We start from the raw sequence: 132,039 nt of genomic DNA on the forward strand, positions 1-132,039 counted from the left end.
CCTGCATGCCGCAACTACTGAGCCAGCGTGCCTCAACTAGAGAGCCCACATGCGGCAAACTACAGAGCCCACATGCTTTTGAGCCCATGTGCCACAAGTAGAGCCCATGGGCTCCCGTGCTACTAGAGAGAAAACCTGCACGCCACAACTAGAGAGAAGCCCATGTGCTGCAATGAAGATCCTGCGTGCCACAATTAAGACCCAATGCAGCCAAAAATAAATAAATAAATAAATACTTTTAAAAAGTTCTCATAGTGTTCATATCTTAGTGAAAAGTAAATTAATTCAGCCTACTAAGTATCTTTCAAATCTGTCCATTTCTCTCTGTCCAGCCTGCCACCCTCTCCTATTTGGATCACCACAAAAGCCTTCTGACTATCCTGGCTCCAGTGTGATCCTCTGTAAATCTCCACTCTGCTGCCTTGGAAATCTTTCTAAAGGGCAAACTGGTCACATTGCCTCTTGCCTCAATCTTGTCCTGGCTTCCCATAGTTTATTTCTTTTCTTTTTTTTTTCTTTCCCATAGTTTTAAAGCTATCAAGTCCAAACTCTTTAACCCAGCATAAAAGGCCCTGCATGATCTAGTCCCTGCTTATTTATCTCCCTATCCTCATTTCTCACTACCCACCACTCATAACTCCAGACATTTATATCTTCTTTCAGGTTTGTGAATTTCTTTGCCCTATCTCATTTCTCTACCTTTGCAAAGGCTGGTAGTCATTTTGCTTTTGGGGTCTCAGCTTACATGTCACTTGCTCTGGAACATTTTTTTCTTAAATACTCCCCTTCTTATTTGGGTTAAATGCCCCCTACCCATTGTTCCCATTTATTTTATAAAGCTTACTATGTGCCAGGCACGGTTCTAAGAGCTTTATAAAATTAACTCATTTAATTTTCAAAACAACTATAGGATACAGATATAGTATTATCATCTTCATTGTACAGATGAGAAAATAGAGGCACAGAGAAGCTCAGTATCTTTCTCAAAGTCACACAGCTAGTGGTAGAACCAGGATTTCAATCCAGAAAATATAGCCCTAGAGTTTGTGTGTAATGTTACACTGCCACAATTGCTTAATACATCACAGCACCTATTATACAATTTGGAATTGACTGTTTATCTCCATGTGACGTTTAGTTCACTGAAAGTGAGGATTTATGTCAGGCTTCCTCATGGTTGTATTCCCAGCGTGAGGCTTAGTCCCTAGTCCTTTAATTTTAAAAATCAATGAATGAACAAAGCAATTAATTAATTTTAATACTTACATGTGAGATGTACAAGAAGAGAGTCATGGGGTTTCTAGCTGGTGGAACAATGATGCTCTGATAATTGTTTGATATTATGTTAAAAGATCTTTAATTTGCTGGTTACATGTCTCAAGAACTTATGTTCTGGTAAAGTACTTTATACATATCAGATGATCAGTAATCTTTGTTTAGTTAGAAGTTTTTTCTTTTTAAATTTTTTGTTTTGTTTTTTTGGCTGAGTTAGGTCTTTGTTGCTGCATGCGGGCTTTCTTTAGTTGCAGCGATTAGGGGCTTCTCATTGCGGTGGCTTCTCTTGTTGCAGAGCACCGGTTCTAGGCGTGTGGACCTCAGCAGTTGTGGCTCGCGGGCTCTAGAGCACAGGCTCAGTAGTTGTGGCCCACGGGCTTAGTTGCTCCGCGGCATGTGGGATCTTCCCAGACCAGGGCTCGAACCCGTGTCCCCTGCCTTGGCAGGTGGATTCTTAACCACTGCACCACCAGGGAAGCCCTAGAAGTTTTTTTTTCATGTCAAATTAATGTAAGACTTACAAAAATAGTAAAAAAAATTCCTATAGACTCTTTACCTAACGTCCCCAAATGTTAACATATTACATAACCACAGTACGATGATAAAACCAGGAAATTAACATTGCAACTATACTACTAACTAATTATACATCTTATTTGATTTTCATTAACTGTTCCATTACTGTCCTGTTTATGGTCTAGGATTCAGTCTAGGATCATACATTTCATTTCTTTGGCACATCTCCTTAGTTTCTTGAAGGGAAGGTATCTCAGTTTTTCTTCATCTTTCATGACCTTGACACTTTTGAAGAGCACTGGTCAGTTAAATTGTACACTGTTCCTCAATTTGTGTTTGTCTGAGTTTCCTCGTGATTAAATTCAGGTTGTGCATTTTGGTAAGGATTCCACCCAAGTGATGCTGTGTCCTTCTTAGCATGTCACATCAGGAGGAACAGAGTGTCTGCATGTTTCGTTACGTTGACCACTTGCTTAAGGAGATATCTGCCGGGTTTCTTCACTGTGAAGGTATTACGTTTCTCACTGTAATTAATAAGCATCTTGTGGAGAGATACTTTGAGACTATGTAAATATCCTGTTTCCAGCCATATTTTCACCCACAAATTTTAGCATCTAGTGATGATACTTCCTTGAAACAATTACTACTGTGGTGCTTGCAGCTGATGATTCTCCATTTCCATCATCACTTCTGTGTTTATTAGAGTGCTACAGTAAGAAAGAACTTTCCCTTTTCCTCCATTTGTCTATTGATTTATTTATTCAATAATCTATTTATATCAATATGGACTCTTCAATATTGTCTTATTCTGTAGATTATAATGCCTTATTATCATTTCTTACTTTATTGCCCAAAGTATCCCAGATTTCGAAGCCCCATCAAGTTAGCTTGTGTCATTTCAATACATTCCCATGATTTTTTGAGTCCTTCCTTACTTGCTGGTCCCACAAGATGTTCCATGTTCACTCTGTACTTTCCCTGCCCCAGTCATGTAATCAGCCATCTCTTTAAGAAGGCCTGATCCCTTTTTATTGGAGAATACTTTTTTTTTTTTTTTTTTTTTTTTTGCGGTACGCGGGCCTCTCACTGCTGTGGCCTCTCCCGTTGCAGAGCACAGGCTCCAGACACGCAGGCTCAGCGGCCATGGCTCACGGGCCCAGCCGCTCCGCGGCATGTGGGATCTTCCCGGACCGGGGCACGAATCCGTGTCCCCTGCATCGGCAGGCGGCTCAACCACTGTGCCACCAGGGAAGCCCCGGAGAATAATATTTAGAAACAAAGATCTGGACACGAGGTACTTATTGCTCCTGGGGTGTCACTGTTTCTTCACTCAGTGGGCAGAGTTAGGAAATATATGTATGTGTGACATATACACACCTCTACTTATTTTCATATCTGTCTACCTATTAAAAACATGGCTTTATACTGATACCTCCCGTTTCATTCCAACACTCAGGGTTCATTCTACCCTCTCCCTTTATTTGTGATTACTTTCTCTCACAGTACAAAAACCTGGTGCTTATTGTTAACAATATATTTACTTATTTGCTCAACCCTAGATTGTACATAAAGCAGTTTCGGAATTGCTAACCTATAACCTATTTGAAAAACAACTTACTAATTAGAGTACAATACTGTGTACTCTTTAGCCTTAGAGTATACATGGTAAATTACTGTCTAAAGTTACTTAGGTTACTTCTTTTTTTCTTCACACCCTTTATTGTGGTTATGTTATTAACTTGTAATAAAGTCAATACATGGTTTTAAAAATGAATAGTATTTGTAAAAATATTTTGAAAAACACAGTGTATATGGACTGTTTCTCTCTCATAACCCAAAGGCCTGGAGAAATATTCCGAGGCTAGGTACTCCTAGGGAGGTCCCTGCAGGTTATTCTGTAGGGAGAGTCAAACCCTCATCACTTCCTGCACTACTCCGTTCACCAATGCCCTTCTCTGCTCCTGTATCGCCTTTTTTTAAAATTTATTTTTTGACCGTGCCACGCGGCTTGTGGGGTCTTAGTTCCCCGGCCAGGGATCAAACCCGGGTCCTCGGCAGTGAGAGTGCAGAGCCCTAACCACTGGACTGCCAGGGAATTCCCTATTTCCTGTTTCTTTAATGCTCTGAGAAGCGCTTTAAAAGTCCTGACTTTCAATGCAGCCCACCTTCACTGAACTCCCCAGTGCTTTGGCCTCAGCCCAAGTAAAACCTTTTGATACCTGTCACACCACCTTCATCCATGGGGAGTTCTCCATACCCAGTATCAGTCCTACCTGGATCAACCTCTTAATTCAACCCCCCTTTCCTTTCTCTTGAGTTGCAGGAGGCCACCAGGTGGCGCCCCAGAGTCCACTGCAGTCCCATTTTAAGAGTCAGCTTCTGGAGTGGTGAGTTTGGCTGTAGGAAGTGATTGCATTCCTGAGAAGGGGGAGGGACACTCTCATTGTATTTTTAATTTAGTTAAAAAATTTCTTTCCGTTTAGGTCTTCACTCAGCTCTTGGCAAAACAACACAAGAACCACAATTTAGTCTCTGTCCTGTCTCTGCCTAGAAACCGTGAGTTCCTTCCCTTTTCCTTTCATTAAAACGGGAATAAAGACACAGACCTACTTGAGAATGGACTTGAGGATATGGGGAGGGGGAAGGGTAAGCTGTGACAAAGCAAGAGAGAGGCATGGACATATATACACTACCAAACGTAAGGTAGATAGATGGTGGGAATCAGCCGCAGAGCACAGGGAGATCAGCTCGGTGCTTTGTGACCGCCTGGAGGGGTGGGATGGGGAGGGTGGGAGGGAGGGAGACGCATGAGGGAAGGGATGTGGGAACAGATGTATATGTATGACTGATTCACTTTGTTATAAAGCAGAAACTAATTAAAAATATATATAAATAAAAATAAAAATAAAAATAAAAATAAAACTTCCTCCAGGGAAAAACAAACTTTTATCGCTAGTTAACAGCTGTAATGGGTTTACCTGCTGGGGGCCTTCCCAGTAAGTGTGACTGAGGGCCTTGGTCTGTCAGCCTCTCTGCAAAAAAATCGTAGCCAGAACATCAAGAGGCTGGAATTCATGCAGGAACTCCGCCACTATCAGCACCTCCTCAAGGGGTCACTGGGCTGTCCTGGATTTCAGTTTTCTTATGTGTAAAATTGAGGGATTACTGAACTCCGTGGTCTTAAACACAAATCCCTCAGGAGCCGGGGGGTGGGGATAGGGATAACATAAATCTAAGTAAAGCTGAATTGGAAAGTGCATGCCCTATTAAAATGCATTCATATTTAAACTTTTAAAGAACATTGAGTAGACCAAACAAAATTACATTTGGACATTGCGTCCAGAAAGCCACCAGTTTGCAGTCTGTGAACCAGAGAATCTTTCATTAAGGTTTCTTTTAGGTCTCAGGCTCTGTGACTACTCTATAATTTATTCATCCTCTTCTATCTGCTTGGTAGCCACAGCCATCCTTTTCCATCACCTCTGCGTGTCTAAACCCTAATTCCTTCTTACAAAACCCAGTCAAATACCACCTGCTCCTGGAAGTTTTCCCTGGTTTGTCCTCTGTAAATTGGAAAACATTTTCTCTCTCCTCTGAATTCTTCTAGCTTTCTGACATACCCTCTTCATGGCTCTTACTGCTTTTTTACTGTGTTGTGTTTATTTATGTGCTGGTCACCAGTCTTTCCCTACATATATATTTTTAAGCTCCTTGAGGGCAGAATCCCTGTCTAATTGTGTTTTGTATCTTCACCATCTAGAAAATCAGTTAACAAGTGTTTACTGAGTTCCTACTCTGTGCTAGACATGATTTTAGGCACTACACTCAGCATGTAGTAGTGGGGACTCAATAAATGTTCGCTGAGTGGCTGGTATTAAGCAGGAACGAGAATAATGAAAATAAGAAAGACAGTCAATATCAAATGTGTGGGAAGACAGAGCAGCTCCAGTGCTCCGCTGGCCCCATAACTTTGCCCTCTAGGGTTTCCCTTCATTATCTTAACATTGCAGGGCAAGAGGGATTTTGCAGATGTAACTAAGATTACTAATCAGCTGACCTTATGACAGAAAGATTATCTGAGTGGGTTCAATTTAATCTTGAGTCCTTTAAAAGCAGAGAGTTTTCTTCAGCTGGTGGCAGAAGAGGGTGTCAGAGAGATTCAGAGCATGAGAAGGACTTGATGCATGGTCACCAACTTAACTGGGCCTGGAATTGGCCTCTGGAAGCTGGGAGCAGCCGTCAGCTGAGAGCCAGCAAGAAAATGGGGAGCTCAGTCCTATATACCTGCAAGGAACAATTCTGCCAACGACCTGAATGAGATCGGAAGCAGATTCTTCCCCAGAGCCTCCAGATAGGAGCCCAGACCAGCAGACACCTTGATTTCGGCCTTGTAAGGTCTTAAGCAGAGAACCCAGCCGAGCTTGCCTGGATTTTTGACTACAGAACTGTGAGATAATAAGTGGGTGCTGTTTTAATCCACTAAGTGTGTGGTAATTTGCTATGCAGCAATAAAAACCTAATACAGACGCTCAGCCAGCACTGTGGAGAGACCCTCATGGGGCGGAGCTAAGGCCTCCAGGTAACAATCAGCGTCAGCGTCAACTTGCCACCTGGGGACGAGCCTTCAGGTGCAGCCCCAGCCAACATCCTGACTGCGGCCTCACCGGAGATCCCGAGCAGAAGCACCCAACCAGCGGCTCCCGAATTCCGGACTTACAGAAATCATGAACTAAGAAATTATTATCATTGCTGTAAGCTACTGAGTTTGGGGGTAGTTTGTTACACAGCAAATGGATAAGTGCGCAGCAAATGTCTAGGGACTGCCTGGCCGCCCAAAGCATGGCCACCACGAGGGCCACCTCCACCCCTTTATTCTCTGGCGTCCCGGAGTTCAGATGAGCAGGCAGCCTCACTCCTCCTAAAGACAGATCCTCTGGGTCTTTTGCCCAATTCCCTGCCCTTCCGCAGCCCCTCCTTGGAATTCCTGCCTTGGATTCTCAGGATCTAGAGTTGCCCGAGCCGCTCTGATGAGCGAGCTTAAGAGTAAACTAAGCCAATTTTTTGATTGGGTTGTTTGTTTTTTTTTAACAAAACTAATTTATTTATTTTTTTTTAATTTTTGGCTGCGTTGGGTCTTTGTTGCTACGCGAGGGCTTTCTCTAGTTGCACTGAGCTGGGGCTACTCTTTGTTGTGGTGCACGGGCTTCTCATTGCGGTGACTTCTCGTTGCGGAGCACGGGCTCTAGGCACGTGGGCTTCAGTAGTTGTGGCACACGGGCTCAGTAGTTGTGGCTCGCGGGCTCTAGAACGCAGGCTCGGTAGTTGTGGCGCATGGGCTTAGTTGCTCCGCTGCATGTGGGATCTTCCCAGACCAGGGCTCGAACCCATGTCTCCTGCATTGGCAGGCGGATTCTTCCACTGCGCCACCAGGGAAGTCCGGGTTGTTTGTTGTTTTGATATTAAACTTCTCCAAAGAAGACATGCAGATGGCCAACAAACACATGAAAAAATGCTCAACTCACTAATTATTAGAGAAACGCAAATCAATACTACAATGTGGTATCACCTCATACCAGTCAGAATGGCCATCATCAAAAAATCTACAAACAGTAAATGGTGGAGAGGGTGTGGAGAAAAGGGGACCCTCATGCACTGTTGGTGGGAATGTAAATTGATGCAGCCACTGTGGAGAACATTATGGAAGTTCCTTAAAAAACTAAAATTAGAATTACCATATGACCCAGCAATCCCACTTCTGGGCATATACCTGGAGAAAACCTTAATTCAGAAAGACACATGCTGGACTTCCCTGGCGGGGCAGTGGCTAAGAATCTGTCTGCCAATGCAGGGCACATGGGTTCGAGCCCTGGTCCCAGAAGATCCCACATGCTGTGGAGCAACTAAGCCCTTGCACCACAACTACTGAGCCTGCGCTCTCAAGCCACAACTACTGAACCCGCATGCCACAACTACTGAAGCCTGCGCGCTTAGAGCCCGTGCTCTACAATAAAGACAAGCCACTGCAATGAGAAGCCCGTGCACCGCAACGAAGAGTGGCCCCCGCTCACTGCAGCTAGAGAAAACCTGCACGCAACAACAAAGAACCAATGCAGCCAAAAATAAATTAAAAAAAAAAAAGACACGTGCTCCCCAATGTTCATTGCAGCACTATTTACAATAGCTGGCACATGGAAGCAACGTAAATGTCCATCAACAGAGGAATGGATAAAGAAGATGTAGTACATATGTACAATGGAATATTACTCAGCCATAAAAAGGGATGAAACTGAGTTATTTGTAGAGACGTGGGATGAATCAGGAGATTGAGATTGGGAGGAGTGGGAGGATTAGGGAGATTGAGATTGACACATATACACTATTGATACTTTATATAAAAACAGATAACTAATGAGAACCTACTCTATAGCTGAGGGAACTCTATTCAGTGTTCTGTGGTGACCTGAATGGGAAGGAAATCCAAAAGAGAGGGGATATATGTAAACGTATAGCTGATTCACTTTGCTGTACAGCAGAAACTAACACAACATTGTAAAGCAACTATACTCCAATAGAAATTAATTTTAAAAAAGAGCAAACTAAGATTCCTTAGGAGGAAGATGAGAGAAAAATCTATTTTTTTTTAAGTGGGAAGAAACATTTACTTCACAGGCATATTGTTTTTTTTGTTCGTTTGTTTGTTTTAGATATGGGCCATGCTTTTTGCCCAGTTTAGGTTATTTTATTTTATTTTTATTGAAATGTAGTTGAGTTATTGTCTTGTGTTAGTTTCAGGTGAACAGTAAAGTGATTCAGTTATATATATATAAATATATATATTCTTTTTTTACATACTCTTCCATTATTATTGGTATTACATAGGTTATTACAAGATATTGAGTATAGTTCCCTGTGCTATACAGTAGGTCCTTGTCAGTTATCTATTTTACATATAGTAGTGTGTATCTGTTAATCCCAAACTCCTAATTTATTCCTCTCCCCCCTTCCCCTTTGGTAACCAAAAATTTGTTTTCTATGTCTGTGAGTCTATTTCTGTTTTGTAAATAAGTTCATTTGTATCCTTACACAAGCATATTGTTAATTAAGTGATAATATTATGAAAACAAAACACTATATATAGTCATCAAAAAGATAGGAAAAAAATCTCTCTATATAGATATGGAACACTGACCAATAGTAACAGGCAACAGATCTATTTTTAAAGGAAAAGAGCAAGGTTCAGAACAACGTGTCCACTTAGCTATCACTGTTGTAAATATATACTGTGCAGGCATAGAATACCTCTGGTAACAAAGACTGCCTTTGGGGAAGAGAACTGGATGGTTGGGGGCAGGGGTGGGAGGGAGCTCTCCTTTTACTATGTATCTTTTGTACTTTTTAAGTCCATGTCCATGTATTATCTATTAAAAATAAATTCCTTTCTTGGAAAGAGATGGTAGGAGCTCACCAACAGTATACTATTCCCTACTCCCCTCCCTTAACACACTCACAACTAGAATTCTCTGCACACACACCCCTTCCTTCCACACGTGCATTTGAACAGCTAACATAGAGCAAATGCTCTGTCTTGTACCACAGGCCCAGCTAGGCACACGAAGGCAGCCATGCGTCTGTGGTACGCCCAGGAGTCCTCATGCATGTACCCAACGAGAGTCCCGTGTGTGAATATGTGTGCTTTAATGTACATTTATGTATGTGCATATATGTATATGTGTACGTGTGTATATGCATATGTATATATATATATGCGCATGTGTGCCTCTGACCCAGCCCCCTTACTCGCTACCCTCACCTGTGCCTGCTCCCATGTGTGTACACCTGGATGGAGGCCTCCAATTACAAGGCAAAATAGGTTAAAGGTATCCTATTCAGAAGCACTGAAGGGGCCTAATTATAGGTGACTGTAAAAATCTAATTAGATGAGGACTCATTAGCTGCCAAACAAGGGAGGAGAACGCAGACCTGAAAAGACCTGAATGACAAATGCAGCCTCCCTGACAGTTAGGAGAGAGGGGCTTAAATACCCTTTGAGAAAACCAGGATGGGGTAGACAAGAAGGAGGGCAAGGCCAATAATCAGAGATGGGGAATCCTGCAGACAAATCTTTCCCTGCTTGTTCCTCCAGCATCTGCCCAGAGGCCATTCCACTTGCCTTCCAGTGCTGGCGGATGAAGTAAGAAGAACTTGTGACTTGCATCCGCTCTCTCCTTCCTGCTGTCTGAGCTGCCTCTGGGCTCCCTCAGGAATCCCGGGTCCTTGGTCCCCTCCCACCCGTCTAAATCCATTCTGCGGGCTGCAAGCGTGCCTCGTGAAGATGGCTCACATTCTAATCCTGACTTGGCCACTCCCTAGCTGTGTGACCTTTGTAAGCCACTTACACTAAATGAACCTGTTTCCTCCATTGCAAAATGGATTGATAACATCTATCTTCCAGAGTTGTGAACAAGCACAGAATTGTAAACGAGAAAGTGCTACGTAAACTGCAAGTTGCTACGTAATTATTAGCTATTATGGACCATATCGACTGGACCAGATTGGACGTTCCTGAAGGACAAGAAGCATGTCTGAGTCACCTTTGCGTTCAGACTCCAGCTATGGGCATCTGATTGAATGGAAGTGAAGAGTCATTATCACTGTGGGCTCATTAGCAGACCAGAACAAATACGTCCTCTCTGCCCTGGTGTGAACCGATGGACAGAACACTGGTAATGGGATGGAGCTGTGGTGACTGTACTTGAATTCCAATATTTACTGAGCATTTATTGTGTAGCAGGCATCATCTTAAATTTACATGTATTTATTTATTTGATCCTCGCAATGTCCTTAAGAGGAAGCACCTTATCAGCATCATCCCCATTTTAAAGATGAAGAAATGGACTCTCAGATTTGGGAACTGACCCAAAGCTACGCAGCTGGTAATTAGGGGAGCAGGTCTTGAACCAAGGCAGTCTGGCTCCTCAGCCCACACTCCTTAACAATGTAGAGTTTAGGTACCAGCTAGCATGGGAACTACATTTGGGGTCTGTGACCTTTTTGATGTGCTTGGATTATAGGTAACATTTCCTGAGTAATTATAATACACCAGGTACCATGTTAAGACTTTTACATCTTATCTCCTTTAATCCTTCCAACAACCCTATAAGTGCTACTGTTTATTTTCTCCATTTTACAGGTGAAGAAACTAAGGCCCAGAGAGGTGAAACGAATTGCCCAAGATCACAGTAAGAGGTGAAGGTACTGGTGTATCTCATTTTATTCCAATTGCAGCCGGTGTTTTTCTTCTTCTTCTTTTTTTTTTTTTTTTTACAAACTGAAAGTTTGTGGCAACCCTGTGTCAAGCAAGTTTAACGGTGCCATTTTTCCAACAGCGTTTGCTCACTTTGTGTCTCTGTGTCACATTTTGGTAATTCTTGCAATATTTCAGACTTTTCCATTATTTATTTATTTGGCTGCACCACACAGCTTGTGGGATTTTAGTTCCCCAACTAGGGATCGAACCCGTGGACTGTCAGGGAAGTCCTGAAACTTTTTCATTATTATTATATTTATTATGGTGATCCGTGATGAGTAATCTTTGATGTTACTATTGCAAAAAGATTACAACTCACTGAAGACTCAGATGATGGTTAGCATTTAATAGCAATAATACATTTTTAAATTGAGGTATATACAGTGTTTTCTTAGATATAATGCTATTGCACACTTAATAGACTACAGTATGGTGTAAACATAACTTTTTAAAAAATTGAAGTATAGTTGATTTACAATATTATATTAGTTCCAGGGGTACAGCATAGTGATTCAGTTATTTTTTTCTGATTATATTCCATTATATGGTATTACAAGATATTGAATATTATTCTCTGTGTTATACAGTAAATCCATGTTGCTTATCCATTTTATGTATAGTGGTTTGTATCTGTTAATCCCATACTCATAATTTGTCCCTCCCCCATCCCCTTTGGTAACCTTTGTTTTCTATGTCTGTGAGTCTGTTTTTGTTTTGTACATAGATTCATTAGTATAATTTTTTAGATTTCACATATAAGTGATATAATATAGTATTTGTCTGACTTACTTCATGAAGTATAATATTCTGTAGGTCTATCCATGCTGCTGCAAATGGCATTATTTCATTCTTCTTTATGGCTGAGTAATATTCCACATCTTTTTTATCCATTCATCTGTCGATGGATGTTTAGATTGCTTCCATGTCATGGCTGTTGTAAATAGTGCTACTATGAACATTGGGGTGCATGTATGTTTTTGAATTAGAATTTTTGTTTTTTCTGGATGTATACCAAGGAGTGGGGTTGCTGAGTCATATGGTAGCTCTATTTTTAGTTTTTTCAGGAACTGCTATACGGTTTTTCATAATGGCTGTACCAATTTACATTCCCACCAAGAGTGTAGGAGGGTTCCCTTTTCTCCACATCCTCTTCAGCTTTTATTATTTGTAGACTTTTTGGTGATGGCTATTCTGACCAGTGTGAGGTGATACCTCATTGTAGTTTTGATTTGCATTTCTCTAATAATTAGCGATGTTGAGCATCTTTTCATGTTCCTGTTGGCAATCTGTATGTCTTTGGAGAAATGTCTGTTTAGGTCCTCTGCCAATTTTTTTGATTGAGTTGTGTTTTTTCTGGATATTGTTTTATTAGCTTTTTGGATATTAACCCCTTGTTGGTAACATCATTTGCAAATATTTTCTCCCATTCTGTAGGTTGTCTTTTTGTTTTGTTGATAGTTTCCTTTCCTGTGCAAAAGCTTTTGATTAGGTCCCATTTGTTTATTTTTGCTTTTATTTCTTTTACCTTGAGAGACTGATTAAGAAAATATTGTTATGATTTATGTCTGAGAATGTTTTGCCTATGTTCTCTTCTAGGGGTTTTATAGTGTCACGTCTTTATTTATTTATTTATTTAAAAAATAAATTTATTTATTTTATTTTATTATTTATTTTTGGCTGCATTGGGTCTTCATTGCTGCATGCAGGTTTTCTCTAGTTGCGGTGAGTGGGGGCTACTCTGTTGTGGTGAGCAGGCTTCTCATTGCAGTGGCTTCTCTTGTGGAGCACGGGCTCTAGGTGCACAGGCTTCAGTAGTTGTGGCACGTGGACTCTAGAGCGCAGGTTCAGTAGTTGTGGCGCATGGGCCTAGTTGCTCTGCAGCATGTGGGATCTTCCTGGACCAGGGCTCTAAACCATGTCTCCTGCATTGGCAGGTAGATTCTTAACCACTGTGCCACCAGGGAAGCCCTGCTCATATATTTTTGAGATTAATTAAAGGAGAGTGATTCTTATGGATGCCTGTCTATTGTTCAACCTCATACCAGCCACTGACAGCCAAGCTCTCTTTATATCTCCCCAAATTCTTCAGCAATAAAATGACTATAGGGCTTCCCTGGTGGCGCAGTGGTTGAGAGTCCGCCTGCCGATGCAGGGGACACGGGTTCGTGCCCCGGTCTGGGAAAATCCCACATGCCGCGGAGCGGCTGGGCCCGTGAGCCATGGCCGTTGGGCCTGCGCGTCCGGAGCCTGTGCTCCGCAACGGGAGAGGCCACAACAGTGAGAGGCCCACATACCGCAAAAAAAAAAAAAAAAAAAGACTATAACTCTTTCCAAGCTTCCATGACCCTATAGGACTTGCCACAAATGTTCAGGAGTCAGAGCCCCCCATACAGTTTTGGAGTTGATCTTTATCCCCCTCCAGCTCAGCAGATCTGCAGATATTAAGTCCCGGGACAAATGAGATTATGTTCCCTTTAGAGAGAAAAAAAAGACAATCTTCACCTCTCCCTAGACACAGATATTCATTTGCCCGATCACCTGCAAAACAGATGAGCCTCTGAGATGACCTTTTTCTTGTTCACTTAGGGGTGAAAAATTACCAGCAAAAGACCAATTAGTATCTTCTACGAGTAAGTCCCAAGCCTTCTGGAGCCAATTCTTTTACTCCATCCTCTGCACATAAGCAGCAACTACTTTGGGATCTGGTCCTAATTGAGTCCAACCTGTGCTGTTGTCATGTGTTAATTGTAGCCCCAAGAGAGAAGAGGGAGGGAGGGAGGGTGGAAGGGAAGGGGTTCTCTCCTTCCTTTGTCTCCAGCCTAGAAGAAGGCAGTCAAGAAACAGGGTGGTTGGCCAGAGGGGCAGAGGTCAGAGATGGAGGAACTACCTAGACGCCTGAGAGGCTGATTTACATGGGATGAAAAAGAATAAAAACGATTCTTTTTTGAGCACCTATTATGCACCAGGCATTATTATTATTATTATTATTTGGCTTGCGGGATCTTAGTTCCCTGACCAGGGATCGAACCTGGGCCCCGGCAGTGAAAGCGCTGAATCCTAACCACTGGACCATCAGGGAATTTCCACAAAGCCCTATTCTAAATGCTGTATATGGATTAACAGATTAACAGATTACCACAACAAGTCTCCAAGTTAGGTATTGTTATTAGTTCTCGTTTAAAAAAATGAGGAGGGCTTCCCTGGTGGCGCAGTGGTTGAGAGTCCACCTGCCGATGCAGGGGACGTGGGTTCGTGCCCCGGTCTGGGAGGATCCCACATGCCGCAGAGCAGCTGGGCCCGTGAGCCATGGCCGCTGAGCCTGTGCGTCCGGAGCCTGTGCTCTGCAATGGGAGAGGCTGCAACAGTGAGAGGCCTGTGTACCGCAAAACAAAAAAAAAAAAAAAAAAAGACTGCTGAGTAGTGCAAGGCTCTTAGCTCCCCAGGAGGAGGAGTAATGGGAGTAGACCTAGAATTTCTCCTTTCCTGTGAATTCCTAATTGTAAGGAAGCAGCACAGTGTGGTTCATCCACACTGTAAAGGCATGGATGGACTCCGAAGGCAGGTTACGTGATTTTGATCCTGGCTCTGCTATTTATTGCCTCTGTGACCTTGGACAAGTTATATGCCTTCCTCTGCCTCAGTGTCTTCATCTGTAAGATGGGGAGAATGGTAGGACTCACCCACTTCATGAAAGCCGTTGTAGGAATTAAATGAGTTACATGTAAAGTGCTTAGAACAGTGTCCCACACGCATTTAGAGCCATATAAGTGTTAAAAATTATTATATCTATAGTGCACATATCACAAGATCTAGATGCTGTGGACATGCAATGACAACCTACAGTTCTGTATGCAGCCTGACAGCAAGAAGGTAATCAAGAGTTACATTTGGGGCTTCCCTGGTGGCGCAGTGGTTGGGGGTCCGCCTGCCGATGTAGGGGACGCGGGTTCGTGCCCCGGTCTGGGGGGGTCCCACGTGCCGCGGAGCGGCTGGGCCCGTGAGCCATGGCTGCTGAGCCTGCGCGTCCGGAGCCTGTGCTCTGCAGGGGGAGAGGCCACAACAGTGAGAGGCCCGCCTACCGCAAAAAAAAAAAAAAAAAAAAAAAAGAGTTACATTTGTCATGATATCTCTAACTTCCCAGGTTCCCTGGAGTTCACCATTATCTCACTACTTATTATTTTATAATTATTAATAATAAATAATTAGTAATAGTATTATTTATTATGTAATACAATGTTTAATAATAAAAGTAATTAAAAGTAATAATAGTAACAGATTACATAGAGAGAGAGCTTTCTGTAAGTTGGGCACCATCCTATATGTGTTCTATATATCATCTCAGTCTTCACATTCATTCTCTGTGACAAGGACTATTATTATCTCCATTTTACAGATAAGGTCCCTGAGGTTTAGAGAAGTTAACTAATTTGTTCACTTTTAAAAAGCACAAAAAAATGTGCTGCCTAGATTTAATATAATCCTATGTCAATATCTGTGAATGGGCTTCCCTGGTGGCGCAGTGGTTGAGCGTCCGCCTGCCGATGCAGGGGACACGGGTTCGTGCCCCATTCCGGGAGGATCCCACATGCCGCGGAGAGGCAAGACCCGTGAGCCATGGCCTCTGAGCCTGCGCGTCCGGAGCCTGTGCTCTGCAATGGGAGAGGCCACAACAGTGAGAGGCCCGCGTACCACAAAAAAAAAAAAAAAAAAAAAAAAAAATCTGTGAATATTATGGACAAGAAATTCTGGGTATAAGAACTATTCTTTTTTTTATTTGGCCTCACTGCACAGCTTGTAGGATATTAGCTCCCCAAACAGGGATTGAACCCAGGCCTAACCACTGGACTGTCAGGGAATTCCCAGAACTATTCCTTAAAAGGAAACCCTTCTAGTGCTTATTTCCAGGTAATGACCTGTTAGGCTGGGAGGAGACTGCTTGGAGTAAAAGGAAGCAGAGAAACTCAAGACTGAAGATGTACATCTTAAACTGTGCAAATGTGAAAGTGGGAAAATGTGCACAGCACTTGGCATTTTATTAAGTGCTTTCTGGTTGCACCAGATCCTTTTTGAAACAAGGCATTGTGTAGCTAAATAAATAGTGATGTCACCTTCTTTTTCTTGAAGAGTCCCCTACAACAACTGTGAGATCCTCATTTTATAAATGGGGAAACTGAGACTAGGAGGGCTTAGGTGACTTGCCTAAGTTCGGTGCAGAGCCAGGATTCAAACCTGTGTCTTACAGATTTCCATCTAGCAGCGTTTCCTTACACTGTGCTGCCTAAGAGTTCGCAACACTGCTGGTGCAGTCAATCAAGCCACCATATTCATGACACTGTACTAAGTGCCATGGAGGAATCAGAGCATCTGGACTAGCCATTCCTTATGCTTCAAATGGAGAGACAAGACACACGGGGAACTGAGTTAATGGTAGAAAAAATGTCCCAAAGCAGTTGTAATCGGAAATAAAGGGAAAGCAGTTCTCAGCTGTCAAGGAGGAAGACAGATTCTGTGCCTATAAAAGAGATTTGTGCACAAAGTACATGGAACATGCTGACCGACTAGAAGAAGCCAAAAGGGAGAGAGCCTGCTGCCCTGGACAGCCCTCAACCCTGTCATCCAGCACCCCGCTGAACCCTCACGCGCAGAATCCTTTATGGCCACAAAATGGCTCTTCCTTTTCCTTTAGAGTTGCGAGCGTGTTTCATCGTGGTTTTGATTGAGGACTGGAGAATTTACGCCCTGCAGCCCTTCTCCCCAGCATTCTCGTCACTTTAATTGGTGGAGCTGCCCAATTACCTAAATACTTCTGGCCGAGAAGCAGGATGGGGATGTTGAGGCTGGTGCGCCTCTCCCCTCCTCCTCCTCCCCCAGCTGGGCCATCCCCATCTCAATTCGAAAGGCCCAGCAGTTTCCATTGAAGTGTAGCAGCTCCATTTCCCTCCAGTATTAATAATTATGACATTAGAAGGGTGATCTGCTGCAATTCAGCCTTTCTATTTGCAGGCTGGTGGCTGCATATCAATGGCATGATTAGGCAAATGAAATCAGATTGACACTGTCGTGAAATATTCACATGGCCAGAATGCATATGCTTCAATCTCATTGTTCCCATTATTAAAGCCATTTTATAATCTCATAACATTTAGACTCACACTTTGCATTTCTAATTAACTTGAGGAGTGACTTCGCTGGGAATTAATTGCAACTTGTGCATTCTTATACACACAAACTCGCCGAGCAACAAACTCCGGTTGGCAATCATGCAGTTCACCCGCAGGATGGACCCTAGGCTGACTTCTGTGCTAAACCCTCCTCTCTGTCAGTTGGGAAAAGTGGCTGGGGACATTGGTTTTCATTAAAATTTGGCTACAAATTGCATGCAGGAACAGTCTGAGTGCCAGAGTCCCATTTCCCTTTGGGGGGACTTGTGTCCACCTGAATAGCCTTTCACAAAGAAGAGGTTTGATATGAGGCAGCAGTTTTCAGCCTTTTGGATTTCATGGATCAGTAATATCTTTAAAGTAATAATAATAATAATGAAGGACTTGGGATATCTAAATAGCTGTCATATCGAGCTATTATATTGTCTTTATTTAAAATTATTTCGGGATGAAGAGTGTGGTGTATCTCTCACACTTTAGTTGGTTAGTTAACATTTGAAAATCTCTAATCAAAAGTTCGTAACCTTGAAGTGGCCGCTATAAGCGCTTTAATGATCTCTATCTCCTATTAACATCAGAGCTTTGTTAATGCGCACAGTTGGTGTCAGAAATGTTTTTTTTCTTTTTACTTGTGAAATGAATCATGTTCAAGACATGTGGATTGGTTAGAAATATTGACGAGGCACTTTTCATGAATGAACTGCATAGCCCGGTAGCCTACACCCTTCAGAACAGTGCCTAGGCCCAGAATTTCGCCTGGTCATATTTTAAGAAACTTATATGGGATCTGGCTGCCTGGCATTGATTAAAAAGTGATCTGGAAAAAAAAATGGTTCTGAAGAACCTAGGGGCAGGACAGGAATAAAGACGTAGACGTAGAGAATGGACTTGAGGACACGGGGAGGGGGAAGGGTAAGCTGGGACGAAGTGAGAGAGTGGCATGGACATATATACACTACCAAATGTAAAACAGATAGCTAGTGGGAAGCAGCCGCATACAGAGCACAGGGAGATCAGCTCTGTGCTTTGTGACCGCCTAGAGGGGTAGGATAGGGAGGGAGGGAGGGAGACGAAAGAGGGAGGGGATAAGGGGATATATGTATATGTATAGCTGATTCACTCTGTTATACAGCAGCAACTAACACAACAATGTAAAGCAATTATACTCCAATAAAGATGTTTAAAAAAAAAAGTGGAGTCTCCTGTGAGTGAAACTTGCTTGCAAGATGCTTGATGGAGTGACTGATTCTCAGCTGGGGACAATTTTGCACCTCCTGCCCCCAACCAGGGCATTTACAATGTCTGGAGATATTTTTGTTTGTCACAATTGTGTGTGTGTTTTGTGGGGAGCCATTGGCATCTTGTGGGTAGAGGCCAGAGATGCTGCTAAATACCCTACAGTGCACAGGACAGTCCCCTTCCCCAACAAAAAATGACCCACCCCCAAACGTCAATAGTGCCCAGAAACCCTGGAAAAGGATAGAGCTTCAACTTCATTGAGCCCACAGAGCTGGCTGTAGGACTGTTTTTGTAGCTAATTGCTAATGTTTGCATGTGTGGCAGAATTTAGTCTGTGCCTCTCTTTCACTGTAATTTAGGACCTGCTGGTGAAGTTGGAGGGAAGTTACCAATATCTGTCAAAAAGAACCTAATAGGGACTTCCCTGGTGGTGCAGTGGCTGGGAATCCTCCTGCCAGTGGAGGGGACATGGGTTCAAGCCCTGGTCCAGGAAGATCCCACATGCCGTGGAGCAACTGAGCCCGTGCATCACAACTACTGAGCCTGCGCTCTAGAGCCCATGAGCCACAACTGCCAAGCACGTGTACCGCAACTACTGAAGCCCGGGCACCTAGAACCCATGCTCCACAACAAGAGAAGCCACCACAATAAGAAGTCCGCGCACTGCAATGAAGAGTAGCTCCTGCTCACCGCAATTAGAGAAGCCTGCGCACAGCAACAAAGACCCAACACAGCGGAGCATGGGCTCTAGGCGCGTGGGCTTCAGTAGTTGCAGCACACAGGCTCAGTAGTTGCGGTGTGCATGCTCTAGGGCATGTGGGCTTCAGTCGTTGTGGCATGCAGGCTCTAGAGCACAGGCTCAGTAGTTGTGGCACATGGGCTTAGTTGCTCCATAGCATGTGGGATCTTCCTGGACCAGGGATTGAACTCGTGTCCCCTGCATTGGCAGGTGTATTCTTAACTACTGCGCCACCAGGGAAGACCCTTTAATACCAAATACATTTAATAAGAATGATCTTTTAAGTAAAATATGTTCAGCTTTTTAAAAAACTCACTTTTTTCCCTCAACTCATTGCATTAGGATTTGCTCCAGTTTCCCCTCATACTGGCAAGAATGTGCCCAATTTAGAAGCAAATGTTGCTCTTTTTCTCTTTAAAGGGTATCTTGGATCCAAGGACCAGCCTAGAAAAGGGAGCATCTTTCCCAGAGAAGACTGAGAAAATCTTCAGGCAGCCAGGCCATTGGGACATCCTTCCTTCACAGGGCTGAAAATCCACAAATGGTACACCCCTCCCCCAAACAAAACAAAACAAAAACCAAGTAGCATGACTCCCATCCTACAGAAGAGAAAACACACTTCAGCGACTTGTCCAAAGTCATATGGCTAATATCTTTTCCAGTATCTGAGCCCAGATCTCCCTACCTCTAAGATGTCAGAAAGGAAACATCTCTTCCGGGATGTGGCCTAAGGACTGTGAGCGTGTTTCCACTCAGCGTCTGATGGATCATAGGATTGAATGTTCTTTGATGGATCATCTGGTCCAGAGATTTCCAATCTTAAACATGATAGATCCATGAACCTTTTAATTATATACTTTGATTTTTTCCAAGGAAAAAAATATTTTAAAAAACCCCCAAAACCTAACACTACTAATACCATTTCAGCAAAGAAAGGATATTTTAATGCTAGGAGAATAGAAAGGAAATAATTAATTCCTTCATTCATTCAACAAATATTTATCAGGTGCCCATCACATATAGGTATTCTGGGTGTTGGTGAAAAAACAGAGAATGAGAATATCAAAGTCCTTGTCCTCTTGGATCTGACGTTGCAATAACAATCTCTGTTCTTTAAGTGAAATAAATTTAACTCTATGAAAGATTCTTCCAGTGTTCTTATTGTTCTCTTTTCATCTTAATTAGTAAAATCCTTGTGTGGCAGCACTGGTCCACAGACCAGCATTTGGGAATTCTGCATCTAATGCATTTGTCTGTTTCCAGAGACAGAGCCCTGAAGTTACCTCAGATGGAAGAAAATCAGATCAAAATTTAGATGCTGTCTGGATTCTCACAGGGCTCAAATGGGAAATGGGGCATGGCCTTGTACACCACTGGGTGGCATGAGCCAGGTTTCCGTGAGTGCAACTTCTGACGCTTTGGTTTTATCGGTAAAGTGGCGATGTCCACCTCACTTTGCCTGCTTTTTCTACACCTTCACGGATAGCTCTGGAAACCCTCCAAAGCATTCTAAGCACCTTTCCATCTCCCAGTTCATTGAAGCTCATTAACAGCCCTGGGAGGCTAAGTTCATTTCCCAAACAGGGAAATTGAGCCCCAGGAAGAGGTCACCTGGCAAGGCAGAGGACCAATCCCGGCTCTTTAGGACCAGTCCCGGCTCTTCTGCTTTTCGTCCATGGATCTACTCATGCGACAAGTCAGAGTTATCTCTGTTCAGAATAGAAAAGGCCAGAAGCATCTCCAACAGCCTTGTTTGTTTCTTTCCCTCGATTGTTTGGGTTCTACCTCTTCCAAATCACCCTTCCCACTCTGCCTGAAGCAGTGACCTAGGAGTTCAGGGTAATGCGTTTGCATGGCTAGTATCTCTCACTTGCTGAGCTATCCAGCAGGCTTGGAAATGGCAATAAAATTACTCAAATACTGGGACATCCCTGGTGGCGCAGAGGATAAGACTCCACACTCCCAATGCAGGGCGCCTGGGTTCAATCCCTGGTCAGGGAACTAGATCCCACATGCATGCCACAACTAAGAAGCTGGTGAGCCACAACTAAGGAGCCCTCCTGCTGCAACTAAGACTCAGCACAACCAAATAAATTTTTTTGTTTGTTTTTTGTGTTTTTTTAAAAGATATTTATTTATTTATTTGGCTGCATTGGGTCTTAGTTATGGCATGCGGGCTCTTTCATTGCAGCACGGGCTCTCTAGTTGTGGCACACAGGCTCAGTAGTTGCAGCGCGTGGGCTCCAGAACATGTGGGCTCTCTAGTTGTGGCATGCAGGCTCTAGAGTGCACGGGCTTAGTCACCCCATGGCAAGTGGGATCTCAGTTCCCCAACCAGGAATTGAACCCATGTCCCCTGCATTGGAAGGCAGATTCTTCTTCACTGGACCACCAGGGAAGTCCCAATAAATAAATATTAAAAAAAAAAAAAAAGACTCAAACACTGAAAAAGTGTCCCTGAGAGAGGGCACAGTGAAGAGGTAGGAGCAAAGGGGGAGAAGCAGGCCTGAAAGTCTGAGGCTGAAGCCTGTTCAAGGAGCTCCCCAGGCCACCAAAATCCTCAAGGTGGAAATGAGGAGGCCGGGATCCTTGCCAAGCTTGACAGTTGGAAAATAAACACTGAGCTTCCCCTACTCTGCGTGAGCTTTGTTAAGTTTGCTTTAGAGAAAGGAAAGTCTGGCTGGGAGCTTCAAGCATCATCCTGTTTCTCCTCTGGCCTCCAGGCAAGCCTGCGTTTGCACCAGTCCTGGTGAGTGCCATTGGACAGCACTCCCCTCCCTCCAGCCAGGGCTGTGCAAGCCCTCAGCCCTCCATGCAAACTCCTGCTCTTCCCAGTGACCTTCCACGGACGCTTCCTTGGCTGATGAGAGCGTGGGCCTTCACAGGTCTAACCTTGTTAATGCTCATTATACTTCCTTCTTTAACTATGGAATTCATTCTCAGTCACTGGTGCTATTGCCACAGAGAAGGGTTGACTGGGTGACCGTACAAAACAGTACCTGATACCAAGATCTTTCTGTTTGGTGCTGAGAAGTGTGAAGGAATTTTCTGAGGGAGATGCATCTCTTTTTATTTTGTTTTTTAGGCAAAGGCTAAAAATGAATTCGTGGTTCCTGAGCCCATAACAACTGCAAACAAAATGAAGAATACCAGGAAGCATGGCTGGGATTGGAGCAACATCCTTGGAATGAATGCTTGGCCATGGATGATCTTCAACATGCACAACCAAGAGGTGATTTTTTTTTGTAGAATATTTTATTATTTTTAATTGAAATATAACTGACATGTAGCATTATATTAGTTCAGGTGTACAACATAATGATTCCATATTTGTATATATTGCAAAATGATCACCACAAGAGGTCTAGTTAACATCCATTACCACACATAGTAACAAATTGTTTTTCTTGTGATGAGAACGTTTAAGATCTACTCTCTTAGCAACTTTCAAATATACAAAACAATGTTATTAACTATAGACACCATGCTGAAGAGGTCACTTTTTATATATAGCATTTATTATGTATGCTATTTAATATATATGTCCAAACATGTGATGAGCTTAGTTTCTGCTGTCAATAAGTGTTGGATCAATTAGTTAATCAATGAGTGAATACAATATGTATTTCTATCCAGCATTATTCAGACCACATGTGGAATATTATGTTCAATTCAAGGCAGGCTCTGTTGTAAAGTTCAGAGGTCCATAGTGGTGAGAGGGCTAAAAAATGATGTGTTACAAGGAGCAGTGCAGGTTCCAGAATATTTATTCTGGGAAAGAGAATACTTGGAGAAAACAGTAGAGCTTTGGAATTTTTGTTTGTTTGTTTAATATTGGAAAGGCTTCTCTGTAGCAGTGAGTTTTCGTCTATGTGATTCTGGTGGTCAGAACAGGGATCCGTAGTACAGGTGACATGGAAGTAAATTGAGTCTTCATAAGAGGGAGTCATCGAACTGTCTCGGATCTTTTAGGTGGGAGGCCTACTTTGGGTGGAGGTTGGACAAAATATCTGGTAATGCCCTTTCCTGTTATAAAATTATACTACCTATATGTATATATGTGTGTGTAGCATATGGGTCTCCTCCTGTACCCAGACATAGGTTTTTGTTTATTTTTATTAATGGGTAAATGTAGGTAAGACCATTTATTCTCTGAAAGTACACTATTTAAAGGAATGTGAATATGGTGATACGTAGATATGCATGTAAAGATACAGAAGCACATAACAGTGTTTCCTAATTTTTATTAAGCACCACGTGCTGGACTCACTAACCACTTTCCACGCATTGTCTCATTTAAAGCTCCCAACCATCCTGTGAGGAGGTGGGACCATTTATATACGTCCCCATTTTACAGATGGGACAAAGACTCTTGAGAGGTCCCAGATAACATACCCAAGGGCACACAGCCAGGTAGACCTGGGTTGAACATCCAGGAGTGTCTGATGATCAGCCTCATAAAAGAGGATCTGTGATTTGTATTTAAACACAGACACACATTCTGAGACTGTGCATTTTACAGAGACCACATACATACCTGCTGTTGTCTGATTTAGTCACTGGCTCATGGGACAGCGGGACTGCAGAGTGGGTGGTGTAGCTTCTCTTCAGATCCCCACCTCCTTCAGGATCTGCTTACTCAACTTCAAGGAGCCCAAAGGCCCATGGCTGGGCTGGCCAGGCTGGGCCATGATGTTGGTCTGGGGTTTCCCTGCCATGGCCCATCACAGAATAGATATAACCTCAGGTTTCTTTAGTTGAAGCAAATGAAGTTTTCTGTGCCTTATTTCATTTTGGTTTTAGTGCGTTTTGTGTGCATATGTGCATATACACATGGGTTCTTGTTTTTATTTTCCTAATGGACGAAGTTGGCATGGGAGAAGCTGAGCTCTCTGCAGCAGGCAGAAGCCTCCCAATGAATGAGGATGGTTAAATGAAAGGAGATGCTTCATAATTTGTCTCAAACAATCACTTAATGGGCACAGGAAATTTCTGCGAAATGGGTGAATAGCGTAGGTCCATTTTATCAGCCCCTTAATGAAGTAAAGCCCGCTGGCTTTTAAGACCCAGGCAGCAAACAAAAAGTGGTCTTTATCCTCACACACCAAATCTGTGCATCAGTAAAGTGCAGGCCCTGACAGGAATTTCAATTATTTAATCAAAAAGAAAATGAAAGAGGTCTTAAGTGTTGTGATTCGAAGACAGCCTTTTCATAGACCAATCTAGTGTGTGCTCACATTGAATATGAAGCAAAATGGGAAGGAAATTAAGGCAGCTTCGGCTTAAATCATGTGATTGCAAATAGTAAATTAGTTTCTCGATGTTTTCATTTAAGTGTTTAAGTGGAAGGTTTTATTCCTAATGTAGTGTAGTGACACAGAAGAGAACCCTCGCGGACTCCAGCTTCGCCATCCTCGCTTGGTGATGCATTTACGCTGGGGCGGGAGGGGGGGAAGGGAGGCTAAGATGGAGGGAGAAGGGGAAGGGGGCCTCAGTCACGTCGAGATGCTTTTGTTTCAAATTGCTACCGAAGTAGCTTTCACAGCAAACTCATTAATCGAGCAGATGAGTAACGCCTGTTGAAAATGTACTAAGCGAAATGCATTTAATTTGGAAGGGAAATCAGGAACTGCATTAGTCAGAGCATTTAAATGGCAACATTATCCATTCGCCTGTTGTTTTGTTTGATGCGGGCTCACTGAGTTTGTTCTTAAGGGATAAGGGTTGGTAAAACTGGTCGGCATTGAACTTCAGAGAAAACATGCTCCCCTGGCTTTCAAAGGCCTCTGGGTGGTTTTGCTGGGGCTCAAACGAGAGCCTGCTGTTGGGATGGGCGAGGATGGCACAGGAATCTCTCGGGTAACGTACTAATTGGGTTGGACTGAGTTGACCTCTGGCTGATGCAACAAGTAGCTGGAGGTCATTTCTTTGCAAATGAGCATCCCTTTGTGTTTGTAATTAGCTTTGATTATTCGGCTGGGGGCTTACAGCTGTGCGGGAGATCAGGCTCTGGGTTCACTCCGTAGAGCAACAGTGAGTGGACTTTTAATATCAAATTAGGCACTAGGGCTTGGCATCTCTGAGAGTTAGACTTGCCAGCGTCCCTCCTGCAGCCCACAGTGAGAAGAGTATTACTGTGAATGTGTCTTTAACTGGCACTGTCTTGGCTCTGCTAGGATTACTGACCCTTGTGTATGTTTCAGTTTCATTCACCCAAAGTCCCACCTCCTCCATGAAGTATTCCTTGCCTACCTCAGGCCAAGAGATCTTTTTTTTCCTAGACTCCTAGAAAGCTTTTGGTCTACTACGTTTCTGTAATGCTTTCTGGACGCTTGATACTGAACATACACTAACTTACCATTGCCCAACTTTCTTTTTATGGTTGAATGGTATTTTTGCTCTTTCTTTTTATTATGGAAATTTTCAACAAATAGAAAAACAAAGAAAATAGTATAAGTAACTTCCATGTACTGATCACTAAATTTTAACAATTATTAACCTCTTGTCATATTTATTTCATACCCCCTGACCCAGCCCCTGCGATTTACTTACATTTCTCCATTATTCTAAAAGTATTTTTTATGATTGGTGCGTTCAAAGCAGGATCTAATCAAGGACCACACATAGTGTTTGATTTTGTGTCTTAAGTCTCCAGTCCTCACTTTATTTTTATTTTCCTTGTGGCATTGCCTTTTGGAATGAAATGGGGAATTGTCCCATGGAATGCTGGATCTCCTGGATTTCTCTCACTGCTTCTATGCAGTATAGTTTAGCTTGCTTTTGTATCCTTTGTATTTTCTGTAACTTAAAGTTGGATCTAAGCCTGATTGGATTCGGGTTAAACATTTGGCAGGGATACTTCACAGGCAATGATGTGTGCTTCGTGTAGCATCACAACAAGGGCACGTGTAATGTCTGGTTGTCCCACCATTAGGGATGCTAAGATGGATCACTGGGTTGTAATGTTGACAGCCTGATGGCACTATATAAAGTTACATTTCCTTGTTTGTAAACAGCAAGTAATCTGAAGGGTATTACTTTGGTGCCATTAACAAAACCCAGTTTCCCTATTTCACAGCAAGTGAGAGCCAAGGATGTGCATTAGAGTTTCCTGTTTTCTGCAGCACCTCATAGGAAGAGATGTAGTAATATTAAAAAATACTGGGCTTCCCTGGTGGCGCAGTGGTTGAGAGTCCGCCTGCCAATGCAGGGGACACGGGTTCGTGCCCCGGTCCGGGAAGATCCCACATGCCGCGGAGCGGCTGGGCCCGTGAGCCATGGCCGCTGAGCCTGCGCGTCCAGAGCCTGTGCTCCTCGACGGGAGAGGCCGCAACAGTGAGAGGCCCACGTACCGCAAAAAAAAAAAAAAAAAAAAAAAAAAAAAAATACTGGTTGAAGGTATGAATGAACGAATGGATGGACACATGAGGTTCTGAGTGAATAAAGTGAAAAACTTAACATAATGAGAAATTCTGCAAACCCACCTGTGAAATATAAAACTAAGCTAATTATGTTTACTTTGCTGTATAAATTGGAGAGAATATATTAAAGCATGTAATACAATGCCAATCACAGAGTAAATGCTAGAAGCTATTATCCTTAATAATAATTAACATTTTCATCCTGCTTGACAGTTTTGAAAGATCTTTTGCATATTTTCCTCATAAAATAGTCCTACAATAGTCCTCCGAGGTAGGTGACATTATCCCCACTTTGCAGATAGAGCAACTAAGCCTTTCAAGGGTTAAGTGATCTAATAAACACAAGAGTATTGTCCTTAGATCAGGTGCATGAGAATCACCTGGGGCTCTCTGATGTGCTACAGAAAAAAGTATACACTGATACTACCTTTATGGGGTACAATTTGGCAAAGCCAGTGAGAATTACAAACTTGATCCAGCAATTTATCATCTAAGAATTCCTATAGACATACTTGCCTATGTGCAAAATAACATATGTGTATGGTTATTTATTGCATTTATTGCAGCATTGTTTGTAATAGCAAAAGATTGGAAACATCCTAAATACCTTATTATCATCGAAGGGGACTAGTTAAATAAAATCCTGGTCATCATAAATGTTATAATGTGCAACCAAAAACAAGTTAAGTAGAAAAACCAAAATGCAAAAGAATTTGTATAAAAAGAGAAAGGATGTGTGTATGTGAGAGGAAAAATATAGATATATTACATAATATTTATATTTCACTTATACACTTATTTATTTATTCACAATATATATTACGTATTGGGTGGCTGGAAGAGTGGGATGGGAAAATTTTTCATTTTGTAACTTTTATGATTTTTCACTTTGCATTATTTGAATATATTTCCTATAGAAAAAAATGATATGTAATCTAGTTGGAAAAACAGAACCTGGCCATAAAAAGACATAAAACATATCAATGTAGTATTTAGCCTATTCCAAAAGCTCAGTGAATAGAATATCTGCTAATTGCATGGTGATTAAATACTGTGGATCGGACTGGTTTTCTGAGGGAAAAGGGTATGAACTGGATCTAGATTTGGATGGAAATTATCTACGTAGATGGGAGGTGATAAGGATGATCCTTCCCGAAAGAAGATAGATGAAAGCAATTTTTAATAATCAAGTTTTGTGAGGCTAAGACCTCACAAAAGTCTGCAAAGTGGAGGCTCTGTTTTAGTTTAGTTTTGAAGAGATTTCCCTACATTTGCCAGTCCATATTTCTTTCCCCCCCAAAAATCACATGGTATTTTTTTTAAAAGCACATGGTATTACCACACCATCTTGAGGGGCTGCCCACCTTCCAGCCAATAAGGAGGGCTCTGGTAACCTGCACTAAATTATTCTCTTACCTGGTAACTGTCAAATAATACTGCAGTCAATTATAGAAATATTTTCGTGTCAATTTTGGGGGATTCCAATACTGGAAAATATTAAAGACACAGTAGATAAAATTAAATCTGTGGCTTAAAAGTGGAGGCAAGATATATACGTATGAGAAAAAGCCTCCAAATGCACACTCACATTTTTATAAGGTACATGTTCAATAAATGTTTGCAGATGTAAACTGAATAAATCACAGAGCTCTTGGCTTCACTGTCTCCCAATATAATTTTCTCTCCTAGTTACAATTGAGCCTGCATCATCTCAGTGATGAAAATATTTTGCTAATTAAGTAAAATGCACAGAGAATCTCTTGGTTGGTTGGTTGTTTTGCATGTTTTTAGTTTCATGTGTTGAGGTGTGTGTATTTCAAGAGGAAATGAGGCTTACACTTTTCTGAAATGTCTTTGTTCCCTGCACTTCTCTACCCTATCTCTCCAAACCACCTCACAGGGAGCCTAGCAAAGGTAAGGTACCTGGTAGACACTCAGTAAGTAGTCTTTGTATGATTGGTTCTCCCCACCCTCCACCAGAAGAAAATAGACCTGGTGTGGATATCATGTTCTAACTTAATGTTTTCGAACCCTGTCTGGGGGAAAGTAGGAACATGAAGAGTGCAGCCATCCAATAAGAAGGTATCATCTTAAAATCATCTTCAAGGTATCTTCTAGAGCTAAATAGCTATTCCCCATTTGTATCCAGGAGACCACTCCCTCATAGCTCGTAGACATCACCACCTTCCCGATACATTCTTTTTTAAATTTTCTTGACAAGAAACTCTTCTTAGGATTATATAAGCCTGCTTTTATGTAGCAACATGGTGTTGGATTCATTATTCACTCATGTCCGTGGTAGCCCTAAGGTTCCAGTATTGATCATTTGCGCTTGCTTTTATCACCACCAGCATCACCACTACCACCGTCTCCATCACCACCTCCATCAGCACGACCGTCACCATAACCACCACCACCTGCACTATCACCATCATCATCACCAGTAGCAGGGCCACTTATTAAGCATTAGCTGTGTGCCAGGCACTGAGCAAAATGCATTACATGTATTACCTTTTAAAAACTGAGATGCAGGAATTCCCTGGCGGTTCTGTGGTTAGGACTTGGCACTTTCACTGCTAGGGCCCCAGTTCCATCCCTGGTCAGTGAACTAAGATCCCACAAGCCAGGCGCAGCAGCGGCATCCTAAATAAATAAATAAATAAATAAATAAATAAATAAATAAAATTGAGACATAAGTGACATATATCCATTACCTTAAATTCTCTCCAAAACTACCCTATGAGATACAAATATTGTCCCCATTTTACAATTGAGAACAATAGAGCTTAGAGGGATTAAACAAAATTTCCACGGTCATACAGCTAGTATGCAGCAGTGATGGAGCCAGATCTCTAATCTCAGTCTGTTTGACTCTAAACCCTGTTCTATTTTCAACTGGTTATGTATACTGCCCTCATCATCTTGAAGTGTATGTGTGTGTGTGTGTGTGTGTTCATATTCCAAAGTTAAAACTTTAAAACATCCTTTCTGGTTCTAGTTATTACAGGTCATGGTATGAATTTATAAATCCTCCAATGAGAAGAACTGGGGAGATTGTGCTCTTAAATCAAGGGCGATAGTTTCAAGTTCCATTCCAGATGAGAAATAAGCAGCATCTATTATTGCTTTACTTGTCTATTTTTCAAAGATAATGTGGTTGGAATGAAGAGAGTATGGACACTGGGGTCAGATAAACCTGAGTTCAAATCCTAATATACAAACCTGAATGATCTTGAGCTCATGACTCTACCTAAGTGATCTTCTGTTTCTTTGTATGTAATAAGGAAGAGTTGTGATACTCAGATGAGAAAGCAGAGCAAAATATATGATGTATAATATAAATGCAAGAAATTCACCTCATTATCCATAGTGCGATCATTGAAATTGCTAAAAAACATTCTTCAAAGACTTTAAGTGATTAAATCGATATTATTCTTAATTTATGGATGAGAGTGAGGTGTGTGATCAACTTTGAAATCACGTATAGTTTATATGAAAATAAAGACTTGCAGAACTTTTACTAAGGAATAAAAGTTTCATGTCCCTTATAGGCAAATATCAATTAAAAACAACTATGTTCTAATTTGGGTCCAGTAACTTATGGAGAAAAGCTAAAATCATAATAAAAATAATGTAGTGAATTTTGATTTGAACATTTTGGGGTTGAAGTAAAATAATTCTTTTTTCTTTTATATTTTAATTTTAAAATGACTTTTGAATAAATATTACATTTATATGATTCTTACTCAAAAGATACAAAAAGGGCATTTAGGGAAAAACCTGCTTCCCATCAAGTCCCCAGGACCTGAGTCCCTAAAGGCAACTAATGCTATGAGTTTCTTTTGTATCTTTCCAGAGGTATATATAGAATATGTAATCAAATTTGTATAGTTTCCCCCATCCTTCCCCCTTTAAAACAAATGTTAGCATACTTTGCTCTTTTCACTTAAAAATACATCCTAGAGTTCCTTTTGTTCTGGGTTTGTGTAATTTAGCCATGATGTGCAAATCATATCTGTCGGATAAATTACGATGTGCATTTGTAATTTTGATATATATTACCAAATTGTTCTCAATAGAGATTGTACAAATTTGCATTCTTTGCAACAATATATGAGAGTGATTCTTTCCCCCACAGCTTTGCCAACAGAGTAGGCAATTAGATTAAAATTTTTTTTTATTCGACAGGTTAATGATGTCTCAGTGTAATCTTTTATTAGTCTTATTTTTAGTATTATTGTTAGCATCTTTTAAAATGCTTAACAGCCATTTATTTATATTTTCTTTTTGGTGAACTCTTTCAATCCTTTGCCCATTTTTAAATTGTACTCTTGATTTTTTTTTATTGATTTGTAGGAACTTTTTATATATAAGTAGTTATCCTTGTGTCTGGGATATGAGTTGCAAATACTTTCTCCCAGTTTATTGTTTGTCTTTTTCCTTTGCTTATGATAACTTTTGCCATGCAGAAGTTTTAAAAATTAGTTAATTTTTTAATCAATGTTTTCTTCTCTGACTTCCAGGTTTTTATGTTACACACAGGTTATCTACCATCTTGGTCATTGTAAGACAAATTCAATATTATTCTCTTATAGTTACAACATTTGTACCTCCCATTTTTTTGGTCCACTAACTTGATTGCATTACCAATGAGAGTTTAAAGAATAAATATCATAAATATCAATCTGTTTCATGAACAGTATTCTCAAACAAAATATAAACGGCCCAGCATTTTAACAAAACATACCAAATATTTAGTTCCATGTACATAGTCCTTTTGGGAAATGTTTACAAATTTCTATACCCAATAATAGAGTTTGAAAGGGTCTTACAATCTCTAACATTAGAAATTCACATTGTATTATGGTAGCAACTCATGAACTTTTATTTTTAAAACTATGCATACTAATTTTGTATTGTTTAAAGTACATTATGCTAGTAGGTGCTAAATTTAAAATCTGACATAGAATTTGAATAGTTTGGAATGGGAGAAAAGAATACTTAAAAGGCATTTTGTTAGCTTATTGGGTTTTTTCCTCTGGTAGTACACTTGGCTACTCTTCTAGGGATTCAGTGAGGAAATGGTGGAATACTAATAAGAAACCTATTCAAACCTCATTCTTATTCTACTATATGCCTCTTAGAGTATTAAGAAATGATAGGTAATCTCTCGTATTTCAAACCTTTAACTTCAGGTGTTTTTTTTCTGTCACTTTTTGAAGCATGTTTTGAATTGAGATGCCAAAGGCAGCATAGAAAACTTAAAGAAAGAAATAAAATGAAAGTTTTTAACTCTTCAGACTGACCTTGTCCTGAACGAGCAAACTGGATAGAGTTAGTCCTCCTTATGTTAGGAATATTGTGATTTGAATACCCTGTCCTTGAATGTGTTCTCATAGAATTCACATCCTAATTTTCAGTGTAAAAGCATTATTTGAAGATGCATTTGCAGGAAGCATTCACTGACTCCTGTTCTTTTTCTAGGCATGTCATCCACTTTGGTAGTGCTTAAAATAAAGTACTCATATAGAAGGTAAGTTGAAACAGACAACAAGCAATATAATACAAAATGTTATGAGTAAAGTGTGTTACTCAGATCCTTCTAAAATACATTTCTCCCTTTATTTTGAAGGCCGCGGTATAGGTACCTTGGCTAATGGAATCAGTCTCTTCCTTTGATCATCAATAGGGTTATCTTTTCGGGAAACTAAGTCCCAGCTCAGAAGACAGTTTTAGATGAGGCTGACATGAAAGAGAGAAGGCCTGTTTAATTATCAGCTCCCTGAAAAACATGTATTTTCTCTCTTTAAATTAATAATTCTTCAGACGAAACCAAAAACGGGAGCTCAATCAGGTCTTGTGGGTTGGGTGGGGGGAAATTTATTTGATCCTTAACTTTTGCTCAGAGCAGTGAACGGGATCTGATTTTACGTGTCTGCCTGGCATACGGTTATAGCCTGCTGGCTCCGGGTGATCAATTTCAGTCAAATGAGAATGAAAAATAAATGTAATGTGAGTGCATTTATTTAATCTCCTAAAGCTTGGGGAAAGCTTGTTAAGACGGGTAGTGAGTACCCTGGAAGATAGTAGTTGCTCAATGAATGTTCACAATAATAGAATATAGTGGATAGATGAAGCGCAAGTATTGAGAATGTGCTAGTCTGGCTTCAGCAACTGCTTTCCATTTACTTATTTATTTTTGGCTGTGTTGGGTTTTCTTGCTGCGCGCTGGCTTTCTCTAGTTGAGGCGAGCAGGAGCTGCTCTTCATTGCAGTGTGCGTGCTTCTCATTGCGGTGGCTTCTCTTGTTGCGGAGCACGGGCTCTAGGTGCGCGGGCTCAGTAGTTGTGGCTCGCAGGCTCTAGGCGTGGGGGCTCAGTAGTTGTGGCTCACAGGCTCTAGAGCGCAGGCTCAGTAGTTGTGGCACACGGGCTTAGTTGCTCAGCATGTGGAATCTTCCCGGACCAGGGCTCAAACCCATGTCCCCTGCATTGGCAGTCGGATTCTTAACCACTGTGCCACCAGGGAAGTCCCTGCTTTCCATTTTCTATGTGTGTCTACCTACATTGGAAAAGGGTAAAAGGAATTACGGCAATTTACTAGACACATGCTGTCCAATAGGTAACCATTTGCCATATGTGGTTATTGAGCGCTTGAAATGTGGCTAGTCTGAACTCCTGAACTGAGATGTGCAGTAAATGTAAAATACACGGTGGATTTTGAAGATTTAGTATAAAAAAAGGAATGCAAAAAAATCTCAATGATACTTATATTGATTATATGTTGAATAATATTTTTGATATATTGGGGTTAAGTGAAATACATTAGTATTTCACCTGTTTCTTCCTACTTTTTAAATGTGACTAGTAGAAAATTTTAAATGACTTATGTGGCTTGCTTTATATTTTTATTAGACATCGTTGGTCTAGACTTTAGAGAGAATCTAGGCAATGAAATATTTCTGCTTTTAAGGGGCAAACTGTTTGCAAGCTGTATGAAAATATGCCATTTACTCCTTACCTGGGCTGGCGGGACTGGAGGGAAGAGGGAGGCCTGCTGGCTCTGGAATGCCTCTTCCTTTTACCCTAAGATCTACCCGAATTGAATCTCAAGACGGGGCTGGGCACCTTGGGGGCCTCCTTCACCCCACCGGGGAAGAAGAATGGGCCAGGCCAGAGCGCCAGCATCATAGAGAAACGTGCCAGCTTTCTTCACCTCGCGAGTTCCCCGAGGGTCTGGGTCGTAACTCAGAGGAATGTGAGGCCGGGACCCGAAAGGAACTTCTCCAGGACAAGCCCCGCGTGCACAGCCTGCCCCTTGCGCTGTGCTCAGGCCCCATAGCCCCCTTGGCGAGCTCAGCTGGGATTATCTGAATGCGCTGGGATAAGGGGTTCTCCTTAATGGACAAGGGTGGCGACCGAGGAATCCCTGTCTCTGCCCCACTTCCGATCCCCCAGTTCCTGCCTCCGCGCCCCTAGGGGCCTGCATTAGTGCGGACGGCGGGTCGCACTCTCTCAGCCACGGAGCTTGGTTTCCCAGCATCGCTGAAAGGGGAGAGGGAAGGAAAACTCCTGCAGTCCTGGAAGTCCTTCCACTTCCCAGAGCTGTCCAGTTTCCTCCCTCCATCTCTCACTTCCTAGGTTCCCACTGGGGCGGAGGCGGAGGCTGGAGAGCCGGACTCCCGAGGGAAAGGCTCCCTCGGCAGCGCTAGGCTCTTGGGCAGGCGGGTCCTGGCATGATGCAGAAGTAGAGAAAGGGGAGCATGGGCAGTCGGCCCCTCCTCCCGCGCGTCTTGGCCAGCGAGCAGGGCCTGGGCAGATAGCCTTAGCTTTGGGGGACAGCAGGGAATGTGAAATAAAAGTATATGAAATAAGGGGGAGGGTAAGGACTGAGCAGGCTGTCTACCCCGCCCCTTCCCTTCCCTCCTCGTATCCCTCGGACACTCCGGGAGACGTGTAAGAATGAATTCTGAGAAAGGGTTTGCAGCGCCTTGGCTCCAAGGTAACTGCTACCCAAAGGCGTTGTTTTTTACTGCCCCTGGTCCCAAGGGACATTCAGTAATCTTGTCATTTCTGTTTCTGAGGCAGAAGTTAGTCCCTGCCCCCAGAGTGAAGCTAAAATCCCACCCCCAAGGCTGGGTGCAAATCTGTGCTCGGTCTGTGTAGGGATGGAGTGTAAGCGCGCGCCGGCTCGGGAAGGCTTTTTACAGAGGCTACTTCTGCTTGTAAACCCGCCACGCCCTCAATAGCCTCTAATCCTTAGGAGACAGGATGCCTCGGTTTCCACTCACAGGAAAGAATAAGCGCTCTCTGGCAGCAGGGTGGATGTGGGTCAAGTGTGGACGGTCCCCTCTTCACGCGTCTCCTTGGTCTTCCTTTGGTCCTGCCGGAGATGACTGGACCAGGGCTAAGGACCAAGCAGCGACTCCTGGAAGTCGTCTATGTTCCCTCTCCGTGGCCACCTGCTTTCCGGTCTTCAGTTCTTACAATTATAAACTTTAAAAAGATCACATTTCACACTCCAGGACAAAGAGTTCTGACTTGGTTGAGAGGCTTACTTGCCAAGAGCTTATTTTAAAGTTATTTCTCCCTCTTCCTCCTTCTTCTCGCTCTCCTCGTCTGTTTACCATTTACCAGTGCATCCGTATGGAATACGACGCTCCCACTTCTTGGAGCTCTGTAGTTTGGGGCCTAATTGATTCTGGTAATTAATTTGTTCTACCTGCTAGATCAGATGGAAATCCTACCCGTGCGCCCAAGGATTAGCACTTGGCTTCCTAACACCTCCTCTAATTATCTAATAGCATGGGTTGTGAGGACTCAGTCTCTATTAAAACACTTTTACTATTAGCAGTGGTGATTGGAACTGTGATGATGACTAGATTTCAACAAATTAGAGCTTAAAAATGGGGAGATGGAAGAGAAGTGGCTTCTTTTAATTTCCCTGAGTTTAACATCAATAATTAGAGCAATTTTCAGAGATGCGAGCTGAAATTACCCCTGCTGTGCTGTAGATGATCACCTTAATTTTAGCAAATTGACTCCAGGGAAATAAATGTGACAGATTTGAAAAAGACAAACATTAGAAAACAAAAGATTGGGAAAGAGGAAAATGAAAAGAAAGGCTGCAAAAGGGAAAGGGAAACAAAAACACAGTACCATTATTGGGGGGCGCTAGGGCTGAAAAGGATAGTATAGCAGAAATAGCAGCCTATGTGAGCGGAATGAGGAGAAAGTAATGGAAATTTGAGAGGAGGTGGAGGCTGGCATTTAAGAGGTAGTTCTGGACATATTTACACAGACCAAATTACTTGACTAATGTAGGTATAACTTTCCTCACACCACCCTCTAAAACTGAGGTAGAGAACGTTACGATCGCCATCAACATTTTATTTATTTACCTCGACAATCCAGTCACCCCTCAGTCATCAACCTAGCAGATCGGGACTCTCCTCACTTCTCCTCTTCCCACTCTGCTATCATTTCTCAGGCCCCAGTGCTGAAATAAGTGCTTTATTCCTGTTGCTTCGGGGCCCTTTAAATGCCTTCTGCTCTCTAAAGAGGAGTTTGTCTGAGGGTAGAGACTTTATCTCTTTCGTTTTCTTTAAAAAACGGCCGGGAGCTAGGCAGCTGCTGCCGTGGCGGGCAGAAACTGAGGTCGAGAAACCTGGTAGGAGCAAGAACCCGGTCCGCTCGGCTCCACTCTCCCCGGGCCTGGCCGGTCGTATTCAGCACCGCGGACAGCTCCCCTCCCCGCCCCGCCCCGCCCCGCGCCCACCGCACCCTCCCCTCTGCCTCTGGCAGCCTTGCCATTGGCTCTCCCGGCTCCCCTCTCCAAGCTGCCAATTCTCCTACACTTAGACCCAACCTACCCAAGAGCTTATCTCCTTGCCTCTCCAGCGCTGGGGGTAGCCCAGGCCGGGGAGAGAGCATCAGGGATCCGAGCCTCGAGGGTGGTTGGCTCTCGACCAGGCGTGCTGAGACGCTGCCTGCTTCCTACTCGCCGTCCCCGGCCCTCGCCCTGTGGCAGGCGCTCGGTCCAAGATGAATCTCAACTTCACCTCCCCTCTACACCCGGCGTCATCTCAGAGGCCCACGTCCTTCTTCATCGAGGACATCCTGCTGCACAAGCCCAAGCCGCTAAGGGAGGTGGCCTCTGACCACTTCACCAGCTCTCTGGCCTCCCGGGTGCCTCTGCTAGACTATGGCTACCCCCTCATGCCCACACCCACCCTCCTGGCCCCTCACCCCCATCACCCTCTACATAAGGGAGACCACCACCACCCTTATTTCCTCACCACCGCGGGTAAGTAACAGGGGTCTCAAGGTATGGGGAGAGAGAGAGAGCATGTCTTCCAGCATAGACCCTAAGCCTGTGACAGACGAGAGGAAAGGCCAGAGCTGGCTGGGCCTGGCTTGGCTGGGCCTACTTCCCTAAGTGACAGTGGAAGGTTGGGGATATGACCGAGAACACAGGGAGCTCCCCTGAGGCATGCCAATCCAGGGTAGTAACTCGTGGTCACTCCTCACTTTTTATAATGGAGGAAACGTGCCGAGCCAAGAAGTAGCTGTAGATTTTGGCGATATTCTTGATGGGCAGTGTTCAGTTTCCCTTCTCTTGGTCTTCCGGGCCACTTTGGTCCATCTCTCAGTCCCCATCCCTACCTCTCCCACTCTGAGGGAGACCCCTGACTATCCCACCCCATGGAAAGGAACTCAACTTTCCAGCCCAGAAGCTCAAAAGGCTCCAGTGGGGCCAGCTCTCTCCTCCCAGGCGCTGAGCATTTGCAGGTAGACACTGCAGGGGTTTGGAAGTGAAGGAGGGTTTGGGGATATTCTGAGGACTGAAGGTTTGGGCTGGCCCGAATAAGGGAGAGAAGGTAAGAAAAAAAGAGGGAGAGACGCAGCTGCGCATTAACCCTCTTTACTCCCAACATCTAGCATTGAATTCACAATCTTGGGCTGGGCTGCCCTCCTTTGCCCCTGTTGCTGATATCTCTGGAGCCCAGAGCCAAAGTATTTTGATTTCCCAGGCATGGCAAAGAGCGGGGACCAGCAAACTCTGGTTGGGACAGGGAGATGCGGGGAAATATCCAGGGTTTTTTTGTGCCTCTCTCTCAAAGGCCACATTCACGCTTTCTTTTCCGGCATCTTCATTCCAGTCAGAATAGAATAATTCGTTGAGTCCAGATGCAGAGCGCAGCCAGAAAAACAACCCTAGTTGGGGTGGGGGCTGGACAGACGTGAGCCAGTTTGTGAAATGTGGGCGCTGGAATCCACGACAAAAGCTAAAGCGTTTGTGAAGCGGTAAAACCCAGACTTCGGGGCACTGGGTTGGAGGGGCAATTGTAAAGCCTGCGTCCAAGTCCGCCTCTCTGCTTTGGCTTCACCGCCGGCCAGAGACAGTCTCTTTTGCGCTGCACCCATGTTCCCGAAGGCAAACAGTAGTGGCCAAAGCCAGAGATACCGGAACTACTAGTTTTCTGTTTTTGCTGTTCCCCCCTGGGATCAGCCGATATTGATGTCTGCGGCGGTTGGTCCGCTTGGTGCATCTCAGACATCGTAAAGCTTGCGAAGGTCAGGAAAGACACGAGAAGTCACCCGCGGCCCGGGAAAAGCGCTTCAATCCTTCTGCGTGGTGTTGGAGGGTAAGAATGAGAACTAGATTAGAGAGCGGGGTCCCCAGCGCGACCCCGAGACTGATAGGAAACGTGCGAAGCGGCAACTACCCTTCCATTCTCGCTCAGGAGCTTCCCCGCACGTGAGAGTGTTGGCCTGTTCCCTGTGGCCGCAGGCGGGAGAATGGAGGCGGCTCAGGGAAGAGAACGGTGTTTTTTAGTGAGGTTGGGAAGCAGGCTCACGTTCACACTTCTGTCAGCCCCAGGACATCACTGATTGTCGTCAGGGGTCTGGAGGATTGGGGGGAGGGGATGGTGGGGAGGAGGATAGCTGCTGGACCCTCCGACGTTTGCAAGAAAACTTCGGGAGGCGCAGCCGAGGACTATCCAGAAGTTTCTCCAAGAAGACAGTATTTAAGGCCTCCGGATCTATTTTATAATTTTCTTTTCCGTTTTACTTACTGTTTATTGTTTGTGTGTGTAGATGGCCGTTCTGATAAAGATCTCCAAGCGCTATTCTTGTGATTTATTCCCCCTGCCCTGCGATTCCTGGGAGAAGCCCTGGAGAAGCTGTGGGGCGAGGCGGGGACCGGTGGGGGCACGAGGTGGAGCGGGTGCCGGGGACGAGGGTGGGCAGTGGAGCGGGGGTCGCCCGGGGAGGTCGGGCTCTGCCCACTTGACCACTCTTCTCTCCGCAGGGGTGCCTGTCCCGGCGCTGTTCCCGCACCCCCAGCACCCAGAGCTGCCGGGGAAGCACTGCCGCCGCCGCAAAGCTCGCACGGTTTTCTCGGACTCGCAGCTCTCCGGCCTGGAGAAGAGATTCGAGATCCAGCGCTACCTGTCCACGCCCGAGCGGGTGGAGCTGGCCACGGCCCTCAGCCTGTCCGAGACGCAGGTGGGCCGGAGGAGGGGGAGGCCCCATCTCCGCTCGCTCCTCTCCCCCCGACTCCTAACGCCTCTGGACCGGCTGCGGAGTTCTTGAGTGCAACGACCCCGCTCCCCTTTATTCTAGGCTTCTCCGAAGACCCGTAGTAAAAGTACCGACACCTCCAATCTCTTGTCGACTCACCGAAGCAAAATCTCTCGAGCGGGTTCTGGACTCGGAGGAAAAACCCCTCGAGTGATTCTGATGATCACTCCCCGCTTGAGAACTATCATTTCTGTGCCTCCCCACCCATTTCTGATCAGGGCAGTAACCCGGGTCAGACGTAAATCGGTAAGAGATAAGAGGGTTCTTGACCCGAGAGAAGCCCACGCAAGATTTTTTTTTCTTCTTTAAACTCTCACAGCCGCGAGTCTTCAGAGCCACCCCTCCCCAGCGCGCGCGCGCACACGCACACGCACACGCACACACACACACACAAATATAAGCCTCCTTTCTATTGCCCTGAGTGGAAGAACTGTTTTCATCTTCTACCAGATGCTATTCACCTGCAACCTCAAAATACCTCGCTCCACTCCCTTTCCTTTTCCCTGTACCTGGAAACCCAACTTGCTGTGAAATCATAGCCCTGCCAGGCCCCAGTGATTTTTCTCTCTGATGAGAAGCAGCAAGTCTGCTTCTCATCTTGCTGTCCAGCAGTCTTGCTGGACCAGGTATTTAGATGTCACAGTCAGAGGAACGTATTCTGAACAGAAAGGAAACTTATCCACGCAGCACTTACTATTAGAAATTCTAATTAATAGCAGTATTAGTATTTACTAAACACACCATTTTGAGCCTCATCGTTATTTCAGGACAAGTACTTCTGAGAGCTAGGATGTTTGATTCTCATTCAAGCTAAGACAATAACTTGTGAGCCGTACAGGTGTGACTTAACCCAAGGTTGGGACTGTCACAACTTCTGGATAATTCATCAGTGGATTGCGGTCTATTTTCTTAAACTCCAGCAATCGCTTTTGTCTTAGCTCAATAACCATGGGTCTGAAGGAATGACGTGGTTTTCTTTGTTTCTCCCCGGAATCAGGTGAAAACGTGGTTCCAGAATCGGCGGATGAAGCATAAAAAACAGCTGAGGAAAAGTCAAGACGAGCCCAAAGCATCTGATGGGCCCGAGAGCCGTGAGGGCAGCCCCCATGGCCCGAAGGCCGCACCCGCCGAGGCTCGGCTGGGCCTGCCCACGGGTCCCTTCGTGCTGACCGAGCCGGAGGACGAGGTGGACATTGGGGACGAGGGGGAGCTGGGCTCAGGGCCGCACGTGCTCTGAGCCGCCGGGCCAGGGAAGGCGGGGAGGACGCAGAGGGGCGGGCCAGGGATATCCGCTCCGGGAAGATAAACACGACACACCTGTTAACCGTCCAACACCTGCGGGGCCTGCGCAGCGCGGCCTCCCGCCCCCTCCCCCGCCCGCCCGCCCGCCAGCTCGCAGCGCCCGTGCGGGGGCGAGTGTGCGCCTGCTTGGCTCGTCCGCTCGCCGCGCGTCTTCGGCAGCGCAAACGGGAGCACGGGCTCTTGGCTCCTTAATTCGGTGGGGGACCTCTTCCCCGCCGCGACTGCAGGCCCCTCGGCCCTCGCCCCTCAGCCACCTGTCCCCGCTCCGTTGGCCAGGCTCTCCACCGGACCCCTTGCCCTTCCTTGGGCAGACCGACGGGCTGCAGGTAAGGGACCGGGTGTCTGGGCCCTCCGCTCTGCGGGGATCCGGATCCGGACCTGATCCTTAACACATTCACTCCCGGACAGACTCGGGCGCGGCCCCTCACTAACCTCCCACTCGCCCCCGCCCCCCCCCATCTCTAACTAATACTAAGGCGACTCCCTCCTTCTCAGGGCGGCGCTTCCATCCTCTAGCGTCACAGTTCCCCTCAAGAGCTCGTGGTTCTGCACCCAGGAACCCTTTTTGAGCTTGTGGTCCCCCAGGCACCCGCGCTCTTTACCCTGGTTCCCTCTGCCTCCGCCCCCGTTCTGAGCGGAGCTCACGCGAGTCGAGACACCTGGGCAGAGCAAACCCACCGAGCAATTTTGCTTCCCGACCTTGTTGCGCGCCAGTCCAGCAACTCTTCCATGTCCCACCGGTTACTGATATTTTAAAAGCGAGTGTTCCTCGGGTTGTGTGTGGAAGTGCTCATTCTCATTGCATTTTAGGGAACTCGGAGTTTTAGCAAAATGAAACCTAAAGGGGAATACGCATCCCCTTACAGGCGTGCAGCTGTTTGGGGACGCTTGAGGTGGGGCAGGAGTCCTCTTGGCCCTGCGCGTTGCCCCCTCCCTCTCCCCTGGGAGGTCTCCTATTCTTTTCCCGGGTTTGCACTCTCTTTAGATAATAAAGGGCTCGCCGGGCAAAACTGGGAACAGACACGAGTTTCCGGGAATCGTTTGTTACCGGGACCTCCTGCGCGCACGCTCCCTCCCCTCCCTCCGCCCTGCGCCGCAGGAATGAGCAGGGCTAATAACTTTTCCTTAACAGATTCCCGTCTCCCCGTCGCCGATTTTTCTGTTTTTAATCGTTTAATAGTCTAGAGTTCCACCTACGTGGAAAAGGTCTCTGCAAAGAGTATTTTTTGACTCTGAAGTGCTGAAAGGACAGGGATCTCTTGATATTAGGAGTCTGAAGTGATGGTAATGAATTGTGTGACGACACTGCATACCCAGTACACTTATCAAATATAGCAGCCGTGCCAGAGGCGACCTCAGTTTCCCATCTGCCTTTCGCCCTGGTTGTGTATTTAGGTAAAAGAGACCAGGAAGGCTGGAAAAGAGTGTCTGTGGCTAGTACTGACTCCTGGGTTCTAATGACTAATAGTAATTAGGAAAATTACAGAGGTGTGTGAGCTTGGGTTACATTTAATTACACTTTTCGGTTCCTTATTTCTCTAATAAGAGGGTGAATCCTAAAGATCCTTCTGGGTCAAAGTTCTATGATTCTATGAATGTAGCAGCAGATTTTTTTTTTGTTCCAGTAGGCTTGTTTGGGGAAACATTAACTTAAGCAAAGATAAGCGTCAGAGTGAGAACTTTATCCAACCTGCACCATTTAGGAGGCAAAGCTGTTGCTTTAAAAACACAAGCGTTGTATATACTATTTGGGTTCGGCAAAGTGCTGTCAGTCAACAAGCTGTGAGTCATGGCAAGGATTATTTTTCTCTTCATAGATAAGGAAATAGAGGCTTGGCGAGATGGAAGGACTTACCCATGAAATCAGGACTAGCTAAGAGCCAAAGCAGGACAGAAAATATCTCTTCTGACTCCTTGATCACTTCTTTGCCCAAAACACTTTGCTTTCTTCTGGTAACATGGTTGGCATTTTGCTTCTAACACTTTATAAGGACGCCTCTTGTATCTATTTAGATTGTGTAGCTGTGCTACAAAAGCAAGTCTAGGTTCAGATTTCTCCTCTCTCGCCCTGTTCAGATAATGACAGTACTGTTTTAAAGCAGGAGTTTTTGGCAAATGCTTTGTGAAAGACTTGGTTATAGAAAGAAAGCAATTTGTGAATAAGAATGTTTCTAGTAACTTGGGAGAGAAAGTGGGTCCTGTTACGCAAGGGGAACATCTCAAATACTTCTAATCCCAGGAAGAACAGCTACTAGAAGGGATTTTGGGGGAGAATCTTTGAAGTGAGTAGAAATACTATGTTTTGGGAGAAATAAAAACAATTAAATTAGATGGTTAACACAAACCCCAAAGCACCAGGCATTTCTTTCTTTCTTCTCTTGTCTTCACAAGAAGATGGCAGGGCTTATTCTGGGTCTCAGAGTAGCAGATTAGCTACATGTTAAGACTCTGTCTTGAAAAGGCAGGTAAAGAGGAAACACTGTTAGCATAGGCACAGCTGTGCTTGATCAGAGGCAGGATGAATCCTGGGGCTCAGGGAATGGCTGTGTCTTTCATTTATGAGCATCAAACACAAAAAGATGCTCATTCTGCCTCGTCCTTGTCTCCCTCTGTGGCTCTTCCTGAATAGATTAGTTAGGAAGGGAAGAGCTCAGACATGCAGCACCAGCCACACTGACGGTGGCACCATTTTCTCCTCAGACAGTATTCCCTGAAATTGGGGGCAAACAATTCAATAGCCAAGTTCTCCTAGTTTTTCTTTTCTTTTCCCTTTCTTTCTTCCTTTCTTTCTTTTCCAATACACAGGGAGTTAGTGATGATAGTAGAGGAGAGACACAATTTAGTCTCAATTTAATGTAACATGATAGCGCTTTTGGCCTTCAATACTGATCAAAGCCTCCATAGGCTGAAAAGATATTTTGTCTGAATTACCCAGGCTTTTGCCTCAACTCAGTTTCAATTGGTGGTGAAGATCTGACAAAACCATGTTCATTAGGATGTATTAAAGTAAAGAAAGACATACATAGGTCTGATTCTGAAGGGGCAAAACCATCTTAAAATAGCCAAGGTGGACAAGTCATCCTACATGTAATCCCAAATGTAGTAAATAATTTGTTCGGTATTTGTTCTCAATGCTGTTTCTGATGGACTTCATTTCATAGCGTCTCAGAGAGGGACTCGATAATATTTCTACTCACATGACATAAGAACACAAGAAATCGACAACACATCATTCAGCCCAGTATTAGCTGATAGTGGCACTAAGAAATGATTAATTGGAATCCATGACACCACTTCAAAAGACAGAGAACTGGCTTTTGTCCATGGATTTGATAACTCGAGATAAAGAGGTGTGAAGGCACAGAGCAAGCAGAATGCTTTCTTCTGCTAAGAGAATCGTGCAATAAACATACTTAGTTGAAGCAGTGACTCCCTGGTCTTCTTGAATTGGGCTCAGTGTGTGCAAAAATAATGAAATATTTTACATTTATGTTATATTCTTGGCAGCACATTTTAAAGAGGATATTGACAAACTAAAATTCATCCAGGAATGAATACAGGAACCTAGATAGTAAAAGGTATAGGAAACAGAGGAGTGTGAGCCTTTAAGCTTGGAGAAGCAAGGCTTTAGAGAGGGTTGGGAGAGGAGATTGGCTGTGTTAGTTGTATTTCAGTGGCTACAGAGCAATTACGTATCGGGAGGGTATGTCTAGTCTGTCCTGCTAGAGAGGGCAGAACCAGAACCAATGGATGGTTCCAGGCAAGCAGATTTTGGAACAATATTTGAGCAATTTCTATAGGCCAGGTACTGTGTTGTCCATCCATAGAACAGGCTAAGTCCACAAAACACTAAGCACTTTTCACTAGCAAAGTTAGATCAGAAGCTGGAAGGCAAAACATTTAAAATTATTTGTCATCTTACTAAGAATAAGATTTTACTTCATGCACTCTAATTTAAATAAATAGACCAGAACTTCTCTGGTGGCGCAGTGGTTAAGGATCCGCCTGCCAATGCAGGGAACACAGGTTCGATCCCTGGTCTGGGAAGATCCCACATGCCGCCGAGCAGCTAAGCCCGTGTGCCACAACTACTGAGCCTGTGCTCTAGAGCCCGCGAGCCACAACTACTGAAGCCCACGTGCCTAGAGCCTGTGCTCCACAACAGGAGTAGCCACTGAAGTGAGAAGCCTGCGCACCACAACGAAGAGTAGCCACCGCTCACTGCAACTGGAGAAAGCCTGCATGCAGCAATGAAGACCCAACGCAGACAAAAATAAATAAGATCTCACATGCCACGTGGCCCGGCCCCCCCAAAAAAGATAGAAATCAACAAAAATAAATTTAAATAAATAAATAAATAAATAGACCTATCACAATTAGAAGAGTTAACGGAAACAAGAAAAAGAAGAAAAGGATATTACTTTATTCGTTAAAGAAGTCCCAAAACCTCATTCTAGAAAGTAAATGAAAACAAGGTGATATCCCACTGAGTTAAGGACAAAGTTATAGTCAGGAAGGAATTGTCAGTGTTAGAAGAGACATTTGACAAAAATCTAAGCCCTTCATTTTATACACGAAGACATTAAGATCTAGATATAATGAATGTCTGGCTAATGTCGCGGCAGAATTAAGACTAGGAGCCAATTTGACTTATCATAGCTCACCACTAATTCATATTATGATAACGGTGGCAGTGGGGCTATTGTCATTGTATCATGTGGAGGAGAGGATTTTGCAGAGCAATTTTGGATGTAAAAATGTTTTTAATTAGCTGGAAATTATCTAGCAAATTCTTAGATCAATTTATGGAAAACCTTCTAATTAAGAGCAATCTGAAACTTAAATTGACATTCCTAGGAGGTACTGAATCCCTTAGCCCTGTTTTCATCCAAGCCACAGTTGAATAACCACTTGCTGGGATGTTTTCTTTTTTTTCTTTTTTTTTAAATTGAAAATGATGTTTTATTTGAATAAGGCATAAAATAAATTTATACTATTATAATTTATGCCAATCCCTATATTATGCTTACGTTTTATTTTTTTCTTAACTACAGACTTTTGCTGTGTTAATATATGTTGTGAATGATCATAGGATACATTTAACATATAGCGCTGGGATGTTTTAGAAGAGGTTCATGTATCCTCTTGTAGGATGAGCTAGATGATGTCTAAGCTACTTCAAATCCCCCCACTTTTCTCTAAAATTTTTGGCCTAATCTCCTTTAATTACAGACAAAGCAACTGAGAGTCAGAGACTGACTTGCCCAATGTCATACAAGCTATTAATTTGGTGAGTTACAGAATTAATACATGCAGAGGTCAGAGATAATTCCGATAAATATTCAGAACTGAGATGAAAATTTGAAATGACCCCCATGTTTTCTCTTCATTCAGATTCTCCCTGTTGTATTTTCTGATTTTAATCCCACCTCCCAAAGGTGGGATTTCTCCTTCCCTCTCAGAATTCCTGGTGTGTACACTAGATAACCGTCCCTCCGTGATTTCATTTATAATAATTCTGTGAGCTCTTTCTTATTACTCTCTTTATAATATTATGGAACCACATCTGATTTGGCATCATTGCCACTGGCTAGATGGCTTAGAGACTTCAATTCTAATCTTACTTTAGCTAATGATTACATTATTTCTCTTACTTGGCATCCAAAATATGAGGAGAATACCCTATAAATCAGTTAAGAATGGGGAGGGGATGTGAGATAACAGTTATAAAAGTATATACTGTGATATCTTGGATGAAAAGTGCTAGAGAAAGATGACGAATTACAATATACATCTGAACATATCAGTTTGTTCATTGATACCAAACTTCACAGGACATCAGCTGTAGCAGTATGGTTACCTAAAAGATGAGTATTAGTCTTGTGTGCCTTCACTATCATTACAAAGGGGATATTGTGTCTCTTTCCAAGGAATTTTATTTTTTTTTATAACTTCATCTTAATTTCTCTTTGTCACTGACCTCCCGTGTGGACTGAGAGCACAAGACAGCCCTGGATGAAATAGGAGTCAGAAAGTGTCATTAAGGATGCTTTATCTAGAAAGCGCCTTTTTCTCCCCCTTTCCTGTCCCAGCCCCATTCTGCCCCAGGTTTCTGTTATCCCATTTGGTGACAGACATGATGTTATATAAGGAGTCAAGTTAGAAAGAATTGCCTATGATTCCAATACAGAATGTACGAGGGAAATCCAGGATTTAAGCTTCCTTCTGAAGCCTTTAAGAAAATTTTTTTAGTTTAAAAAAGGCACACCTTTTGCATATATCTCTGTAACAAGAATAAATAAAAGAGTTGTTTAGAAATATTAACTAATATAATCCCTGGGAATTATCTGAACATTTCTAACATCCGTGCTGTCCCTAGCCTCCAGGGCTGCAGATAATGGAGTAATCATGTGTGCTTGCCAATATTCTAGCCAGAAGTTAAAGAATGGCCAAATAGGGAATTAATTCCCTGGCCATCCAGTAGTTGGGACTCCCGCGCTTTCACCCGCCAAGGGCGTGCGTTCCATCTCTGGTTGGGGAAACTAAGATCCCGCAAGCTGCAGGGCGGCAATCAATACCTACGTACATACATACATATACCGAATAATTTTTATTCCTCCTCAGTACTTCACTTGGGAAGGGAAACAAACTATAGAAAGCAATGGGAATAAAGATAGGAGATGGCTCTTTATCCCGAATTTAAGATGGGAATAATTTACAAGCTAAAAACAAAATAATGAATACTTTATGCTTGCTCCGCTCTTTTCTCATCTGTTTTTTTTCTCCAGTTCCTAAGTTCTCTAATTTTAATTTTAAAGATTTGAGCTTTATCATTTACCTGTGCACAGTGTTTAAAAAGTCAAATAGTTCTACAAGGATTATTTAAAAAGGAAGCAGTCCCCTGTCCCCTTCCCTATTTTCTTCACTACAGAGGCAACCAGTTTCTGTTTTGGGCTGATTGTTTTGGTATCTCATCTACCTTCATGTTTCTAAATGACTTCACTGAATTGCTGCTTTTTGGTGTTTCTATTTCAGGCATTATCTAGTACTTCATGTTATAAAAGATGAAGATGTAGTTCTCTTTCTCCCCTGTTCCCACCACATATGTGCACCCTCTCTTATCTCTCCTCTCAAAACTGTAATTTTGCTTAGAGCATTATTATGGTGTGCATGTGTAATTCTCAGCTAAGCCAGGTAATCAGCTGCGATTACTTTACTTTTTCTGCAAGGCTTTTTGTTTTTCTTGGAATGAAGGCTCATTTTATTATTCTTAATTTTTAGTGTACTTGTGACTAATTTAACTCCAATTCTTCACCATTTGTCTCTACCTCCCTCCCAAATGTTCGTGTATTTTAAAAAAAATTTTTACTGGAGTACAGTTGCTTTACAGTATTGTGTTAGTTTATACTGTACAGCAAAGTGAATCAGCTATACATATATACATATCCCCTCTTTTTGTGGATTTCCTTCTCATTTAGGTAACCACAGAGCATTGAGTAGAGTTCCCTGTCCTATACAGTAGGTTGTCGTTAGTTATCTATTTTATACATAGTATCAATAGTGTATATATGTCAATCCCAATCTCCCAATTCATCCCACCGCCCCCTTCTCCCTTGGTATCCATACGTTTGTTCTCTACGTCTGTGTCTGTATTTCTGCTTTGTAAATAAGATCGTCTATACCATTTTTTTTTCAGATTCTACATATATACATTAATATATGATATTTGTTTTTCTCCTTCTGACTTACTTCCCTCTGTATGACAGTCTCTAGGTCCATCCATATCTCTACAAATGACCCAATTTTGTTCCTTTTTATGGGTGAGTAATATTCCATTGTATATGTGTACCACATCTTTATCCATTCCTCTGTTGATGGACATTTAGGTTGCTTCCCTGTCCTGGCTATTGTGAATAGTGCTGCAATGAACATTGGTGTGCATGTGTCTTTTTGAATTATGGTTTTCTCTGGGTATATGCCCAGGAGTGGGATTGCTGGGTTATATGGTAGTTCTGTTTTTAGTTTTTTAAGGAATCTCCGTTCTGTTCTCCATAGTGGCTGTACCAATTTACATTCCCACCAACAGTGTAGGAGGGTGCCCTTTTCTCCACACCTTCTCCAGCATTTATTGTTTGTAGATTTTGTGATGATGGCCATTCTGACCTGTGTGAGGTGATAACCTCATTGTAGTTTTGATTTGCATTTCTCTAATAATTAGTGATGTTGAGCATTTTTTCATGTGTTTGTTGACCATCTGTATGTCTTCTTTGGTGAAATGTCTATTTAGATCTTCCACCCATTTTTGGATTGGGTTGTTTGTTTTTTTGATATTGAGCTGCATGAGCTGCTTGTATATTTTGTTAATCCTTTGTCAGTTGCTTCATTTGTAAATATTTTCTCCCATTCTGAGGGTTGTCTTTCCATCTTGTTTATGGTTTCCTTTGCTGTGCATGTATTCTTAACATTTTGATTTCCTGAACAAATTTCTCCCAGAGCCCCCTGGTCTGCTCCCCTATGGATTCTGGGTCAATGCATCTTCCTTCCTCTTCATTTCAGGCATTCCTTTCATTTTACTCTTGTTTCCTCTATCTTCCTTTTTCTTGATTTACTCTCTCATTTTGGTGGAGCACACGGTCCTGTAGTTTCCTTACTGGTGTATGAAAAGTCAATGTTTTGAGATCATTCTTGTATAAAGACATCTTTATTCTAGTTTCATGCTTTATTAGTATTTGGCTAAGTATAGAATTCTCAATTGGAAATCATTTTGAATACTTTTGAATAATTTTGAAAGCATCATTCAATTGCTTTTTAGCTTCCAATTGCTGCTGTGAAGTCTAACGCCATTTTGATTCTTGATTCTTTATATATCCTGTTTTATTTATTCATTTGTTTTTTTCATTCATTTTTGGAAGCTTGTAGGGTACTCTCTTTGGAGCCAGTGTACTGAAATTTTGCAGTGATATGCCTACGTTGGAGGTCTGTTTTCACCCACTCTTTTGGATACTCAATAGGCCCTTTCAGTCTGAAAACTCATTTTTTTTCAGTTATGGGAAGTTTTCTTGAATTCTTTGATGATTTCTCTTCCTTTTTTTCTATGTTCTTTATGGAACTCCTATTATTTTGATTTTTTTCAGCCTCCTGGATTTATCCTCTAAATTTATTCCTTTCTCTCCTATTGTCTATATTTTTGCCTTTTTGCTCTGCTTTCTGAAAAAATTCTGAATGTTATTTTGTTACCTTTGAATTTTTTATTTCAGCAATCATGTTTCTAATTCCAAAGATCTCTTTAATTTCCTCCTGCTCCTTTTTAATGGTATCGCATATAATATCTTCAGATGTTTGGAAATCCTTGATTGTGTGTTCATATTTAAGTAGGAGAAATAAAAAGCTAATAGGAAGCTCTGAATACCCAGTGCGACCTGCTGACTGTGAACTTTCCTATAGGATAACATGGTTGAGTTCTTCAGTTGGAGAACCTCTGAAATCAGAATGTTTAGCTCTTTTCTTTTAGTCTGGTCAGATTCCCCAGAAAAGAGTTTTCCAAATTCCTGCTTATAGGATGAAGGCCCATCATTCTGGGGACCACGTGTCAGAGGAGGACCAGAGGTCTCTGTATTTAGAACACCTGTGCTCACTGTTGTCTCTGTTCTCAGGATGGTGCCTCATAACAGCCCCTTGTTTCTCACTCCTGAGACTCTGTAGAGGGTCAAGCAGCCTTTTACCAGGGTGGTGGAGGGAAGTCATCCTTCATTTAACCCCCTCACCCTCTTCCCCCCCTACTTCCAGCAGTAATTGACACCATCAGTTCCTGAGCATTTTGGGCATTCTGTAGTGTATATCAGATTGATTCTTGGATTTCCCCATTGCCTGGTTACGATTTAGTATTTTTGGAGGCTTCCAATTATTATTATTATTTTGCAGTTTATTCATCTGATTTCCAGTTTTTAAAAAGTTGCTACTGGTATCCCTCTTCCTGTTCTCCCGGTTCTTATATGTTTATGCCTTTAAAAAACCCGTTACTGTGATTTTAGTGGGGGCTTGCCAAGGGAGTGAAACAGATGTGTGCGTGCGTGTGCATGTGTGTGTGGGTGCTCAATCTACCGTATTTATCCAGATGTCTCATAATTTGAATCTGAGATTATTTTATTCTGGCTTTTACAATGAGTGATGGAGGTATTGATCTTTTACCTTGATGTTTCTTTTATGTAACTGCATTTGTTAAGTTCAAGAGAGTTGCCTTATCATTGGAACATATTAAAAGGCTGACTTCATTACTAAAGCACAGGATAGCCCTTCTGACCTCATATTCAGTGATGTACTACCAACGGCTTGGGATCTATCCATTTTGAAAGCATTGCAGGTTAGTTAAGAATCTTTGTCTTAAGAATCTTTGTCTGTGAAAGGTCCTGAATAGTTTTGCAGGATATTCGTAGAAATTTCAAGGTGAGGGAATTTATGTTATTTCATTTTCCTTGGTCTCAGATTAATTTAAAACCTGGGTCCTTAAGTCTCTGAGTAGAGAATCAGAAAAGATAAACAGAGAAAGCAAAACAGAGCCACACAGAAATACACACATACACACACACATGCATGGGCGCGCTTATAAAGAGAATGATGCAAACAGGACAAGGAGAATTGGAAGGTGATCAGTTAAGACATTAAGTGTTTTGTGACGCACGGACGCGTCTGCATTTTGCCCTGATAACAGGCCATCAGCTCGTTTTCAGAGGGCTGCTGCCTTCTTCAGCTCAATCCGCAGATCAAAGCAAAACTGTCTGCTTGCATTTTGCAGTCAGAATGGGGATGCTAATTTATACTCCTTAATGTGTGAGGGTAAGGGACTCCTTCAATTAACTGAATTCTATAGCTGGCAAAATGAAAGGTATACAAAGAGGCGCAGGCTGGAAGAGCCGAAATTCTCATTAAATCAAAAGGTCCAGTATTCATTACCTCGTGCATCTGAGGCTAAACACTAAATATGGGGATCATCAAAGGAGGTTTAATGGGTTAAATTGAGAATATAATCTAATTAAAGCATTAGACACGGCAAATAGTTCTTTGATATTCATCTAAAGGTTTCATTAAAAATGGGTACTTGAGGTTTGTAGGATAGATTATCCATTTTAAGTAGAGACAGCATCCTTGGTACTGATTCAAAGTGTCACCATTGTGTGGAAGCAGGGGAAATGGGAAAAGACATCACTGCCAGGTGACAGGTTAGAGATACAAGGTAAGGCCAACCAGGATTCGTGATAGTGATTTGGATCACTGTCCGCGTGACAAAAAAGAAAGCATAAGGATTAATTTAGGAGACAAATTTGCCACAGAGGAAAGAGTCCATTTGGGGCCCAAATTATTTGGTGTAGAGATCTACAGTGGTTTTTTCCCACTGGACAGGCATTCTGTTCTCTACTTCCTTCTCCTGTATAGACAGCTTCCCAAAGGATAACTGATTGTACTTCGTGGGTTTTAAATTTCTGAAGGTTATTTCTCCCAGTGTCAAATTTGCACCATAAGGATATCTACCATTTAAGCATCTCTTGCAAACGCTTGGGACTCCAGCAGTAAGAGGTACTCCCAAAAGCCGGTCTAGCAGCCCCAGTAGCAGGTCTGGTCTCTACAAGCTGTCAACTCATAAAGAAAATTTGTGAAATCTTGTCAGGTATTTCCAGGGTTTCACTAAATTTATTTGCCTGAAATGCTCATATCATTGTAATCCTCTTGACCTGTTAGAGCTGTTTAATAGCAGAAGACCATTTATTCAGCTTATTGAAAATTAATTACTTATATTGCCCAGGTTTGCAAGGGGACAATGAAAAGGCAGTGGAGAGGCAGCAAGGGAGATAAACCTTGCCCGCCAAATTCTTTTTTCTTCTCTTCATTTTACCCAAAGAGGCCCTATATTGAGTGGTAGGGAGAGCTGAAAAGTCTGTTCACTTTGCATCTTATTGCATCTCTCACTGTGATGTTTTCATAACCTTTTGGGAAAGCCCCAACTTTTCAGTTATTCCACTGAACCAAAATTAAGTAACCAAACATGAAGAATGGGAATCTTTAAGATGAGAGAATAAAATGAATGAACGAATGAATGAATGAAAGAAAAACCCGCCATCCAAAACCTCTTGCTTTCCATTGAATGGATGTTTGCTTAGGAAATTGAGACATTTTGTATTTTCTCTGTACCTTTGTGAGAAAGATGTGTGGCTTTGCTTAATGAAGTTGAGAGGGGGAGTAGAAACAAATACTGTACTTAATCTGGAGGCAGTGAGTTGCGGGGACAATTCTGAATATCAGATTTTTAGCTATTCTGAGATCATACTTCAGTATATTTTAAAAAGTGGAATAAATAGCTAAATAAAATTTTATTAGAATACATAACTCTCCTTTTTTGCCTTTATAATATAGAAATTTTGTCTGACAATATAGACCATTTCTTATAATGAGGGATACAGAGGGAGGAGATACTGGATAGACAAAATCCACAATAATGAAAAACTGACTTTGTGCTACTGTTTAAACCCTGTCTCACGGGGAAAACAACTAAAGAGGCAATGCAGCATTCATGTGTCCTTTCGTCTTTCTGTTTTTATCCATTTAGGAATAAAAGTTATGAAAACTCACTTAGCATTAGGGAGAAGTCCTATAGTCATCCTGTAGAATACTTGAGTGTTAGAAGAAATGTGTATTATTCAAGATTTATTCTTACTCTGATAGGAAAAGATGATCTTTAAAAAGGCATATTTAGGAAAGCAACCTTAATTTTTCCTTAAGAACTTTATATTTTCAAGTGCAACTTCTAATATAATGGTAATATTTGTTTTGAAGCACATGTTAGAGTTAGTTAAACTGGTCCTGGTATGTGCAGACTGTCACCCCAATTCAATTCATCTTATGCAATTTTTCAATAAGTAATCAAAAAAGAATCCCTCCTGAGTTTATCCAGTCTGATATTGTAGACAATTTGCTATCAATTCAAAGTTCTCAATTAGCTCCAGTGTTGTTCTAATTACTGGATGTGTTTTCAAGCAACTTCCAGCTAATAACTGTTGGGATGAAGAGTCATTTTCTCGCTCTAGACTAGACTGTGCATGCTCATGCTTGCTGTGATGTTTTGACAATGATTCATTAACCAATAATAAGGCCCCAATTGGAACAATTAGACATCGATGCCTTTGCTAGGCTGACCTTTTATTTTGTTCCTCAATATTGTCTTTTCTTCAGTTGGTTTCTAGATAACTCCCAAGAGACTCCTTACTATACAAAGCAATATCATGATGACAGCTGTCATTAAATTCAGCTACTTGTACAAAAGCTGCCTCTAGGAGGATGCTCTTGTTGGAAACTCAAGATGGAAAAACATCATAAAAGGAGTCTATAATAAGAAAGAATACATGATTTAAAGGTCCTTTATACCAGTTCATAGAGATTAGGGAGTTAGGCACTATGTCTTTCAATGGCTTGCATAACATCTGGTCAAATCCAGGCCCTCCATCATTACGTCACTCAAGTTCATGGTTCCCTGTCTTCTAATAGGCAGATTATTTTTATTTCCTAAATATCTGAAACAGAAATATGATAAAAATTGATCACTGATCCGCTCAGGTCTATAAAAGATCAATGTTATTGTTAATAGTACAATTGCCTTTAAAGGAGGAACCAGACAAGCGTTTGTCATTTACTGCTTTTGCAGAATCTCTACCCTGTCTTAGTATCATGGTGCCTTAGTGCCATTCTGCTGGATCTTACCATTGTGGGATGACTTGGGGCCAGATGAAGCCTATTTTGATCTATTCTTTGATTTCAACCCCAAGCTTTCAGCAAGTATGTTCTCTTTTTTAGTCAAACTCATTTTAGGTGCCGCCTGTCACTTTCCGTGTTTGTGTACAAAGAATTTTGATTGCTCTAGGGTCATATATACTGGATGGTAGAGCTTTGCCTTGAGTGTAAAGTTCCTGTGAAATGTTGTTTGATATCAACTGGATCATTGAACCTGCTTCAGCTGGGTGTGGGTTCTTAATAGTAGGTGTGAAAGTGCCTGGAGGATTTAATGCTTAGGCTGAGAGAAATGGTTAGGGAGAGGTTTTTAAATGTTCTGAAAAAAAAAATTGAAATAGTGTCTCTTTTATTGGTCAACATTTGAGTTGCATTGTAGATGTCTCTTACAACTTCATCAATGTAGTAATAAAGCTGCCAGACTGTACATGTTAAAAATGCAAGGTAGATAGTAAAGCGTATTTCTAAAAATGGAACGTAAATGATGGAAGTTCATGTCCCAAATTGAAACATATAATTACATCCTCTTTGCCCACACAGAAAAACAAGAACTCTCTTCCCACAAACAAATAATCCAATAGTGCTCCCCTTGCTGTTGAAAGATTGGAGTTTAGACCTGGCTAGTCTCCCATTGTAGGACTGAAGGACTTCAGAGTCACTTATCCTTTCTTTCTTTCTTTTTTTTTTTTTTTGCCGTACACGGGCCTCTCACTGTTGTGGCCTCTCCCGTTGTGGAGCACAGGCTCCGGACGCGAAGGCTCCGCGGACACGGCTCACGGGCCCAGCCGCTCCGAGGCATGTGGGTTCTTCCCGGACCGGGGCACGAACCCGTGTCCCCTGCATCGGCAGGCGGACCCTCAACCACTGCGCCACCAGGGAAGCCCCACTTATCCTTTCTTGATCTCCATTTCCGCTTCTGAAAAATTGGCACTTGAACAAGATAAACCCCTTCCAAGCTCTAAATTCTTTTAAGATAATTTAGTAGAAATGGAATGTTTAAAAAATTTACCCTGTCCCTTTAAAAATGAAAATATGGAAATGTCTCTTATGCATTATTTTTAGCTTCCAGAGCAAGTTTTAAAATATAGGGGAAAAAAATCATTCTATCTCATGTTTCTAGAAAAGTCTTTAAACATGTACCTTGAAGGGTCCTCTTCTTTTACAGATACATTTTAGGAGCAGCTTGGGCTGTGATTTTCCTGAACTAACTCCTCATATATGCTATGATTTTCCAAATACTACTGAAACGTGATTCTCCAGTTTACTGTTTTATGTTCACAGATACTTGTTATCTTTCCAGACTTTCAATGCTGTTTTCAGTATTAAGAAAAAGTTTTGTACAGGCAGCTTTTCTACTACATTGTGGTATATGTAAAATTTATACAATATAGGAATAAATCTCCAAAGCCAGTCCTTATGCCACCTGTATAGAGAAACAGATTTTCCCTAAATTATTGTTAAATGTGTCCATTTCTGGATGTAGCCATCTAAGAATGCAATGCCCATCTAGTACAAGCAAGTAAGTAAAATTTAAATCCTAATTTAATAGGATTTAAAATAGTCCCAGGGACTATTTTAAGACCTGGGAATTTCACAATGTTTATGCAGTTTCAAAAGATTCTTTAAAAGGGAAAAAATATTTATTAATATTGACATTCGGTAGGATGTTTTGTGGGATGTTTTTGTCTTAATGTTTTTGTGTGGAAGCACACATTTGATGAGATTTTAAGATATTTTTGATGGCAAGATGTTCAGCAAATTTATATACTTGGAGTCAGCAGCTTTGAGAAAGTGTCCCTCTCAGAGGTGCCCGAGTTGAGTGCTTTTGGACTTGGTGGATTTCTAATTAATATCTTGATGCTCTGTTAGAACAACATTGATATTTGTTTTACTTGAGTAGCACATCTAGAAACACTTTCATTTTTAAAATTTTACATATAAACCCTTGGCTAAATTTAGAGAATTTTGAAATATTTTGGAAATGATATCGCAAAATTTACCTGTGTTTAGTCCAAGTTGAGTTCTTTTTGATAGAAACTGAAGTGTTTATAGTTTTTTTTTTTTTAATCAGAAAAATGAGAAAGAAACTCAAGTAGATACATTTATTTCTGGGTAACTTTAAGAGTTTCATTATGCTAAGAAAGGGTAGCGATCATTTAAGAAATTAAAAGAGCCAATATAAAACCAAAAAGAAATAAAAGGATCCAGTATAAAACCAAAAGGCTTTACTCCCTAGTTCTTATTCAGCCCCAATATTAACTGATTTGAAAATAAATAATTAAAATAGTTTTTCTTCCTGGAAAGTAAAATACGGCACCATAATGTAATAGGGCCCCATATTTTAAATCCTGTACAAAGCAAACATGGATTGCAGTTAGATGACGATGCTAGGTCATCACTCTCAATGCAGAGTAGTGGGTTGGAGTTTCTCTTCTCCAAGTCCATTCCCTGGGCATCTCTGGTCATATCTTGTCTATACAATGTGAAGGGCTTTTAAAGCAGCCACAGCTTGTTTTTCCCTTTCATGTCTGTTCTGCAGTACTTCCAACAGTGAGATTTCAGGTAAAATGTCTCCTTTTCCAGCATGGGTTGGATTTTTCTTTTCCTTTGAGGCTTGATCACGCAGATTTGAAGGTTTGGGTTTGGGGATGGTCTTAGCATATTCCAAAGCCTAAAAGCATAAAGATAAAATTTTATTTGAGATGGGAAGTGAACCCTGGATTCCTTAAATTAAATCTAGTCTCAGGAAAGGTTTATTGATAATATAATTGGAGACTATTGCTACAATAATGTACTAATCGATGGATGGAAATGGAGACCAAATGGAAAATACAAATAATGCAATATAACGCAGAGTTTAAACAAAATAAATTAGCGACGTAACAAAATGCTGTGGAAAAAAAGAGAGTTGAAGAATGATATGTACGGTTGTGACTCTGGATGTTTTCTTTATAAAACTGAGTTTTATTCAAGTGCTTGAAAATAGATTTCTTATGTGTTTGATCTGTTTAGCTTCTGGCAGTCTTATTAAAACCAAACCTCTATTAAGAAGATATTAACTGACCTTTCCATCCAAAGAGGACTTGTTACAGCTTGAGACCAAAGACATCACTGTAATTGAGATAAAACTGAGTCTCCATTATTACACCAACTATTCTTGTTTCTGGGTTCTTACAACTCTGGCAAGTATTTATTAGAGGTTGAAAATTATTTTTTCCTTTTCTTTAGCATATCTATAGATACCTGGATACTAAAAAAAAGGCACTCTTTTTTTCAGTGATGTCAGTTCTGACAGGCATTACAATAAAGATGAGATTACTGAATATGATTTCTAAATCTGCCTTTATATGTTTTACTTTTCTAAAATTAACCATTTTTTTAAATTGAAGTATAGTTAATTTACAATGTTGTGTTAGTTTCAGGTATACAGCAAAGTGATTCAGTTTTATTTATATATATATATATATATATATATATATATATATATATACTTTTTCAGATTCTTTTCCACTATAGGTTATTACAAGATATTGGATATAGTTTCCTGTGCTATACAGTAGGTCCTTGTTGTTTATCTATTTCATATATAGTAGTGTTATAAGTTAATCCCAAACTCCTAATTTATCTCTCCCCACCCCCAGTTTTACAGCTTAATAAGAGTTTCTTGAGAGCTAAAATGGGAATGGATAGTATACGTAGGTCCTAGAAGGGGAAAAATCTCCAAAACAGTAAAACTCCAGACTTCTCAGGGTGTGTAGTTGACTTCTATTGGAATTTCTAATTATAGACTTGTTGCCTTGAATCTCTTCATGAACAAATAATGGACTGGAGAAAAAAAGAAAAAGTGGCATCATGGAAACTCAATCAAGTGGATTGAGGTCTTCAAGGTCTGAGGAAGAAAGGCAATAGATAGAAAATATGAGAGTCTGTGAAAGAGAACACGAAGTACAAATTCCTAAAAGCACCAAAGGGTCACTTGTCCCTCATGCAAAGGGTCCCATGTCCTTACTGGGACTGAGGCAGAGACTTGTACTGCAAAGCTCGGTGTCTCTATAGAACGTATTTCATTCACATCACAACTTAGAGTTGGATGACTTCTGAGAGGGAGAACATCCTGTATTTATCATTTTTATTGGGTTATCATTTTTATTGGGTAGAGGAACCTATATAGTACCATCCCTTAGGAAAAATATAGGGAATGAACTTGAGAGAAACAGTGAAGGACTTTCCTCTGACATAAGCACCCAGAGATGGCAAGATGCTAATTTCTTAAAACTTATTTAATGGTAGAGAAGGAAATTGATGGTTAATCAGGATTATTAGTTTTTTTCTACGAAATCACCTAACCATTGAATTTTTGTGTGAGAAACTCGAAATACTATACTTGGAGGAAAACATGTGGAAGACTAAAGATAACAGTGAACTTCAGGGAAAAAAAGAGGCTAACCTTCCAGCATCATATGTGTGTATATCATTTTTACATCAGTATCTGTGAATGATGGGGAGCCGCAGGAACAGTAGTAGCTAAAACATCCTCTGTTCAAATAATGTGGGAAATTTATTGTCATGAGGTCACAGAGGTTTCCTTTTAATTCTAATTAAAAAGACAACTGCCTTGGTGAGAATTTCTTACCTTCTGCCGAGGGACAGCAGATTTATTTTCAGTCTTTGCTATTTGTGGCTTTGACGGGATGGATAGTGCCTTCATGTTGTATTCCTTTACTTGTTTTGCATATTCCTTTTGCTGTATTAATTTCTGCATCTGTTCAGAGAAACAAAGTGAGGGTGACTCACAGGTCCTGCTAGATCGCTCTGTTCTCTGTTTAAATTGACACTAATTTTAGTGAGCTGGGCATACAGTGTCAGCCACATGGGGGACATGGGATCACTGTGTGTAAGGTGACAGCAGTGAAATGGTTAAGTTAATGTTTCTCCTAGAAACAGTTTCTCTTTAGGGGCGGAATGTCACTGCAATAGCATACCCAGTGTTCACTTAACAGTGGCTAAATCACATTCAGCCTCTTCTTTGTTGCGTTTACCCAATTTATTTTCACTTTTGCTTCCAACTTTGAACTCTACTCTCTTTTTATGCCTTGAGTGCAACTGCAGTTAAAACACATTAGATGGGGGCTTCCCTGGTAGCGCAGTGGTTGAGAGTCCGCCTGCAGATGCAGGGGACACAGGTTCGAGCCCCGGTCGGGGAAGATCCCACATGCCGTGGAGCGGCTGGGCCCGTGAGCCATGGCTGCTGAGCCTGTGCGTCCAGAGCTTGTGCTCCGCAACGGGAGAGGCCACAACAGTGAGAGGCCCGTGTACCACAAAAACAAACAAACAAACAAAAAAACACATTAAATGAAGATCTCCTTTCACTAGAGGAAAGAGAATAAAGTGGATGCACTTTTCGTGGCTTGGGAAACTCTTACCCTGAGTGTCTTCTCTGTAGCCACTCTTGAATATTATCAAGATAACTCTATTGGGAAAGACCAAGGACCACATAACACGCACATCTCTTTTCATGCGCATGCGTCTCACTTTTCTGTTCGGGCCTTCAAAACTAACTAAAAGGTGGATACATAAAACAACATTGGCTGAGTAATTTTATTTTATGGTAGAAGTAGTGCCTGGGGCTTATTACCAATGCTACTTCAAAAGGGTCTCTATTCAGAGGGAGACATTTGAATTAGGACTTGGTTCTGGGGGTATCTTTATATGGTTTTGCTGGAAGACAAATGGCAAATCCAGTCCTGGAAATGCTGTATGTACATCACACTCACTTTGTCTCTGATGGACTCAAGGTCAGGTCCGAGGCCTCCAAGCTTCATGTCTCTGTTCTGATAACCTTTCAGCTTGGAACTCTAAAAATACAATCAAAGAGACAGTTTCTTTTAAAGACTTGTATGTCCCCCACCCTCGAGTTGTCATGGCCACATAAGAAAGGGAAGAAGCAAAATGAAGAATGGCAGCCTGTGTGGACCGTGGGAGAGTGGGTGTGTTTCCCAATAATTCTTCCATTTTAATGGTCGTCATTGATAATAGTTTCCTTGGTAATTTGTAGCTGGTGAGCTAACATGTTTGGACTTTTCCACTTCTGCAATAAAAAACACTGAAATTCTGAAAATTATAAATAAAAAATTTCAATTGAGTGAAGTGCTGCTTTGTTATTAACATTTTTAACGTAACGGATACATTACTAATTCGCTGCTGCTGCTATGAGTAGTATGTCTAGTTTTGTACCGTTCACTGAACCAACTGATTTCCCTGGAACAGGCGATCTAAATGAATCAGGTAAGCACACTGCTTCGAAGAGAGAGCACCCTGTCTAATGTCATAATATTCAAAAGAAAGGAAACATTTAAGGGTTAAGAGTCTAAGCAAGACCCACTGAGAAACTTATTCAGTGTGATTTTGGATATTTTGAAAGGTACAAATACTTTTATACGATAATGCTTATTACTATTGCATATTTAAAGGGACAGAGTAACAGACCGAGGCTCTTTAATTATTAAATTATGTCAGTTGAGCACAGTAACAGGCAGGAAAAATACGAACGCGCTCCGGACTGTAGGATAGGTTAAGATATTCCCCAAACTCCCGCTTTTGACATGAAATCTGACTTGCTACTTGCAGCAGATACCCTTGTGGGGAAACAAAGGCCTTTTTTCTTTGCATTTGTGAGTTCATTGAGTTGTCTTCCTTGGGAAGGGTAGGAAGGACAATACCAAAGAGATGGTTTGGGTGACGGTAATGATCTTAGGGTACATCAGAATTGGTGCTTAGAATAAATAGCCATACGGCAGAGGCAGTACTGAACTAACCATGTATGGTACCACCTGTCTATATGCTAATGACAAGGCATGGTATTTTTCTAAATTTTGAAAGTTCCTGTTAATTATGAAGTCCTAAAATATACAATATATCTAATGTGCCCTTTCCTAAGAGAGAATTTGGCAGAGATCGTCCAGAGACTTTAAAAACAGAACATTTCATCATATAGAGAGTTACTGCATATAATTCTCAAATCTTAACAATGAACTTATGTAGACACAGATATCAGCTGTTACTACTCACAATGCCTACTGACTGACTACCTGGAGGTCAGACCACTTAGATTCTCCATCGCCATTTCCCAGGCTCAGAGCCCAAAGCTCTTGCCTCCAGACCCCAGCACTGAACTCTGGCCCATGAGATATGAATGAAGGTTTGCTGGCATAGATAGAGGGTGCATCTTGGAAAACCTTTAATTGGATTGGCACAGCCCCTCCCCCTTTCCCTTTGTCTTGCCTTGAATGTGGATGTGATTTCTGGAGATGCAGCCGCAGTCTTGTAGCCAGGAAAGAAACCAAGAGCAAGAGAATTGTACAAATACTGGTCCTGATGTTTTGAGCTATAGAACCACCAGTGCTAACAACGCCCTACCTGTGGATTAACTGTATGGAAGAAGAAGGAACCCTTATGTGTGAAATTGCTGTAAAGAGGAGTTCTGTGACTTGTAGCTAAAGGCGGCATTTCTAAGGTCCTACAAAATGTTTATAGTACATAGTGCTTCACAGGGCCAAAATCATGTGTCATTTAGGCAATACTTCTACACTGCAAGGATTTGAAGTTCTGTAAACAGAATTTGCCTGATGAGTATGTTAAATATTTGTAGTCAAAACTCTTTCAGTGCATCTGATTCTAAAAGGTCAAAGAAGACCCTTTCTTAAATCTTTGGACTAAAATAATTAAAATATAGTATACAGAAGAATATAATATATAGAAGAAGTATAGAGAAGAAATACTGTTCATTGAAAGCATTTCAAAATCGTAAATCTCCTTGAAGAGAATAGAGTCATCACCCAGCAAAACCACTACAGCTGCTTCCTGCCCTTTAGATGTATCCGTTCATACTTTTATAAAACTGTCCCCATCCTACAAATTATTTTGTTATTTTTTTTTGCCGAGAAGGTTACCATTCACTGTATTTCCCTGTCACTACATGTTTTCTGAAAATGTGATTTTTATGTATAACATTCTATTGTCTAGTTATAGTTGAATTATTTAGCGATCCTTCTAAATGTTGAACATTTAAGATGTCCTAGGGATGAGCATTGTTTGTGGGCTACTCTGATTATTTCTTTGAGATAAATTAAGAGAAGTGAGATTATTGAGACAGAATCATGAACATATTGGGGGCCATTCATGAACACTTCTGTTAACAAGGTAGAAGAATGCTCTTTTTGTCCAGACCTCGCTGACACTGGGTATTATCACATTTTAAAACCACTGCTAATTTTTAATAGGTGAATGAACTCAGATATCCTATACTTTGCGATTGCAGATTTGTTCTTTATCTGGCATATGCCATCTCCGCCATTGTTTTGAAATCACTATGTTACCATTTGCCAAAGTAAACCAATAATGAAAAAGGAGAGAAGCCCACTCACATCCAAGTCATAAATCCAATTTGTCCAAAACTGATGAGACAGAAATGATCAGCGCCCAGAAATCGCATCCTTAGTCTGAAGCAGCTTAGCTTTAATCATTCCACCAACTCACAAAAGATGTAACGCAAAGCATGAATAATTGCTTATTGCATCCCCCCTGAAGTTCTATCACCTCGAATAAACGTCGTGGCTGTCACAGGAAAACAGAACCGAGGGTCCAGCACTGCAGACTGACACGAAGGAAAGAGAGTGGCCCGAAGGGGTCATCTCCAAATGCCACTGACTCCTTGACAGGCTGAGCTGCTTCCAGTGAAGAGATGTTTCTCAAGGGAGAGCGATGGCCCCTAACAGTTTGTTCCGGGTGACTGGCAATGAAAAATCCTGGATTTACTTGTCAGCTTCAAGTAATCTTGATTGGTTCTCAGTGCTGTAATTTTGTTTGATCTCTTTCCATCAAAATTCTTTTTAACAGCTTTATTGAGATAAAATTCACACACCACCAAATTCACCCATTTGAAGTTGTACAGTTCAGTGGTTTTTAGTATAGTCATCAAGTTGTGCAGAAGTCACCACAATCCAATTTTAGAACATTTTCATTGACCTAAAAAGAAACCCATACCCATTAGCAGTCCCTTCCCTCCCCCCACCTCCAGCCCTAGGCAACCACTAAGCTACTTTCTGTCTCTTCAAAAGGCTTTCATAGTCAAATAATGCCTAGAATTTAGTTTGATTTATCTCTCTTTGGCTGTTACAAGACCAAAAGGTCACAATAGCACCATGCCCCCCCCCCAGTTTTTAAAATTAAATCAACAATAATAGTCTCATTAGGTCTCCAAACACGGGGCAAATAAAAGCATGTTTTCAAAAAATCCCCGGCAGGGTTTGCTGCTAGTCTTTGTGTGAGATGCACACAGGGTGACATCAGCCAACCCTGGCTCTAGCTGACAGCTGACCAGACCAGATCTACCCCTTGGAATTGGTGTCCACTGGTCGTGGTTTTGGCAGAGTCTGGCATAGGATCTCCTGGTGGAAGTTTTCTGCCGGCCATCAATCACACGTCTTCGCAAGCCGGAAGAGTGACTTTTATTGTAAACGTAGGGCAAAAGGTGCCTGACTTGGAAATGACATTGACTGTCCCGGGGGGACTTGTTTCAACTCTGAGAGGTCGTGCCCCGCTGTGGGGGACACTGTGGGGCTTTTCTCCAGAACATTCCTCAGATGTGTAAGGGTGAGAAAGTTACTCAGAGACGGGACAGAAAACAATGCCTCAAATACTGGGGAACAGCAAGTGAAGGAAATTTGCTCTGTGGTTGCTAAACTTAATCCAAATAAACCTCGTCTTAGAAGCAGTCAAGCAGCAATACCCGGATTGTCTGTGACAACAAACACACGAGTTAATTACTGCAGCTCAGCTCAACACAGCAGTCAGAGAACTCCGTAAGCAGTTATTTTGTGGCAGGTTGCAGTAGATATTTTTATGACTGTTTGTCATCACTTGTGCTGTGTTAATCTCTCACTGCCTGATGTCTGGATTCAGTGGCATGGACAATGCTGAGTGTTCATAAACTGGTCACAACAGAACTGCCAGGGGAAGAGGAACGGTGCTTGGGCCTGTTATCTTGACAAATCCTCAAATTTTGAATGTGATTCGAGTCGATTCCCTTGGAAACCATGAGATTTGCTTTGACTAGGAAATGGGCATGACGTGGGTAATGAGTCCCTCTGTCTGGGGCCCCGACTACCTGCTGTCCTATACAAATAGCTCGGTTCTAAATCATTTTAGCTTCTGGAATGGCTTCCCGGACAAAGAGTGCTTCTGTGTCTTTGTTGGATGTAGGCTGAAAGTCTTGGATGGAGAAAATGGATACGTGTGGATTGCAACATCTCTGAGAGAAAGCAGGAAGGCAGGGATTTCCCAAGTTGGAAAGAGGGCTTGGGAAGTGGTAAGTGGAAGTTCTCTTTCTTCCTCTTCCCTCCCCTCCCCGATCTTAGATGTCTCATGATACACCATCACTGGGTACTGTCGTCTGCCTTCCCTCGGTAAAACACAGATTCAAACTACCAAAAGGAGAAGGAAGGGAAAGGAAACTAACATTTAGTTGATGTCTATTCTTTGCTAGGCACTAAGCTAAGGTTTTAATACATTATGTCACTTAACCGTCAAACCAAATCTACAAAAAGAACAATTCTGATTGTGCGTATGAGGAGATAGGGGCTCAGGTGAATTAACTTGTCCGAGTCACAGAGAGATTAGGTGATGAGAATTTAGAAATGGCTGAGTGCGTGACTTCCGCTAAACCCTGCTCGTTAGGAATTGTTAAAAGCTTGCATTTTCAACAATAATCCACAGTTGGCAAGAACCCTAACCCAGAAGGTTCTCTTCCGAGGTAGTGAGTTTGAGCTCTTTTTTAGGCCCTGGTAACTCGTAAATTCCAGAGGGACAGGACGCCCTCACCTTGAGAATGTGTTGGTTCCTAAGCTCTGAATACATTTCCCTATAGAAATAATAATACGCACAGTGTCTGGCTTCCTAGCCCAGTCTACAAACCCTATTCTATTTATGAAGTACTTGAAAACACTACTAATCGTAGCTCAGATTAGGTACGATTAACTGTCAAGTAATGATGTTTTGGTGGAAAAATAAGTTACTTATGAACCCAGGAACACATTTCTTCTTATTTGCTGTGAAACTGGGGATCATCCCAGCTCTAAACAACCAGTAGTGGTTTCCACAGCCTGGGCAAGAATTAGGTACCCCGGCAGGACGGAGGATGTGAGGGAGGGTCACATGAGGAGCCCAAGGAGCCCTCAGGTCAGCGTGTGGGAAGGGGCCGAGGGAAGGACCCCGGGGCTGTGAGCCAGCTGAAGGCCTAGGCTCGCAGGTGGCGGCAGTGGGCTGGGGCATTTCATGTGCATCAGCCTCTGAGGTTCTGTCTCAGGAGGACACAGCAAGCTGGTCCTCCTTTTCTTCTCTGCAGTATGACCCACTGTCGTTCTAGTCCAGCTTTCCCTTCTTCTCTTCAAGGCCACCCTTTCCTTTTTTTCTGAGGCCCGCATGTGGGTGTCCACTGACTTCACGATCCCCTACTCCTGGAGTGCCCTGCGTCTGCCCTGCACACCACAGCCAGAGCAGTCTTTCTAAAACATTAAGCTAACTGCGGTTAAAATTCTTCCATGCCCCCCGCCAACCCACCACCCCCTCCCCACCAGCTGAGGGATTAGAGCCCTCCTTCTTCCAGTGACGAGCACGGTCCTCGAAGACCCGGTGCCCCACCTACTTCTCCACTGTCACCTCTCAACGCTCAGCACCTCCCAGTTTGAGTGGTAGCAACCCTGAAATGCATCAGTTCCCAGCATGCTTTGTGTTCTCTCAAGCTTCAGAACATTCACTTACACTGGTCCCTCTGCCGGAAATGCTTTCAGTCTTCCTTCTTTTGCTAACTCTCAATCATCCTCTAAGATGCCTCACGATCACCTCCTGAAGCTCCGCTTGACCCGCAGGGGGGGATGTGTCCCCCTCTGTGCTCCTCTGTGTTCACTGTGCATCCCTCTCTCTTTTATTTCAACATGATACTGCTGGGGAAAAGGCGTGGCTCGTTTGCTATACATCCCAGCACCTGACACAGTTCCTGGTAGGAATTCAACACATATATGTTGAGTGGAACTAAGGATAGCTCCCTAAATCTGCCTTATAGTGGACGCCCCACGGGTGTCCACTGGTTCCCCGGCTGTTGGGAGTGTTGTCTGCTATGGCCCACAGTCGAGTCCCTCCCTAAGAACTGACCTCAGCCAGATGGAGCGGCTGTGCCCAAAGTTACAACGCTCCCCCAGAGACAGTCAATAGCCAATGGCTGATCCATGTGGGGGAACATCTGGGTTCCTTGCCTCTGACGGGCCATCCCAACTTCAGAACCCTCACGGGCTTGGCTGAGGCATCCTTTGCACCAGCCTCAAAGCCGCCCCTTCTCCCTCACCCAGCCCTGCCCTCTCCCTCCCCGACAAGAGTGGTTCCCCGGTAACTCTCTTGCTCACAAATCTCCATTTCAGAGTCTGTTCCTGGTGGGGCCAATCCACCACAGGACTATTGCTTCCAGCCAGTAAACTGGGCAACTATTTCCCTGTTGCCCAGTAAAGCAGAATGCATTTTCTAGCCTTTTCCTTACTATTTGACACTAGAAACAAGTGATCTTTCCTGAGGGGTTTTTATTGTTTGTAACAGTAGAGAAACACAAAGGACATAAAAAGACTCCTTCAACGCTCCTTCATTTCTTCCTGGAAACCTTCCTCTTTGCCTCTCACCCCCATTTCCCTTATTTAACAAAGCAGACCTGATGGGAAAGACCTAAGTGCACAAAGGTGCTAGTCATGGTGAATCTTAGGTAAACACAGAACTCAGTAAAGCAAACATTTCAGAAGAAAGCTCAGTCATTGGCTGTCCTGGGTGTTTTACTGCAGGAGCTGAGGTGAGATGAAGGCTGAGAAGGGGTGGGGACTAGAGAGGAAGAAGGAGGGGGAGCAGCAGCAGCAGCAGCAGCCCTATTCCAGGCCTGAGATAAGGAGAATGAAAATCAAGGTCCCTGTGTATTATCAAAATAAAAGGTTAAGTAAGTAAGATGTTTTTATTACCTTAATGCTGCTTCTTTTCCTATGCTCCTTCCCCTTTTCCAGTTGAAACAGATAGTCTTCAGAATTGCTACAGCTAATTTTCACTTGGTTTCTTTGGCTTCTCTCTGAACTGAGTTGGGATTCACTTTCCACCCTTGACGGTATGGGTGGAAGCGTGACGCCAGGTAAGGCCCCTTTGTGGGGATGCACCTCAGTCAGATGCATTAGGGCCTGCTGATGCTGCTCCATTGTCTGGGTGAGCCGTGAGTCTGGAGAAGCACTAGCAGGTTGGCTCTCAGAGGAAGAATGGAACTTCCTTAAAGGAAAAAAAACACAAATCTGTTAATGAAACCTAGATACATAAGACTTTTAGCATAAAAGTCTTTATGAACCATTAATTTGATGTATTTATCACTCCCCCAATCAAATTAATGTTCTTTAGCTTAATCTTTTCATAAATACATTAATTTCTTAATATCCTCTATTTTTTCTTTAGGATATTCTAGCTCTTACTTAGAACTTTCATTTAGTGCATTCAGAATAGAAGAAATATCATTCTGAAAAATCAAAGGCATTCCCACCACAAAATACCTGGACAGGTTGGATTAAATTAAACAAATGCCCTTCTAATTAGATAGTTGGATTTGTAAGAGAGACAGGGAATCTTCAGAGACCACAAACTAAACAGAAACTAAAACTAAAGCAGATTTAGATTAGATGAAGCTATGGCTTTCTTTGAGGGAGTTTGGACCTAAGTGCTTGAGTTTCACCATTCAACACTGGTATGGGATATGTGAGATCTTCGCTCTGTGTCGGGCAGAGAATCAGAACTGAGATGCCTGCATGAAGGCTGTATGTAACCCTTGAAGAGCTACACCTTCAATAAAAAGGCAAATTAGTGAAAAACTCATTCACCAGCCTTGGGAAACAACAAAGCAAGCCTATCTGTCTTAATGTAGGCTCTGAGCTGGAGAAAAAATTCCCTGTGAATATCTATGGGACAATATTTGGGGTTCAAATTTACCTTCCCCACATAATCATGGAAATCCAACACCAAGAAATTAACATAAAGTGATCCTAGAGGAAGGACACCTCCCTAATATCTGGCGGAAGCAAGTTCTCTGGAAGGATACATTCCCACCCAAGCCTGCCTAGGTGTCTACAGATAAGATGGATAAACATAAGTTCACAATCCAAAATCCTAGAACATGTGAGTAAATAACCTACCAAGTATGAGAATCAGCAGATACACATGCACACACACACACAAAGCAGTAGTAGATTTCTAAGAACTTAAGGTAACTGAATATTAGATAGCATTCATAAGGAAGCATGTTTATAATGATTAAAGACATGAAAGAAGAAATCAAAACCCCGAGAAATATATTCTGAAAAAATAACAGGAAGGTTTTACTCAGAACCATGTAGAACTCCTAGACATGAAAAACACCATTACTGAAATTTACAACTCAGTGGATACACCAAAGAGCATATTGGAGCTGAAGAGACTTAGAAACTTAGAGGAAATTTCTCAGAAAGAGGCATAGAGGGATAAGAGATGGAAATAAGAAACAGTTAAAAAGACACAGAGTCTAGAATAAGAGAATCAAATATACATCTACTTGGTGTTCCTGAAGGAAAATTAGAACAAATTTGGGAGACATAATATTCAAAGGAAAAATGGGTGATAATTTTCCAGAATTTATGAAAGAAATGAACCCTCAGATTTAGGAATCCCAGAAAAATCACAAGCAGGGTTACAAATTTCAAACCTAGATACATCACAGCAAAGCTTCAGAACACCAAAAATAGAGACCTCAAAACCAAGAAGAGAAAAAAAGACAAAGACAAAAAGAATGATAATTACATTGATAAAAGACTTTTCAAAGAAATAGAGAAGCCAGGAAATAGAAAAACAGTGTTTTCAAAGAGGTTAATTCTTTATCAAGTTAAACATAATTTAAGAGAGAGGAAAGTAAAGGAATTTCAGGTAAATTTACCAGTGAAATGTACTTGCTGAAAGAACTTCTAAAGGATCTACTTCAGGAAGAAAGAGTAAAATGGAAAAAAGAATGGGAGGCAAAGACAGTAATAAACAACTGGTTAAATCTAAAACATCACTGACTCTATACAACAATTATAAAACAATGATTAGTTTTAGAGATATAAGATGCTGGATAAAAATATGTATGACACAAAGGGTGATTGGATTAGAACAATCCAATGATTTGAATGTGTCTGCAGGAGAATAGAAATTTTAAGACTAGACTAGTTAATAATGTAAGTTAAAAAAAAAAGAATAGAAGGAGAATATGCATTTCCAAATCAGTAGAGGGAAAAAGTAGCAGAAAGTTCTATCAGTTCAACAGACAATATTAAAAAAAATAAAGACAATATGTATTGGAAAAAATAGGGTGGCTAGGACAAATTAAGATAGTAGAAATTAATACAAATATATGAGTATCACAAAAAAAGTAAGTAGTTTAAAGTTTAATATCTGCCCACAAATAGCAACAAAAGAAAAGCCAAACAAAAAAACACATGAGAACTAAATAGTTTTACTGGAAAATTCTATGAAATCTTCAAAAAGCAGTTCCAATTGTACATGAAGCCTCCCGGAGGATATAAAATGGGGGAATTATTTTATGGCTGGTATAATCTTGATAACACATCCAGGCGGGGGCCAATGGCAGATTGGAGAATTTTAAGCCAGTCTCACTTCCTGCATGTGAATGTTAAATCCTAAACAGTGTTAACAAATCAAATCAAGCAATTTATTAAAATAGTATGACAAGTTGGGTTAGTCCTAGGAATAAAAGGATGATGGAATGTTAGAAAATCTGTTAACACATTTAGCCACATAAAGGATTCAATGAGAAAATTTTTCAATTGATGCAGAGAATTTGATAACATTAAATATCTATTTATGATAGAAGTTCTTTGCAGGAAAAAAATAGGAATAGGAGGTCATTTCCTATTTATCTCCCTAACTACTAAAAATTAAATATTTTTAATGGCAAAAATGTTAGACTCACTCCCTCTAAAGTCAGGAAAAAAAGACGAGAATGCCTGCTATCTATCTATCACTATCTCTTCTAGGAAGCGAATTCTGAATCTTATTAATTGTACATTCCATACCTCCAAGTGGAGCACTTAAATGTCTTCTGATTAATTCATGTGTGTCAAACTGTCTCCCAACTTTGAAAATAAGCTCCTTGAAGGTTCCCACGCATCATACTACTTTTGTATCTTTTATAGCATTTTAGTCCTATATTCAGCCATATCAGGTATGTAATAAACACATTTGACTGAATGATATCAAGAAATACCCCGATTTTAAAAATAGCTTTTCTTTCTTCTAATTATAGAAGTAATGCATCTACACTGTAGGGAACTTGGGGACAACTCAGAAAATATAAAGAAGAAATTAAAAATAATCCCAATCTCTCTTGCCAGAAATAACCACTATTGACATTTTGGTGCATTTTTCATCTTCTCTGCACATTTTGACATAGTAGATAGAGCTCATAATCCTTAGGTGTAATTTTTGCACTGTACTATTTTCTCTTTATAGAAGCATTTCCTCATAAACATGGTTTTTAATGGTTACATGATATTAAATATTATAATTAATCTAAACATTTCCTTATTCAATTATTGTTGTCATTTCTGTAAATGATATATATTTTATTGAAGTGTAGCTGATGTACAGTGCTGTGACAATCTCTGCTGTACAGCAAAGTGACTCAGTTATACACATATAGACATTCTTTTTTTGTATTGTTTTCCATTGTGGTTTATCACAGGATACTGAATACAGTTCCCTGTGCTCTACAGTAGGACCTGTTGTTTATCCATCCTAAATGTAATAGTTTGCATCTACCAACCCGAATTCCCGGTCCATCCCTCTCCCTCCCCTCCTCCTGCTTGGTAACCACAAATCTGTTCTCTATGTCTGTGAGTCTGTTTCTGTTTTGTAGATAGGGTCATCTGTGCCATATTTTAGATTTCTCATATAAGTCATATCATATGGTTGTAAATGATATTTTTACACCCACGTGTTTTTTTTTTCTGTATTTTAGATTATTTTCTTAGGATAGACCATTACAGAGTTGGAGAGAATTTGTTCCCTCCGAACGTTACTTGTGACCCTCAAAATATACTGATCTTTTTTGACTGGGTCCCTCTGCCCTTCTCCCTCCAACCTCTGGTTTAACGACAGTGGAAAAAGTAGAGGAGACAGGGAAGAAGAAGAAATACATCAAAAGTGGACTATTTTCTGCAGAAATCAGAGGCAAGGACATCATTAGGAGAATTTTTCTTCTTGCCTGACCATCGCCATGAACGGCCCCCGCCCCTCCACCCCGTCCTCCCCCTCCTGTCTTTCTCTAGCAGCCTCTCATTACTCTAGAAAACCACTTGAGAACAGGAAATTCTTACCATAATATTTCTAAGTCCTTATACTTTGTTTCTGTGTAAGTCCGTTTGGATTGCTTCTTATTTTCAGTTGATCCATTATTATTTATGTTAGAAACAGACTGAGAGCCTTTCTGGCTAAGGGATGCATGCTTCTTATTAAGTTCATGAAGATAGTTCAAGTCCATATTGGAAAGAGTGTCGATGTGTAGCTGCTGATATGAAAATCTTTTCTCTTCTTGGTCTTTGTGTCCTCTTTCTGTATTAACATTCATCATTGAGTGATACCTGGTAGAATTTTTATATAATACCTTGTCAGAAGCCTGGTGTGGGGGAGCAAATTTATTGGAGGTTACTTTGGGTTCCTGGTTTCTTGGTATACCTGAGTATTGTAAATCATCGTTCGGGGCATTCATAAGCACGACTGTTTCCTGTTTCACTGCAGTATGTATTGGCTTATTTGGGGTTTGCTGCTGTCTGGAAGCGTTATTCTGGTGTCCTTGACTGACAACCAGTTCTTCAGTCACCAGAGACTTTGGGCCGTGCCGGTGTTTATGCTGTTTTTGAATCTTGTGCTTGGCTGGTCTTCTGGAAGTTTGCTGGCCATTGGTTGTTTCTGAAGATTGACCTCTGGGTCCATTGCTTGATTTTGCATTTTCAAATTGAGACCAATGTTCCTGGTAATCCAAAAAAGATATTTTTAGTTAGTATAAAGTTAAAAGATTGGCACTCTTCACCAATTTTAGTGTTCTCAAACTGGGAGTTAAGACTTCTAGGAAGGTGAACACAGAATTGAAAAGAGGTAAAGAAGGAGAACAGAGGGTCCTTTCCTCATTTCGGGCAGTGAGAGGGTGATTAGCTGAGTGGTTCCTCCTGGCAGTTTCAGATTATGAATTTTCTAGAAAGAAATAGCTTAGAATGGGCATTATATTAAGGGCAAGTCTTTGACTTAAAATGTTATAAAATGAAGTATTACCAAATGGGGGAAAAAAGCAGCTTTACCCCTACAGAGCTGCATACAAAGGAAGTGAAAATCAACATCAAAATATGCAAGTTTATCTTAACTAAGATGAATATTTAAAAAAAATTATCCAGAAAGAACATCAACAATTTGCTTTACCCACCAAGTACAAGTTCAATATGAAATACAATTCAGATGATCAGATCTTCTTACTCATATAGGTCAGAAGCTAGAAATGATCTCTTCACCAGATGAAACAAATTAAATTTTATTCAGAGGATTATAAAAGAGTCTGCGCGGTGATAGGACATCTGTGAAACCACAAGGGTTGTTTTGCTTCTGTTCCTTAATATAGCCTGTACTTAGGCAATCAAACATCTGGGGGAAATATTTCAATTTCAGAGCAGTCTTTATGCTTTCCAAAGTCTTGTAACAACAAAATGTACTCCTGGTATAATAGATGCACTATGTAACTATATTGTGCTAAGCCATTTAGACATATTTCCCGAGGAATAAAGTGCTCATTACTTTGTGAAAAACTAGCTGAGTTAAGAGGCCTTTGGAAAGAATGATTAAATGCTTACTGAAAACAGTCAGAGGACCATATGCCTCAGTGTGTTATATAACTGCAACATAATTCTTCCTTGCTGAACACACGTATAAAAAGCCTCTGTGGCCTGTATCTATGCAACGTTAATCGAAAAATGCAAGTTACCCAGATCATTTGAGAAAAAAACTTGAATAAATCATGTTTTTGCTCAAATTGTTTTAAGGATAAGTTCAACTATTATTTCACTTTTCTGATATAATTGCTAAGGCTCATCCTACTCCTGTATAATATTTAATGGTAGTCTACTTCTCATGAAATCTCATTATAATGATAAGGTTGAGATTATTCAATTTAAAACAGTAATATACAATATGACTTCTTATATCAGATTTTCAAGTAAGAATGACTTATAATTCAAAATTTAGAGTAAGTTCTCCTTAGAATTTGAACTTTCTGGAGGATTGGCCAGGTTCTTAGTAGCTCCTCGAAACGTTAAATGTTTACCTGCAGTGCTCCAAAAAAGAAAAAACTTCCTTTTCTGTCTGTATTTCAATTAAGAAGGGTTTTTCTTTTCATGCAATATATTGAGCTGCATGGGGGAAATGTGGGCAAGGAGGCTCTGCCAACAGACAGCCCAAGAGCATCCTTCCTTGTAGTGGGTCCAGAAGAACATTGTTATTTACACTCTTGTAGGTGTGTTCATGAAACACAGCAGCTCTTTTCATGGCTGTCATCGCTGTTCTTGAAGGTCAAAAAAGATCCCTCTTTGCTGTGACCTAGAGATATTTATTAATGCTGATAATGTCATTCTTTTCAATATTTGTTCAGCCTTCTTTTATTTATTTATTTATTATTATTATTATTTTTTTTTGCGGTACGCGGGCCTCTCACTGTTGTGGCCTCTCCCGTTGCAGAGCACAGGCTCCGGACGCGCAGGCTCAGCAGCCATGGCTCACGGGCCTAGTCTCTCCGCGGCATGTGGGATCTTCCCGGACCGGGGCACGAACCCGTGTCCCCTGCATCGGCAGGCGGACTCTCAACCACTGCACCACCAGGGAAGCCCCAGCCTTCTATTAAATTGAAGGATAGTTGATTTACAATGTTGTGTTAATTTCTTTTGTACAGCCAAGTGACTCAGTTTAACACATATATACATTCTTTTTTTATATTCTTTTCCGTTATGGTTTATCACAGGATACTGAATATAGCTCCCTGTGCTATACAGTAGGACCTTGTTATTTATCCATTCCATATATGATGGTTTGCATCTGCTAATCCCAAACTCCCAGTTCATCCCTCCCCCACTTCTCCTTCCCGTTGGCAACCACAATCTGTTCTCTATGTCTTTGGGTCTGTTTCTCTTTCATGAATAAGTTCACTTGTGTTATATTTTAGATTCCACATATAAGTGATATCATATGGTGTCTGTCTTTCTCTTTCTGACTTATTTCACTTAGTATGATAATCTCTAAGTCCAACCATGCTTGTTCAGCCTTTTAATTGCTAGAAAAATAAGTGACCAGGAACTCTTTTTCTGCTGCCCTCTGACTGTACTTGTCCAGCTCTCTCTCTCATTTCCACTAAAAAAAAACCTATCAATAAATTTTTTTCCTGGGGTACCAGACCCAAAATCTTGGGTTACCACTTGGTCTTAATCATGTTATACCTTTGCAGCTGACAATTCAGATGACAATAGTGCTCTTCACAGGGTGCTTTGTCAACAAGGCCAAGGACTCATCATTTCATGAGATACTTCAATTGCCTCGAGTGTTAAATCCACTGTTCACGTAAATGTAAGTGCCCAGAGACGGCATTTCAGTCTCCAGAAAGAAAGACGTTTATGGGCTTGATGTGATTTCTCTCACCTTCCGAGCAGCCTACTTGAGATCTGAGGTTTACTAAAGATTTATTACCCACAATTGAGGCATCAGGTGTCACTCTTTAGGTGGCAAGACCCTAGTTCCCTGAAGTTAATATACAAAGCCATTCTCAGGCTATTTAATCTCCATCAGCACCAAAATCCTCTATTTCATCCCCCTCTCACTGGGGTTCTTTTGTTACCAACACTCACAATCAGTCCGGACTACAAGCACTCAGAATAACTGCTTAATGGCAGTAGGTTTTCCCAGCACACAAAGCTGAGTCCTTTGGCTGGAGCGTTAGCACCGGGGTCTCCTGATGCCTAATGCTGGGATGATAATTTCTCAGTAAGATCTGTGCTCAGTTATTAATGCTCCTTCATACTGTGCCATCCAAGGGAAGTCTGCCCCCAACCCTGAGACAGGCAGCATCCGGCTATTTCTCTTCACGACTTTTCCCGTTTACATGACCTAAGCAGAGGGGAGAATGCACGCTTTGATGTCAGCCAAAACGTTAATCTGCTCTAAAACAAAAGCCGTTCTTGTTCTTAGTCACCCTGATCGACCCTGGAGTCCTGTGGGTTGTGCCTGGGCTCCAAGATTAGCTCTGAAGTTTCTTTTGTGTTTACTAACAACAAAACACACATGCTTTGAGTCTGGGTTATACATTCCATTCGATAATATTAATAAAATTTAGAGAACACAGTAGCTCTGATTTTCAGTGCTAGTATAGAAGGACTCTATGCTCAGGTGAATAAAAGCGGCATAGCTCTGTTGATAGTGCTGGAGGAAAACCAAATGAATAGCTCTTTGGAAAGGTGGGAAGATCACTTAGGATGTGGTCACAAGGATGTTGACACAAATAAGTCAAAGACACTACGTATCTTTCACGCTATCATTTCTTTTCCTTGTCTAGAGAGGCAAGAGTTATTTTATTTAGAGGCAAGAAAGGAGACATCCTATTTCATCCTTTTGAAGACTCATGTATTGGGGGAACTTTCTTCTTTCCCACTGCCAGCATGCTCCTTTCCTGGGAAGGATCTTTGGCTGCTGGGAGTGTACCCTCTTGCACTGGCCAGCAAGGGTCTGACCCTTAGCTCAGTACTGTGTCTGGTTCTGAGCACACAGTAGAAATGGGATTTGGAAAATCTGTGAAGATTCACAGGTGAGCACAAAGCGATTCAGGGCAACAAGACCTATGTGGACAGGTAAAGTGAGGATGGATTGCTTGGCTTGAAGTAAGGATCTTAGGCATGTGTATGGCACTTACATAGAAAATGATGAGGATGACCATCAATTCTCAGTATTTTTTTTAAAACAGATCTTTATTGGAGTATAATTACTTCACAGTACTGTGTTAGTTTCTGTTGTACAACAAAGCAAATCAGCCATATGCATGCACATGTCCCCATATCCCCTCCCTCTTGAGCCTCCCTCCCACCCTCCCCATCCCACCCCTCTAGGTCATCGCAGAGCACCGAGCCAATCTCCCTGTGCTATGCGGCTGCTTTCCACCAGCCAATTATTTTACATTCAGTAGTGTATATATGCCTATGCTACTCTCACTGCGCCCCAGCTTCGCCCTCCCATCCCACATCATCAAGTCCATTCTCTATGTCTACCTCTTTATTCCTGCCCTGCAACTAGGTTCATCAGCACCTTTTTTTTTTTCCAGATTCCATATATATGTGTTAGCATACAGTATTTGTTTTTCTCTTTCTGACTGACTCCACTCTGTATGACAGACTCTAGGTCCATCTACCTCACTATAAATAACTCAATTTCGTTTCTTTTTATGGCTGAGTAATATTGCATTGTATATATGTGCCACATCTTCTTTAGCCATTCATCTGTTGATGGACATTTAGGTTGGTTGCATGTCCTGGCTATTGTAAATAGTGCTGCAATGAACACTGTGGTGCATGTTTCTTTTTGAATAATGGTTTTCTCAGGGTATATGCCCAGTAGTGGATTGCTGGGTCATCTGGTAGTTCTATTTTTAGTTTTTTGAGGAACCTCTATTCTGCTTTCCGTAGTGGTTGTATCAATTTACATTCCCACCAACAGTGCAGGAGGGTTCCCTTTTCACCACACCCTTTCCAGCATTTATTGTTTCTAGATTTTTTGATAATGGCCATTCTGACTGGCGTGCCATTCTGACCAGCGTGAGGTGACACGTCATTGTAGTTTTGATTTGCATTTCTCTAATAATTAGTGATGCTGAGCATCTTTTCATGTGCCTCTTGGCCATCTGTATGTCTTCCTTGGTGAAATGTCTATTTAGTTCTTCTGCCCAATTTCTTTTTTGATTTTTTAAATAAATTTATCTATTTTTGGCTGTGTTGGGTCTTCGTTTCTGTGCGAGGGCTTTCTCTAGTTGCAGCAAGTGGGGGCCACTCTTCATCACGGTGCGCAGGCTGCTCACTGTCGCGGCCTCTCGTTGCGGAGCACAGGCTCCAGACGCGCAGGCTCAGTAGTTGTGGCTCACAGGTCTAGTTGCTCCGCGGCATGTGGGATCTTCCCAGACCAGGGCTCGAACCCGTGTCCCCTGCATTGGCAGGCAGATTCTCAACCACTGAGCCACCGGAAGCCCTTCCGCCCAATTTTTAACTGGATTGTTTGTTTTTGTAATATTGAGCTCCATGAGCTGTTTGTATTTTTTGGAGATTAATCCTTTGTCTGTTGTTTCATTTGCAAATATTTTCTCCCATTCTGAGGGTTGTCTTTTTGTCTCGTTTATGGTTTCCTTTGCTGTGCAAAAGCTTTTAAGTTTAATTAAGTCCCATTTGTTTATTTTTGTTTTTATTTCCGTTACTCTAGGAGGTGGGTCAAAAAAATATCTTGCTGTGGTTTATGTAAGAGTGTTTTTCCTCCATTTGTAGTTTATTTTTGTGTATGGTGTTATGTAGTGTTCTAATTTCATTCTTTTACATGTAGCTGTCCAGTTTTCCCAGCACCACTTATTGAAGAGGCTTTCTTTTCTCCATTATATGTTCTTGCCTCCTTTGTCATAAATTAGGTGACCATATATGTGTGAATTTATCTCTGGGCTTTCTATCCTGTTCCATTGATCTATATTGTACCATACTGTCTTGATTACTGTAGCTCTGTGGTATAGTTTGAAGTCAGGGAGCCTGACTCCTCCAGCTCCGTTTTTGTTTCTCAAGATTGCTTTGGCTATTCGGGGTCTTTTGTGTTTCAATACCAATTGTAAAATTTTTTGTTCTAATTCTGTGAAGAATGCCATTGGTAGTTTGTTAGGGATTGCTTTGAATCTATAGAGTGCTTTGGGTAGTATAGTCATCTTCACGATATTGATTCTTGCAATCCAAGAACGTGGTATATTTCTCCACCTGTTTATGTCGTCTTTGATTTCTTTTATCAGTGTTTTATAGTTTTCTGAGTACAAGTCTTTCACCTCCGTAGGCAGGTTTATTCCTAGGTATTTTATTCTTTTTGTTGCAGTGGTAAATGGGAGTGTTTCCTTAATTTCTCTTTCTGATTTTTTGTTGTTGGTGTAGGAACGCCAGAGATTTCTGTGCATTAATTTTGTATCCTGCAACCTTACCAAATTCATTGATTAGTTCTAGTAGTTTTCTGGTGGCATCTTTAGGATTTTCTATGTGTAGTATCATGTCATCGGTAAACAGTGATAATTTTACTTCTTCTTTTCCAATTTGTATTCCTTTTATTTATTTTTCTTCTCTGATTGCCATGGCTAGGACTTCTCAAACTATGTTGAATAAGAGTGAGAGTGGACACCCTTGTCTTGTTCCTGATCTTAGTGGAAATGCTTTCAGTTTTTCACCATTGAGTATGATGCTTGCTGTGGGTTTGTCATATATGGCCTTTATTGTGTTAAGGTAGGTTCCCTCTGTGCCCATTTTCTGGAGTTTTTTTTTTTTTTTATCATAAATGGGTATTGAATTTTGTTGAAAGCCTTTCTGTGTCTATTGAGATGATCATATGGTTTTTATTCCTTAATTTGTTAATGTGGTGTATCACATTGATTTGCATATATTGAAGAATGCTTGTATCCCTGGATAAATCCCACTTGATCATGGTGTATGATCCTTTTAGTGTGCTGTTGGATTCTGTTTGCTAATATTTTGTTCAGGAGTTTTGCATCTATGTTCATCAGTGATATTGGTCTATAATTTTCTTTTTTGTGATATCTTTTTCTGGTTTTGGTATCAGGGTGATGGTGGCTGCACAGAATGAATTTGGGAGTGTTTCTCCCTCTGCAATTTTTTGGAAGAGTTTGAGAAGGATTGGTCTTAACTCTTCTCTAAATGTTTGATAGAATTCACCTGTGAAGCCAGCTGGTCCTGGACTTTTGTTTGTTGGAAGATTTTTAATAACAGTTTCAATTTCATTTTGTGATAGGTCTGTTTATATTTTCTAATTCTTCCTACTTCAGTCTTGGAAAATTGTACACTTCCAAGAATTTTTCCATTTCTTCATGGTTGTCCATTTTATTGGCATATAGTTGTTTGTAGTAGTCTCTTATAATCCTTTGTATTTCTGCAGTGTCAGTTGTGATTTCTCCTTTTTCATTTCTAATTTTATTGATTTGTGTCCTCTCCCTTTTTTTCTTGATAAATCTGGCTAAAGGTTTATCAATTTTGTTTATCTTCTCAAAGAACCAGTTTTTAGTTTTATTGATCTTTGCTATTGTTTTCTTTGTTTCTATTTCATTTACTTCTGCTCTGATCTTTATGATTTCTTTCCTTCTACTGACTTTGGGTTTTCTTTATTCTTCTTTCTCTAGTTGTTTTAAGTGTAGGGTTAGATTGTTTGTTGGAGATTTTTCTTGTTTCTTGAGGTGAGATTGTATTGCTATAAACTTCCCTCTTAGAACTGCTTTTGCTGCATCCTATAGGTTTTGGGTTGTGTTTTCATTGTCATTTGTTTCTAGGTATTTTTTAATTTCTTCTTTGATTTCTTCAGTGATCTCTTGGTTATTTAGTAGCACGCTGTTTAGCCTCCATGTATTTGTGGTTTTTACAGTTTTTTTCCTGTAATTGATTTCCAATCTCATAGTGTTGTTGTGGTCAGAAAAGATGCTTGATACAATTTCAATTTTCTTAAATTTTCTGAGGCTTGATTTGTGACCCAAGATGTGATCTGTCCTGGAGAATGTTCCATGTGCACTTGAGAAGAAAGTGTATTCTGCCACTTTTGGGTGGAATGTTCTATAAATATCAATTAGATATATCTGGTCTATTGTGTCATTTAAAGCTTGTGCTTCCTTATTTATTTTCTGTTTGGATGATCTGTCCATCGGTGTAAGTGGGGTGTTAAAGTCCCCTACTATTACTGTGTTATTGTCGATTTCTCCTTTCATGGTTGTTAGCATTTGCCTTATGTTTTGAGGTGCTCCTATGTTGGGTGCATAAACATTTATAATTGTTATATCTTCTTCTTGGATTGACCCTTTGATCACTATGTAGTGTCCCTCCTTATCTCTTGTAACACTCTTTATTTTAAAGTCTATTTTATCTGATATGAGTATTGCTACTCATATCAAAAGCTTTCTTTTGATTTCCATTTGCATGGAATATCTTTTTCCATCCCTTCACTTTCAGTCTGTATGTGTCCCTAGGTCTGAAGTGGGTCTCTTGAAGACAGCATAATATGGTCTTGTTTTTGTATCCATTCAGCCAGTCTGTGTCTTTTGGTTGGGGCATTTAATCCATTTACATTCAGGGTTATTATTGATATGTATGTTCCTATTACCATTTTCTTAATTGTTTTGGGTTTGTTTTTGTGGGTCTTTTTCTTCTTTTGTGTTTCCCGCTTAGAGAAGTTTCTTTAGCATTTGTTGTAAAGCTGGTTTTGTGGTGCTGAATTCTCTTAGCTTTTGCTTCTCTGAAAAGCTTTTGACTTCTCCATTGAATCTGAATGAGATACTTGCTTGGTAGATTAATTTTGATTGTAGGTTTTTTTCTTTCATCGCTTTAAGTATATCCTGCCACTCCCTTCTGGCCTGCAGAGTTTCCACTGAAAAATCAGCTGATAACCTTATAGGGATTCCTTTGTATGTTATTTTTTGTTTTTCCCTTGCTGCTTTTAATATTTTTTCTTTGAATTTAATTTTTGTTTGTTTGATTAATATGTGTCTTGGTGTGTTTTTCCTAGGGTTTATCCTATATGGGACTCTCTATGCTTCCTAGACTTGGGTGACTATTTTCTTTCCCATGTTAGGGAAGTTTTCAACTATAATCTTTTCAAATATTTTCTCAGGCCCTTTCTTTTTCTCTTCTTCTTCTGGGACCCCTATAATTTGAATGTTGGTGCATTTAGTGCATTAATCTCAGAGGTCTCTGAGATTGTCTTCAGTTCTTTTCATTCTTTTTTCTTTATTCTGCTCCTCGGCAGTTATTTCCACCATTTGTCTTCCAGCTCACTTATTCGTTCTTCTGCCTCAGTTATTCTGTTATTGATTACTTCTAGTGTATTTTTCATTTCAGTTATTATGTTTTTCATCTCTGTTGTTTGTTCTTTAATTCTTCTAGATCTTTGTTAAACATTTCTTGTATTTTCTCAATCCATGCCTCCATTCTATTTCCAAGATTCTGGATCATCTTTACTATCATTACTCTGAATTCTTTTTCGGGTAGTTTGCCTATTTCCTCTTCATTTATTTGGTCTTGTAGGTTTTTACCTTGCTCCTTCATCTGTGACATATTTTTTTGCCGTCTCTTTTTTTTTTTTTTTATGAGTGTGATTGTATTCCTGTCTTACTGGTTGTTTGGCCTGAGGCTTCCAACACAGGGTTTTGTAGGCTATTGGGTAGAGCTGAGTCTTGGTGCTGAGACGCTCTGTCAGACCTCACTCTGATGAATATTCCCTGGGGTCTGAGGTTCTCTGTTAGTTCAGTGGTTCATAAGAGGGAGGCCTGGGAGAGGAGGGGCCCTCTGGGAGGAGCTGAGTGGGAGAGAAGCAGAGGGCAATTGCCCCGCCCACTCAGGCCGGGGAGCCTGCTGAGCTCCCAGGCTGATCCCCTGCCCTCCAAAGCCCTCTCCAGGCTGCATAGCTCCTTGGGGGCATAGGAGGGAGGACAGGGAGATCAGGAGAGGCAGGCAGAAGGGGCCCTCCCAGACAGAGGAGCAGGAGAGGAGAGGAGGGCGTTTGCCCTGCCCACTCAAGCCCAGGAAGCCTGCTGGGTTCCCAGGTGAGGTCCCCCACCCTCTGAGACCAGGGGTGGAGGGCACCCTGGGCCCCTTCTGTTTCTTGAGCCTAAGCCCCACCCTCCACAGCCCCCAGGGCCTTTTTCAGCCCTGTGGGTCCTGAGCATTTGCCCCGCCCACTGCCCAAAACCTCACCCTTTCTTAGGCCCCACCCTCCACAGCCAGGGCCTTCCCCCTCACCCTTTTTTTTTTTTTCCTCTTATTCTTTTTTACTATTGTGGTATTGTTGTACCTTCTGGTTGTTGATTCATCTTTATTTTTATATTCTTCCTAACATATTGGTTAGTTTCCTAGTCTAATTTTAATTTTTACTTTGTTATTTATTTTATTTATTTATTTTTTGGCTGCCCCAGGTGGCTTGTGGGATCTTGGTTCATGAGCCCAGGGTCGGGCCAAAGCTCCTGCAGTAGGAGCTCTGAATTCTCAGTATTTTTAAAGTGAAAACACACAGGCTTAAATGGTCCAGGGGCCTTGTTTCCAGCATATCACCCTTTCTTTTCTTGTCCTCTATCTCCAGTTTCTGATCCTTTCAGCATATAAATGTGTTTAAACCTCTTCTATTAAAAAAAAAAATGAAACAGTCCCTTACTTGATCTCATTCTCTGGTTAAACCTCATCTGTTAATCCACAGCCAGGCATCTTAAAATGTAGGCTGGTCTTCATTTCCCCAGCTCTCATCCTGACCTCTGTACCCTTCAGGAGAGCCCTTATTCTCACTGAAACTGCTTTGCTCAGGCCACCAATGACCTTTTAGTGCTAAATCCTATGGTACCATCTTCTTTAAGTTTCTATTTTTTCAAACTTACACAATTATTTCAAACTTACAGAAAAATGGCAAGAATAGCACAGAGAACCCCCAAATAGCCTCACTGATTCACCACTTTTTAACATTTAGCCACATTTCTTCATTCTCTCTCTTTCTGTAGCTCTCCCACTCTCCATTTGTAGACAAACAAATATACATTCTATCATTTATAGTATTATTGTTTGTATCATCATTACTTAGTTTGTCTGAATCATTTGAAACTTGCATATTTGAGTTGCATACATCACTCCCTTTTCATGGCACCTCTTTACTTGTCTTATCTGCAGAGCTGAACCCTGTTCACTGATTTCCCTTCCTTGAAGTTTTCATGTCTCAGGTTCCATGACACCATTTTATCCTGGTCAGCTTTCTGCCTCTCTGGCAATCCCTTTGTAATCTTTTACCTTCCCTACCTCTGCTCTCCCTTAAAATATTCTTACCAATTTCTCCAGGGCCCTGTTCTTGACCTTCCTTTCTTCTCCCACTACCTACAATTCCTGGGGCAGCTCAGCAATTCCCATGGCTGCAACCCACCAGGGAATTCTTATGATGCAAATGCACATAGGCTAACTCAGATGTCTCTCCTGAGTTCTAGGTCCTCCTCCCTACAGGCACCTCCTAACTCAACGTCAGGCACACTGCTGGCCTCACACACCGCTCTTTCATTCCCAGAACCAAAGCCCTCCTTTTCTTCCTCAGTGGTGTTGGTGCCACTAATCAGACACTCAGAAACTATTCTCTTTCTCTCTCCCACGTTCACCTTGTATTTAAGCAATTGCTAAGTTTGTTCATTCCACTTCCTGACCACCTCAAGGCAGGGGCTGAGGGGGATCAGGTGCTGTCCTAACCTGCCAGGAGTTCAATCCAGCCGGTGGAAGAAGATATACCCACCATCCCACAAAGTGAACTGATGGCATGTGGAGTGTGGGGCAAACAGAGCAAATGCTGCCACCTTTCCAGTTCTCTCATCATCTCTTGCAGAAATTACAGCAGAAGTTGCCTGACTGGTTTCTCTGTCTCTGCAATCTTATTATTCTCTTCCAATCTATTCTTCAGGCCTTGGCAGTTTGTTAACATGCAAGCCCGATGATGTCATTAACCTGCTTACAATTTGCCAGTGGCTTCCTGCTCTCCCTAGGATAAAATTGAAAATCTTTTGATCGGCATGAAAAGCCTTTCATGGCCCCTAGCTGACCTGCCCAGCCCTGTGTCCCTCACACTTTTCCCTTTAGCTACTGAACTCCAGGTGATACTCAGGACAGACTAGATTGCCCTGCATTTTTACACGTCTGCTCCCATTTGTCTGCTTGGCATATTTTGACTCATCCTTCTAGGGGCAGCTCAGGTGCTATCTCTTTTCAGGAAGCTTTTCCTGTCTTTTTAGGGCAGAATTAGGTGCTCTTTTAGTTACATTAAAAGAAAGAATTAAATTATACCTACTTTTATATCACTGCATTATAATGATTACATAACTGTCTTCCCACTACCAAAAGTTTTAAGCTCCTTGAGGGTAGGAATCTTTTTTTTTTTTAAAAAAGGATCTTTTGTCAAGTTTTATTTACTTTTCTCAAGAGTTTTTTTTTTTTAAAAAAAAACATGTCTTTTGGGCTAGTCACCTAAAAGCTAGTGGTTGGAATATAGTAGGTACACAATAAATATTTGTTGTCTGAATTATTTTGATTTCACGTAAAGGTATCTCGTAGTAGTGAGTTACTCATTGTTAGGGTAAGTTTACTGAGGGATATGCAGATTCTTTGAAAATCATCTTTCAAGAAAAAGATTTCAAATGAGGCCCATTTTCACTTGAGATTCACTAAATGACCTTTAAATGGTTTTTTAATCAACCATTAAATATTGAGATCAGCTTTGGGTAAAGCAATGTGCTAGGAGGTGGAGAGGAATACAATGCTAAGGTTCAAGGAGCTTATCATGTAGTTGGTACAAAAGAAACACAGGCAACAGCTAATGAGACAGTGGCCGAACAGGATTAAACCCTGGCAGACTGGTCCCAGCCACAGGCACAACAGGACAGGGGTGGAAGAGGCAGGAGAGGGACCACAGAGAAGCCATCGGAGGTGGGTAGTTGAAGAGGAGAAAAAAAGTCAGCCTGGAGGTTTGTATGCTGAGTGCCCCGCGAGCATGCAGGATGCAGCGGAACACCTAACAAATCCTTTCTGAATAAAGAAAGGGAAACATCCCTTGGGCTGCTCGGTCTTGCTGTCATTTAGATGCAACAATCTTAAGACGCTTTGCTCTTTATTTCCTTTACTCAGGAGTGGTTAGAAACAAATGAGTCTTGTACCCTCTCAGAGATGAAACAGTATCCTTCTTGCTTTCTTCTGATTTTCTTCTGTACGAAGTTTTTTACTGTCTCTGCCTAGGACCATGCCGTGCATTAAGCACCGTGATTTTACCTTGATTATTTTATCACTGGCCGAGACTCCTAGTGACAAATGTGAAAGCTAGAGTTTGCAAGAATCCTATATGCTTCAACTGTGTTTCCTATAGTAATCTAAGTAACTAGAGATAAAGGATCATAGATTTATAGCATTTTGCAGCTGGGATGGACCTTGTAGTTCATTTCGGCCAATGCTTCGTTTAAGAAAAAAGAAACTTAAGGCTCGGGGGAAGCTCAGATTTGCCCAAGTCACGCATCAAGTAAATGGCAGGTCAGGGCCCAGAACTCCCTGTCTTCTGACCCAGTCCTTTACCCACAACACATAACAAGCCTTAAGGTGTTTCCTTTGTCCCCTCGATCCTGTTGGCCGAGCTGCCTAGGCTCTCCATCAGGTCTGGTAGGAGACCCTGTCCTCTAGGTCCACTTCTAGGAGACATTTGTCCCCATCCTCCCAACTTCTGGGTGTGGCCTCCTTGGCATCAGCTTTCAGGAAGCTTCAGGTGAATGGCTGTTTTCATTTCTTTCTTTCTTTCTTTTTTTTTTTGGCAACTCTAAGAGTAGCCTGGAGGCTACTGCAGAGGCAAAAAGATGATTTGAGCTGTCCCTCTTTTCTAACTTTTCTGAAACTGGAATGAATTTTATTCTTCTTCTTATTACTTTTCCACTGTACATAGTTTTAACTAATGATGTCAACAGGCCCTACAGGCTGGGTGATTTCAAAGGGCTTTATCCCTTATGAAGCAGGTATAAAACCCGGTACAAGAGCAACTGCCCCACGTAACACTATACACTGGATTAAGAAGACATCAGCTGCTAGAGCTTTTCTTGATTCTTCTAGAAAAACAATCAGTGGGGATGGTTTCATAAAAATCTTCCCTGAAACCATATTGTGATTTCAAAGTAGTAAACCCGTGGCCAAAAAAAGGGATGTCATCACGCTAAGTTACTAGGTAGTAGGCGTTTAAGTTCTGCAAACAAGGGCTCAGTGAGGCTCTGGGGATTCCCACCCATTTTTAGGGACCATATCCCCCATCACCTAGGGATACTATATGACTGATAACTCCAAAAGGAAACAGACTTGGGAGCAGCACAGTATTGGACAATAGTTTGGAACTGTGATTTTTTTTTTCCTGCCTGTATTTTCTCCATGCCATTCCTCTGAATGCTTTAAGAGTGATATGATGATTTTTCTCTAGGAAATAGAACGTTGGGAAAGTGGGTAGGGTTGGCTAGCTGAGCAAGTAATGACCCATCCGGGCAGAAAGCAGTCTTACCCATCAGAAGGTGGGTAACTATTCTCAGGCATAAGAATAAACCCTTAAGTGATGTCAGTCACAAACATCACTTAGATCCAGCAGTAACCCTTGAAACACACTTAAAATTCAATCTAGCAGGTGACCTTTAGCTGTTGGGCTCTTTGATGCCATTTGTCTTCCGGGTCGATAGTGACATTTCCAATCTCTCTGGTGTTCTGAATAGACGTCTTGTCAGTTACTCTGATGGGGTAGGAGATCTAAGAGGGTAAAACATATACAGCATGTTAACTGGATTCATTTTAGTCTTACGGCCATGGGGCTCGAGTCTGTACTCTAGAAAGAGGTCCTGCAGGGTTACATTTTATTTATAGTTCATTTCAAGGACTCATCTCAGTCCTTAGGTATCTGGATTATTCCCAAGGAAAATGGGAATAAACAGTGTTTTGTCTTGCAGGGATGATGTGAGAATTGGTGTTTTGAGGTCAAACTACTAATTATTGGGTTGGCCAAAAAATTCGTTCCGTAAGATTATGGAAAAAACCCAAATGAATTTTTTGTCCAACCCAATGCTCAGTACATACTCAGGGGACCTGATTTTAGAACAGTCATCTGAGCTGGACGCTGCGACTAATGTTTAAGTATGCCAAACAAATTATGAAATAACACTATACTCTAAGATGATGATAAGAACAATAAAAATAACTAATATACATTGAATGCTCATGATAGCTGTCTTAAGCACTTCGTATACGTTAGTTAATTCTCACAACAATCTTACCAGGTATGTACCTTTTATTATCCCCTTTTTGCAAATGAGATAACTGAGGAACAGAGAGGTTAAGTAACTTGCCCAGAATCAATAGCTAGTAAGCAGAGGAACCAGGCAGTCTACCTCCAGAGACTGCACATTTAGCGATTTTGCTAAATTAACTCACTTATTAGAAATATCATCTTTGACTTGCAGACTTTGTAGTTTTGACACCCCATAAACTGGAATGATGTAAGTTAGTGGTGCTCAACTTTAGATAGATATTAGAATAACCTAGGAAGCTTTTAAAAATTAATGTTCTGGTCCCATCCCAGATCAATTAAATCAGAAGCTCTGGGGGTGGCCCCAGATATGAGTCTCATACTTTAAAAGCTCCCCAGGTGGGCCTAACCTGAAGACAGGTTTGGGAGCCAGTGACGAAGGCAGCTATGTGGGATTTAGGTCCCCAGATTATTGATGGATTTAGGTTCCCAAATTATGGAGGCTCTCATTAGCTACCTGTTTTAAGTCAAGGAATTAGATTGTCTTCTGTGCTATACGGAATTCTAGCCACCAGGTAGCATTTCAGAAAGCAAACTTAAAGTTCTGCGATAGTAACGTTGGCAAAGATTCTGGCGGTAGTTATCCAGTACACCCTCTAGTGCTTCTGTACCATCCCTGGTAGACGTTCCTCCCCTCACTGCCTAATCACTTGCCCCTTCTCCAGGCAGGAGTTATCTGCTTGTCACTATTCGTATAGGTTTAAAGATCCTGACGGAGAGAGAAGGAACAAGGTGGCTTGTGAACAGTTCCTTTCTGTGGGAGACCTGGTCCTTTCAAACACTCCCTGGAGTAAAATGTTAGACCTTTGAATCTCTGTTTTATCAATGATAAACATTATTTTCCATCCTTGAGAAACCTAAATGCTATAAGGCTCTTCCTTATAAGAGCAGTGATAAGTCTTTCTGTAATTTCTATCCCTCTGCCCTTTGAAATAACATAGAATAAGTCAATCCCTCTGTCGGAAAACAGCCCTAAACTGGTAGAACCTAAGATGCCCTCCCCAAGCCTTCTCTTATATAGAAGACTTCTCAAGATGTCTTTGTCATCCCTCCTGGGAAAGATTATTCATATGGGGTCCTGTGGCCACCCTGCTTTGTCACCTGCAAGATGCTGGTCTCCCCATTTCTAAACTGATGTCCTTAATTTAAAAATTTAGATTCAGGATTTGATACTTGTTTTGTTAAATTTCGCCTGGGCTGTGTGCTGTGAGAAGTAGCAAGGTGGAACGCTGGAAAGAGCATGGGGTTTAGAATCTGTCATGGCTGCGTTTAAATTCTCCCTCTGCTGCTGACTTTGACTTCATACTTATGCAGACTAGTATTCAATGCAGAAAGAGGCAAAAATACTTGTTCAATATTAACTAGTAAGCAGGCATTTGACAGTGAAGATAACCTCATTCCTTACCACTCAATGTGGCTTCTCTGGCACAAGAAATACAATTTGTTCCTTTTGTTTTGGGTGTAACCCCCTCTCTACCTGAATGCCTCCCTATCACAATTGCCCTACTAATACATACAAATAAGGGAAATAGTGTGAAAGTTTCAGTACTTAAAGGTTGATCTGAAAATGGGAAAAAATGAAAATATAACTTTTTTCCATGTTTGAATTCTCACCGCTAATAGAAGGTACAAAATGTACTACTGGATCATGGCAATTTTTAAATGACAAATGGAAGTAATTAACAGGTCTTGAGTGATTACCTACTCTGCAAATGGAAAACTTCACAATACCATGGAACAGTTTAACTTGTGCTGAGATGGAAAGTTTGGAGTTATAAATGCTATAAATGCTCAAGGTCAGGAACCACTTCTCATGTTTCCATCTCTCAGTCCCTCACTGGTTCCAGAAACATAGGATGACAGTAAAAGTATTAGATTTTACAGCTTCTGTCATCATTTGCTCAAAGGCTTCAGTCCCTTACTGCCATGACCTTAAACAGATACACAACTCATTTAAAAGAAAAATCAACTCCATCCTGGAGGAGAAATGAAGGTCGGGGCAGGAAAAAAAATCTAAATAGGCTGCCTAAGCAGGTGAGGAAATGATCCTTTTTTGGTGGTGGGGGGGCGGTACGCGGGCCTCTCACTGCTGTGGCCCCTCCCGTTGCGGAGCACAGGCTCCGGATGCACAGGCCCAGCGGCCATGGCTCACGGGCCCAGCCGCTCCGCGCACGTGGGATCCTCCCAGACCGGGGCACGGACCCGTGTCCCCTGCATCCGCAGGCGGACTCTCAACCACTGCGCCACCAGGGAAGCCCGAAATCATCCTTTTTTAAACCTCAAACACACAATGTCTTGGACACGCTGGAGCCTGGGAGAAGTTGGGTTTATTCCTAGATCTGCCACTAGGGGGTTTGAGTCCGGCTTTTGTAAAGGGGACTTGGTTTAGTTAATTTGGTTTTTCACTGGTGATATTAATTGTTTGATTAACAACGATGGGATCCCTTATGGACCTCTGATAAAAAGTTTACAAATGAAAAATACATTGTCCTACAGCTTCCTTTCCCAGAGAACATAGGATGTATAATATTTCCATCCACAGGCTGTTTTGGTAGAACTTGGTGTCTGAATCACTCCACTGAGTCTCTGGGTGAGTAAAGCATACTTCTACATTATCTCTTTGAAAGTGGAATGGGACACAACCTCTGCTAGCTATTTCTTTTTTTTCCTTGGTGAACCATTCTATTAATACCAATCAAATCGAGAAAATGATCAAATGAAATTGCATTTTGAGCATCATAAGCTGTGTAATGTCTATTCTGTTAAATTGGGGCCATAATTGCTTCTCCACTGAAAAGATACAACAAAGACAGCAATCATGGCATGTCATTATGCCAGACTAGAAAACCGGCCTTTGCTGGGAGGACTTCAAAGGCTTGTGGTTCTCGAATTGCATTTGGCTGCTATTGTTGGAGCGCAGGCAGTCTTGATTAGGTGTTTACACTGAGGTAAGGCACAGAGCAGAGCGCCTGAGTGCCTGGGTCTAGAGCCATTAAAAAATTGTACATTATGTTCCTGGCTTTGAAGTGAGGGTTTATATGTAGGAGAGCAACTCAGATTGAGTACAGCTGAGCTAGATTGGGCTGCTCCTTCTCTCTCAAAGAAACTCATCAGGTTCTTAGAGAATCAGCGCCACGAAAAAAGTTGATGCTCTTCCAAGAGCTGTATGTGAATCACTGTGTATCAGCAGAGACACACACTGAAACATGTTTAAATAGAATATCACTGTGTGGCCCTGCGGTCGCGGGAGGTTCGGGTCCTTTTTTCCTCTCTGTTGTTTTCTGTTAATAACCTTGTGTTTAGATGTCGTGGGGAGTCTCGCGTTAATTTATTAGGTTCCTTGTTGTTCTCATTCCTTGATGGTGTAAACAATGAGCATACATCCCAGTTAAAATAGGCCAGAGAGTCCTGTTTTTCTAAATGTGGTATTTGCTTGCCATCATTCCAACACATGGAATTACTGAATCCCTCTCTTTGGGGCATAATCAGCGGACTCAGTTGATGTTTCTTTGTTAACTGGGCTAATGAGTGATCTGCAGTTTTAACTCTGTACTGTTTCTAATACACTTTGCTCTGTGTCAGTCTGCGCCTGCTAAGATCAGTGGTACTGCCCCCTGTATTGACAAACGGCCAGCAGAAGAGGTGGAGGCATGGCAACCCAGAGAGCCTGCCGCGGTCAGGCTCCAACACGGGGATTTAGTACAGCTGTTTGAATTATCTGGGGATTTGTATTAATTATTCAGCTATTTAGAGACAAAACACCTGAAAGCTGAAATGTTTTGGCTCTGCCTGGCCACTTTCTCCATCCTGTAGAACACTTCCTAATGTATCAGTATTTAGCACGTACGTGCTCAGGAAGAAATTGATGACACTGACACCTCTGGATATATTATTTTTACATTCATCTTCCAGATAAGATACTTGAGCTTTTAACAACCCCAAACTAATTATGCCAGTCACCTACTTTAAAATCCTTTGATGCTTTTACATTGCCCTTACCTTGTAAGGTTTATAAGGCCTTCAGCCTCCCCTCCCTGCTCTCTTTAGACTGTACTTTTTCAGGTCTGCTCTTGGGCCACGTGCTCTGGGTCCATGCACAGGGCCCTTCTTTGACTGGAAACTCCCCTTTACCTCACTTATTCCGACCAATCCCATTCACTGTTCTAGCCTTGGCTGAAATATAGTTAGCCTTCCCTGATACCCTGGAGGAGGTTATAACAGATGCACCTGAGCTCACGGCCTTCGTGCTCTGTCCTTTCCCTTGTGTGACAAGTTTCACCTTGGTCATTATGTTTGTCTCGCCTCTAGATGTTAGGTCCCATGAGGGCAGGAAAAGTAGGGACTCCGTGCTGGACTGGTCAGCTCCAGAGGCGCTACTCCCATGAGCTACGTGGTGGTTCTGGATGTGCCTGGCGCGTATGTGCTCAATAAATATTACTGAGTGAGAAGATCAATCTACATTGCTCACTGGATGCTCCCTTTACATCAGAACACATCTAATCTATCGTTCATATGGCTAGACCTGTGGTTTATATTAAAGCCTGGAGGCTGTCAGCAGAACAAGGTGGAAGCTAGGATCCCATCTCTGTTCTTTCCCTCCCTGGTTCGGCCCCAGGCCCAAGGAAGCCCTTTCCTCAAATATTTGCCTGGCGCTCTCTCCCACCTCCTTTGTGATCTATTTACAGTTGTAACCCGGCTCCCAGCATCCCCTCTCCCTCTGCTGTGCTTCATTTCTCTCCTCACCATTACATCACCTACTAGTACGCTGATGATCTGTTTTGTCTATTGTCTGTCTCCTCCTGATAGAAAGTTAGCCCCACGAAGGCTGGGATTTTTGTCTGCTTTGTTCACGGATGTATTCCAAGTACTTAGGACAATGCCTGACACATAATAAGCTCTTAATAATTATATGCAAATGAATGAAGCAATCAACCATTTTCAAGAACGCGAGAGAGATTTTTAGGAATGTGTCGTGAAACATCTGTGAAGGTTGATCAGCTAGCAACCTGAACTCCCCGTTAACACAGCTCAGAATATTGTAAGCGTGACCTCTGGATGGTCACAGGATTCAAACTGCTCCATTACTAAAATCCTTCAGTGATTCCATGTCATGTAGAGGAAAGGCCTAACTCTCTAGCACAGTAGCTCTAAAACTTGAGCATGTATCAGAATCAGTTAGAGGGCTTGTTGAAACACAGAGGTGAAGGCCTCACCCCAGTTTCTGACTCAGGAGGCCTGGGCTGGGGCCCGAGAATTTTCATTTCTAATGAGTTGCCAGGCAATTCTGATGCTGTTGGTCCGGGGACCACATCCTGAGAGCCCCCGCTTTAAAATGACACACAGGGGCCTACATGAAAGGCCCATGCCCATTTCTCTAGCCTAAATACTCACACTCCCATCCTCATGATCTAGTCATGTACAACACGGAAGTTCTCCTTAACTAACTTGCTAGATTAAGTAACACTCTCCAGTCCTTTCTTAAGATAGTGGGCCAGGGCTTCCCTGGTGGCGCAGTGGTTGAGAGTCCGCCTGCCGATGCAGGGGACACGGGTTCGTGCCCCGGTCTGGGAGGATCCCACATGCCGTGGAGTGGCTGGGCCCGTGAGCCATGGCCGCTGAGCCTGCACGTCCGGAGCCTGTGCTCTGCAAAGGGAGAGGCCACAACAGTGAGAGGCCCGCGTACCGCAAAAAGAAAAAAAAAAAAAAGAAATCAGAAGTGGACACCATAGATCTTTCAAACTGACGTGAGAAAGATAATACAAAACTGTAGTCCATAGAATATACACTGATAGGAAGGCCCAGCCCTTCAGTAAAAGGTTGGTGAATTAATGTGTATGTATATACTTTAAGTGAAAGTAAAGTACTTAAGGTCATCGTTTGTCATATCTACTTTAACCACTTTACTTGATTAACTGACCAACTGCCAGTTCGTGACCAGCGCCAAAGTAGTTCCTCCTGTACCCTCAGGTCTCTACTTAAACAGTGTCCTTTCTCACCCTCATGCCATCCCATATGCTCTCTCTGCCTGTGGTAACTTTGCTGTCCACCTCCACCTGTTACTTTCTACTTCTCCCTAAAGAATCAGTTCAATGACTGCCTCTTCCGTGAAGCCCTCTCTGACTTCCCCCGACAGACTTGGGTACTTCTTCTTCTGGGTTCCTTTGGGGCCAGACATGTATCCAGGACATCAGTTATCACTTGGTTCTGACTGTTTACATGTCTGCTTCCCACTTGGCCAGAAGCTCCTGAAGAGCATATACAATGACAGCAGTTTATAAAATGACCACAGAATCGTAGCATTTGGGGGAATTTGGTAAAGAGGCAAAGGATGGTTCCCATCACCATAGCTCTCGACTTTACTGCACAACAGTGCACTATGGCCTGGGTAAGAGAGCACAGAATTATCAGGTTCTCCAGGCACATTTTTGACACCTGTCCTTAGACATGATTAATTCTGTTAAAGTTTTGGTTTTTGAAAGGGCATGCTTCAGTTATGGGGAAAGTTCTCTTTCCATGGATCCCTCCTCAGTAATGTCGAATTAATGAAGTGTCACTCTACAGATCAGATAAATAAGTGCTGAATAGTGCATACAAGAAAGATGCCTTAAGAAACTTCTTGTACTGAAAAACCATAAAGTTCAATTTAAATTATGCTGTCATAAGTAAGTGCTCTTGTTGTGGTTGCACAGGGCAAAATAAAAAAAAAAAGATCAATCAATGAACATACACAGAGTACCTACTCTGTAGAAGAATATTTTTAATGAGTGTAATATGAGACATGGGACTCAAAAACACCATCAAACTAGAAGAATTCTATAAAAAATAATTCTGTGTTTCTAACCAAACATAATTAGAAAAAGATCATAATTTAAATAAAGGTAAAGTTTAATTTTATAGACAACCAAAAGTTTCACAAACCATGAAATTTAAAACCATGGAAAAGGAGAGTGTTATATCACTTCTATATTAATCTTATCCAATAGGAGGCTAAATTCAAATCAAATGTTCAATAATAAATATAACATATTTATACAGGGCTATATGATTATGCAAAGTGTTCACATACAGCATCTTATTTGGTCATCGAAATAATCCTGGGTCTGTAGAAGAAGGCAGACATTTGTAACCTCACTCTGATGGGGGAAAACAAAGCTCAGCAAGGTTTTTTTTTAACTTACCAAAGGTAATAATTGGCTCTAATACTAATGGGGCTCAAATCTGGTCTTTCAATGCCAAATTCCATTATTTAAGTCGAGAGCACAAGCTCGTTAGTCTTTTTTATTTTTTCATTTTGAAAGTGGTAAAATTCTGAAACCCCCCCCAAACTATTTAAAAATCACATTCCTTCATAAAAGATGTAGAAAGTGCTTACTGTATGCCAGGCTCTCGGAGTTCAGAGATGAGCCTTTAGGAGCTCAGAGTCATGAAAGACATACAGACACATACACTAAATAGTGCAGTGTGGTGTTATGGATTCTACGGTGGATGTCAAGGATGAGGGAGGAGCTCAGAGAGTCTTCATAAAGATAGGGGACTTTGAGCTGAATCTCAAAGGAGGCTGCAATTTTCCCAAGCAAACAAGACAGGGAAAAGTAACCCATCAGCCTGGACAGAGGCCCAGGGGAAACACTGGGTTCTGGGAGCTGTGAGTTCCCAGAGTACGACTGGAGCATAGGATGCAAGGGAGGTGTGACAAAGGATGAGGCTAAAATGGCAGGAAGGAGCCAGGTCACAAAGGGCCTCGAGTACCACTCTGAGAGTCAGAATTTTATCTTGAAATCAACAGGGACTCTCATTAAGCAGGAGATTGATATGATCAGATTTGTATCTAAGAGGAGCCCTTGTGAAGGCAGTGGAGAAGATAGATTTGAAAGAGTTATGATGTGAAATTGTACTTCAAAACCAAACTGTCAAATATTCACATGTTCCTTATCACCAAGTGTAAATATTTGAAATATAACTGAGACCAAAGGCAGCTATTAAAGAAATACTGCCAACAAGTTGGGTACAAGACTGTAGGGTCCTGTAATCCATGGGGCAGTGTTTGATTGACTGGGGATCCTCAGGAGACAGCATGGTGAGTGTGAGGTGTGTCCATCCCCGTTGTGTACAGTCTTTTGGGAGTCACATCATAGAATGGGCTGCAAGAGCCTACAGATGCTATTCTTTTGACAACACTTTGTTCTTATTCTACCTGCAGTCATGTCCCTTTCATTTTGAGACACTGTAGCCTGAAAAAAAAAAAAAAAAAAAGCTGTTTAGGAGAACCTATTCCCGGGGTGGATTCCTTTCTCGTGGCTTAAGGAATGACCAGTGGTAATAACAGCTTCGCTTCACTGAGTGTCTGCCACGTGTCAGGAGCTTTGTATAAACTCTTCCAATAGCCCTCCAAGGCAGAAATGGACCCCATACAATAGATGAAGAAGATAAGGTTTGGAGAGTCACTTGCTCAAATATCTAGTTAGTGGTACCACCTAGTACATGGAAAAGCCAGCATTTAACCCGTGATAGTCTGATTCCCAAACCAGTGTTCTGTTTCAGTTTCATCTCTTCTCCCACTATACTGTGTTGCCCCCTAGGAGAGAATGCTGCTTCCAAGGCTGGGGTCCCAGAGCTTACATAGTCTTTTCTTTTTCATCCATTCACGTCTCAACTCGAATGATATCTCCTCAGAGAGCCCTTCCCCAAGTACCTCGCTAAACATCCCCGTTACACCCTGCTCATTACTTTATGAAAGAAAGTTGATTCAGTATCCTTTGAGATGTTTACCCCTACCTGAAGTTATTTTGTTACATGTTTCCTGTCACCTGACTGGATGTAAGTCCCTGGAAGGCCGGGCTCTGCATGTCTTGTTTTCTGTTACATCCCTAGCACTAGGAAGAGTACCTAGCACACACTGTTGCTCAGTAAATGCTTGTTGGCTGAGCTACCTGATGCCTCAGCAACAGTCTCAAAGATGTGCTGATGCTCAGAATGGGTAGTGGATTCTATATAGGACTTTATATTGTTTTGAAGGCCATAGGTAATTGAATAACCTTTCTATATGCACATTGCAAAATATCTGTAATTTCTTTGAGAAATTTCAAGGAAAAAAAACAGAATAACATGAATAACATGAAGCACTTACTGCTCCTTTCTGAGCCTGTACTAAATTTCGCCTTCATCAGCCTTCAAAGTCACATTAGAATCAAGATAGAAAGGTAGCTCAGGACTTCCCTGGTGGCGCAGTGGATAAGAATCCGCTTGCCAATGCAGGGGACACAGGTTCGAGCCCTGGTCCGGGTAGATCCCACGTACCGTGGAGCAACTAAGCCCGTGCACCACAACTACTGAGCGTGTGCTCTAGAGCCACGAACCACAACTATTGAGACCACATGCCACAACTACTGAAGCCCGCGTGCCTAGAGCCCGTACTCTGCAACAAGAGAAGCCACCGCAATGAGAAGCCCGTGCACCACAACGAAGAGTTGCCCCTGCTCACCACAACTAGAGAAAGCCCGGACACAGCAACGAAGGCCCAAACGCAGCAAAAACAAACAAACAAACAAACAAAAAAAGGTAGCTCATTGTTCAAGAGACAGTTTCCTTTAATCGTAGATCATAAATTGACTCAAATTCTAGTGAGTTTCAGACAAATACTTACGGTTATGAAACAAATCATAAATAAAAGTAAGCACTGAATATTCACCAGCGAAGTTATTGGCCGACTGTGATACTTAGGTGCCTTCTAGCGTGTGTTGGTTTTTACATCAGTTCCTTGCCTCACACATCACGTGATTAAGATCTTGCAATGTATTCAAACGTGATTTTTCCAGTGCATTTTAATGTGAGATTAACAGATCTATGAAAAATGGTGAAATGATTGTGGAGAAATTGAATTTAAAAATTAGTGGTTCTACTCTGAGCCATTATTTTCAAGCAAAAGTGCAATTCAGGTGACCCTGAGCAATCGGGGGTGTAAAGTTACCAGGGTTCCTACCAAACACTGTATATTGTAAACACATAGGCATGGTTCAAAAATAAGAGATATGGAAAGGTATAAAGTGAAAAGTTTTGCTCCCATCCTACTCCCCCTCCACCCTCTACAATTAACCACCTATGTATCTTTTCTCACTTTTTTTTTTTTTTTTTTGGTGCGGTACGCGGGCCTCTCATTGCTGTGGCCTCTCCCGTCGCGGAGCACAGGCTCCGGACGCGCAGCCTCAGCGGCCATGGCCCACGGGCCCAGCTGCTGCGCAGCATGTGGGATCTTCCCGGACCGGGGCACGAACTCACGTCCCCTGCATTGTCAGGCGGACTCTCAACCACTGCGCCACCAGGGAAGCCCTATCTGGGTACTTTCTAATCTTTTGTTATTAGAAATGAGGACAAAATGAATGATTTTGTTCAAGGGTTATTTCAAAACTGCACACATATAACTAGGATGCATTCCTGGGAGTGGAAGATGTTGGGTCAATTTAAAAAATAGTAATTACTAACATGTATATAGTGCTCGCTATAAGCCAGGCATTGATTTAAGCACTCTCCATATATTAACTCATTTAATCTTCTTAATAATCCTTTGAGGAAGGTACTAGTATTATCTCCATTTTAAAGATGAGGTTACTGAGGCACAGAGAGGTTAAGCAACCTGCCCAAGGTCAGATGGCTAGCAGGTGTCAGTGTCAACCAACCTGGCTTTAAAGCCTATACTCTTGGCCATTATGCTTTGCTTTCTCAAGGAGTGTATGTAGTATTTGTATTTTAAGTAGATATTAACAAATTGTCCCCCAAACTAGTTAATCCAATTTATTCTCTCATCAGCTTGACTATCCTTTTTTGCCCAGAGGTAAACTGGGCAAAAACTGGGAATTTTGTTAGTTTAATTATAGATGAAAAATGGAATCCCAATGTAGTATTAATTTGGATTTCTCTTATAACGACCAAAGTTGGATATCTTTTCATATGTTTAATAGCCATATGTATTAACTTTTCTGTGAATTATCTATTCATATCTTTTGTGAATTTTTATATGGGGATATTGGTCTTTTTTTATTGATTTCTAGGAGCTCTTTATATATTAGAGTTATTAGTGTTTTGGCTGTGATGTGAATTAGAAATTTTTTTTCTAGTTCTTTATATTTTGGCTTTCTTATGCCTTTTTTCTTGCAGAAGCTTTTGATATTTATGTATAATTGACCCTCAAACAAAGTAGGGGTTAGGGGCACTGACCCTCCACGCAGTTGGAAATCTATGTATAACTTTACAGTCAGCCCTCCATATCTATAGTTCTGTATTTGTGAATTCAACCAACTAAAGATCACATAGTACTGTAGTATGTATTTTTTAAATAATCCACAAATAAGTGGACCTGTACAGATCAAACCCATGTTGTCCAAGGGTCGACTGTAGTCAAATCTATCAGTCTTTTGTAGATTTTGGACCTCAAATTGGGTCCTACCTTTATCAAATCACAATATCACATCATATATTCTCACACTAATTTGGTTCTATTTCTAGACTTTTATTCTGTTCTATTTTTCTGTCTGTATATGCATTAAATATTACCCTACTATTTAATTATTGAGGCTTAAAATATACTCTGTTATCTAGTGGGGCTAGATTCTCTCATGACTCTTAATTTCCAGAGCTTGCTTTATCATTCTTTTTTTTAAAATTTATTTTATTTTATTTATTTTTGGCTGCATTGGGTCTTCATTGCTGCACATGGGCTTTCTCTAGTTGCGGCGAGCGGGGGTTACTCTTCCTTGTGGTGTGCGGGTTTCTCATTGCAGTGGCTTCTCTTGTTGTGGAGCACAGGCTCTAGGCAAGTGGGCTTCAGTAGTTGTGGCATGCGGGCTCAGTAGTTGTGGCATGCAGGCTCAGTAGTTGTGACTCGCGGGCTCTAGAGCCCAGGCTTAGTAGTTGTGGCATATGGGCTTAGTTGCTCTGCGGCATGTGGGATCTTCCTGGACCAGGGCTCGAACCCGTGTCCCCTGCATTGGCAGGCAGACTCTTAACCACTGTGCCACCAGGGAAATCCCTGCTTTATTATTCTTGCCTGTTTTTTTTAATGTGAACTTTTCAAGTTTTATTTTTTTTAAAAAAAGGCTCACATTTTTTACTGGAATGTTGTGAACTTCTTAGACTTACTTTCAAATCTTCCCAAATACAATACACTGCTTAAGACGCTGTCTGATTCAACTGGGCATGGAGGCTTGCAACAAAATGATATATTAAAAAGCTGGGTTTTCTTGGCCATGTAATGGTAATTGACATTTATTCATTCATTGAACAACAGAGGTCATTTATCCTTTCAGTATTTCTAGTTTTAAGATATTTGTCATCTCTTTCAAAGAAATGAGTAGGGGAAAACAGACTTTCAAATATGAAAACCTTCCAGATGGATGCTGCTTAATATAAAACAGCCTCCAAACCTGCCACCCCAACTTCTTACCTCCCACCCCCAAAATCAACACAATAACCTGATCAGCCATTGCAAACATCAAGGGTCAATGGGTACTGCCTTACACAATTGTTACTGTAGGTTTCTGAAAAACCCTTTATGTTCTTTCTGTGTGGTCCAAGCACCAACAGCCTTGGCATCACCTGGGAGCTTGATAGAAATGCAGACTATTGAGTCTCACCCCAGATTTACTGGATCAAAATCTGTATTTTAACGAGATCCTCAGGGCGTTCATAAGTATCTTAAAGTTTGAGGGGAAAAAAGGATCAGTGGTTCTTAAAGTGTTGCCCTGGTAGCAGAAGTGGCGTCCCCTGGAACCATGTAGAAAATTCAAATCCCTGGGCCCTACCCTACCCCTACTGAATCAGAAATCCTTGGGTTAGGTCCAGAAACAAGCCCTCCCGATGATTCTGATGCACCTAATGTTTGAGAATCACTGCTCTAGATCAGTCTTAATGAAACACTAGGAATACCTGGGGAGCTTTGAAAGCTCCCCATGCTTACAGTGTACCCCAGATGACTTAACTTAGAGTTTCAGAGCTGCAGGCCAAGGAACCAGTGTTCTTTTTATTTTCCAGGTGATTCCAATGTGAAGCCAAGGACAAAAGCCACTGCTCTAGTCTGGAACAATGCTTCTCAAACCTGGCTTCATGTTAGAACCACTTGAGCATCTTTAAAAAAAAAAATACTGATGCTCGAGATCTCACCCAGATATGTAAACTGGTCTGGGTAGAGCTGAGAATCACTTTGGGTTTTTTTCTCAGATGAATCTAATATCCAGCCAGAATTTCAAACCACTGCTCTAGAAATACCGTTTCTCCCACATAAACTTCAAATCACAGTAAAGAGAAGGAGGTGGTAAGTAGTTTGGAGGTGATGGAAGACAGACACGTTTCATTTCCCATGTACTTACTGAGCCCTTACAATGTGTTAGGCTAATTACCATGAAGATTAAAAATAAATACAAAGCATAGTTCTTGCCCATCAGGGGACATATAATCTGCACTGGTAGAAAAACCTGCACATACTGCATATATAAATAACGATTTGAAAGGAACACATTCCATGCTACTGACTATAATTCAATAAACAAGTTATACCTATCATTCTATCACTGTAAGGTCAAACTAATTTGTATCCTTTTTTAAAAGAAGAGGAGTAAAAGAAGGAAATATAGGTTGGAAAATGGTGAAGAAACAATTTTGAATATAATTAGCAATCAACTCTTAAACATTTGAACCTGGAGAAAGTGATAGAGAAGGTCAATGGCCACTTCAAAGAATAATTCACAAGCTTAAAGATTGGGCAAGCCTAAAATGCTTTAAAGTTTCCTCCTTGGCATAATGAGAAGAAAATGATGCTGTGGAATCACTGGCAACACACCATGATATTGTTTGTAAATTAAGTTATAACTATTAAGAAAAATTAGCAATTACAAAATCAATTAAAGAGTTTATAATAAATCTTTTTTCACTTTTATTATTAGAGATATAACTAATTTTTTTGGCATTACTATTTGCCTCTTCTCTTTTGAGAACACATTTAAAAATAAAGGAAAAATATTGTCCTAGTCTAGGAGAAATTATTGGCTATAATCATTTTTCACAGAATTTATATTTTAAAATGAGCAACCAAGCAAAATTCAAAATTTCACAGTTTTATGGAAAAGTACATTAACAACTAAAACTGAGTCAAAAATGTTAAAAATTGTTTGAAGTCAGCTAAGTATTCATTTTGATAATCAACTAAATATACACACCCATTCCTTTGTTTTATTATTAGTTACAAAGGCAAGGATATGACATAATCTTTTAAGACCATATAAGGAGTTTCTCAATTAAGAAGAAAAAATCACAAATGTTCACCCACTTCATCCCTCTTGTTCTATCAGGAAATACTTACAGGTTAGAACAGGTGAGAGTGCTCTACATAATATCAGTTTGAATTTGGGAGAGGTCTAAGGGCATGCCTATTTAATGTAATAACCTCTCCTTCATATTTGAAAATGATCCCACATTAGTGGGTGATGAATTTCAAGTTGTCTCCTCAATAAGGGTGGTGGATGCACTGATCCAGCCAGTTTTCCCATGTTCACGAACATATCAACTAGGAAGTGGGCTGATGTGATCTTTATGTGCACCCATGAAATAGAACTAAGTTTACTGGCTCCGACAGGCTTTTTTCTTTTTTTCTGTTTTTTGGCCGTGCCGCACAGCATGCGGGATCTTAGTTCCCCCACCAGGGATTGAACCTGTGCCCCCTGTAGTGGAAGCGTGGTGTCTTAACCACTGGACCACCAGGGAAGTCCTCCAACAGGTTTTTTGGGTTTTTTGGGTTTTTTTTGCGGTACGCGGGCCTCTCACTGTTGCGGCCTCTCCCGTTGCGGAGCACAGGCTCCAGAGGCGCAAGCTCAGCAGCCATGGCTCACGGGCCCAGCCGCTCTGCGGCATGTGGGATCTTCCCGGACCAGGGCACGAACCCGTGTCCCCTGCATCAGCAGGCGGACTCTCAGCCACTGCGCCACCAGGGAAGCCCCCTTCCAACAGGTTTTGAATCCATCATCTGGGTTAGAATTTACCCTCAAAGCGATCAGATGAGAAAGGGACGGCACTTATTATTATTCCAATTTTATAGATGGGGAGACTAAAGTTTATAATGGTATCACATCATTTGCACAGGATAAAAGACAGTACAGTGATTATCAATGGAAGTTGGAAAGATAATAGAAAGATAATAGAATCGACTGGATAATTAAAAAAAAATACTCATGTTGTATCCTGCCCTCCTTGCACTACCACCCAGTATGTACACAGAATCTAAGTTGAGAATCACTTCTGTAAGTGAGCTGCTGTTATTGATATGAGTGTGTCATTGCACCTCCAATGTACTGGAGGAATTTAATAGGGTTGAAAACCAGTGCCTTAGGGGGAACAAAGGCAACCAACATAGGGAATCAAACTCTCAGCCCTGTGTTTTATCTAATGGAGCATACAGTTAAAAAAAATTCTACGGTTCCTTGAATAGAAACATTTTGAATATAATAATTGAATTACAGCACTGTAAGCCATTGATGGCTTTTATTTTGCTCTTAAGAATTTGTGGAATATTCCCTTGATTCTTCAAAGAGGGGCAAGGGACATGGAGTTCATTTTACTCAGCCAGGTGGTTACAGTGGCGTCACCATCCCAAAGGAAGTGATACCTAGCTATTTCAAACAAAGGCAAATTCCTGTCTAGTGCTCAGAAGGGATTTTTAAGTAGCTGCTACATACCTGTTCTGGGTGAGTTTCCCGCCTTTTTTTATTGTGAAGTTGAAGATAAGAGTCCATTTTCGGAGTGGGTAATCCCAAAGTCATCTTGTTTTTTTCCACAAAATATTGTTTGGACTTCCTTTGCCGAGGGCCATGTGATCCTGGCAGGAATACCTCATTCTGTGAACTTGAACTCTTCAAGTAATGAGAGAGGTTGCTGGACTTCTCCAGGTCACTGCTGCTCAGCACTGAAAACGGCCCGCTGCGATGGGCACCGTGCTCGTAGTTTGGGCTTAAAAATTCACTCCCGAGTAAGGAGGCTGTGCTCGGTGGACTCTTCTTCTGTTCACCTTTCCACCCTGAGAGTTCCATCGAAGTCTCCTTGGAACGGTAAAGTGTATTCAAAGTCAGATTTTCTGCAGAGCTGTCCACAGACTCTGGCAATGCTTCCATAGCCAACAACTTCCCCTCTTCTTTTTTCCTCTTCCAATTTGGGTCATATCGCAGGTCTGAGTATTTGTCTTCTATGGGTTGTTGACTGCCCAAAGCAGAAAAGAAATGTCAAGTCCTTTATCCAAACAGATTTACTCGTTCTCTTTAGCTGATCATCTTATTCAAAATCAATCTCCATCTTTCTCCTACAATTTTCCTTTTACTATCTACATGGGAAAGACACATCCGAGGCTCACATTAGACCTACACATTACACATAAGGGCAAAAAGTCATAATTATCTAAGTTCATTGAAATACGAAATGAAAATGGGGGATGGGGACTTCCTTGGTGGTGCAGTGGTTATGAATCCGCCTGCCAATGCAGGGGACACGAGTTCGAGTCCTGGTCTGGGAAGATCCCACATGCTGTGGAGCAACTAAGCCCATGCGCCCCAACTACTGAGCCTGTGCTCTAGAGCCCATGAGCCATGACTACTGAGCCCGCATGCCTAAAGCCCATGCCCCGCAACAAGAGAAGCCACTGCAACGAGAAGCCCATGCACCCCAATGAAGAGTAACCCCCGCTGGTTGCAACTAGACAAAGCCTGTGCACAGCAACGAAGATCCAACGCAGCCAAAAATAAATAAATTTATTAAAAACATTTTTTTAAATAAAGTGTACAATTCAGTGATTTAAAAAAATGGGGGATGGTTAATTTATATATGCTGGAAAACAAATGTCTATAATGTTAAACCAGTAAATGGCCTTGATGCAAGGAATGCTGTTACTTAAGACACACCATAAGTTGAATAAGTTACAAGCTGCTGAAGATAAAATGGATTTCACACTTAGCTAGTGATCTACACATTTAGCTGTTTATCTGGGAAGGGAAATTCGACTGTTGCCTGAACGACTCAGTCTGAGCCTTTCGTGGGAAGAAAGCAAGACTTATCCCAACTGAATACCTACATAGGTTCATCCTCCTGTATCAGTGATTTTTACTTGTGACTTCATTTCATCTTTGTAGATTTTATCAAATGTGCTACAGAAAGATCCCTAACTTTTGGAATCAGATGGTGCCTCTGAAAGCTCTGTTTGTACTCTCTTGGTCAAGTCTATGTACACAAAACTCAGTAGACAGGTCAGTGTGAGCTTTAAGCTGTAGACAGCCCTATCTGAATAAAAGGTTAAGCACAGGGTCCAGCCCGAGGGGAGTCAACTGGTCTGTAATCAGTACATATGACCCCAAATAAAGTCCTCCCTTTTCTCCATGACGATCTCAATTTGTAAAGTATCTCCTAGTCTTAACCAAAAAAGAAAACGAAATGCTGGTAATATGGCATATTTAATGGCTGCTTTGATCTTCAAAAGCTAAATGGGAGAGATTTTCCTTCCTTGGTACAGTAGATGCAACCCTCTAATCAAAAAGAAAATGTAAATCATCTGGGCTTTTTATGCTATTTGATATTCCCATTTATAGAGGACATCATTTTATGCTGGGTAAACAAACTAATGGTGCCCCTAATGTTAATTTAGTCTTCTTAATGTGGACCTAGAGTTCTTTGATTTGATGTAAAGCAAAAACTAGAGCGGAAAGCCCCAACTCCTATGTCTTGCTTAATTGTCACTTTGAATTTTTAGTGTCTTTTTTGTTTTTTTTGTTTTTTGGCTGCGCTGTGAGGCTTGCGGGATGGGATCTTAGTTCCCCGACTGGGGATTGAACCTGGGCCACGGCAGTGAAAGCGCTGAGTCCTAACCGCTGGACTGCCAGGGAATTCCCCTTGTCACTTTGAATTTTTAGTTCGCATATTAAGACGGAAAGCTTCTTGGGATAGGCTGCTCTTCCTTTTCCACCAAGGGAAGAAAAATGATATTCTCCTCCAGCAAAGTGCCTGAATGGAGATGGTCCACTTTGGCAGGAAATCGACATCAAACTGTGCAGCTCGCTGCTCCCGAAACTCCACAGGGCTGCCTGCCTCTGAGGCTTTGAGGGGGTTTCTCCATGTGATGTCCCCTCATGTGAACTTACAGGAGTTTTTGGCCTTGCCTTTCACTTGGCTCCAAGGGTCACTGGGCATGTAGTGTCCCAGGGGCAGGGAGGGGGCCAGCAGGGCATAATCTAGATTTGGGACTGGACAGACCTGGGCTTAAGTTCGGGTTTGCCACTACCTATCTGTGTATCAGCTGGCAAATCATGTCACCTCCGAGCTGGTTTCTGTCATCTGTAAGTAGGGATCAATTATATTTGTTCTGTTTATTTCTCAAGGTTGCATAAAGTCAAAATGAGACAATATAGCTTACTTCCTGTTCTGTATTTGTGCTTATTTCACTTTTCACTATGGCAACTGTATCTTCTCACCTGGTTAAGGTCCTGGGCAGCAGGGACAGAGGGTTATCCTTCCTTTCCTAACCTCTACCCTGTGCTATGGGCAGAAGAAGCAACAAGTGATGCTTCAATCAATAACTGAGCATTAGATATTTATTTTTTAAAAAAACAGCAGCAGTAAATTAGAATCTAAACATGCAGAAAAACCTCCTGCATTGGACCAAATCAGTGAATGATTTTCGGGCTTATCTTGTGCTGCATTAAGTATAAGGTTCAGCAGTGGTTGTTTAGATGAGGAAGAAAAGATGAAAGTACATCTTCAAGTAAATAAAGATATAAAGATTTTTTGAAATGAAGAAACATGCCGTTTCCCGTATCTATGATATATTGAAAGGAAAAAGTGAGTCTAACTCTCCTCGTTCATTCATTCACTTGATTCGACAGAATTTAACTTTCCTCATGCACTTGCTCGTTCACTGATTCTATATTTATTGAGCACATACTAAGTTAGGGGGATACAGTGGTGAGCCCATAGCCTAGCGGGGGATACAGACCAGGAAATGAGCTATTTGTGATTAGAGTGATGAGTGCCCGCATGAGGAGCATGGGGCCACCAGGACTCAGGAGGGACATCCAATCCCATCTTGGGAGAAAGGGAAGCTTTCTGAAGGAAGTGATGGCTTAGCTGAGACCGAAGGCTAAGAAGAGCAGGAAGTGTAAGCCAGGCTGAGGAAACAACACGGAAAAAGGAATGGAGGGGAGAGAGAACATGGGGCTTTCAGAGAACAAATTCTACCTGGATAAAATGGAGGGTGGGAGGATTAGAACTCAGGGTTAAGCAGAGGTGAAATCTTGAAGGGCTTTGTAAACTCTGTGAAGGGTTTGGCTTAACTACATTAACTTGAGAGTCTGGATTTATTTAATTAAGTAAAAATCATTTAATTAGAGAGCAAAGATGTTATAGTAAGACAAATACTTTTGGGTAGGCAAAGTGATGAGTTTTTGGAAAGGATTATGTACAGAGGCCATATGGTTTTTGGGGTCAAAGTTTTAGAACAGGTAGCCCTGTCCTCTGCACTATTTAGAGCAGGGGTTGGCAACCTTTAAAAGTAACACGTTATTGGAGCCCACCGTCTTGCTGCTTTTCTGGGTGGGTTGTAGAGTGCTGGCTTTGGGAAGATAGCACATAGCACACACTACTTACTATGTGCTGATCTAGGGAAAGCTTACAGTGAATCTCTAGTTTTCTCCTTATGGCAACCCTATGGGGAGGTACCATTATTATGCCCATTTAATAGATGAAGTAACAGGCTTGTGTCACTTTTCCAAGGTCACAGAGCTAACACGTGGTGGAGCCAGGATACAGACCCTGGCAGTTGGCCCTGGGATCTGGCTCCTGTCCAGTAACTCGCCCTGTATCACACAGCCAACCCCAGAGGTGGTGGCGAAGCAGGTGTTGTTGCAGGAGGGCCTGCCTTAGGGGAGTTAGTGAATCGGTCGGTCAGTCAGTTGGCCAGTCAACAAATATGTACTGAGTGGCTCCCCAGGCACTGGAGGAGAGCGGTGAGTGAAAGAGAAACAGGCGGATGGAACTGGCTGCTGAGTGAGGAAGACAGGCAGATGGATCTTATGCACCAACAGTAATAATCAAGTAATAAACTAGATGCAGAAAGAAGTACAGAATGTTATGGGCATTTAAACTAGGAGGACAGACCTTGTTTATCAATGAAAATATGTTGACCTCTTATTTCCAGATCCAAATGCTAGATGATATCTCAAAGTCCATTCCAACTCTCTTGTTCTGTGATCCTATGATGAACTCACAGGAGTCGATAAGCGAGGAATGCCCACTCTTTTTAACAAATAGGTAGTCTTTGATGATTGAAGGAAATGGAGTCTCTGACTTCCATCTCTGCAGTTATACTAAGAAAACTGGCACTCAGGCTGGTCACCAGACTTAACTAGCATTAGTTGATGATGGAATGATGTCCACAGTCAGGGCTCTAGACACCCCTCAGTCTCATGGAATAAATGATATGGAATATTTTGGTTCTGAGAAATGGTACCATAGAAAGTCAAAGGACAGGGGTCCTAGAATCAGGCTGCCTGCGCTCAATTCCTGGTGCCACCAGTTACCGTGGGAGTGTGGGCAAGTTATTATACTTCTTGTGCCTCAGCTTCCTAATCAATAAAATGAGGATAATAATAGTATCTACCTAAAAAAAATAATAGTACCTACCTCATAGTCGTTGAGAGTATTAAGCACATTTATATACGTATATATGCTTAGAACTATGTTCTTGGCATGGAGTAATGACGGTCCCAGGAAGGGCTGGTTATAAAAGCACATGCCAACGAGCTCCATCACTGGTCTTTGCTTGCTGTGTGTTGTGTTCTGTTACCATGACACAACATTGGTGTGTACTGTGCTTCCTCCTGATGGATCTCAAGGGATTCTTCTCTCCCTAGGGCTGAAGTTATTTTCAGGACACAAAGTTGTCTCGTGATGCACTAAGTGGGACCTTAGTGGCCTGAAAGAATGAACACTTATCTTTAAAAATCCAATTTTTTTTTACCACGACCTAGGCAGCATGGAGAATCTGTTTGAACTGTAATTTAGGAAATGGGATTAAGAAATGTCAGTGTTTCCACATGATGAGATATTTTAAGAACTGCTGAAAGATGATGAGGAAGATAAAACTGGGAGAATTCAATTACTTTAGACCTTCAGAAAGAGCTGTAATTTCTAGCCTCAACAAATTGCCATTCTTAGATGCCCACGGAAGCAATCTCACATGCCCTGGAAAAGACTGATATTTTAAGTGAAACCTAGAAAATACAGAAGGGTTTGAAACAAATCAGACACAATGAGTTGCTCTGGCTGGGAAAGATGTTTTTGAACCAATCGTTTGAAGAGACACTCTAATAATGTGTATTTACAAGATGAGAATCGGAAAATGTGGCTAAGAGCTTTAATTACACTGTACCCTGTACACCTGCAATGATTATCTTAAAACATCCCCCTTTCTTCCCCTTTTGATGGAAACCATGTGTTGAGACAAATGGGAGTTTATGTTTTGCAAACTATAGAGCATGGAAAGCTGTAATACTTCACAGAAACAAATCTAATGGTTGAAATAGAACATGATACTAAAGAACCGCATTGTTCTGAGCTTGTGTGCAGAGAAGCTCAATTGTGTTGTGTGGTCCAGGTCAACACACTGGAACAAAATGTGTGTGAAGTGCTCCTTCATCAGTAATCTTGTGCACACAAAACACATACCTCATTTCCTCCCCATCTGATAGGAAGGTTACACAGACAATGAGTACACAATGCTTTTGTTGCTGTTCAGACAACAGATGCCAGGTCTGCCCTTCAGATGCCCAGGTTAGAAATGGATGCAGAGAGGAAGGGGAGGGTGGTCTCATATGCATATGCCATCCTATCTGCTGGCTCTAATGGACCATATTTGAGCATGACTGTGACAACTTCAGTCCAAATAAAATCAAATCTCCATTTGACGAAGAGCCTAATATTCAGTTTAGTATTTAATCAAAAAATTACTAAAATTAGAGCATGTTTCTAGTACAATGAACATCCTTTGCACTCACAGTAAAATATTCAATAACTGGCCATTTTGCCTGTCGAGGAGGTGAATAAAAGCATTGCTATTAATCATTTAGCAGTTATTTATTTGCCACTTTAAGTAGGCAGTTAAATTGAAACTGCACATGTTATTATTGATTTAGGTTTAATTTAATCCTTTTAAACAGAACAATTATTCCCAATTTATATGCCATTAAATCTTTTATGCATATGAACAGCAAATTCAATTTCTGTTTAAGTGTAAAGTGTTTTGTTTTTTTTTAAGTGTAAAGTTTTTAATGCTTCTTTAAGGAGCTATAAAACTGACAATTGTTTCCAAGGATTTCTGAGTTCTGTGCTCATCTTAATCTTTTTATCAACAGCTTTAAGTAAATAAAATGAAATAAATCCAAAGGATTAAAAAATCACTTTTGCAAGTATGAAATAAAATGGTTCCACAAGTATACTGAAATGCTTTGGGGAGGCTATTTACAACCCAGAAAATTTCATTTAATGCAGGCATTTATTCTGCTAAAAATATTAAACATCTTAATAGAAGAAAGGTAGTTTAATGAACCGAAGGCCAAAGACTGTCTTTAGAAACACACTCAAGTGAAGGGACTGGATTGTTATCTGGTGAATTTTATTTACTGCAATTATAGAGTTTAGATAATTCCAACTAAAGTCCCCCCTTTTTTTTCTTTTTGACAACAGGTTTATGGCTGCAAAATAACCAGATATTTGCCCCAAGTTCTTATTAGTACCAGTCTTGATTCAAGGACAATCTGAGTGTTAAATGAAAATAAATTATCTTAAGAGGGCGTGTTAGTAATTGCAATGTAAAATTCTAGTACGTCATTTCTAATTAAGATTATCTTACGTGAAACCAAGGCTGCATCTTCACAAGGGAAATGCTGTATGACACAGAACATATTTAGAAACATAATTCCTCTCGTTCAGTGAGAGTTTACAGTGCTCAAGCCAGACATTTTCTGTGGAAGGCTTGGATATTCTTTTCATTCTCCAGAAACAATGGCTAAAAGCCAGGGACCAAGATTTACAACATTTCCAGGTGCATACACTTTCTTTAGATAGAGTCTCTTGTATTTTAAATGCCAGATATTTACAGCAACAGAATTGCCAGGTAGCTGTGACTTCATGGGCAAAAGCACTAGACAGGTCTTGACACCTGGGTCCTGGTCCAGATTTTGCCACTGAGCAGCTGTGTGAACTTGGGTGAATTTGTTATCCACTCCAGGCCTCAGGTTTCTCCTTTTACAATAAGGAATAGACTGACCTTTAAGAGTCCTAACAGCTCTCAGAATTCACTAATTTTTAAATTGAATTGGGCCTATCATGCGAAACTCAGCAATGTATATAAGTGTTGGGAAAAAAACATTTATTTTAAATTCAATCCATTAAAAAATTATAGTAACCAAAGATTTCTACATTTCCACATTTGTCAGGGAGTAGGAACAGATTAATACAGTGGAGGTCGTGAATTAAACTATCTCCTTAATTACTTGGTTACAACCTTCCTAATCCTCTTGATAAACTTGCAGGATTGGGCTTCCCTGGTGGCACAGTGGTTGAGAATCTGCCTGCTAATGCAGGGGACGCTGGTTTGAGCCCTGGTCTGGGAGGATCCCACGTGCCGCGGAGCGGCTAGGCCCATGAGCCACAACTACTGAGCCTGCGCATCTGGAGCCTGAGCTCTGCAGCAGGGGGGGCCGCGATAGTGAGAGGCCCGCGCACTGCGATGAAGAGTGGCCCCCGCTTGCCACAATTGGAGAAAGCCCTCGCACAGAAACAAGATGCAACACAGCAAAAATAAATAAATTAATTAATAAGCTCCTACCCCCAACATAAAAAAAAAAACTTGCAGGATTGCAGGTGATGTAAATTTAAATTACACTTTGTGAGGTTTCAAACTCACTATTTACTTATTTTAATACAGTAATGCATCCCCATTTGGAAATAAGCTAGAAAGGAACTCGTGGTCGTCTCCGAGGGCAATAAAATCCCAGGAGTCACAGTGGCTTTAGCATTTCTGGTGGGGACTGTGCCTCTGATAGACACAATTCATGCCCAAGCACACGCCTTACTCCCTCCTCTGCTTGTCTATCATGATGGCACCGTGCCTGCTCTGAGGAGTGCATCAGGGTTTGACTGCTGCACAGTTTGTGAGCAAGTGAGCATAAAACAGCAATGATGGGACTTCCCTGGTGGCGCAGTGGTTAAGAATCCACCTGCCAATGCAGGGGACAAGGGTTTGAGCCCTGGTCTGGGAAGATCCCACATGCCATGGAGCAACTAAGCCTGTGTGCCACAACTACTGAGCCTGTGCTCTAGAGCCCGCGAGCCACAACTACTGAAGCCTGTGTGCCACAACTGCTGAAGCCTGTGTGCCACAACTACTGAGCCTGCACACCTAGAGCCCATGCCACAGCTACTGAGCCTGCGTGTCACAACTACTGAGCCTGTGTGCCACAACTACTGAAGCCACCGCAGTGAGAAGCCTGAGCATGGCAACGAAGAGTAGCCCCCGCTTGCCGCAACTAGAGAAAGCCCGCGCGCAGCACTGAAGACCCAATGCAGCCAAAAAATAAATAAATAAATAAATTTATATTAAAAAAACAGCAATGACAACAGCCTACGACAAGTTACCTCTCTGCTATGACTATACACATGTGATCAGAAATAAATAACCAAAACGCTAGTAGCTATCCCCAAATACTGTGTGAAACCCCTAGAATTCGGTATATAGTAGAATGTATTTGAAAGCAGTTGGCCAGCCAATGGCCTTAAATTGAAAATCTACCTAATCAAGACAGTATAAATCAACATGGATGAATGCTGCTAGAAACTAACAAGAATGAGAGTTGACTCCTGGAAGCTCTCAGAATGTTCTTGGTAATACTAGAATATTAGATCTAGCCTCAAGTGTCACATTTACTCTCCCAACCAGAGCAAAATAAACAAAAACAAAAAAAACAAAACTCTACAACACTTATGAGAGGAAGTAATCTTCCCTCAGCTTAAATATATCCAATGTGTCCTACAAAACAGTCGGGGAAATTAAAATACTGAGTTTTAGTTTTTACTAAGTCTCCCTTTACCCACTTTCTGTTTTGCTTATCCCATACTGCTACTGAAGTCCTAGAAATCATCATTCAGTATTTCACTTGATTCTCGTTATTATTCATCAGAAACAACATACAGTGGTCCCTTGGTATCTGCGAGCGACTGGGTCCAGGACACTCAGGGGATACCAAATTCCACAGATACTCAAGTCCCAGAGCCGGCCCTCTGTATCCATGGTTCCACATCTGCTAATTCAACCAATTGTGGATTTTGTACTACTGCAGTACTATTTATTGAAAAACATCCTTATATGAGTGAACCCGCTCAGTTCAAATCCATTTTGTTCAAGAGTCACCTATATATGCAAGTGTTTGAGAGGAAAAATCATATACCACCATAAAAATGCAGATTATTATTCCTGAGTCCTTTTCTTACCTTCAGACAATTCTGAAATTCAGTTCAACTAAGAATACCTTACGGTGCCTATCTGCCACCCAGTAATTTCTGGTACATGGTGGTTTATGAGACAGAACGTGGGCTCTTTTGTGAAGGCTACACTTCCCAGGTGATGAGAGAGAGCTCAATGAATGAAAACATTCCGTTTCCCGGCAGAGCTGCTGAGGAATATAGGCTCTATGACCTCACTGCCCAAAGTAAAATGCCATTAATATTTATAGAATTCTGGGCTTCCCTGGTGGCGCAGTGGTTGAGAGTCCGCCTGCTGATGCAGCGGACACGGGTTCGTGCCCCGGTCCGGGAAGATCCCACATGCCGCAGAGCGGCTGGGCCCGTGAGCCATGGCCGCTGAGCCTGCATGTCCAGAGCCTGTGCTCCGCAACGGGAGAGACCACAACAGTGAGAGGCCCACATACCGAAAAAAAAAAAAATTTATAGTATTCTGAGGGCACAGGATCCTTTATAAATTTGTATTACTTTACTAAAATTTATAATTTTACATGCATATTTAATTTGGCCTCAGTTTAGTCCATACTGAAGTCGTTACACCTTTAATTTTTGCTAGAGAGCAAAACTGAATCCTTTACCAGATCAGCCCTTGATCGCCTATCTAGGTACTTATAATTAGAGGCTCAGACTTCGATGTTAAAAGAGAGTTCATTCAGTTAAATTTCTGGCTCTGCCACTTAGTAGCTACGTACACCTACACAACTTTCAGAGCCTTGGTTCCTTATCTGCAAAATGGGGATAATAATGCCGATATCTAAGAGCCTCTTGTAAAGATAAATGAGATAATATATATCAAGCAAATAGTCCTACAAATGGTAGCTAATTATATTGAAGTATTTTTGTAAATAAGACCTTATCAAACACATATACTAGTTACTGTACTGCTGCTTTCTGATTTTTTTTTTTTTTTTTTTTTTTACATATGAGGTTTCAGTAGGCCCCAGAGCTGAAGAGGTTATCTCTAATGCTCTAGGAATTACATTGATCTCTTTCTCCTGAGTGCCGGAGTGTCATGGGGCTAGTTCTGGAGTGGGGTTTAAGGATTATCATATGAAGATCCTCTTTCCACTCTTGATTCATTCACTGCAGTCAATGCTGCTCCAATTTCCATTAAGTAAAAGGTTTTCTCTAATCCATATACATCGAACTGTGGCTTGACTTTGCTGAGGAACAAGGGAGTAATTGCTTTGAGGAGCTTCTAGTAACATCAAAACACAAGAGTAGGGCTCAAGTGATTTTGTCAGGCAGCTTTTAAAACGGTTGCCCATAAAAGCAAGAAGAAAGAGATCTTCTTCCGTTTTAAGGCAAGGCTTTGACTAATTATTTTGAACTACAATTCCCAGAATGCCATCTACCTGACAGAAATGAAAGTCGTCTTGAATTTCATACTGAGAGCCTGAGATCAATTTGTCTATTTCATGGCTAGTAAACTACTCAGATCCAAGTAACAGTACACCTAAGAAAGGTTTCCAAGACTAAAGGGAGGCAGAGAAAAGGGGCCAGTAACAAAACACTCACCTGAAGGATATTTTTGAGGCATTACTTGGCTAAATGCTTCAGTTCGGCTTTCCTTTGTAGTACAGAACTGGTCCTGTAAATGTTCAATGTATGAAGCACTGTACAGCCAAGCAATTACTAGGGCTGTAACCCCTTCTAACCCTGGGGATTATAGTCTATCATTAAGGATTTCTAAGGCAAATCCGTCCAAGGAAAATACCATTATTTAAGGATCTCTGAATCAGAAGACCGAGGCCCTAATGATGCTTTTGACTTTGTAAGTATGGTTTTTTAATTTGAAATATATTGAGTGGTATTTACATTGTCCTTGGGTAAAAAGCAAGGTTAAAGTCAGGTCTCTGAGCCCCACTCAAAGAGCAAAAACTCAACATTGGGGAAATGAGGTCACATAATGGCTCCTTGCCTTGGTTTCTTCATCGTAAAAGTACAGACAAGAATACCTGTCCACCACAAAAGATATTTCTTTGCCGATGCCCCTCCCACCCCCGTAGTAAATAAAAGTACCATTTATTACCTAGGAGACTATGCCTCTCCTAGATTAGAGCTACAATACAAACATGGTTTAAAGTTCCCCAGGCTTTTTGGCACCAGGGACCGGTTTCGTGGAAGACAATTTTTCCATGGACGGGGGTGGGGGTTGGGGAGGGGGTGTGGTTCAGGCGGTAATGCGCGTGATGGGGAGCGATGGGGGGCAGCAGATGAAGCTTCATTCGCTGGCCCGCCGCTCACCTCCTGCTGTGCGGCCCGGGGGTTGGGGACCCCTGGTTTAAAGCATAGAGTCCGACTGCAGGAGTTTTCTGTTCCACCACTCACCCGGTGGAATAAATGGGTATAACATAACTGGTTTCTTTAAGCCTCATTTGCAGTCTTCAGGATGGGAGCATTATAGTGTCCACCTGTTGAGGCTGCCATAAGGATTAAATGAGATGATACATGTAAAGCGTTTGGCACAGGGATGGGCTCGGGACAAGCATTCTATAAATGCTATTGTTGTTAGAACCTTAAAGTAATCTGTGCCTTTTCTTGTTCCTTCCAACCCCAGTTCTAAACTGTCACCAAGTCCTATCAATTCTTTATAAACATAAAGAATTACCTGTGAAGTAATTAATTCATAAATTACCTATGAAGGAAATGAATAAAAGATTGCTACGAAGGATATACACTCATAAGAGTATATGTGGGTTGGGACTTCCCTGGCGGTCCAGTGGTTAAGACTCTGTGCTTTCACTGCAGGGGGCGGGGGTTTGATCCCTGGTCAGGGAACTAAGATCCCCCATAACGTGTGGCGCAGCCAAAAAAAAAGAGTATGTATTGATGTACGGGTTATCTCTGAGAGGAAGACGGGGACGGATTTGAGAAGGGGAACCAGGAAACTATCTGTAGCATTTTATGTTTTAAAAAATATATCTGAAACAAACATGGCAATAAGGGTGAGGTGGTATTTTTCTCTGTACTTTTCTGTAGGTTAGAATTTTTTCTTGATTAAAAAACTCAGAGAATTTCCTGGCGGTCCAGTGCTTAGGACTTGGCGCTTTCATGCTTTCACTGCTGTGGCTCGGGTTCAGTCCCTGGTCGGGGAACTAAGATCCTGCAAGCCGCACGGCGCAGCCAAAATACATAAATAAACTATCTTTAAAAATACCTCAACATCAATAACAAAGCACTCTGATGTTGGGTGACTTCATCTCTGCCAGCTTCACCTTCCTAATCTGTAAAATGGGAAGAGCAGCACTTTCTTGCAGGGTTACAATGAAGAATTGAGTGAAATTCTTCAAAAGAGATGGCCTTTCAAAAGAGACGTCATTACTCTTATTGTTGTCATTGTAATTATTACCATCTGGTAGGCTCTTTGTCCACTGTGTTTTTACCCTCTAATTCATAATGCACCAGCTTGCAGAATAATCTTCCTTGAACACTGCTTCATCTCACTGCCCTCCCCAAGAACCTGCATTTTCTCCTCCAGGTGTGCCCAACCCAGTCCAGTCAGCTGCGGCTGGCTGGTTAAAGCCTTCCTAAGCCCCTCTTTCACCCCCCAGCTCTATGGCTGCACCTCAGTTATAGCATTTATCCCTTGTACATTGGACATACGAAGAGCACGTTCGTTAAGTCCAATTTGTTCGTAAGTCCAACAAAGTTAGCCTAGGTGCCCAACTAACACAATCGGCTGTAGAGTACTGTACTGTAATAGGGTTATAATACATTCGCATCCTTGAAAGTTTGCAACTTGAACGTTCGTATGTAGGGGATTTACCATACTGTACTGTGAGATCCCCTAAGAAGCAAATGAGCTCGATTCAACTTGACATTTCCAGTGAAAGAGAGAAAGAGGGAAAGACGAAAGGAAGAAAAAGACTCAGGGCTGAGCTCTCATTCTGGCTCCCGCACCAGTCTTCGCTGTGACTGCATTCTTGGGACACGTCATTTGAGTTCTGTGTTCAATGTCCTACCTGCGGCGTGGGCTGGGGGCACTCCACGACAGTCCCTGTCCACAGGCCCCTCCTCTGTCTACTTTCCCTACACTCAGAACAAATCCTCTGCCATCAAGTGGGGTTCAATGTGCCACACACATTCATTCTAATTCTATTCTTTTTTTCCCAAAATCTTACCTAGTCTCCAAACCCCTGCCTGCCCAAGTTCTAGGCCTTCCAATAAACTTTTCTCAACTTACTTTAACCCTAATTAAAAAAAATCTAACACATATAGAACTTAGAGTCACTGTTTGAAGCACTTTTTTTTTTTACAACTTTATTGGAGTATAATTGCTTTACAATGGTGTGTTAGTTTCTGCTTTATAACAAAGTGAATTAGTTGTACATATACGTATATCCCCATATCCCTTCCCTCTTGCGTCTCCCTCCCTCCCACCCTCCCTATCCCACCCCTCCTGGCGGTCACAAAGCACCAATCTTCGAAGCACTTTTTATATATGTATACACAGACTTATTTTAGCCTCACTGTAACTCTGGGAGGTAACTATTATTACTATCCCATTTCTACTGAGGAGGAACTGAGGCACAGAGAGTTTAATCGGGCTTGGCCAAGGTCACACAGCTAGTCAGGGGCACAGTCTGAACCCACATGGTCTGCTTCAGATGCTCTGTACTTTACCACCATCCCAAGACCCCTGTCTAATCAACAGCTTTTAACTTCAGTACTCTAGCATATAATTTATATTTTCATTAAAACTGAGTAATATTGTACTCATTTAAATCCTCTTAGATGTTTTGGTGGCTTCTAGCCTAAAGTTAATACCCCATAAGTACTGTTAGTAGAAATTAAATCTTTATGTGATTATATAAGCCCGGGAAGGTAGACCTCTCCTAGCTCAGGTAGGCTTCTACCCCCAGAACGTACTTTACTGACAGTGATGGCAATCCTGTGAGAGAAGCAGCCTGGCTTATCTGACAGATGAGAAAGACTGAAGAGACTTATTTCAAATTATACACTAAACGGCAGTGCCTGGACCAACTCAAGACCACCTGGCTCCAAGTCATGGCATTTTGCTAGACCAGGCTTTTGGGGATTTCTCCAAGGTGAGGTCACAGCAGTGGAGACACTTGGAATATGACAGGGAATAAGGAGCAATAGAAAGGCAAATGCCCTTATTATTAGTAACTATTCTCGTCTTGTGCGTTTTTTTTTTTTTTTAATAGAAATGAATGTGACAAAAATCTTGGCTCCAAGCTGTCCTTAGCTGCTTGGACACCTGTGTCACACACACTACAAAGGTGCTCATTACAGCAGCCTGTCCAGAAACAGACTCACAGACTTAGAAAATAAACTTATGGTTATCAAAGGGGAAAGGTTGGGGAGAGGGATAAATTAGGAGATTGGGATTAACATGTACACACTACTATGTATAAAACAGATAATCAACAAGGACCTACTGTACAGGGAACACTAAATATTCTGTAATAACCTATACGAGAAAAGAATCTGAAAAAGAACAGGTATATGTATATGTATAACTGAATCACTTTGTTGTACACCTGAAACTAACACAACACTGTAAATCAACTATACTCCAATATAAAATAAAAATTAAAAACAAAAAACAAAAAAACAAAAACCAAGAGCCTGTCCTTACTTTCACTTGGGACAGTACCAGTAATTATGTAACAATGCATTTCGGAACCCACTGTTTTCTTACACAAGCCAATTCCTTACCTGTTATTTGCACCAGCATCTTGGGTATGGAGGTTTCTCTGAGCTGCTTTTCTGCTTGCTTCCTCTTCCATCTCACTCAAGTTCTCCTCCTCTAAGCTGTCAGGCTCCATGTCGTTGTCCTGAATTCGGTCTTCAAGTTTAGACTGGGACTTGATCTCTTGAGTGAGGCTTTCTGAATCAGATTCCAAGGAGTCTTTTGAAATCCAACATAAGTCTTCATTCTTAAAAGGTGGCTCTGTGGACTGGACCTTTAAGTTGGTGTGATGAACAGGAGACTGAATAGAGAGCTTGGGAATTAATTTACTATGAATCATCTTGAGAAAATACGAAAAGGAACAGGGATACTCTTGTGGATGGCAGCAGCTGGCTGAATGTTTAAAGTCGTGGTTCGCAAAAGAATTTGCCTAAAAAAATTATATTTATGTTACTCTGTGACTACTGAAATCTCTTTAATTCCAATGTTAATCAAAAAATTAAATAAGAGAAACTTGTTATTACCTGCAGGCTTTTGTATGCCCCCTTTTGTGTGTATGAGAAAGGTCTATTGGAAAAACTATTATGTTTTTCTCTCTACAGAAACACATCTGATGTAGAGCTCATAAACAGTCTGAGTAATCAAATGCAGCTTTATTGAGAAAATTAAATGGCTGGATTCCTTTTTTGAGCTTCCAAGGGCCTGTTACAGATAAGCCCAGACAAAGCGAAATGGCTAATTAGGAACAGTACTTCAATGCCTTATTTCCAAGACCCAGGCACTGATATAAATATGCCATGTTCAGTAGTATTTATGGACAGAGTAAAACAGGTTCAGGGTCTGCCTTTTGGAAAATAAAGGAGGGGGAGAGAAGTAGAGTATGGTTTCCACAGTTGGAACTGTAAAGCTGATGGAAGCTGTTTTGCTCCTAACCCTATATTTGCTGACTCTATCATTTGGAAGACTTCTTGATATCCAGATTGCTATTAGGTGGGAATGTGTAATTTAGGTGGACATTACATGGAGATCAACCTCAGCTCAGAGGGAAAAAAATAAACACATGATAATGATTAAAACTGTTCAACAAAAGATTTGGTGGCCTTGTGAATTCTGCCATTCAGTGATTCATAGCAGAGGCTGGGTGTCCACCTACCTGAACGGAATGCTGTTCTGGGGAGTGTTGGGTGGGTGGAAGATCGGCCTGAATAACAGCTCGGGTCCCTTGTAACTAGCTTAAGAGTATGATTCCAAGTGAGCCCTCCCTGTCTCAAAGGGCTGTCATAAAGACCCACGAGATGGTTTACGGAAAGGATGCTTTGAGTTCAGATAGGATTGAAAGGAAATGATGTTTTTTTTTTTTTTTTTTTTTTTTTTTTTTTTTTTTGCTGTACGCGGGCGTCTCACTGCTGTGGCCTCTCCCGCTGCGGAGCACATGCTCCCGACGTGCAGGCCCAGCGGCCATGGCTCACGGCCCCAGCCGCTCCATGGCATGTGGGATCTTCCCGGACCGGGGCACGAACTGGCGTCCCCTGCATCGGCAGGCAGACTTTCAACCACTGCGCCACCAGGGAAGCCCGGAAATGATGTTTTTGGATGTGCTTCCTTTCATCTCTACTTGGCATTTCTACTTGCTCTGTCTTCCATCTCACTGCCTTTATGCTGTTTTTGTTTTTGTTTTTTTTTCTGTAGGTCAGGTAACAGAAACAACCTTTCTCATCAGAGATTACTGTAAAATTTGTTTTAATGGCTTGCTCTTGTTCTTTGGGCAAATCCTCTCTTTAATTAAATAACACGACCTTCTTCCTAGTCCTAGTTGACCTTGTTGCTAATGTTTCCAAGGAACATCCTCAACTCCTTAGAGGAAAGTACCTTAACAAACAAAACAGACTAAAGGTAACGATCATACTTAAATACATCTGGTATTTAAATATCTATGGTTTTCTTTTTAATTCAAAGTTCCCCCTTGTTGGTAGACTAACATATTATTGTCAAACTGCACAGACCAGTTTGCTGTATGTATTCTCTTATTTTAAAAATACGAATTTCATTCTACCGTATTATTTTAATTTTGATAAGCAGATCAACTGTTGCTTTTAGGATATTTTTAGAAAGTGGCAAATCCCTCAAATACTAACACATTTTAACTGAAACAGTTTGTAATAAACACCAGTCTTACTTTAAGAGTTCAAGTCACTGTACTTGGGATCTTGAAGAAAACTTAAAATAATCATTATATTTCAATTTGGAATTGCTCCTTCATGAAATAATTCAGTCCCTTCAATTTCTCTTTTAAATGACATGGACTAGGATTTCTTGGAGTTAATCAATTAAAAATGTCCATAGAAGAAGATATAATTTTTGTCATTAATGAAGTTTGGGAGATTATGAAGAGAGCAAAGGCAGATACCATCCAAGTTGGGTCGTCTGTGGAAGGCGTGATTTTATAAAAGCATGAGATTAAAGTAGGAAAAGCTGATAGCTGAGATAAATTAAAAGTGAGCCTTTTAAATGTAGTGAATGTGGCTGCCTAGTGGCACAAAGTTTTTCACTGAAATTTCTGACCAAGAGGGGCTGACACATCTCCTAAGTAAACAAGAGAGACAGGGATAAACCGGTGGCACTAAGAAATGGCTAATTCCCTAGGGGTCCCTTCAAGACCTTGGGCCTAGCCCATTAGTACTGGGAGAGACACATTTCCTTCTGTAGGTGAAAAGGAGCCCTGCTTTAAGGACTCACCTACCAAGATGAGTGGTAGAGGAAAAGGTGCCCTGTTTTGGAACAAGCCCGAAGCTGCCCAAAGGGAAGTTGGGTTTATTTTCTCCACCCCCCACCCCTTTTCTCCGATGGACAAGACTGGGCAACCAGGAGCATTTTAAGGCCCAGGAAGTGATGGGTCTGGTGGGTCTGATGCCCTGGACCGGTCTAATCAACCCACGCTAGGGCTGTTCTGGGAGTCTGGGCGCCAAAGTCATTCCAGATCCCGGCCACCTGGGCCCCGTCCCTGCCTCGGTCACCGTCTGCCCTTCCCGCCTGGGTCCCAAGTGCTCCCCGGCGCGGGCTCCTTTGAGTTCTCCCCGTCCAGATCCAGTTTCCTCGAGAGGTTTCCTGCCGTCCCCACTCCCAGTCCCACCCCTCCCAATCCCCTCCTCTGGCGCACCGCCCACCCCTCCTGTCACCTGCCTAGCGCTCCTGGCTGCCGCGACCCCAGCGTGCCCTCATCCTCAGCGCCTCCGCAGCCCGGCTGCCCAGCGCCTCGCGGTCCCGCCCCGCGTCGCCCGGCGCTGCCCTGGAGACGGGGGCCAACAGGGCCCGCCCCGCGCGACTCGCCCCGCGCGCCCCAGCATGGCCGTGGGTGGGGCCGCACCGGGAAGGCGGGGCCGCACCGGGAGGGCGGGGCCGGTGCGGTCCAGGCCCAGCATCCCGATCACTCCGTGCCCTATCTTGTCCTGGTGGAGAGGGTGGGAACGGTTGTGATGAGGGTGGCAGGGGAGAGCTCCCAGGACCCCGGGAGCTCTCGAAGAAGCCGCTCGCAGGTCACACTGGTTTTTCCGAAGTTGTAATGCAAGGAAAGACAGGGTACCGAGTGGGAGATATTTGCAACACACACTGCTAGGAAACGTGAAGAACTCCTACAAGTTAAGAAGGCAAAGAACGGGCAAATGACTTGAACAGGAATGTCCCAAAAGAAACCCAATGGCCAGTAACTGTCTGTTGTTGATTGAAAAGGTGCTTAATTCGTTAATAATCAGAAGCGGAGAAATTAAGACCACCGTGGATATAGCTCCATACTCACCAGTTGGGCATGCGTTAAAATATCTGACAGCGCCCAGGGTTGGAGAGGAGGGAGAGCAAAGACCGCCCCCCCCCCATATACTGCAGACGGGAGTGTGAGGCCGTGCAGACACTTTGGAAAATCGCTTGACATTAGCTAGAATGTGTACACCCTATGGTTCAGCAATTTCACCTTTAGGTATTTACCCCACAGCTGTGTGTGCTTCTGGGCACCCAAACTGAAAATAACTGAAATGTCCATCAACAATAGAATAGTTAATTAAACTGTAGTATTCCGTATACTGTATAGTAATACAGTAGCGAAAATGAATGAAACACAGCTGTGTGCAATGACACAGGCATCTTAAAAATATATTGATAATATTGAGTTTTTAAAAAACCCCAAATAATTTTGTATATAAATATTTATAAAGGCAAAATTAAACTGTATTATGTTTATGGATGCATACTTAGTAAAGAAAACTATGAAAACAAAACCAAAGTAGTGATTCTCATAAAGTTAGGATTGTGGTCAGTTCTGATGGGCAGGGCAGGGTGGGGATTTTTAGGGAAGAGTGCCTTTGAGATTGTATTTCCTGACTTTTAGTGCTGGTTACATAGATATTCATTTTATAACAATTCATTAAGCTATACATTTATGTACGTGTAGAATATTACACTATTTAAAAAATCTTCAAAGAAGTGTGAAGAAAGGAAGGGTTGAGAATTATATTCATATTAACACAGCATTAAAACCACAAATAGATTTGAATAACTGACTTCAGAGAGGCAGGAATTCTTCAATATCAGTTGCCTCATTAATGATCGGAAACACAGAGAATTGGAAAAATCTTGCGTACTCAATTTTACCATTTTTTATTCGGCTTTTTATTAGAGTTAGATTTTTTTGACAAGGGAATTAAAACTTTTATTATGGTAAAATAATTGAACCCTACAACACTGCTTGATTTATTTGATTTGATTATGACTCAGGGATGCATGACTGATTAAAGCTACATCCTAGTTTTGTTTCATATGCTTGAGGTTGATGCTGTTATTTTTAAAAATATTTGCTGTCACCTTTGACTTTTAGTTCCACAATGATTTATTAATTCACTGGTCAAATTTCATTACAAAAACTTAAAGTAATTTTCTTCCACCTTCCCTTATTTTATTGAAATAAATATAGTTGGAATTGACTAAGAGGCCTCTGACTGATTTGGAAATAACTTTTTTTATTAGTGGCATCTTTTCTTTAATTAATTTTTTAATTGAAGTATAGTTGATTTACAATGTTGTGTTAGTTTCAGGTGTACAGCAAAGTGATTCAGTTGTGTATATATATGTACCTACATATATATGTATATATATATGTATTCTTTTCCAGATTTTTTCCCATATAGGTTATTACCAAATATTGAGTATAGTTTCCTGTGCTACACAGTAGGTCCTTGTTGTTGATCTATTTTATATATAGTAGTGTGTATATGTTACTCCCAAACTACTAATTTATCCCTCCCTACCACCATTCCCCTTTGGTAACCATAAGTTTGTTTTCTTTTTTTTTTTTTGGCCACACCACATGGCTTGTGGGATCTTAGTTCCCCGATCAGGGATCAAACCTCGGCCCTGGCAGTGAAACCACCGAGTCCTAACCACTGGACCACCAGGGAATTCCCTATAAGTTTGTTTTCTAAGTCTGTGAGTCTATTTCTGTTTTGTAAATAAGTTCATTAGTATCATTTTTTTAGATTCCATGTATAAGTGATATCATATGATATTTGTCTTTCTCTGTCTGACTTACTTCACTTAGTATGATAATCTCTAGGCCCATCCATGTTGCTGCAAATGGCATTAATTCATTCTTTTTTGTGGTTGAGTAATGTTCCATTGTATATATGTACCACATCTTCTTTATCTGTGATGGACATTTTGGTTGCTTCCATGTCTTGGCTATTGTAAATAGCCTTTGAGATCGTATTTCGTGACTTTTAATGCTGGTTACATAGATATTCATTTTATTACAATTCATTAAGCTATACATTTATGTATGTGTAGAATATTACACTATTAAAAAATCTTCAAAGAAGATTAAAGGAAGGAATGGTTGGGAATTATGTTCATATTAACACAGCATTGAAACCACAAATAGATTTGAATTACTGTATTCAAAGAGGCAAGAATTCTTCAATACCAGTTGCCTCATTAATGATAGGAAACGTAGAGCATTGGAAAATATCTTTAGTACTCAGTTTTACCATTAAAAAAAAAATGAGTAACAGGTTTTTGTTTGTTTGTTTTGGCTGCATTGGATCTTCGTTGCTGCACGTGGGCTTTCTCTAGTTGTGGCGAGCGGGGGCTACTCTTCATTGTGGTATGTGGGCTTCTGACTGTGGTGGCTTCTCTTGTTGCAGAGTCGGGCTCTAGGCATGCGGGCTTCTGTAGTTGTGGCACGTGGGCTCAGTAGTTGTGGCGTACGGGCTTAGTTGCTCCGCGGCATGTAGGATCTTCCCTAACCAGGGCTCAAACCTGTGTCCCCTGCATTGGCAGGCAGATTCTTAACCACTGCGCCACCAGGGAAGTCCAATTTTACCATTTTTTATTCTGCTTTTTATTAGAGTTAGATTTTTTTTAAAAAACTTTTTTGACAGCAGGGACCTTGTGAGTATACAATAGGACCTCAATGTTACTTGAAGAAATGAAAGCAAGGTTGCTGAAAGCATTGATGTTATTCTGTCCAGCATATTATACAGTTAACATTAGAGTAACTGCAAACATGCAAACAAACTCCAAGCAGAAGGATTTATTCCTCATAGCAGCTAACAGGATATGTTATATAATCAGGGCTAAGTCATTCACACTTTTTGACTGTCATATCTACTGGTCTGTGGAAATTGATGCTATCGTTCTTCAGACTCTTCAAGCATTTTCTGCATTATCCAGAAAAGAGTTTATTCTGCTTGTCTGAAAATGAGTGGTTCCTATGAGTCAGGAATCCACCAATCCAGCAGCTACTTGCAGAGACTAGTCACGCCCAGAGGATGGAATACCCTGAACTTGATTTTCCTCCTTCCTCTTCTGGAATGGCTGTCCTGATTATTCTTACTCAGAGTCACTAAAGGCTGGAATACTAAACACAGGTGGCAGTCAGGGTCCAATCAGGAGACAGAAGCCACAGCAGTTATTTTAATGGAAATAATTTAATATGAAGATTTATTGACTGAAAAGTAGCAAGGGGAGCCCAGGTATCCTGAGAATAGTAGCTACAGGAAACAATTACCCGCCCCCCATATTTCTGGGGGAACACAGGGAAGAATTTGTAACGATCAACATTTAGAAGCTGGAAGAAAGGGGCCAGTGCTGGGACGAGGAGGAAATTCCAAGCTGATGGGTGCTGGTGTCTTTAAGAGGTGTGATGAAGCTGGTTCTGGGAGCACTGGGAAAACTGCCACCAACTGCTGCTACTGAAACAGGCTGAGCTGCGGGGGGTGAAGAAATATGTCAGGACGACTCTGAGAGGAAGAAGCAGGGGAGGAACAGTCCCTTTTCCTTTTCAAGCTGTGTAGTGTCCCTCTACCGCCTAAAGTGCATTATTATGGTAATAATGGTGATAATTTACATATGATTAACAACTTGCCGGGGGTTTGCGAAGTGCTTTTGCATATGTCATCTGTTCAGAATCAAACTGGCAATCTGACGCTGAACTAACTAAAACACAAAGAAGAATGAGAAAAACACGTCAAAAAATGATCAAAATAGATAGTAATAGGGTAGTTCTCAACCCACGGTGGTTCTGTCCACCAGAGAACATTTGGCCATGTCTGCAGACATTTTCTATTGTCATGACTTAGGGGAGTGCTACTGGCATCTAGTGGGTAAAGGCCAGGGACGCTGTTAAACATCCCACAATACACAGGACTGCCTGCACAACAAAAAATTATCCAGTTCAAAATGTCAGTAGTGCTGAGGTTGACAAACCCTGAGCTAGACTAACGGCCCTTGGTCTGTGACCACAAGGTACCCAAGTGCATGATTCTGTCTTTGTACCGACACATGCATGGCACTGTTAATGGTTCTGTCACCTCCTCACTATACTATAAGCTCTGAGAGACCAAGGACTAGTTGTGCCCATGACACCTAATAGATGCTCAGTATACACTGAGGAAAAGCCACAATGCCTTACACTTCAGCACTTGAACGGAGAGTAAATGAGTATAGCCCATTAGGCCTTTTTCTAGAGATATGCTCATATGTGGCACATAACTAAGATGATTAAATAACTTATTCTTAAAATCCAGAATACATTCAAGAATTTAAAAAAAGATGCTATTAATAAATAAAATAAGACAATAGGTATGGCCTGAAATTGTCTTGGATAGCCGGAAAGTGTGGTTACTCCCTATAACTCTAACAAGTTTAAATGTCTGGTTCCTTCACTTATATGTTAAATTAGGAGCTTAGGAATGAGGAGAGAAGGGCACTCTGAGGACAGAAAGAAGGGACAGTACCAGCAAGTAAAGGAACAGAAATAACATAAGAGATGTTCAAAAAGACCCAGAGCCACCTGGGGTCCTTTGGTGTAGGCAACAAGCAACCGCATAGCTGAAAACCCTGTGTGAGAATCACGGTGTTAGAGCAAGCATGATTAATTTTCATAATGATTAATTTTAAAAAAACTCATATAAAATAGATCAGTTTAATACATACTAGAAAGGTAAAAATCAGGTAATATATTTTACAAAGATTTTTATCCAAAATATTAAAATGTTTAAAATTTCAAGGGATAAACTCTCAATCATCCAGAAAAATGTACTTATTTAGCATAACCAGTCTTGAGAATTTTAGAGGACTGAAGCTGTGTAAGTGCAGTTCAACAGGGAGATGTACAGGGAACACTAACACTGTTCTAGGAGAACTAGTCGAGTGCTGGGCGAGCCTGGAGGGAGGGAGGGGAGTTCTGCCTGCTGGGATCAGAAGCTTTAGGAACAAGATGATCCCATATAATGGCTCTTATGAATACAAATTAACAAATAATCAACGATTGCCTTTCTTCTTCTATTTTGATTCCTTGGTTTTCTTTTCTAAAAATAATTTAAAAACGTTTGTATTATGGCAATTTAAGAACATACAACAGTAGAGAGAAAGGTAGCCCTCGTCCAGCTTCAAAAAAGATCAATCTGTGAGCTATCTTGTTTCTACACATACTGTTCTCTACTCCGACCAAATTATTTAAAAGTTAAACCCCAGCTGTTACGAGGTTTCATCTGTAAGCATGTAAGGATGTATCTTTTATTTTTTTAATATTTATTTATTTAGTTATTTTTGCTGCGCCCAGTCTCAGTTGCAGCACACGGTATCTTTGTTGTGACACGCAGTCTTCTTAGTTGCGGCATGCGGAATCCTTAGTTGCGGCATGCAGACTCCTTAGTTGCGGCATGCATGTGGGATCTAGTTCCCTGACCAGGGATCTAACCCGGGGCCCTTGCATTGGGAGCGTGGAGTCTTACCCACTGCACCACCAGGGAAGTTCCATAAGAGACAATTTTAAAATAATTGCAATAGCATTGTCACATCTGAAATAAAATTAACAACGACTCCTTAATATCATTTAATACTGAGTCAGTGTTCAGACTTCCCAGGCTGTCTTCTATGTGTCTTTTTGTAACTGGTGGGTTTGAATCAGGATCCAAACAAATTCTACAGTGACTTTTTAAAATAACAGCTTTATTGAGATACAATTCACATACCACACAATTCACCCCTTTAAAGCGCACAATTCAGTAGTTTTTAGTATATTCATAGAGCTGTTCAATCATCACAACTAATTCCAGAACATCTCTCCCAAAGCAGTCACTCCTCATTCCCTGCCATTTTCTCAGCCCTTGGCAACCACTAATCAACTTTCTGTCTCTTCTGGACATTGCATGTAAATGGAACCATACAATATGTGTTTGTGTGTGTGTGTGTCTGGCTTTTTCCACATAGCATAATGTTTTCAAGGTTCATCCATGTTGTAGCATGTGTCAGTAGTTCATTCCCTTTTTTTTGCAAAATAATATTTCACTGTATGAATATACTATATTTTATTTACCCATTCAACCATTGATAGCCGTTTGTGTTGTTTCTACCTTTTCACTATTATGAATAATGCTGCTATGAACATTCATGTACAGTTTTTATGTGGACAGTTCTTTCTTTTTTTCCTATTCCCTTAGGCAGTTTTGTTTTCCTTCCAGCTTTATTGAGATATAACTGACATACAGCAGTGTAGGAGTTTAAGGTGTGCAGCTTAATGATTTGACTTACATATATCATGAAATGATGACCAAAATAAGTTTAGTGAATACCCATCATCTCATATAAAGTTAAGGAAACAGAAAAAAATTTTCTTTTCCTTGTGATGAGAACTCTTAAGACTTAATTTATTAACAACTTTCATATAATAGTGTTAATTTTATTTATCATGTTGTATATTATCATATTGTATATTACATCCGTAGTACGTATTTATCTTATTACTGGAAGTTTGTACCTTTTGACCACCTTCATCTAATCCTGCCTCCCTCCACCCCCTGCCTCTGATAACCACGAACCTGATCTCTTTTTCCATGAGTTTGTGTATTTGTTTTTGAAGTATAATTGACCTACAACACTGTTAGTTCCTGTTACTCAACATAGTGATTTAATATTTCCATACATTTCAAAGTGATCTCACCATGATAAGTCTAGTTACCATTGTGGAAGTTTACTTTCAGTTCTCTTGGGTATATACCTAGGAGTGGAATTGCTTGAGCGTATGGAAACTCTGTTGAACTTTTGAGGAACTTCCAGACTGTTTTCCAAAGTGACTGAAACATTTTACATTCCTACCAGTAATCTATGGGGGCTCCAATTTCTCTATGTCCTTTCCAAAATTTATGATTGTCTGTCTTTTTTTTATGATAGCCGTCCTTCCTTGTGGGTGTGAAGTTCTATCTCATTGTGGGTTTGATTTGCATTTTCCTGATGACTAATGATGTTGAGCATCTTTTCACACACTTATGGCTATTGCACAGTGATTTTTCAAAGTATTGCAAATGTATTTTAAATTTCAGATTAAAGAGTTGGTAGCTGAGCAGTCTCCAAAACTGATTTGTCTTTGATAAATTCCTTGCTTTCTGGTATAAAATGTTTCAGGCTCATCTTATACGTTTCTTGCCCCAACCTGGATTTAGCCATTTCTTCAAGGAGCTTTGGGTAGTTTTAGTTAAATGTTATTTAGAGACCACAATCTGGGCACTGAGGATGCTTATTGCTACTGAAATGGTAATTGTCTCCAGGTCATTTCAGTGGGAAAAGCTAGAAAATAGTTTTTTATTTATTTTTCCAAGAGAAAAATACATTATAAGTGCATGCTTTTGTTTTCAATTCAAATTTAAGAATACAGGGTTTTAACTTATTTGATTTTACATTTATATCTCTTTCTCTTGTGCTGAAAATCGTGGTTCCAATGATATTAACATAATTAATTATGCACCTTATCCTACACAATATATATTATGCTTTCAGAGTGGCTGTCCTGGTGTGGTAACTAACAATATGACTACTGACTGAAACAAGTTTAAGATTTGTTTGCAGTTCTTTTTGTCATTAGGATATATCCTGTTGGTGTATACAGTCAAATGTATATTTTAAGGTAAGCTGAACTAATTCTTCTCTGTGTGGCATTTTTTTAAAAAGAAATTAATTTTTACTTTTGATTTAATTTTTAAGTGATTATGTAAATCACTTACATAGTTCCAAAGTCAAAACTATAAAGTCAGGTACATTTCGAGAAGTCTAACTTCTAACTGTATCCCCTCCACTCAGTTCCCTCTCAGCTCATATAAGCAATAATTTTTATTAGTTTTAGCTTAGCTTTCCTTTAAAAAAAAGATCGTATTTATTTATTTATTGTTTATTTATTTGTAACCCACCCCTTTTCTCAGATTAAAGGAATCTATGTACTCTTCTGCACTTTGCTTTTTTTTTTTTTTCCACTCAATAACATATCCTGGAGATCACCCTATAGACATATGTAATGAGCTTTCTCATCATTCCTTTTCATGGTTGTATAATACCTCACCGTGTGCCCAACCAGCCCCTTATTGATAGATACGTGAATTGTTATAGATGTGCTGCAATGAATAGCTGTGACATTGTGATAAGAAATATGTATATTTACGGTCTTCATTCTGGTTCCTGGCACAGAACTCCTAAAACCCTTGTAATTTCCTAAGTAATAAGGGTGATAGGAGCAGCATTTATTATAATATTTGGTTTTTGTCCCGGGTTCCTGACACAAGAGCTTATAAAACCCTTTTATAGTTTCTTGAGTGAAAGGAGTCAGGGGAGCCTCTTCTATTGTTCATTATAAGTCTCTTTCAATCATCCTTGAGTTTATGCTAATGAGGTGACTCTTGGTTGGGCCCTTAGATAGCTTCGGGATATGAGCGCTGGTTACCAGAGGCACCATCCCTGTGATCAGAGGGTTGGCACTTTCAGCCCAACCCCCAGCCTCAGGAGAGGGTAGAGGAGCTGGGTATTGAGCTGATCACCAACACTCACTGACTTAATCAATCATGCCTCCATACTGGAACTTCCGTAAAATCCCCTAAATGACGGCGTTCACTGAGCTTCTGGGTTGGTGAACACAGCCATGTGCCAGGAGGGTGGCACAGCCCAACTCCATGGGGACTGAAGCTTCTGTGCTTGGGACTCTTCCAGACCTTGCCCTATGTGCCTCTCAGTCTGGCTGTTCCTTTGCATCGTTTATAACATCCTTTATAATAAACCAGTAATAGTAAAGTGTTTCCCTGAGTTCTGTGAGCTACTCTAGCAAATTAATTGAACCTGAGGAGGGGGTCATGGGAACCTCCAATTTGCAGTTAAATCAGACACAAGTTGTGGGTAACCTAGGGCCCTACTACCTGTGATTGGCATCTGAAGTGGGGGCAGTCTTGAGGGACTGAGCCCTTAACCTGTGGAATCTATGCTAAGACCAGGTAGTTAGTGTCAGAAGTGAATTGCATTCCAGGACACCCAGTTGGTGTCTAGAGAGTTGGAGAATTGGTTAGTGTGGGGAAAAATCTCCACACATTTGTTGTCAGAGGTATTGTGAGTAAAAACTGTTCATAATGTCAAATTATAATTTTTCCATTTACCTTTGGGTTAGATTCCTAAAAGTGGGATCGCTGGCTTTAAAGGTAAGTACCAATGTAATTTTTTTTTTTTTTTTTTTTTTTTTTTTGCGGTACGTGGACCTCTCACTGTTCTGGCCTCTCCCATTGTGGAGCACAGGCTCCATACACGCAGGCTCAGCAGCCATGGCTCACGGGCCCAGCCGCTCCGCGGCATGTGGGATCTTCCCAGACCGGGGCACGAACCCGTGTTCCCTGCATCGGCA

At 41.5% G+C, this 132,039-nt stretch overlaps 2 protein-coding genes across 4 annotated transcripts; one reads left to right on the forward strand and one right to left on the reverse strand.

Moving 5' to 3' along the window:
• Positions 1 to 36,700: 36,700 nt before the first annotated feature.
• Positions 36,701 to 40,481, forward strand: BSX (brain specific homeobox; the record flags this gene model as incomplete). Its single annotated transcript, XM_081238858.1, has 3 exons — positions 36,701 to 36,962; positions 38,973 to 39,169; positions 40,242 to 40,481. 3 exons carry the CDS (start codon positions 36,701 to 36,703, stop codon positions 40,479 to 40,481), a joined length of 699 nt encoding a protein of 232 aa, XP_081094984.1.
• A 16,232-nt stretch (positions 40,482 to 56,713) lies between these two features.
• JHY (junctional cadherin complex regulator) lies at positions 56,714 to 119,184 on the reverse strand (the record flags this gene model as incomplete). 3 transcript variants are annotated; one of them, XM_081240212.1, is made up of 8 exons in its annotated part: positions 56,714 to 56,990; positions 58,953 to 59,081; positions 60,094 to 60,174; positions 67,369 to 67,663; positions 71,788 to 72,440; positions 86,929 to 87,042; positions 103,312 to 103,828; positions 118,871 to 119,184. In XM_081240212.1, 8 exons carry the CDS (start codon positions 119,182 to 119,184, stop codon positions 56,793 to 56,795), a joined length of 2,301 nt encoding a protein of 766 aa, XP_081096338.1. In that variant the 3' UTR covers positions 56,714 to 56,792. The 3 variants fall into 3 exon arrangements, with proteins under 3 accessions (XP_081096338.1, XP_081096337.1, XP_081096339.1); XM_081240211.1 differs by having other exon boundaries at positions 71,788 to 72,449; XM_081240213.1 differs by lacking the exon at positions 86,929 to 87,042.
• Positions 119,185 to 132,039: the final 12,855 nt, after the last annotated feature.

The sequence above is a fragment of the Mesoplodon bidens genome (assembly GCF_964165515.1).
Source record: "Mesoplodon bidens genome assembly, chromosome: 7".
Lineage (NCBI taxonomy): Eukaryota > Metazoa > Chordata > Mammalia > Artiodactyla > Ziphiidae > Mesoplodon > Mesoplodon bidens.